Source organism: Schistocerca nitens, chromosome 9 (genome assembly GCF_023898315.1).
Source record: "Schistocerca nitens isolate TAMUIC-IGC-003100 chromosome 9, iqSchNite1.1, whole genome shotgun sequence".
Taxonomy (NCBI): Eukaryota; Metazoa; Arthropoda; class Insecta; order Orthoptera; family Acrididae; genus Schistocerca; species Schistocerca nitens.
Window position 1 is genome coordinate 160,702,613 of NC_064622.1, and position 124,739 is coordinate 160,827,351.

A 124,739-nucleotide genomic window follows, 5' to 3' on the forward strand; every position below is an offset into this window, starting at 1 on the left:
CACACAGCTGGTCTGATATTCCGTAGGCTCTTACTTTATCAGGCGACAGCGCGGAACTGTATCGAACGCATTCCGGAAGTCAAGGAAAGTGGCATCTACCTGGGAGCCTGTATCTAACATTTCTGGGCCTCAAAATAAAGCGGGTTGTGTCTCACACGATCGCTGTTTCCGGAATCCATGTTGATTCCTACAGAGTAGATTCTGGGTTTCCAAAAACATGATACTCGAGCAAAAAGCATGTTCTAAAATTCTACAACTGATCGACGTCAGAGATATAGGTCTATAGTTTTGCGCATCTGCTCGACGACCCTTCTTGAAGACTGGGCCTACCTGTGCTCTTTTCCAATCATTTGGAACCTTCCGTTTCTCTAGAGACTTGCGGTACACGGCTGTCAGAAGGGGGGCAAGTTCTTTCGCGTACTCTGTGTAGAAACGAATCGGTATCCCGTCAGGTCCAGTGGACTTTCCTCTGTTGAGTGATTCCAGTTGCTTTTCTATTCCTTGGGCACTTATTTCGATGTCAGCCATTTTTTCGTTTGTGCGAGGATTTAGAGAAGGAACTGCAGTGCGGTCTTCCTCTGTGAAACAGCTTTAGAAAAAGGTGTTTAGTATTTCAGCTTTACGCGTGTCATCCTCTGTTTCAATGCCATCATCATCCCGGAGTGTCTGGATATGCTGTTTCGAGCCACTTACTGATTTAACGTAAGACCAGAACTTCCTAGGATTTTCTGTTAAGTCGGTACATAGAATTTTACTTTAGAATTCACTGAACGCTTCACGCATAGCCCTCCTTACGCTAACTTTGACATCGTTTAGCTTCTGTTTGTCTGAGAGGTTTTGGCTGCGTTTAAACTTGGAGTGAAGCTCTCTTTGCTTTCGCAGTAGCTTCCTAACTTTGTTGTTGAACCACGGTGGGTTTTTCCCGTCCCTCACAGTTTTACTCGGCACGTACCTGTCTAAAACGCATTTTACGATTGCCTTGAACTTTTTCCATAAACACTCAACATTGTCAGTGTCGGAACTGAAATTTTCGTTTTGATCTGTTAGGTAGTCTGAAATCTGCCTTCTATTACTCTTGCTAAACAGATAAACCTTCCTCCCTTTTTTTTTATTCCTATTAACTTCCATACTCAGGGATGCTGCAACGGCCTTATGATCACTGATTCCCTGTTCTGCACTTACAGAGTCGAAAAGTTTGGGTCTGTTTGTTATCAGTAGGTCCAAGATGTTATCTCCACGAGTCGGTTCTCTGTTTAATTGCTCGAGGTAATTTTCGGATAGTGCACTCAGTATAATGTCACTTGTTGCTCTGTCCCTACCACCCGTCCTACACATCTGAGTGTCCCAGTCTATATCTGGTAAATTGAAATCTCCACCTAAGACTATAATATGCTGAGAAAATTTATGTGCTATGTATTCCTCATTTTCTCTCAGTTGTTCTGCAATTAATGCTGCTGAGTCGGGAGGTCGGTAAAAGGAGCCAATTATTAACCTAGCTTGGTTGTTGAGTGTAACCTCCACCCATAATATTTCACAGGAACCATCCACGTCTACTTCACTACAGGATAAACTACTACTAACAGCGACAAACACGCCACTACCGTTTGCATGCAATCTATCCTTTCTAAACAGCGTCTGTGCCTTTGTAAAAATTTCGGCTGAATTTATCTTTGGCTTCAGCCAGCTTTCTGTACCTATAACGGTTTCAGCTTCGGTGCTTTCTATCAGCGCTTGAAGTTCCGGTACTTTACCAATGCAGCTTCGACAGTTTACAATTACAATACCGATTGCTGCTTGGTCCCCGCATGTCCTGACTTTGCCCCGCACCCTTGAGGCTGTTGCCCTTTCTGTACTTGCCCGAGGCCATCTAACCTAAAAAACCGCCCAGCCCACGCCACACAACCCCTGCTACTTGTGTAGCCGCTTGCTGCGTGTAGTGGACTCCTGACCTATCCAGCGGAACCCGAAACTCGACCACCCTATGGCGCAAGTCGAGGAATCTGCAGCCCACACGGTCGCAGAACCGTCTCAGCCTCTGATTCAGACCCTCCACTCGGCTCTGTACCAAAGGTCCGCAGTCAGTCCTGTCGACGATGCTGCAGATGGTGAGCTCTGCTTTCATCCCACTAGCGAGACTGGCAGTCTTCACCAAATCAGATAGCCGCCGGAAGCCAGAGAGGATTTCCTCCGATCCATAGCGACACACATCATTGGTGCCGACATGAGCGACCACCTGCAGATGGGTACACCCTGTACCCTTCATGGCATCCGGAAGGACCCTTTCCACATCTGGAATGACTCCCCCCGGTATGCACACGGAGTGCACATTGGTTTTCTTCCCCTCTCTTGCTGCCTTATCCCTAAGGGGCCCCATTACGCGCCTGACGTTGGAGCTCCCAACTACCAGCTGCCCGAATCTTGCAGACTGAGGGGCAGCCTCTGGAACAGGACAAGCAGCCATCTCCGGCCGAACATCAGTATCAGCCGGAGACAGAGCCTGAAACCGGTTCGTCAGACAAACTGGAGAGGCCTTCCGTTCAGCCCTCCAGAATGTCTTTCGCCCCCTGCCACACCTAGAGATGACCTCCCACTCTACGACAAGTGAGGGATCAGCCTCAATGTGGGCAGTATCCCGGCCAGCCCCAGTCGTAGTCCGATTGGGGGATGCGTGGGACGAGCTGGCCGTCCCCGTCAAACCCCCATCCGGACCCCCACAGTGATGTCCATTGGCAACAGCCTCAAGCTGTGTGACCGAAGCCAACACTGCCTGAAGCTGGGAGCGAAGGGATGCCAACTCAGCCTGCATCCGAACACAGCAGTTGCAGTCCCTATCCATGCTAAAAAACTGTTGTGCAAAGAACGTCTGAACTAATCTACAGAGAGTACAAACAAATCGACACAAAATTTAAACGGTTATTAAAATACAAGATTGCCTAGTAAATGCAGTAATGCTGCTACTTGCGCACTGCTGACACGCTGCTTGGCGGCGGAAGGAGACTACGCGATTTTACACTATTCAGGTACCGAAACGCGATGCTACAACTCTCAAATACTATAATACGCCCGAAATTTATGAATCTGAACAATGCAAGTACCAAAAACACGCAAAGAAATTAAGAATTAAACTATGTAACAAATGAGTGAGCTAGGAGTATACGACTTTCTGCTGGCAGCTGCTTATCCAACGATGGCACTGGATAAACAGTCGATGAAACTTACTGCATATGTTGATAAGACGGCAGAGGAGACAGAATGTGTGGAAATCTCTGCCCTTGCATACCAGGATAGCAATGCCTAAGGCAGTGAAATATGATCAAAAAGTCGAAAGTCATGTATTGTGTGGTAAGGCTTTCCTTACCACCCTAAAGTGTGTGAGCTGAGAGAAAACTTGTAGGATAACATCACTGGAAGTACAAGCTTTTGTGTAAGTTTATTTTTCAGGTAAAATGGAGAGAGCGTTTTATATCGTTGCAGGACATGGAGAGATGTTGATGTTGGCATGTTACAAATTTTGGCTGTGTGCTTAGACAATTTAATTTTCATGCATCCTTTTAGTCGAGGGAAATATTTTTGTTTCCATTTATAATTAAAAATGTTATCGATCCCCAAACTTTCGTTGTAATAACTCTAGAATGACCGAGAGGGGCCCTTGGATTTTGTATGGATTGAGCTTTAATCCTATACTTTGGCCATTTTGGTAACGCACACATGTCAGCAATGACTTCATGGAGACTTGTCTTTTGTTTGATTAATTTTATACTTCGTTATGACTGGAAGTCATCAGCATACATTGGTATTCACAGTGGGAGAGAATTAAGGAGAAATAATTGATGTGCCGAGCCATTAAGGAAGAGCGAAAACATTGAACAGCACTTGGAGACAAATTTAGGCTCATACGTGTGTTGTTGTTGTAGTGGTCTTCAGTCCTGAGACTGGTTTGATGGAGGTCTCCATGATACTCCATCCTGTGCAAATTTATTCATCTCCCAGTACTTACTGCAACCTACATCCTTCTGAATCTGCTTAGTGTATTCATCTTTTGGCCTTGCTCTACGATTTTTACCCTCCACGCTGCCCTCCAATACTAAATTGGTGATGCCTTGATGCCTCAGAACATATCCTACCAACCGATCCCTTCTTATAGTCAAGTTGTGCCACAAACTTCTCTTCTCCCCAATCCTACTCAATATCTCCTCATTAGTTATGTGATCTACCCATCTAATCTTCAGCATTCTTCAGTAGCACCACATTTCGAAAGCTTCTATTCTCTTCTTTTCCAAACTATTTATCGTCCATGTTTCACTTCCATACATGGCTACACTCCATACAAATACGAGGGGCGTTCAGAAAGTAAGCTCCGATCGGTCGCGAAATGGAAACGACTATGAAAATCCGATAAAGCTTTGCACAGATGTGTTGGGTAGTGTCTCTAGTATAACCCCAGTTAGCACCACGTCGCTCTTCTCATTTCTGAGCTCGCAGTGAGTGCGTAAAGATGTCTAGAAAATAGTGTCTGCCGCCAAGTACGAGGGCCTGGTGAGAAATTTCGCCTGAAGCTATGCAGCTAACATTACATAACTGTCATGCTGTTTCTTCTTCAAGACAATTCTCAGCCGCATTCTGCAGGGGCAATGAAGATGCTCCTGCATCGTTTTCAAATGGAAATGTGAGATTACCCACAATACAGTCCGCAATTGTCTCCCCCTGAGTTTCATCTCTGGTCACATGAACCGCTGTCTTTGAAGACAACATTTTGACACAGACAACGAGGTGTAGGCCAGCGTGGAGAATTGGCGGAAAGCACTGGCGGCTGCCTTCTATGATGAGGCTATTGAAAAGTTGGTACAACGCTATGACAAAAGTCTAAGTCAGAACGGCGACTACGTAGAGAAGTAGCTGAAAGGTGTAGCTAATTGTTACAAGTAAAACATTTCTGATGTTCACTGTGGTTTCAATTTGGCAATCAATCGGAGCTTACTTTCTGAACAGGCCTCGTACTTTCAGAAACGACTTCCTGACACTTAAATATATACTCGATGTAAACGAATTTCTCTTCTTTAGAAACGCTTTCCTTGCCATTGCCAGTCTACATTTTATATCCTCTCTACCTCGACCATCATCAATTATTTTGCTCCCCAAATAGCAAAACACCATTACTACTTTAAGTGTCTCATTCCCTAATCTAATTCCCTCAGCATCACCCGACTTAATTCGACTACATTCCATTATCCTCGCTTTGCTTTTGTTGGTGTTCATCTTATATCCTCCTTTCAAGACACTGTCCATTCCGTTCAACTGCTCTTGCAAGTCCTTTGCTGTCTCTGACAGAATTACAATGTCATCGGCGAACCTCAAAGTTTTTATTTCTTCTCCATAAATACCTACTACGATTTTTTCTTTTGTTTCCTTTACTGCTTGCTCAATGTACAGATTGAATAACATCGGGGAGAGGCTACAACCCTGTCTGACTCCCTTACCAACCACTGCTTCCCTTTCATGTCCCTCGACTCTTATAACTGCCATCTGGTTTCTGTACAAATTGTAAATAGCCTTTCGCTCCCTGTATTTTACCCCTGCCACCTTCAGAATTTGAAAGAGACTATTCCAGACAACATTGTCAAAAGCTTTCTCTAAGTCTACAAATGCTAGAAACGTAGGTTTGCCTTTCCTTAATCTAGCCTTTAAAAAAATCGTAGGGTCAGCTTTGCCTCACGTGTTCCAACATTTCTACAGAATCCAAACTGATCTTCCCCGAGGTCGGCTTCTACCGGTTTCTCCATTCGTCTGTAAGGAATTCGCGTTTATATTTTGCAGCTGTGACTTATTAAATTGATAGTTCGGTAATTTTCACATCTGTCAAAACCTGCTTTCTTTGGGATTGGAATTATTATATTATTATTATATACGTGTGTGACTACTATATTATTATTATATACGTGTGTTACTACTATTAAAATAGATGTTGTAATACGATTATTGTGGAAGTCTGATTGGTATTCGTCTTATGGGCTGTTATTTAGTTACGTGGTTGGTAAGCTTCTCGTGTACTTGAAAAGTACAGAAATAATACCGCCGTGGCTGTAATCAGAGGATGCTGTGACAGTGTCTTTTTCTTGATTAATAATCTGAAATGTGTCTTTTTCCATGCCTTAGTGAAAATGTTTGCGGTCTACGAATGGTTTAAGATATCTATTGTTGTGAACCGCAATGGGCCGTAACAACAAAGTAGATTAGCGTCGAAGGTAGAAGTCGAGTGGCAATATTTTCTTTATCTATTTGAGACTATGCAGCCACGTTTATGTTTATGTGGGCCCTGGCAAGGATTACCCCTCTGCTGCCTCATGTCACTCAGCTACAGAGGCAGACAGATCTGCCTCCACTTTCAGGAATTCTGTTCAGTTTTACGACAGCCTAGTTATTCTATGACGTGCACGGTACCGCTACTGTCTGGGCTGTTTCTATAAACAGTTTGTACTGGACTGCTAAACGGGAAAAAAATAGTCTATATAAAATACTGAAGTCCACAAAGAAACCCAAGTTACAGCGATGACGAGCACATAGGTGTAGTCCTTTATGCTTGACAGCTCATAGATTACATTCATATCCTCTTTACTTTTAATTACCTGTTTCCACCTAAATTACAACCAATTAATAATTAAATTTATTACAGTCATGTTAGTCATTAAATACTGAACACCTTTAATCCATTATACGAAACGTATTCCCTGTTGTCAGTACAAACAACCATCACCTGCGTAATGGAATGACAACAATGAAAATTTGTGCCGGATCGAAACTCGAACTGGGATTTCCCGCTCTACGCGAGCTGTCATCTTAACCGCTTTGGCTACCCGCGCACGACTCGCGGCCAGGTCCAAACTTCCACACGTCGTCGTTCCGTGTCACAACCTGTACTTGTACATACATTATGTATTTCCGTATAGGGGAGGAGATTTTAACTGAAGTCACTGTCTGGTATAGGCGGTTAAAACGATGATGCAGTGCCTGTGTTGTTAAGAACAACGACCCAATGTTCCTTCGGACATGCATGCATGCATGTCAGAACGAACATTGAATCGTTCTTCTTACTAACAAACTGCAACATCGAAACAGCATATCCAGACACTCCGGGATGATGATGGCATTGAAACAGAGGGTGACATGCGTAAAGCTGAAATACTAAACACATTTTTCTAGAGCTGTTTCACAGAGGAAGACCGCACTGCAGTTCCTTCTCTAAATCACAGCACGAACGAAAAAATGGCTGACATCGAAATAAGTGTCCAAGGAATAGAAAAGCCACTGACAATCACTCAACAACGGAAAGTCCACTGGACCTAACGTGATACCAATTCGATTCTACACAGAGTACGCGAAAGAACTTGCCCCCCTTCTAACAGCCGTGTACCGCAAGTCTGTAGAGGAGCGGAAAGTTCCAAATGATTGGAAAAGAGCACAGGTAGTTCCAGTTTTCAAGAAGAGTCGTCGAGCAGATGCGCAAAACTACAGGCCTATATCCCTGACATAGATCTGTTGTAGAGTTTTGGAATATGTTTTTTGCTCGAGTATCACGTCATTTCTGGAAACCCAGAATCTACTCTGTAGGAATCAACATGGATTCCGGAAACAGCGATCGTGTGAGACCCAACCCGCTTTATTTTGAGACCCAGAAATGTTAGATACAGGCTCCCAGGTAGATGCCACTTTCCTTGACTTCCGGAATGCGTTCGGTACAGTTCCGCGCTGTCGCCTGATAAACAAAGTAAGAGCCTACGGAATATCAGACCAGCTGTGTGGCTGGATTGAAGAGTTTTTGCCAAACAGAACACAGCATGTTTTTCTCAATGGAGAGACGTCTACAGGCGTTAAAGTAACCTCTGGCGTGCCACAGGGGAGTGTTATGGGACCATTGCTTTTCACAATATATATATAAATGACCTAGTAGATACTGTCGGAAGTTCCATGCGGATTTTCGCGGATGATGCTGTAGTATACAGAGAAGTTGCAGCATTAGAAAATTGCATCGAAATGCAGGAAGATCTGCAGCGGATAGGCACTTGGTGCGGGGAGTGTCAACTGACCCTTAACATAGACAAATGTAATGTATTGCGAATACATAGAAAGAAGGATCCTTTATTGTATGATTATATGATAGCGGAACAAACACTGGTAGCAGTTACTTCTGTACAATATCTGGGAGTACGCGTACGGAACGTTTTGAAGTGGAATGATCATATAAAAGTAATTGTTGGTAAGGCGGGTGCCAGGTTGAGATTCATTGGGAGAGTCCTTAGAAAATGTAGTCCATTAACAATGGAGGTGGCTTACAAAACATTCTTTCGACCTATACTGGAGTATTGCTCATCAGTGTGGGATCCGTACCAGGTCGGGTTGAGGGGTTGGTTTGGTTGTTTGGGGAAGGAGACCAGACAGCGAGGTCATCGGTCTCATCGGATTAGGGAAGGATGGGGAAGGAAGTCGGCCGTGCCCTTTCAGAGGAACCATCCCGGCATTTGCCTGGAGTGATTTAGGGAAATCACGGAAAACCTAAATCAGGATGGCCGGACGCGGGATTGAACCATCGTCCTCCCGAATGCAAGTCCAGTGTCTAACCACTGCGCCACCTCGCTCGGTCCAGGTCGGGTGGACAGAGGAGATAGAGAAGATCCAAAGATGAGCTGCGTGTTTCGTCACAGGGTTATTTGGTAAGCGTGATGGCGTTACAGAGATATTTAGCAAACTCAAGTGGCAGACTCTGCAAGAGAGGCGCTCTGCATCGCGGTGTAGCTTGCTGTCCAGGTCTCGACAGAGTGCGTTTCACGATGGGGCATCGAATATATTGCTTCCCCCTACTTATACCTCCCGAGGAGATCACCAATGTAAAATTAGAGAGATTCGAGCGCGCACGGAGGCTTTCCGGCAGTCGTTCTTCCCGCGAACCATACGCGACTGGAACAGGAAAGGGAAGTAATGACAGTGGCACGTAAAGTGCCCTTCGCCATACACCGTCGGGTGGCTTGCTGAGTATAAATGTAGATGTAGATGTAATCTGTATTGTCAAAAAATTTCTTATGGTACCTTTGGTTTCCGCGTCCTCACGCTATTCCTGTAATACAAATTTAATTTCTGCCACAGTCGTTAGTTTGTAACGTCTCAGTTCCAAATGTGGTCGGAACTTATGTCACTGTTAAACGATATTCGCTTAGATACAGTAGTAATTTGAAATTTCCTGACTGATTAAAACCGTTGGGTGGCCCAGTGCTTAGCTACATTTGTAATTTTCCCCTTAGGAATAGTCAGTTTCTTGAATGACTGAAGTGCTCATTAGTAAAACTGCTTTATAAGAAAGCAGGACATGTCCGTCCGTACTGCTCACACACCCTACTGAGAACCTCGTCCCGCCTTTTGCAATGTTGAGGGCACCATCATGAATGGCGGTGTCTTCATTGTAATTATTGTGTTCGAATAACAGTGTCCGTCTCGTTGCGTGTTTCTTTGATTTATCTTCCGTACTATACTGTAGCAGTAGCTTCTATGTGTGAAAGTGGTATCGAGCCATGTTTTTTGATAGTGACACATCATGCGAAAGTTACTTTCGTTCTTCAGGTTTGTACACTAGTGTGTTTTGAAAAACTGGTAAACTCCAGCGCACCAAACCAAAAGAAGCCAAAGAGTACTTTCTTACAAATTTAGGTAACTTCTCACACGATCCAATAACTTATATCAAGATGATTGACGATATCTTGTATCAACTTTTAGAACTCTCTATTATTCCAATCTCGTATAGTGCGCGGATGATGCTGTAGTATACAGAGAAGTTGCAGCATTAGAAAATTGCATCGAAATGCAGGAAGATCTGCAGCGGATAGGCACTTGGTGCAGGGAGTGGCAACTGACCCTTAACATAGACAAATGTAATGTATTGCGAATACATAGAAAGAAGGATCCTTTATTGTATGATTATATGATAGCGGAACAAACACTGGTAGCAGTTACTTCTGTAAAATATCTGGGAGTATGCGTACGGAACGATTTCAAGTGGAATGATCATATAAAATTAATTGTTGGTAAGGCGGGTGCCAGGTTGAGATTCATTGGGAGAGTCCTTAGAAAATGTAGTCCATCAACAATGGAGGTGGCTTACAAAACGTTCTTTCGACCTATACTGGAGTATTGCTCATCAGTGTGGGATCCGTACCAGGTCGGGTTGGGGGGTTGGTTGGGTTGTTTGGGGAAATTCTCATTTTCATTTAAAGCCAAGATCTTAAGACGTTCCAGATCAAATTCCAAAAGAGTGCTGTTGGATTCTAAAAGTTGTGAAGGTGGTTCGGTGAATCCTCTGCCAGGCACTCAAATGTGATTTGCAGAGTATCCATGTAGATGTAGATGTGTAGATGCTTTTGGGACGAGAGGCTATTCAGCGAATGGACTGCCCTGCCCATTCCTCCGACATAAATCCTGTCGAGTTCATGTTAGATACGTTGGGGAGACGTATTGCAGCATATCTACATGAACCATCGACCATCCATCAGTTGTGAACGGCACTTTTGGAGGACTGGAGTGCCCTACCTCAAGGACTCCTTACCAACCTTGTGGCCAGCAAGGGAGCTCGTAGCGCGGACATGCATGCTTTGCTACTTTTAATGTAGACAGTTTACGGGTTCCATCTTTAGAGCACTTATCCGTAAAAGGCAAAGGGCCCAGACTGGAGTTCCAGGCCACAGGGGAGTTCCATTTTTTAAAGAACATGGGGTGCTGTGTTACGGGTTCCACTCTGTCCCACTAAGCTAGTCGCCATATGATGGGATATGTTGCGGGATACTAAAGCACCGTGCTGCATATGTTGGCCCGGTTGGTGACAGTTTCAGGCTCATCTCTATGCTACGGATGTTTGCAATATTTATTGAAAAGAGTCTATATATAATGGTAAACGAACATTTCAGTTTTAGGAAGTTAAGACAGTTCAAGTTGTTATGGCTGCTCAGACAGTTTTCTCTCTGTAGGATGACAAATAAAGTAAACCCAATTACTATTAAATGAAATTTGGGGAAGGAGACCAGACAGCGTGGTCATCGGTCTCATCGGATTAGGGAAGGATGGGGAAGAAATTTTTAACAAAGGCGTTGGATACAGACCGTCCAGTGGTTTTACGTAACGGAGTGAAAGAAACAAATTTTGAAGTAAGTTCAACAGCGACTAGAACGTACGAAAATCCATTCGATGTTCCGACAAGGGGTTCCAAGAGATCAACAGCAGCAAATACTTTTAATTTAGAAGGAATGATAGGAAACAATGATGCAAAGTACCCATAGCTTGTCATCAACAGTGCAGCGTTTGAAGAGTATGTTGTTTCTAACAAGATAATAATGCCGAATCTGAGTGTGTGTCTTTTCATGCCATTTACTTTTGATGTCTTTCCAAATCGGATCTTTATCTTGTTCATGAGCAATGTCCTTTAACGATGTGGTGATGAAGCTTTCAAAGGCGACTTTCTGAATGTAAAGAATACTGAAATTTTTCTCGAGGTTGCCTTCTGTGTTACTTTTCTCAAGTCCAGCCAGCGCACGTGGCTGCCTGCGGTGCAAGTCATTGTCTGTCTCTTTGTTGGCGCGCGCCGTTATTGGGATTAGGAGACCTAACTTCTACAAATTCACCTTTTCGAGAGGGCCTGCCCTGTTTGAATTTCGCCGGTTCTGATGCAATTCAGGTCTGTCGTTACGATCATATCGTCTGTCGTCATGTCAGTAGATTCCATAGTTTCTTTCTTGTCGGTCACGTGGTGGAGAATTTCTCCCTGAATCGTAACTGCGCGCTGGACCGTTACGTCTAAAGTTATTCTGTCTCCCTTGATAATAATTATTTTGGTTCCCATATTGTCTGTTTCTCTGATTGTCTCTGTGATAGTCACTACTGCGGAGAGGTGATCTTTCCCTGTAATTATTACTACTCTGCCAACGGTTATCATACGGGTGTTGTCTGTTTTGGTCACGATTTTTGTTGTGAGAATAGCCTTGTCGTGTCAAGTTATTATTTCTTTCATCGCGGAATTGTGACGGATGTGACCTGTAATTGTTGTGTTCCTGTTTTCGCGTTCCGCGTTTGTCAGTGTCAATTTCTAATTCTTGTAAGAGTCCCTGAAAAGCTTCAATGTCGTCTTTGCAACGTCCTGCCAAAATAATATGTCGTAAATGTTCAGGTAATTTGATTAAGCAAATGCGGATGGGTTCTGAGGGGCTGTATGGGCTTGACAGGTGCTGATTCTTGTGCAACATGTCTTCAAAATATTTCACAAGACTGGAGAATTCAGATTGTTCGAAATGTTTCATCATTATGATGCTATGTTTTACTCGGTCTTGTGTAGCTTGAGACCAATATGCTGAGAGGAAGGCATGACGAAATTCTCCTTTACTGTGGCAATCGTGAATGGCCGATCGCATTCTTACAGCTGGTTCATTCTCTAAATAGCCACACATAAATTCTAATCTGTGCTCTAATGACCAGTTGGGAGGAAAACAATGAGAGAATTGATGAAGCCACGCTTGTGGATGAATGTCGTTGCCGGAATTCTTAAATGTTTTGAATTTACGTGTGGTAATAAACAGCTTATAGTCAAAATCATCATGTCGGCGAGTCGCATATCGGTCATTGTTACGTCGTGTCGGCGGTTCCATCTCAAAATTCGGTGCACCTTGCCAATTTCTTTCATAATTTCCGAAATGCCCTGTGTTATTATTTTGTGACTTTTCCGTATTTCTAAGTTGCTCTTCCCATGTTGGAGCGCGAGTGTCCTCTGAAATATGTAATTATTGTATTACTTGTGCCAACTGATCTTGTACTTCCCGAATTTCTCTTTTGTACTGTGTATTGATTTTGATTTTGTTTGAATTTTCTAATTTGTTCATACTCTTCAGTGTCAGTGAAGGCTACAGGTCTTGTGTCATTCAGATCATCATCTACCTTTGTAGATAAATTATTTAGCTGATCCGAAAGTTCGACTACTTTCTCTGATAATGAACTAATTTCCTCCATGTGTCTTTCTGAACCAATTTTCAGAGTATCTACTGTGTCCTTTAAGTTTTCCTGAGTTTTTGCAAGTTGCGTAACTGAATCGGTAGATGCAACTGAGTTAATTTTAGCTTGCAAGGTCTCATGATTTTCATGAACAATAGTTTGCAGTTCTTTTATGGCTGCTTCGTGATTCTGTAATGCATTTTCATGCCGCGAAAAAATAGGTTGAAAATGCTCACAAATTTGTGTTTTTAAGTCATTACAGACTTTTTGACATTTCGATTCAATGTTATGTAACTCAGTAGTTAAATCTTCACGTGTTTTTTCAAGCGTGGTGTCTAACTTTTGAAGCTTTTGCTGTGTTTGTCTCTGATTTTGTTCCGAGGTGTCTAACTTTTGAAGCTTTTGTCCCATTTGTTGCATTAATTGTAATAACAAAGCACTGGTGTCTGAAACATGTTCCTCGTGCTTTTCGGCAGTAAATATGCACCGGCAACATTCACATTTTGACAAGTGGAAAATGTGTCTTGACTCATTTGAGAAAACGGTGAGAACCCAAAACCTGAGTCTACAGTATTTGCAATATTGTGTTCTGTCATTCCCGATTCCTGAGGCGAGCTGTTGCCGACCGATCGATCGATAATGCTCTCCTGTTCACTACCTGTTTCACTGTCTTCACCATTATTTGACGCCCGCTCCATTTCCCTATGCACAGTTACCAAATTACTACTTTGAATGTCTGTTAATTCATTACACAGTGGTGCTGATGAGCTACGCTCGTCGTCACTATTATTTCTCAGTTTACTTTGGAGCCTAGTGTTACGTTTTTCACACGCCATTATTGTCACAATATTTCACACGATAACATAGAAAAGCACAATTTGAAGAGCAAAAGTAAGAGAACACATTAACATAGCGCTGAAAATAATATCTAGTTAATTGCAAGCGCAGCTGCGAAATACTTGGTGCAAATCTACATGCATGCCACAAGTGTTTTACTGTACAACAGTGAAAGAATGCAACTACAAAGGAGTTTCTCTCTACAATTACTCGCTAGCAATAAACAATTGCTACACTAATTACACAAACTACAAGAAAAAATCAGAAGATTCCAGTGAGGCATCCTGGCAGGGTCACCATATGAAACGTCCCCTTTGAACAATTATACAAGACTGTGCTTCTACTGACACACAATATTTTTAGCGCAACGCAATACTTACAAATTGTGACTGATAGATGGGTCGTGACGAAATATACGTAGGTTGGAACTTAAATAGTGGCAACACTGCTGTGGCGACACTATGCAATGGAATCTACTATTGTCGCGGATAGCACACGTTGTTGACATACCTACCTTACCTCTGAGCAAATGGACTCGCCCGTCCAAAGTCACCGACGTGCGCACAATCGAAGGAAACACAGTCACTTGCGAGCGAGCGGTCTAACGTAACGGTGTCACTATGTTTTCGAAACAGGACCAACGGAGTTGGATCAAGATTAAATGTGCCATAGGTCGTACAGCAAGACAGTGTCATCAAGGACTTCAAGATGCGTGCAGGGAATCGGCATTGCCGTACAGAACAGTGGCACGTTGGGTAAAAGCCTTCAACGGAAGTCGTCAAACTATGGCAGACATGCATAGGGCAGGTCGTCCTAGAGTCTCTGTCAGAAGAGGAATTGCATGCTGTTGCCACGTTAGTGGACAGTGATCGACGCCATACGATTCGTGAGCTCACCCACAAAACGGGATTAGCGCATACGACTGTGCTTCGCATCCTGAAGGAACGCCTGGGCATGCGAAAAATTGCATCACGATGGGTTCTGCATGACTTGACGGAAATGCAGAAGTAGATGCGTTACGACGCTGCTCAGACAACACTTGGAGCGCCATGAGCGCGAAGGAGAGGCTTTCTTACGCCGTATCGTAACACTGTATGAGACATGGGCCACACCGTACGAGCCAAAACTAAAACGCCAATCCAATGAACAGCGTCATTATGGGTCGCCGCGTAACTCGAAAGTGCGTCAGAGCCCCAGTATGGTGTAAATTATGGTGATTCTAACGCATTACGTTCCTCCACGGCAGACCGTCAATGCAGTGTCAACGGTATACTGTTCGTTTTGGAGCATCACCTGCGACCAGCTTTACGAAAGAAGCGGCGACATTTTCAGCACAACCCACCCATCATTTTTCACGACAAAGCGCGGGTGCATACAGCGCAAGCTGTGGCTGCTCTGTTCGGTCGGTGGGACTGGGAAGTACTGAACCATCCACCATACTCCCCTGACTTGTGACTTTGGTTTCATTCCGAAGATGGAGGAACCACTTCGTGGCATTCGCTTGAGAAAAGTTCCAGAGATTCGACAGGCAGTAGACCGCTCCAGTGACACCATCAACAGAACAGGCTCTGCTAACGGTATACAACGCCTTCCACATGGCTTGCAACGGGTTCTACACAACGCTGGTGACTACTTTGAGCGACAGTAACAGGTGCAAACATGTAACTCTTTTGTATCGATTGTGTATAAATAGTTGCCACTATTTAAATTCCAGCCCCCGTAAATGGAACTCACAGACCCAGAGGAATGCCAATGGAGTTATGGCCGGAATTTCGACGAAAGTTTTATGTTTTTTCAACATGACATCATTCTACACCAGGAAACTTTTATGACAACTGACTGGCAGCATGAGTTACGCTCATACTTTTTCGAGCTGTTTATATCCTGGAGTGTGCAGCAGTTATTAAGACACTCAAGTATCCATACAGCGCAACAGAGTTAAAGGATCACATTTTCAAAACCCCGTAATTGCTTCCCATCGCAACGCATATTTTTGAAATTTGTCTCAAATGTGCCTAAAACCTTCCCCTGTAACAGAGCAAAAACGTCGCGCACTCCCACGTCACTCTCAGGCTCGGCCACGTTTCAAACAGCAAGGTGTCGACACATGCCACAGCTCGGAAGTTCGTGTGAGCTGTAAGTTGGATTAATATGTCACTTCCGGCCCAGCACCAACGCGGACAGTCACACGATGAAAACAACGTCCAAGCCCCACCTTCCCACATTTCACCCCTTTTTCTGACGTCTCAGCGGAGGAGGTCAGTACCTCGACGCCCAGCATTTAAATCAGGCAATTTTCTTACGGGGGACCGAGGAAGACATTTTAGATACATCGCTGCTCAGAATCGACACCGAAAGGCCTCAGGAGGTGGCATAAGGGATGTCAGTGAAACCACGCCTTTCTCAGGCGTTGATTCCTGCACATTTTGCGATCAAAAATGACAATCAGCAGTGCGAGCAGCAACAAGAAAGATGTTCTTGACAATCTTTGATACTGCTGATACCCTTGGACGTTTCAGCCCTTTTCTAAAGACATTGTGGATTGCATTCCCATTGAACATGACCGTAGCCCTGTGAAGTTCATCGCAGTTATTTCTCTTGCGTACAGATTGGAACGATTAGGTACCATTGATAGCTACTCGCCAGAATTTGAACGTGATCCGAAGAAGCAAACAGTATGTAATGTTATGCGTGCCTCACTGCTTTTTTTCTTTAACTAATTTGTGCCTGATTTTATTCTGAGAAACTCAGTAATGTATGTAAATACCGTAAATGTAAATGTGATTCAAAAAGTACTTGAAGTGAAGTGAAGTGCAGCTGGACAGCAAGAAACTCTTTAGCGCGCAATCCCCGCAACGATAGTATTAGAGAATCTTTGGGTACGGACTCTAAAAAAAAAAGACAATTGATTTTCTTAAAAAAAAGACTGTTAATCTGTATCTTGTGGAAAGGGGACGTCTTGCTAGGCCGTCGCTCAGAACGTATTGTTACGTTTAATGAAAATTGATATTTTAGTGATAAAACCGAGTGAAGTATGTGTAAGAGTTGCCAAAGATTTATGTATACAAATTTTATGGAAGTGAAGAATAGACATATCTTGTTTTTGGAAAAGAAGGTGAACTTCATTGTCGTTGTCGTCTATCAATTGACAGAACTGTAAGTGTACAAAGTTCACTAAAATACAGGAAAAGAAATGCATTCTCTATAGTTTTCATTCAATAAGTAACAACCTCTCAAAATTTCTTAATTACAGTAATTGGATTATGTTCTTGTACAATAGTATGGTGCTGAACTCCACTGACCAATTTTGATGTAGCAGGAAATGTAGTTTGAAGGAAGTTTGTGTGCCAAGCAATCTCCTTTTCTCACGAAAAGCAGATTGCTGTTTGATCTTACTTACTTACAACAGTGGTCCCTTAGGTATGAAAAGCTACGAAAGCTTGGGCTCAAAGCTATCCGCAATACGGCCAAGTAACGAACAGAGTCGTATTTTAAACCTTAAAGAACAATAACTTCTTCCAAATTGCAATGCGTCAACAACTGGTGCAGAAGGTGATCATTCAAGGATTCACCAACCAAAATTCAGGTACCAGTTACGACTTAAAGTAAAACTCTCAATCAAAAATCAATCTCTCTCTCTCTCTCTCTCTCTCTCTCTCTCTCTCTCTCTCCCTCTCTCTCTCTCCCCGAACACATATATAAATATTGATATTGTAAGTAAAAACAGAAAAAGTCATTTTTATAGGTACTTACGCTTTTTCAATCCTTTTGTTTTACACCCTCCTGTGGCATGATCATGGTGGAGGGCTACATCGAAAAGTGCAAAAGGTCCCTCTAAGATATCCCATTTCAGTAACATCCTTGTCGCCACCGACGCACCTTTGTTCAGCACGTTAGAAATGCACGTGGGTCGTTCAATAAGTAATGGCCACATTTTTTTTTAAAAAAAAGCTATTAACATACATAAATAAACGCCCTTGTTGGTGCTTCACATTTGATGTTTGTTCTGTGCGCCGGTGAAGTTTCAAACCGTTCTGGCAGATGGCAGAGCCGTAGTACAGCGTCAAAATGGGGTGTAATACGACTCACGTTACAAGCAGCGTGCTGTTACTGAATTCTTGTGTGCACAAAAAGAAACCGTTAAGAACATCCATAAACGTTCGTGTGCAGTGTATGGCGATGTTGCAGTTGATAGGAATAGAGGTGGGTGGTGGGTAAAAAAAGTTACAGCCTCAGGAAATGCAGAAACAGAGCTCCATGATCGGCCTTGCTCGGGACGTCAAGTCGCAGCCAGCGCTTCACGCATGCTAAATCGTGAGGATGCCATTATTCGTGCCGACAGGCGCATCACAACTCGACAATTGGATCTACACTTGTCGGTCAGCACCGGCATTGGTGGCCGAGCTGTTCTAGACGCTTCAGTCCGGAACAGCGCTGCTGCTCCGGTCGCAGGCTCAAATCCTGCCTCGGGCATGGATATGTGTCATGTCCTTAGGTTAGTTAGGTTTAAGTAGTTCTAAGTACTAGAGGACTGATGACCTCAGATGTTAAGTCCCATAGTGCTTAGAGCCATTTTTTGTCGGTCAGCGCTGGAAGTGCGTCTGCAATGATCGACACTCTCGGATATTCAAAGAGGTGCTCACGATGGGTTCCACGAATGCTCAAAGCGGAGCACGTGATTCAAAGAAAGGCCATTTCATCCGAATTGTGGGAGCATTTTGACGCCGACGGAGAGGCCTTTCTGTCACGGATCGTGACGAGTGTGTCAATCATCCGGGAAAATATGGCTACGCCTACAAGACAATAGATTTTACCTGTAGGGTATACATGCTCTTAAACAACGTTGGCGTACGACCATAGAACGTGATGGAAACTACGTAGAAAATTAAGACACGGACAAGATATGTTGATGTATGTTGTCACCAAATTCTGGCTCTTAACAATAAATACGTCCTGAGAAAAAAATGTGGGTCGTTACTTATTGAACGACCCTCTTACCTTACAGCTGCTCTAGCCCCTGAGGGTTAGGCAACCCATTTGACACCCCTTGCACGCGTTATGCCTGACTTCGCTACCGTACTGTGTCGCAACGCCAAGCAATTACGGGATACCGAGAAAGCGAACCTTCAATTGTGTTGCGCAGTGTTTATTACTAAACGGCTAAACCTGTCACCTGATCCCAGCTGCACAGTGCCTTTCTAATAGATTCCAGGGTCAACATGACTTTGATTTTCAGTATTTCGTATGATTACTGACCGAGCTTAAAAATTTAAAGTGCTGCCATAAACTACTCATTAAGGTTTAAAACAGAATGTCAAACATTAAAGTTAGAAAATATGTATATATCGTGAGATCGTGAGGCAGTGTAACTCACGGCATACAGATACCGAGATTTTATTCATCGAGTATTTCATAACAAGACCACTTAGCGACTTCCAACAAATTTTACTTAAAATTTCAAACCTTTACGAAATTTTCTGTCACAGAAACCTTCTCCACAAAAAATGAAAGAAAAAAAGGTTGCCACTTACTACTTTGTCAGTATTGATGCAATAACACTTCAGGATCAGGCTAGAAATTTTGATTTCTTACTTCTTAACTACTAACTTTATTCACAAGACATCTTTCAGACATTGTCCATGTATACCACTGAATGTACCTGCAAAATTATATTATTGTAGGACACCTAGTTCTGGACACATGACGTCATGAACAATTAGAGGCGTGAAGAACTAGATTTGCTTAAAATGGAGTACATATTATCCAGACTACACTCATCCAGTGTTTGATGATAAGAACACTTAGCGACTTATGAAAAAATTTTAAACATAATTTCAAACGTTTTATAATTTTTTTTCTAGCTTAAGGCCCCGCAAACGTTCACTGTTCACGTAATAAATCTTCAGCATCAAGCATTACGTTTTAAATTATTATTTCTCTGCTAAGAACTCTATTTGCTCCCCTTTTTGCCGACAGTATACCTTCGAAGATACGTACTAAATTAGACAACTGTCCGACACAATTTCGGTTTTGAACTTCTCGTTACTCTGTGGGTGCATAATCACAAACTAATAGAACCAACATGATTAGGATTTTGCTTCTTGACTTACTGTCTAATATTTAACTCACAAACTCACTTGCAATGTAATCAAGTATTTAAAGCTGTGTGATACAGGGGAGTTCCATTTTTTAAAGAACATGGGCTGCTGTGTTACGGGTTCCACTCTGTCCCACCAAGCTAGTCGCCATATGATGGGATATCTTGCGGGATACTAAAGCACCGTGCTGCATATGTTAGCCCAGTGCTTAGCCACATTTGTAATTTTCCCCTTAGGAATAGTCAGTTTCTTGAATGACTGAAGTGCTCATTAGTAAAACTGCTTTATAAGAAAGGAGGAACGTTTAATGTAGACAGTTTCAGGCTCATCTCTATGCTACGGATGTTTGCAAAATTTATTGAAAAGAGTCTATATATAATGGTAAACGAACATTTCAGTTCTCATAATTTTCTGTCAGACGTGCAGCAGTTTGGTTTCAGAAGAGGCTTAACTACCGAAAACGCTCTATTCTCCTTTCCCAATTAGGCACTGGACAGATTAATCTAAAAGTTGTGGAAACTAGGCTACTTCTTTGACTTAATTTTGATGTTTGATTGTGTGTATCACAAAATATTACTGCAGAAGTTATACCATTGTGGAAGAAGAGAAGTAGATCACAATTGGTCACCAGCATTGTGCAGCCTATTGCACTGTTGGCTCAGGTGACTGACAGTATTGTGGAGTTATGGAGGAACTTTACGAAGGAGGATCAGGTAGTAATAGTGGGTGGAGCAGAGAACAGTCTTGATAGGGACGGGAAATATGACGTAGGTGGTGCCTGGTAAAGATAGCTACTCAAACTGGTGGCACTATTGTGCATTTCGTGCAACTGTTTCAGCGTCATGATCGGCCTCATCTTAATGCGGCTGTTAGTCACGTTAACGTGGGGCTGGGGAGGGCGCTGATGGTAAAGGGCATGGGTCACATTTCAGTGGTGCCAGTTGGGTCTATCGGTAGATCAGGTTTCCTTAGGCATGACATGCGTCTCAATAGGTACGGAAAGGGGAGGCTGGCAGAGCTTATAGGTGACAGTGTAGTGGGTGGTAGTGGGATCACTCACGGAAATGTTCCTGTAGTAGTTGGTGTTAGAGCTGCACCTTTTTTAGATTGAAGTCAGCTGATATGTATGCCTGCTTAAAGGAAGTCCCTCTAAGGGGTCACCTTCAGAGGACGTCATGTTTCCACGTAGACAAGGAATCAGCATATTTCATCAAAATATAAGAGGTATTAGAGATAAAGTTAGTGAACTGCTTATAGATGTTGAATCTGAAATTATTGGTATGTCGGAGAACCACTTAAATAATTTGACAATTCAGAGGCTTCCTTTACCAGGATACAGATTAGCTGGCTGTTTCTCAAGGAGTTCCTTGCGGGCTGGGGGAGTGGCTATGTACGTAAAAAACGGTGTTCCATTTGAGTTCATAGACATATCACAGCACTGCACTGAACAGATATTTGAATGTTGTGCAGAGGCAGTTGAATTTAGTGGCACTAAACTTCTAATTGTTGTTGTTTATAGGTCCCCTAAGTCTGACTTCAGAGCATTTCTGCTCAAGCAAGAGAGGGTTCTTGATTCACTTTGTAGGAAGCAACAGAAATTAGTTATATGTGGTGACTTCAATATAAATTTAGTGTATGATGGTGCAAGAAAAAGGATTTGGTAGATCTCCTAAATTCATATGATCTGATGCAGACTATGTATTCTCCAACTAGGGTGCAGAGGAATAGTAGCACAGTCATAGACAATATTTTTATTCGTTCTTCATTACTAGATGGGCATTCTGTTAGTAAAGGGGTGAATGACCTTTCAGTCCACGATGCACAAATTTTAACACTAAAAGGCTTTTGTACTCAAACAAATGTCAAATATAGTTACAAACTATGTATGAAAGTTAATCCAACAGCAAAAGAGAGTTTGTTAAACCTTGTCAAAGAACAAGAGTGGCAGGTTATTTATAGTGTCAATAACACAGATAACAAATATAATTCTTTCCTTAACACATTTATCATACTCTTTGAGAATTGCTTTCCATTAGAACGTTCTAAACGTGGTACTAGCAGTAATAGGCAACCCAGCTGGCTGACCAGTGGGATAAGGATATCATGTAGAACAAAGCGGGAGTTAAAGCAAAATGTTAGAAGTACACTCAAGCTACAGTAGTCCATTACAAAAAGTATTTTAAGTTGCTTAAAAACGTTATTAAGAGGGCAAGGAGTATGTGGTATGCAAGCAGAATAGCTGATTCACAGGATAAAATTAAAACCATATGGTCAGTTGTGAAGGAAGTGTCTCGTTAGCAGCACAAGTTCGACGACATAAAGTCAGTTCGCAGTAAAAATATTTCGGTTACTGGTAAATCAGATATATGTACAGTATTTAAAAACCATTTTTTGAGCATTGCCGATGAATTAAATAAAAATTTAGTTTCTACAGGGAATTATATGAGAATGCTTCTCTGAGACTGATGTCTGAAGTACTCCTCTGTGATACAGACAAGGGGGAGACTGAGTCAATACCTGTATATAAATCACTGAAGACTAAGGACTCTCACTGTTATGATGGAGTGCCTAGCAGTACTGTGCTGCACATGTTCTGTATTTAGCCATATTTGTAATTTCTCCTTTACGAACGGTCAGTTTCCTGAACGATTAAAGCACTCAGTAGTAAAGCCGCTTTATAAAAAGGGAGAAGGGATAACGTAGATAATTTTAGACCTATTTTTATGCCATCAGTGTTTGCTAAAGTTATTGAAAAGGCTGTGCAGGTAAGGATAATTGATCTTTTTATATCACACGATTTGCTGTCAAATGTACAGTTCGGTTTTAGAAGTCGTTTAACAACTGAAAATGCTATATTCTCTTTTCTCTTTGAGGTACTGGACGGGCCAAATAAAAGGTTTCGAACGCTATGCATATTTTTTGATTTCACTAAGGCGTTTGATTTTGTTGATCACAAAATATTGCTCCAAAAGTTGGACCATTACGGAATACAGGCAGTTTGCTGATGACACTACCTTGGTAGAAAAGGATGTTGTGTGCTACACTGGCTCGGTTTCAATTCATGACCTACGTTCATGGTTTGTAGAAAATTAACTAATGTTAAATAACAGTTACTCAGTTTTTACAGTTTCTAACACACTGTTTAATGAATCGTGACGTTTTAATTTCACAGAATGGGCATACAATTGGTGAAACTGAACAGTTCAAATTTCTAGGTGTTCAGATGGATAGTAAACTGCCGTGAAAAGCCCACATTCAGGATCTTGTTCAAAGGCTTAATGCTGCCATTTTTACTATACGAACGATATCTGAAGTGAGTGATGGTTCGACACGAAAATTAGTCTACTTGGCTTATTTTCATTCGCTTATGTCGTATGGTAATATATTTTGGGGTAACTCTTCCTATTCTAAAATGATATTTTTGGCTCAGAAACGGGCGCTTCGGCAATAAGTGGTCCAAGTTCACGAACCTCTTGTCGACCCCTGTTCACGAGTCTGGGTATTTTGAATCTCAAAATATATATCCCTTACTGTCATTTCTTGTTAAGAATATTAGCTTATTCCCAAGAATAAGCAGCTTTCACTCAGTTAATACTGGGCAGAAATCAAACCTGCATTTGATTCGGAGTTACTTACCTATTGTACAGAAAGGTGTGCAGTATACTGCTGTATCCATTTTCAATAAGCTACCACGCGAATTCAAAACTCTTAGCAGTAATCCACGCGCTTTCAAATCGAAACTGAAGAGATTCTTCATGACTCACTCCTTCTATTCTGTCGACGAGCTCCTGGGAAAATTAAGCTAATTCTTGTTGTACTGTTGATTGCGTTTACATAAATTTATGGCTTGTTTTTTTTGGTTTCACCAGCATTTTATTTTATCTGTTATTACTTTTATATTGTAATTCAATGCACTAACACGTTCGATGACCTTGGAGATTTGCTTCTCAGTTTGGTCCTACGGAAGTTGACGGGTAAATAAATAAATAAATTGGTTCCTCTCAAACTAAAAGAGCAGACAGCAATAGGTGTGACGTCTGATTGGGGCACGGTTAAGGGAAAGGAGGGAGGGGGGGGGGGGGTCATCAGTGGTCAGAGCTCGGACCAATACTATTTCCTATATACATAAATTGTATTCCTTTTAATGTGACAGGAGGTTCCAAAAAATTTTTGTAAATGTCCAACACGAAAGTTAATCCACTTCGCTTATTTTCATCCGCTTATGACATACAGCATTATATGCTGGGGTAACTCTTCCCACTCACAAAGGGTGTTTTCGGCTCAGGAACGGGCAGTTCGAGCAACATGTGATGTAAGTTCGCAAACCTCTTGTCGACCCCACTCCAGGGATCTGGGAATTCTGACAATGGACTCTAAATGTATATATATTCTTTAATATCATTTGTGGTTAACAATATGACCTTATTCCCATGAACTTGCAGTTTTCGCTCAGTTAATACTAGGCAGAAATCCACTGAGCATTTGCATCTCATTTCACCCATGTGCAGAATGGCGTGCTGTACTCTGCTGCATCCATTTTCCTTACGCTATCATAAGAATAAAATTGTCTTAGCAGCACATTCAAGTCTAAACTGAAGAACTATCTCATGAATCACTCCTTCTATTCTGTCGGGTAGCTCCTGGGAAGAAATTAAGCTAATTCCTGTGTTTTGTTTTTAGGTTTGATTATACACGAAGAGGTGACAAAAGTCATGAGATACCTTCTAATAACGTGTCGGACGTCTTTTTGCCCGGCGAAGGACAGTAACACGACGTAGTATGGACTCAACAAGTCGTTGGAAATCCGTGCAGAAATAGAGATATTCTGCCATAATTGCGAAAGTGTTGACGGCGCAGGATGTTGTGCACGAACAGACCTTTCGATTATGTCTCATGAGTGTCCGATACTATTCATGTCGGGCGATCTGGGCGATCAAACCATTCCCTCTAATTGTCCAGAACGTTCCTCGAACCAGTCGCGAAAAATTATGGCCCATGTACATGAAACTGTTGTTTGGGAACATAAAGCCCACGAATAGCTACAAATGGTGTCCAAGTATCCGAACATAGCCACTTACGGTTCAATTGGACCACAAGACCCTGTCCATTCCGTGTAAGCACAGCCCGCGACATTATGGAGCCATCACCAGCTTTCCCAGTGTGCTGTTGACAAATTGGATCCATGGTTTCTTGGGTTCTGCGCAACTCTCGAACCCTACACCAGTTCTTATCAACTGAAATCGGGATTCATCTGACCACGCCGTCGTCTTCCAGTCGTCTAGTGTCAAAATGACATTGTCAACTGCGCAGGAGAGAAGCTGCAGGCGATGTCATCTTATTAGCAGAGGCATTCGCTTCGGTCGTCTGCTGCCATGATCCACCGCACTGTCCTCATGGATGCGCTCATCGTATGCCCCACACTGATTTATGTGGTTATGTCTCGCAGTGTTGCACTCATGTTGGCAATGACGACTCTACGTAAACGCCCTGCTCTCGGTCGTTAAGTGAAGGCCGTCGGCCACTGCGTAGTCCGTGGTGAGTGACAATGCCTGAAATATGGTATTCTCGGCACGTGGATCGCAGAATACTGAATTCCTTAACTGTTTCGAAAATGGAATTTCCGTCATGCCTAGAACCAGCACCCATTTAGAGTTCAAAATCTGTTAATTACCGTCGTGCGGGGGAAACATGAATCACTTGAGTCCAAATGACACCTCCACCAATGCACTGCCCTTTGTACACCACTGGCCATTGTAATTACTACACCAAGAAGAAATGCAGATGATAAACGGGTATTCATTGGACAAATATATTATACTAGAATTGACATGTGATTGCATTTTCACGCAATTTGGGTGCACAGATCCTGAGAAATCAGTACCCAGAACAACCACCTCTCGCCATAATAACGGCCTTGATACGCCTGGGCATAGAGCCAAACAGAGCTTGGATGGCGTATGCAATTACAGCTGCCCATGCAGCTTCAACACGATACCACAGTTCATCATAATGGCGTATTGTGACGAGCCAGTTGCTCGGCCACCATTGGCCAGACGTTTTCAATTGGTGAGAGATCTGGAGAATGTGCTGGCCAGGGCAGCAGTCGAACATTTTCTGTATCCAGAAAGGCCCGTACAGGACCTGCAACATGCGGTCGTGCATTATCCTGCTGAAATGTAGGCTTTCGTAGGGATCGAATGAAGGATAGAGCCACGGGTCGTAACACACCTGAAATGTAACGCCCACTGTTCACAGTGCCGTGAATGCGAACAAGACGTAACCGAGACGTGTAACCAGTGGCACCCCATAACCTCATGCCGGGTGATACGCCAGTATGGCGATGACGAACACACGCTTCCAATGTACGTTCACCGGGATGTCGCCAAACACGAATGCGACCATCATGATGCTGTAAACAGAACCTGGATTCATCCGAAAAAATGACGTTTTGCCATTCGTGCACCCAGGTTCGTCGTTGAGCACACCATCGCAGGCGCTCCTGTCTATGATGCAGCGTCAAGGGTAACCGCAGCCATGGTCTCCGAGCCGATAGTCCATGCTGCTGCAAAGCTTCGTGCAGATGGTTGTTGTCTTGCAAACGTCCCCATCTGTTGACTCAGGGATCGAGACGTGGCTGCACGATCCGTTACAGCCATGCGGATAAGATGCCTGTCATCTCGACTGCTAGTGATACGAGGCCGTTGGGATCCAGCTCGACGTTCCGTATTACCCTCCTGAACCCACTGATTCCATATTCTGCTAACAGTCATTGGATCCGTCCAACGCGAGCAGCAATGTCGCGATACGACAAACCGCAATCGCGGTAGGCTGGAATCCGACCTTTATCAAAGTTGGAAACGGGGTGGTACGCATTTCTCTTCGTTACACGAGATATGAGAACAACGTTTCACCAGGCAACGCCGGTCAACTGTTGTTTGTGTATGAGAAATCGGTTGGAAACTTTCCTCATGTCAGCCCGTTGTAGGTGTCGCCACCGGCGCCAACCTTGTGTGAATGCTCTGAAAACCTAAAAATTTGCATAACACAACATCTTTTTCCTGTCGATTGAATTTCGCGTCTGTAGCACGTCATCTTCGTAGTGTAGCTATTTTATTGGCCACTAGAGTACCTTGTGTACGCAATCGGTATATCTGCTCATCGGTATCCTTTGAGTTTTGTCACCTCAGTGTATATTGCAGGTTGTCGTCTGCAATGGTTTGGTCTACAGTTTAATTTCATTTACTGATGCGCTCCATGACACTGGAGATTTGCTTCTTAGCCGGCTGGAGTGGCCGAGCGGTACTAAACGCTAGAGTCTGGAACTGCGCGACCGCTATGGTCGGAGGTTCGAATCCTGCCTCGGGCATGGATGTGTGTGATGTTCTTAGGGTAGTTAGGTTTAAGTAGTTCTAAGGTCTAGGGGACTGATGACCTCATAAGTTAAGTCCCATAGTGTTCAGCGCCATTTCCTTCTTAATTTGGTCCTGTGGAACGAGTCGTGTGAAATAAAGTAAAGACTAAGTGGAGAACAATATCCCCATATAGCCAGCGATTCACAGGAAGTACCTCCTAGCCCAAAATCAGACGTCCGCCACCGTGCTTCGGCTCCCGCATTGCATGCCGTAGAGCGCCGAGCATCGGTGACCCGGTGAACCGGGAAGCTGTGTCCGGCGCTGCCGCGTCACGCCGGCTCACGCTGGGCTACGTCGCGCCGTGGCGCCGCCGGAAGCGGCAGTTAGCGGCCGCCGCGCTGACCTCCATGGGTCGCGACCCGCGGGGCCGCGGCGTGGGCGTGGGCGGCACCTCGTTGCCCGCGCCGTCGCCCACCTACGGCGACACGCCGCTCCCAATTACGACGGCTCCGACACTCCGGCCGGAGTACATAAGCGGGGCGTCCACTCGCCACTCGGACGGTGAGCGATCGGCAGTCGAGCGATATGGCGGCCACCGCACTGTCAGTCCGCACGCTGCTCGCCGTGGCCGCAGCGGTCGTCACCGCGCAGCCGACCGGCGCCTGGGTATGGCGGAGCTTCGCCGACAGCGGCCGCTACGATCGCAAGTTTCTGTTCCACGGGTTCCCGCCCATACTGTGCGGCGGCGAGGACGCCTTCTGGACGTCGCCGTGGAGTGGGCCGGCAGAGGTCAGAGTGCGGCTGCCCAGCGTCCACGAGGAGTACTGCAAGGTACGATATGGGCTCCAATTTTGAGTTTTATTTCCATCTTGGCTCTCAGACTTCTGTCCATACACCAAGTTGTGTAGCTTGAGATTCGAATAGACGGCACCCTGTCGGTAACGTTTTAATTTTTCTAGATGTAGCCTTTGAACTACGCTATCTGATCACAAGCACTCGGGCATCTATTAGTGTTTATTAATGAGGGGATTGCCCACCCTCCCCACGGCTTGACTCTGCTGTGGACACTACAAACGTGGTCTACGGATGAATGGCAGCCCATTCTTCCTCAAGAACCGGATCCAAAGTAGGGAGCGATTTTTTTATTTAATTATTTATCTGGGCAGTCAGTCTATTTCAGGAATACGGTTGTCCACAAACCATTGCCTTACAATGGCTGCCTCATGACAGAATGCACTGTCATGCAAACAATCATCGTCTCCAAACTGTTCCTCCACTGTACGCAACACAATGCTATAAAATGCGTTCATATCCTCCCACATTTGCAATTTTCTTAAGCTTAATAAGATTGAAACATCCTGGCAGATTAACACTGTGTGCTGGACCGAGACTCGAACTCGGGACCTTTGCCTTTCGCGGGCAAGTGCTCTACCAACTGAGCTACCCAAGCACGACTCACGCCCCGTCCTCACAGTTTTACTTCCGCCAGTATCACAACCTAACGACGAAAAATACAGCCATGCCGTAACACCACCTCCTCCGTACTTCACTCTTGGCACTACTCATATTGGCAAGCAACAGACTCCAATCATTAGCCAAACTCAAACCGTTCCATAGCACTGCCACATGACACAGCGTGATACATCACTCTGAATCACACGTGTTGAGTCACCTACTGTCCACTTTTCTCTTTACATCACCGAAACTATCGCTTAGCAGTGGCTACACTAAAGCACGGCTTACAAGGAGCGGCTCGCCCATTATAACCGATACTTTTTAACTCCTTTCGCACTGTTACTGGGCTAGTTGCACTGATGGTAACACTTTGGGAGTCACGAGTAATTACTTCTGCGGATTACAAGTGATTTTTTTTTTCCAACCACCTTCTGTAACGCACTATGGTCCCTTCCTGTCTGCATGCGGACTGCATGGTCTTGTTGTTCCTTCGCGTCTCCACTCCACACTCCCATAACCAACAATCGACGTGAGTAGCTTTACAATAGCTGAAATGTCCCTGATAGATGTGTTACTCACGTGGCATTCAGTGACTAGTCCACGTTGGAAGTAGTCAGTTCTTCTGATCGACCCTTCTGCTGTTACTGTTCCTTTACTGGCAAAACAATACTCCCCACCTTCTTTTGCGATTCAGTGCCCTACAAAGCAAACATCATCATCATCTTCATCATCCTTTTGCGAGTGTACTGGCGGGTCTGCCTCTCGTTACATCTAGTGGTCAACGCCGCGTTGCATAGCGGTGCCCAGCAAATATGCGGAACAAGTACAAATTTAGTGCATTAATACCCCCACCTTAATTGAAGAAGGGCTCATACACGCTATTTCCGTGTAATGAGAAAGACATGGTACTGTCACCCCATCCCCCGAGTCCGAGGAAGCCACTAATTGATTTTCTTCGTAAATCAAATCGCATCAACTTTTCCGACATCGAAAATATTTGCAGAGTTATTTCCACAATTATAAATTTTGTAATTACCTGACATTGTCATAAGGAGAGTGATCTCTATATCATTGTAAAAAGCTTCCAAAATGGAAGTTTTATTACCTAGATCACACTTGATATACATCCTAACAAGGGAACCTCCCCATCGCACCCCCCTCAGATTTAGTTATAAGTTGGCACAGTGGATAGGGCTTGAAAAACTGAACACAGATCAATCGAGAAAACAGGAAGAAGTTGTGTGGAACTATGAAAAAAATTAGTAAAATATACAAACTGAGTAGTCCATGCGCTAGATATGCAACATCAAGGAGAATGTGAACTCAGGAGCGCCGTGGTACCGTGGTTAGCGTGAGTAACTGCGGAACGAGAGGTCCTTGGTTCAAGTCTTCCCTCGACTGAAAATTTTACTTTCTTTATTTTCGCGAAGTTATGATCTGTCCGTTAGTTCATTGACGTCTCTGTTCACTGTAATAAGTTTAGTGCCTGCGTTTTCCGACCGCACCGCAAAACCGTGCGATTAGTAGACGAAAGGACGTGCCTATCCAATGGGAACCGAAAACATTTGATCACAAGGTCATAGGTCAACCGATTCCTCCACAGGAAAACACGTCTGATATATTCTATACAACACGGGTGACGGCATGTGTGTCACATGACAGGAATATGTTGTCGACCCACCTAACTTATACACTTAGCGAATGGGTAAAAAGATTCTTCTACCTTGCCCGATTTAGGTTTTCTTGTGGATGTGATAATCACTCCCAAAAAAGTGATGAAAAAATAAGAGTTTGTCACATAAAATGAAAATAAAAAATTAAAATTTTCACTCGAGGGGAAGACTTGAACCTAGGAGCTCCCGTTCCGTAGCTGCTCTCGCTAACCAGGAGACCACGGCGCTCCGCGACTCCCATTGTCATTGATGTTGCCTATCTTCGCATGGACTACTCCGTTTGTATATTTTACTAATTTTTTTCATAGTTCCACACAATTTCTTCCTGTTTTCTCGATTGATCTGTGTTCAGTTTTTCAAGCTCTATCCACTGTGCCAACTTATAACTAAATCTGAGGGGGTTGCGATGGGGAGGTTCCCTTGTAAGTACTAATTTCAGCCACCATCATATCTTCGGATACTTAATTGTAAAGCCCCTATGTGTCGTTTCAGATCATCAGATACGTGAATTATAAAGCGCCTCAGTGTGGCACATTACCATGTGTCCATTGGAAGCATGGAGATAATCTCACAGAAAAGTCTATCCAATGCAACCTGTAGGGGCTTTATAATTAATGTATCCGATGATCTGAAAATGGCAATATAACTTTGCTGAAACAAGTATCAACTGCGATCTGGACAACTAAAGTCTATTTTCGAATCTTTTTTACAACTACAGATTTATTTTTAAAATCGCAGGTCCTTGCATCTCAGTCAGCCCTGCATCAAGCAGTTCAGTGTTAACCAGGAAAATTAAAGAAAGTTGGGAAACAACTTCCAGTTGACGTCGACATTAAAGTGGAACCACAAGCTCCGACTGGGCAAATATGGGGTAAGAAATCGGCCTTACTCCTTCCACAACTATATCTGTACTCTGTAACTCATCTTATAACGTGTGGTACCTTCACAATCTCTTCCATTATTTCAAGAGAGATATGGTGTGTGGTCTGCAGCTGTTTACAAGAAGTCCAGGGAATAGCTATTCCAAATCCACACTATTACTTTACTTCACCGCTTCCAGTCTTTGACAGTTAGTTAGTGATATACGCTACGCAGCTGGTGTTTGTGTCTGTATACTTATCGGTTGCTGTTTTGCTCAGTCATCTACTATGAATATTTCCATAATTTTGTGTCTGTATACTTATCGATTGCTGTTTTGCTCAGTCATCTACTATGAATATTTCCATAATTAATGTGTTAGTTAGCGCGATAAATCACTTTCGGCTCTTATTGAGTAAAAGAGAACACTTTCAGTATAGGTGGCTATGTCATTCAACGTATGTCCATGTGGGTTGTACAACGACACTCTATGAAACTCACACATCGCATCCGAAATTTGTGTTCATATTACTGCATTTTAATTCTGTTTCTGGTACCTACGATTTTTATCTGCCATTATGAAATGTATTTTTTTAATTAATCCTCTCATTAAGGTATTCATGGCGGTTTTACTTTTTCCTAGCGGCATTTGCTTCTTTGATATCTTTCTAGCTTTCTGTAGTGAGTGTTTTGCGCTTCCTGTACTAAACGGTAGACGTCATGACTACCATGGAGCTGCGGTATATGCGCCCTTAATTAATAATCACATATGGTTAGCGGGTTCCTATCTTTGCTGGAACGACAATAAAACCATTATTCCAGAGATGGTCTGTGCGCCAAGACTTTCTCGTGGTATATTGCAAATAAAGTTCGTGGCTCTTAAAGACTTTCGACGGCATAAGACTGTCACTCGAACACAAGTCATCAGTCACCCACCATTGAGCTGATTCACAGTTCAGTTACACGCTGCTTGTGCACACTTGCAATATCACTGCACTACACAAGTAGAATGAGTGCTAAACAACATCCCATAAGCTACGAACACTCTGACATACATTCTGAAGGCGCTTCATTCACATTACTTTACATAGTCCTACAGGGTGGTCAGAGACAGTCTGAAAAGTTTTTAAGGGTGTTGCAGTCGAGCTTGTGTCGAACAATAATTGTTACGAAGAAAATTCGATGCGTTGCACCGTTTCCGAGTTATTTAGCATTGATGTTAGCCAATCAGGTCGTTGCGCGCGCAAATTCAAGCAACCTCCTAGAGACAGTGTCGCCAGTACTTTCTGGGAAACTGCGCAACAATTATTTGTCATCACAACCTCCCCCGCAACACCTTTCCAATCTGTTCAGACTTTTCTGACCACTCTGTATATGTACTGATTTACTACTGGGCAGGACAGACTATTGACAAAACTATATATATAATAGTCGTTCCCTTTACTGTTCCACTCGCATCTGAAGTGGTAGACAAACGACTCTCTATACGCTCTATACACCTCCGTACAAACCCTAATTTTCTTACCTTCGTGGTACTTACACGAACTGACCGTCGGCGGCAGTAGAATAGTTTTGTGGTCAGCCGCAAATGCCCGTTCTCACTTTCTGCCAATAGTGGTCGCTGAAAGAACGTCGTCTTCGCTCCCGGGATTCTCATTGGAGTTTACAAAGCATCTCAGTAATATTCACATACTGATCGAATCTACCGGTAACAAATCTAGGAATTCCGCTCTGAATTGCTTCGATATCTTCGTTTAACCCGACCTGGCGGGGATGCCAAACACTGGAGGAATACTCCAGAACATCTACATCTGCATCTATACATATATACTCTGCTAGTCACCAATCAGTGTGTGGCGGAGGGCACAATTCACGCCAAAGTCATATTTTCCCCCTTCTGTTCCACTCGCGGATCGCGCGAGGAAAAAACGACCGTCTGAACGTCTCAGTACGAGCTCTAATTTCCCTTATCTTTGAATGGCGATCATTGCACTTTGAAAGTTGGTGGTAAAAATATATGCTCTACATCCTCGGTGAAGATACGATTTCGAAATTTAGTAAGCAGCTCTTTCCTCTTAGCGCGCCGTCTATTTGCAAGTGTGTCCCACTTCAAACTTTCTATGAGATCTGTGTAACGCTCTCGCGATGGCAAAAATGTACCAGTCACGAATCTTGCCTCTCTTGTTTGGACCTTCTCAATCTCTTGAATGAGACCCAACTGGTAAGGATCCCATACAGACGAACAATACTCAAGTCAACGAACTAACGTATTGTTGAAGGACTGCATCGCTTAAGGATTCTACCAATAAACCTCAATCTAGAGTTCGCCTTGTCCGTTACTTGTGCAATCTGATCATTCCATTTGAGATCATTTCGAATAGTCACGTACAGATACTTGACGGATGTTACCGCTTCCAAAGATTGGGCATTTATTTAGTACTCGTACATTAAGGGGGATTTTCGCCTTGTTATACGCAGTAGGTTACACTTACTAATATTGAGAGATAACTGCCAGTCATTACACCACGCATTTATTTTCTGCAAATCCTCGTTGCTTTCTTCACGGGTCGCACTTCTTATATATACGCTGTCTCTTTCGCAATGAACTACACTTTGCTACATATCTTTCAATAAACCGAAGTCGAACGTTCGTTTCACCTATCACGTGCTCCTTCCATTTCACAACGCTTTGCAACATTACGCCTAGATATTTAATTGACGTCACTGTGTCAAGCAGCACACCATTAATACTGTATTGGAACATGATGGGATTGCACTTTCAGATCAGCACCATGTATTTATATTTTTCTACATTCAGAGCAAGCTGCCATTCATCATTATTGGAGGGTGCGTTTCTCATAAACGACATCGTACTGTCTTTCAGTTCAAAATGGTTCAAATGGCTCTCAGCACTATGGGACTTAACATCTGAGGTCATCAGTCCCCTAGAACGTAGAACTATTTAAACCCAACTAACATCAGGACATCACATATATCCATGCCCGAGGCAGGATTCGAACCTTCCGGACTGAAGTGCCTAGAACCGCTCGGCCACACCGGCCGGCTGTTTTTCAGTCCCGAAGATCTTGAATTTACATTTTTTTTCTGATTACATTACGAAAATGTTTCAGGGTTCGTGCTATTGTTGGCCTAGCGGTATAGCATGAGGAGAAATTTAGTGGCACTTTCTGCTAACCAGATATTGCTAGAATACGCTTTTGTAAAATTCCTCGAGTTCGCATTATCAACACGACATTAAACTTCCACTTTACACTTAAAAACCGCTGTACTTGTATACCGTGGTCGTGCATCCACACGAAGTAGATGTCGTCTCCCTCTGCCCAAATAGCTGAGGAAGTCAAATAATCGGCGGCAGTGCCCAGCTGTATTCCAAGGACCAGGAGAGCGGCCTCGTAAATGTCCAGAGTTAAGGCTACGCTGGGACAGTGCTATTGCAGTGGCAAATCCACACACACAGACTTACCTCAACACCGCAGTTCTGCCCAGTGGCGTAGTACCTTAACTTTCGACCTCTCTACATTTTCATGTAACGCTGGGAGAAGCAAAATGTAAGAAATATCTATATCTGTTAAAAAGAAAGGCATTCTTTCTATATACGGATAGTTTTCAGCAATGGCGGCCATAATCCGTAGGTTTCACTTTCATTTCTAAGAATTTGTAAAAACTGGAGCAATTCAACCCGTGTTGAAATCCAGACTACTCGCTGTATGGAACAAAAATTATGTGTGTCAGATACCTCTAGTACTCTTAGGAAAAATGGAAATGCCGCGTGACTAGGGCCTCCCGTTGGGTAGACCGTTCGCCTGGTGCAAGTCTTTCGAGTTGACGCCACTTCGGCGACTTGCGTGTCGATGGGGATGAAATGATGATGAAAGACACACAACACCCAGTCATCACGAGGCAGAGAAAATCCCTGGCCCCGCCGGGAATCGAACCCGGGACCCCGTGCGCGGGAAACGAGAACGCTACCGCAAGATCACGAGATGCGGACAGTACTCTTAGGAACCTTGGTAAGGGAACTAATATGATAAGAGGGTGACACATGAAAGCAGGCATACCACCGAAAATATTAGAACAATTTCAACAATGTCACCTAATATCTGGAGGAAATTGTATGGCGCTCCCAGAAGAGGAAATGTGGGAATGGAGGTTGGAGAATAGTGTAATACAAATATAAACATAGCTCTGGAAATTCTGATGCAGTGTCAACGATGTTTGATAAACATTATCTCTTACTCCCCAGAAAAGATTACTGAAAGCGAATGGTCTACCAGACATCCGCAGTTGTGGTGGAGGAAGAAACGAGTGACATGTAAAAAGTAATCAGAAAAGAACGATGTTAGTGTTGAGTCTACTGTTGACAGAGCTGACAAGCTGATTGGGGAGAAGCTCGACAGCTGGATGATATTAAGTTTCCTCGAATGAAACTAATAAAACTCTGCAAAACACCTGAAAGCTTTCAGAAGCACAACATATGTACAGACGAGTGGCGGAAGAAATCTTTTCTTTACTTTGCTGCTGCGTTCTTCTTCCATCCATCTCGTCATTTATTTATTCCGCCAAATATATAACGCTCTGTCAGTACGGACTAAGACGCACTAGTTCTCCAAATGTACACATTAAGCGCCACTGGGAATTATAAAGGTTATACCACGATATGTATAACGTAGATTCTTATACAAGGTGTCCCAGTAGGAATGGTCATTATTCAGAGATATGAGGAGAACGATCATTCGAAGCAAAAAGTCTAGTAAACATGGATTATAAATTGCATACTTTAAGATCTATGAGCAATTATTCATCTTCGCTACTGTCAAACACATCTCTTCCTCTGAATAAGTGCTCATAGCTCTTAAAGTATAGATTTTACAGCCCACGTTTAGTAGAGATTTTTTTTTGTGTTGCTCCGCACTAAATCGTCCGAAAATATCGAAAGCAAAGAGATTTGTTTCACAGTACCGAAGATGAAGAAGTGCTCCCAACTCTTAAGGTATGCGTTTTGGAGCTCATGTTTACTCGACTTTTTGCTTCGATTGACGGTTCCTGTCAGATCCCTAAATGTTGGTCATTATTTCTGGACACCCTGCATGTTTAACAACTCATGTTTGCTGCTCAGTTATCATTTTTGGCTATGCCTAATGGCATATTAATAATAAGAACATGATAATGGGATCTTGTCGTCCCGAAACATGTTTTATGAAACAAATTACACATTTACAAGACAGATGCGTCTTACTCTGCACTGATATCGTGGTACAGTTGTACAATGACGTCACAACAGGTAACATTCTACAGATGATTATTCAGTCTTATTATTGTGTTAAATAAATTTTCCTTGCTGTAGTGTTAGAGTGTTTTGCTGACGGTTTTTTCATGTCTGAAGTATTTCTGGAAGATTTCAAAATTTCTAAATAGTTCTTGAACCTCACTTCATTAATACCCATTTGTCAAAATATTGCCAAGTTTCACTTCTGGCAATCGTCATTCTTGCACCTAAATTGTTTTAAACAACAATAAAAAAATTAAGAAAGTCGAATCGGTAAAACATGGGGACACCAAGTGAACGAACTGCGAACGAAACGTTGCAAATGTTTTCCTACTCTCTCCCTGTCACCGCCGTACACACAGATCGTTCAGCTGTCGACCTATTGCTGCTCGCCCGTTCAGTTGTTGAAACTGCTTGAACTGAGTAATGCAGCCAAACTTTTGGATAAATACACTGCTGGCAACACAATATGCAACACCCTGAACGAAGCATCCAAATGAGGTGAAATCTGCAGCATGCGTTTGCGAGAGATGCACATGATAAGCATTTCAGCGCATGCGCGCATCTCAGGAGCCAGTAGCGCCATCTGCAACGGGGAACAGACGGTCGTGTGGACGTACTGGCTCTGTTCTCTCGTGCTGTTGCTCTATGTAAGCAGCTACAGTATTTCCTGTAAAAGACAGCGAGCGCCTTTCGAGCACGTTTCGGAGTTCCACTGAGGAAGAATAGTTGCCTATAGGGACCGTGGGAAACCCTTCAGAGAATTCCTTGATCGTGCCGGACGGAACCAAGCAACTGCGATGCACATCTGTAATCGCTGGATGCAGGACGGGACGGCGGACCGACGGGTTCGATTGCACCCACCTTGTTGCACCTTTACACGTGATGACAGGCACTGTGTGCGCGTAGCAGTGATGGATCGCTTGGTCACATCAAAAACTATATCGCAACAAATCCGGCCGGTTGCGCAAAAGCAGTGTCCATGCCATACCGTTCGACGTCGTTTGGAGCAGAGTGGACTGTTCGCAAGGCGTCCATTGCTGCGTTTACCAGTGAGTCAATGGTACAGCGTTTGCGCCGGCAGCGGTGTGATGTACGACGGACATGGACAACCGAATGGAACGACGCCGTTTTTACCTACGAATCCCAGTTCTGTTTGCATCACCACGATGGTCGGATTGAAGTCAGGAGACACTGTCGTAAGACATTGTAGAACTGTTACCTTATGTATCTCTATACTGGTCATGTACCCGACATATGGTTTGGGGTGGTATTGTATTCCACTCCCGCATCCCCTAGTACACACTGTCAATACACTAACCAGCCAGTGTTACATCGCTGGACTGTTGGATCCTATTGTCCTCCCGTACCTTCGAAGCTTGCCGACTGCCACATTTCAACAGGATAATATGCAACCACACGTGGCATGCAGTGTTTAAGAAAGATTTCTTCGTCGTCCATTACGATTACACTGTCGCCTTGGCCTCCCTGCTCTCCCCATCTCTCACCTATCGAAAACGTCTGGTCGATGACTGCGGAACGACCAGATCGGGATATACCACCCGCAGCTACACTAGATTACTTTGGCAATATGTGACGGCAGTATGGACTGCTACACCCCTAAAACACATCCAGCGCCTCTTTGATTCAATGCCGAGGCGTGTAGCAGCGGTTATAACCAGCAATAGTGGTAACACCCAATACTGATTTCATCATCTTCCTCACTTCACATGGGGCTGTATTTTCAATCATGTGAGCTTTGTAGAAAGTGTTACCTCTCAAATCCTTCTTGGTGTTGCGTTTTGGATGGGCAGCAGCATAATAAAAATTTAATTGTTAGGAAGTCATTTCTGAAAGTATTTGTATGGAGTGTAGCCATGTATGGAAGTGAAACATGGACGGTAAATAGTTTGGACAAGAAGAGAATATAAGCTTTCGAAATGTGGTGCTACAGAAGAATGCTGAAGATTAGATGGGTAGATCACATAACTAATGAGGAGGTACTGAATAGGATTGGGGAGAAGACGAGTTTGTGGCACAGCTTGACCAGAAGAAGGGGTCGGTTGGTAGGACATGTTCTGAGGCAACAAGGGATCACCAATTTGGTATTGGAGGGCATCGTGGAGGGTAAAAATCGTAGGGGGAGACCAAGAGATGAATACACTAAGCAGATTCAGAAGGATGTAGGTTGCAGTAGGTACTGGGAGATGAAGAAGCTTGCACAGGATAGAGTAGCATGGAGAGCTGCATCAAACCAGTCTCAGGACTGAAGACCACAACAACAACAACAAGTACTAGAATCATTCGATATTGTCCTTGCTGTAAAGTAGCGATATAGAACCATTGTAAAATAAGCTACTTAGACGCCAGGAAGGCATCTGGCCCAGACGGTATCCGTATAAGATTTTATGTTGACTATGCTACAAATATAGAACCGTTCTTATCCATCGTCTATCATAGATCATTGGAACAGCGGGAAGTTCCACGGGACTCGAAGAAGGCCCAGGCCATAGCAGTCTATAAAAAGGATAGAAAATCGGATGCACATAATTACCGGCCAATTTCACTGACATCGATTTGTTGTAGAATCATGGAACATATTTTGTGTTCAGACATAATGACCTTTCTAGACTCTGAGAAGCTCACCTGCAGATACCAGCACGGTTTTAGGAAACAGCGGTCATGCGAGACACACTTGGCCCTCTTTGTGCATGATACACAACAGGCTCTAGATACCGGCTACCAGGTAGATGCCATATTTCTCGACTTTCGAAAGGCGTTTGACTCAGTTCCGCACTGTCGCTTGCTCCAAAAAGCGCGCGCTTACGGCCTATCCGATGACATATGCGGCTGGATAGATAGTTTTCTAACAGACAGGGAGCAGTGTGTCGTCCTGAACGGGGTGACTTCAACAGAAACAAGCGTAACTTCAGGTGTGCCCCAGGGTAGTGTAATACGTTCGCTGATTTTTACGGCCGGCCGGAGTGGCCGAGCGGTTAAAGGCGCTACAGTCTGGAACCACACGACCGCTACGGTCGCAGGTTCGAATCCTGCCTCGGGCATGGATGTGTGTGGTGTCCTTAGGTTAGTTAGGTTTGTTCTAAGTTCTAGGGGACTTATGACCACAGCAGTTGAGTCCCATAGTGCTCAGAGCAATTTGAATTTTTTGCTTTTTACGATTTACATAAACGATCTGGTTGATCGTATTGACAGCGGCATTAGACTGTTTGCCGATGATGCTGTAGTATACAAGAAAGTAGTATCACACGAAAGTTGTGAACAAATCAATGAAGATTTGCAGAAAATAAATGCTTGGTGTAATGACTGGCAGTTATCTCTCATTATTAGCAAGTGTAACCTGCTGCGTATAACAAGGCGAAAATCCCCTTTAATGTACGAGTACAAAATAAATGCCCTGTCTTTGGAAGCGGTATCGTCCGTCAAGTTGAAGCAAACCAAGCGCTGTATCATGTGTGAGATACAGAGGCGAGCGAGTGCGCCGGGACTTAGGCCGGTATTACAATATCAAATTTCTCTGTCAAAGATTTGATCAAAGATGTGATCAAATATTCCGTCAAATATATTTGACAAAGATCTTTGACGTAGCGCTAGGAGGAGTATTACACTGTCATCAAATTTTTCGTCAAAGTTCAAGATGGCTGACAACAACTTGTTATTAACCGCAGCAGTTGCACGTACCGCAATTGCATCGTGTGCACGTGCGGAAAAGAAGTGGGGGAAAAAAGGAACCATACATACAAGGTTGACAGTCTTAAATTCCTGGGATTACAACTTGATAACAAATTCAGTTGGGAGGAGCACACCACAGAACTGCAGAAACGCCTTAACAAATCTGTATTTGCAATTCGAGTGTTAGCAGACATAGGCAACATAAAAATGAAAAAGCTTGCATACTTTGCCTACTTTCATTCCATAATGTCATATGGTATAATATTTTTGGGTAAATCTTAAAGTCAAACAAAAGTTTTCAGAGTCCAAAAGCGTGTAATACGTATTATTTGTGAAGTAAATTCACGGACGTCCTGCAGAAACCTCTTCAAAGAACTGGGTATACTAACTACTGCCTCTCAGTATATTTACTCCTTAATGAAATTTGTCCTAAATAATATCTCTCTTTTTCCAACAAACGACTCAGCTCATACATACAATACCAGGAACAAAAATGATCTGCACAAGGACTTAAAAGCACTTACTTTAGTTCAAAAAAGGGTCCACTACTCAGGAACACTCATCTTAAATAATTTGCCAGCAAACATAAAAATTTTAGTTACAAATAAAGATCAGTTTAAAAGAAACCTGAAAGACTTACTAGTGGCCAATTCCTTCTACTCCATTGACGAAATTTTTAATAGAAACAAATGATGTATTTATTCATACTATTAGTATTGTTATTTCAGCTTAAAAAAAATTGACATGTTCCACATCCACGAGGATGTCCTCAGCACGGATCTATGGAACGAAAAACTAATCTGATCTGGGTGAAGCCGTGGGTTTTACGACGACACGATAAAAGCATTCAACAAAACTTATTAGGTGGGCATACAGTGGAAGACGTCAAGTTGTACATCAATTACTTAAGAATGGATGAGCATACATTTCTGTATGTGCTCTTTGAGGTGTATCCTCATATCACAAAGCACAATATTCACTTACGAACTGCTACATCTTCAGAAGACAGGCTCACTGTAACACTCCGATTCCTTGCTACATAAGAGGGTTATGTTAGGTTAGGCCAGGTCAGATCTCCAATCTTCTTAATCTATTTTTGTATTCAGGATGCCTCACGTTGTAAAGCGCCTCATCAGCTTCATACATATATATTAATTTTGTAGTTGTCGGCACACACCAATTGTATTTACCGGCAATGTTTATAAAAACACTACAAACGACAGAATGCAGCGATGCTAGCGCTCCATGTGGTAACATGTCACATTGCAGTGAACAGAAGACAGGCGATTTCTTTGATCAAATCTACAGCGAGGCCCTAGATTTGATCAAATATTGGACGACATTTGACAAAGTCCCTATAACACCATCAAATATCTTTGACAAAGATATTGGACAAAGATATTGGACAAAGAAATTGGATAGTGTAATACCGGCCTTACCCCAGTTCACTGCTAGTAGCGCCACGTCAACTTAAGGCGTCTGCATGTAGCGCACAAGTATTGCACTACAATTTAGTATGAAATTAAAAATCAAAATTTGTTTAAAACTTTGTTAAATTATAGTTTATTGTAAAATGTTCCAAATACCAATTCTTGATGTTCTAAACTTAATAGTTTACGGAAAAATGCCGTTTTAAGAGAAAAATCAGAGGCGCTAAATAATGACGCTAGGAAGCCAGAATTTGGTCAGAAGGTGCAGTTAGAAGTTATAAATAAGTGATGCTGGTTTCCAAAACCATAAAACAAAAATTAACTCCAGAATCCACGTTTTTCGGAAAAATCAGAGGCTCTAAATAATGGACTTAGAAACTTGAAAATTTGCTTCATGCTTCAGTACACCCCAAAAATAATAACAGAGAGTCCTCGTTAATCTACCTCTTATAGTTTTTGAGTAATTAAATAAAAACTAATTTTGTAACTAAAATGTCCCTATGTGTTGTAGATTAAGTACTTGAAATTTTAATGATAGAGGATTTTGGTTAAACCAAATGATCAGATATGTCATATAATAGAGTTACACCAAGTTTAAGACTTATAACATAAATAGTAACTGATATAAGTCTTAGCAAAAGTATGGTTCAGAGGTAACAATCTACCGTTAGTTCCACTAAATAAATTCTATTAAGCAAAGTTTTCATTCTAGCGAGCTGAAACTTTCTACGTGCTTTCAAACTGCTTATCTGCATACAAGAAAAAAATTAAGAAGTTTCTGAAGTAATTGGTAACTATATTATTAAAGATTATGTGCCCGAGATAGCGGTCGTTTGTAAACTGTCGCCGTATGCAAATAGACAGAGACAACAGATGTTTTCTCGGCAGTCCGCACCGGCACCTTATAAATACAGCCCCGGAAGCAGTAAAAAGGTTCACTTCGCTCTCAGAAACTGTGAGGTCCACGCCAGTTAACCGTCTGGTCGCGCTCTTCCTCGGATGACGTCAGAGCCGAACAGTGACAAGCGCGTATTTGGCAGTGAAATCGGATAGTGAAATCGCGAGGACTGTACACTGTCCTGGATCGTTTACAATTCGGTAAAATAACTGTTAGTGGGCCGTCCGTGTGAAATTGGGCTCTGAGCACTACGGGACTCAACTGCTGTGGTCATCAGTCCCCTAGAACTTAGAACTACTTAAACCTAACTAACCTAAGGACATCACACACATCCATGCCCGAGGCAGGATTCGAACCAGCGACCGTAGCAGTCGCACGGTTCCGGACTGCGCGCCTAGAACCGCGAGACCACCGCGGCCGGCCCGTGTGAAATTCAATTCCGCGTGGCAAGTTGTGAATTTATTTCCACTTTTATGGCGAGCATTAAATTTTGAACATTTATTGCGAACTTTTAATTGAGTGATGTTAGTCAGGGCGAAAAACAATCTGGTAGGATGTTACCGTAGAGGTCGCCTCTGAACTGCTAAAGGTGCTGTTAGATTAGAAAGACTTGTTTTCAATTGAACATAACGCAATTTTAAGTGTTGTTTGTGAGAAACTTTAATTAAATTAAATCTTGATTGGAACTTTAAACTTTTACTGAAGTCATAGTCCTGATCCCGCAAAGGAATGGGAAATAGACACTTTTGTTCGTCTGTATGGGATCCTTACCAGTTGGGTCTCATTCAAGAGATTGAGAAGGTCCAAACAAGAGCGGCAAGATTCGTGAGCGGTACATTTAGCCATCGCGAGAGCGTTACAAATTTCATAGAAAGTTTGAAGTGGGACACACTTGCAGATAGACGGAGCGCTAAGCGGAAGGGGCTGCTCACTAAATTCCGAAATCCGATCTTCGCCAAGGATGTAGAGCATATATTACTACCACCAACTTTCAAATCTCGCAGTGATCACCAGTCAAATATAAGGGAAATTAGAGCTCGTACTGAGGCGTTCAGACAGTCGCTTTTCCCTAGCGCGATCAGCGAGTGGAACAGAGGGGGAGAGGGGGATGGATATGAGTTTGACGCAAATTGTGCCTTCCGCCACACACCGCTTGGTGGCTAGCGGAGTATATATCTAGATGTAGATGTAGAATCGATACGGTTCTTGCTGTAAATTACCGATATGAGTTCAGCTATCAGCTGACAAGTGTCACGTCAAAAGGTATCCCTGGCGGTTCTAGGCGCTACAGTCTGGAGCCGAATGACCGCTACGGTCGCAGGTTCGAATCCTGCCTTGGGCGTGGATGTGTTAGGTTTAATTCGTTCTAAGTTCTAGGCGACTGATGACCTCAGAAGTTAAGTCGCATAGTGATCAGAGCCATTTCAAAAGGTATCGGCAGGGAGATGCGACGGCAGGTACTGTACGGCCGCTTGCCCGACAGGTGTCGCTGCCGCGTGGCCGCCTGCAGAGGACGCCCGTGGGCCGCCTGCTGCGAGAGCTGTCGCTGCGACACGGTCTGCCGTCGCCCGTCAAGTATGACGGCGAGGATGGAGGCCTCGTCTACCGCATGGACTGGCCCGACTTTGACTGCGTCGAGCGGACCAACATCTCAGAGACCGTCTTCGACTTCGTCATCGTCGAAGAGGCCGGAGGAACTCGTTCCCGCTGCAACTTCGTCCTCCCGCTGTTCCGACCGCTACCTCTGCTCGAGGAATCGGCTGAGGGTGATGGAGAAGAGGTACGTATACCACCCTAGTTCGTTCGCTTGTGCACCGACAGTAACAGCAGCCCAGAATGAAATTTTCACTCTGCAGCGGAGTGTGCGCTGATATGAAACTTCCTGGCAGATTAAAACTGTGTGCCGGACCGAGACTCGAACTCGGGACCTTTACCTTTCCCGAGTTCGAGTATCGTTCCGGCGCACAGTTTTAATCTGCCAGGAAGTCTCCTATCAGCGCAAATTCCGCTGCAGAGTGAAAATTTCATTCTGGAAACGTGGCTCAGCCATGTCTCCGCAATATCCTTTTCTCCAGGAGTGCTAGTTCTGCAAGATCTGCGGCAGAGCTTCCGTGAAGTTTGGAAGTTGGGAGTCGAGGTAATTAATAAGAGTAGAGTCTCACCAAATGTTGCCGAAATTCATTAAGAACAGCAGCTAAAGCAATTTCTACATCACAATGGTTTATTAATCAAAACTACTTTAATGACACAGTTGTCATATCATCATATGACACACTGTTGACTTAAATAAGATACGAAAATCGTAATTAGAACTAACTGAAACTAGCATATATCGGATTGGAAATGGAAATGAGTGTTTGGCGTCATTAGCCGGGAGGCCCCTTACGGGGCAGGTCCGGCCGCCTTGGTGCAGGTCTTATTAAATGCGACGCTACATTGGGTGACCTGCGCACCGGATGGGGATGAAGTGATGATGAAGACAATAGAACACCCAGTCCCTGAGCGGAGAAAATCCCCGACCCAGCCGGGAATCGAACCCGGGCCCGTAGGACGACAATTCGTCGCGCTGACCACTCAGCTATCAGAGTAGACATATATCGGGTTGATGCCAAGCAAGTGAGGAATACCGACCTTTCCACACATGATGTCCTTAAAATCTCGTAAAGGTAAATAATAGAAGTCCCATATCTTCCTGTGCAAAATTAGCGTCATGAAATATACAACCGTTGTCAATAAAGTGACCAAGAACAGAACGTTATCCTGGAAATAAAAATTGTTGAATGAGAACCGGCATCACAAACATGGAACAGAACACCCACCCCAAACGTAATTGTCCGCACGTTTTCTCGGGAACAGCGACCAGCCCACTAGTGCAACATACACTGAATAAGCGGCCTCCGTCTTCGAAAGAAAGCTCACCAGAGCATGCGCGGAACCTGAAAACCGGCATACACAGCCAGAGACCACAAACATCCGAAAAGCAATGGCAAAGTGCCAAACCAAACCAGTAGTGCAACATACACTGAATTAGCGGCCCCGACCTCGGAAGAACGCTCAGTAGAGTATGCGCGGAACCTGAGGAACCGACATACCGAGCCAGAGACCGCAAACACCCGAAAAGCAATGGCAAAGTGCCAATCCAAACCAATTTGGAAACACATAAAAGTTCCGTAAGGCAGGGAAACCTCCGTACAAACGAAAAACCGGGACAGCCCGTCTTAACAGCATAAGACCTAACAAAAAGACATAAAATACCATACATAACACGGTCACTGTATGATTCGTGTAAAATAGTACACGTCAGTTATGGAAAGATGTGAAAAATGAAGTGCAAAGTAAGACGCAAAAATTCAGAGGTAAGAGGTCATCCTCCTTAATGAATCAGATAGCATTTGTATCTTTAAATTGCAAAAACTTCACAACATTTTATATATTTTCATACCACAGATATTCGGTAAGCTCGTTTAGGCTGGGTATTCTTTCCCACGTTTAAGGTGCCAGTTCCCATTCAGTAATGTTTGTTTCCAGGATTACGTCCTTCCCTTGTTCCTCTGGTTACTTTATCATGACGATTGCATACTCTGTTACGCCATTTAGTGCAGGTAGGTAGAAGACTACTATTATTTACCCTTACGGAGATTTTAAGGATGTTATGTATTGGAATGTCTGTATTCCCCTTTCACTTATCACTATCGTATCAATTCTTTCCATCCTGGTTTAAGATAGTTCTAACAGCGGTTTCTGTATCTTCTTTGGGTCAACAGTTTATAGTCTGAAGACGTTACTATAACGTCATGAAACTAGTCGCGAATAGTAAATTATTTAGACGCTGCTGTTGCGGTTTTCATTAGTTGGAATGTATTAATACTGTTGTGGTTTCCCCCCATATCAAATGGTTTGTACTTTAATATTGTTTGTTTCTAACCGCAATACCCCCACGAACACTATATCAGTCCCTCCAAATCCTTGAACGCAGCACACTTCCCCTCCGCCTCCGCTTGCCCTTCCGCACTCGCCTCCTTTATTATGGCAGCAACTGCAGACTAGACTTCGTACCCATTCAAGAAGCGTGCAGGCGAGCCGTTTACGAATTCCTGTCGTGGTCGCTAGAATACTGCTGGCACGGCATACTACAATACAAAAGTTTGCCGTAACAGTGAGCTGGCTTTCCACACGCTATCACACAAAGCCCCACTTTCTACGTAAAAACATAAGTTTCTAGCTGTTAAAGCGTGATTGGAGGTGAGCTGTCACATCGTAGCTGGCCAGAACGACTACAGATACTCGCAGCGCACTTCTTAGCAGCACTTGTACTTCGTCTTCGACTTAAACCTACCACCAATAATGGGACAATCTCCATGCTAGATGCTGGTCCAGTGCGAGGCCGAGCAGTTTCATCCTCGCCTAGCAGTGTCATCAGCTAGCCACTGGTCTAGAAACCACCACTTTACCTAATGGTACTGGGTCTCGAGCCAGTATCATCAGATGATGATGATGATGATGATCTCAAGGGTGTCTTCGTCCGGCGCCCTGGTCGACTCCGAGGGTTACTGTGTTGGCGCACGACTTCTGCACACTGAACCTGCTGTTTACAGTGTAAGCTCGCCTGCTGCCAGGTTTGCTTTCCTAACATCAACAAGTATGCATCGCCGACGGCTGCTCTTTCACTGAGGCAGAACCAGGCTGCCTAAGATACACACGCACGCCGGCAGAGCTAGTACTCCACCGATACACTGACAGCAACCTCTTGCACTGTAGGCTGAGCTCTCCTTACTCGTCGCTCCCCATGGTACTAGTAGAACAGAACCCATAGTTCTCACACACGACGTTCCGTCGCAGGAGTGGCCTTCTTGGCTAACTCGTGGTGTCTGCTCTGCCGATACCATTACATTTACTAGCTCATCTCTTTTCTCCACTTCCTTGCCTACAGTAACCGCCTCTGAATATCCTGTACTACTCTATTGTTTCCCTGCTTATCACAAATCCTGCTGTGCTTGCGCTTATGACAATACATACCACCCACTCTAAACTTACACGCTTTCCATGTCGTCTTCCAAGGCAGATTTTACAGACTGCTTCTCCCTGACAACGAAAGCCACTCTGACATCTAACACTCATGTAGATTTAAACTGGTCCTTCCTATCTCCCTCCACCGAGCGAGGGGGCACAGTGTTTAGCACACTGGACTCACATTCTGGAGGACGACGGTTCAAACAAGCGCCCGACCGTCCAGGTTTAGGTTTTGCGTGATTTCCCAAAGTCGCTCCCGGTAAATGTTGCGATGATTCCTTTGAAAGGGAACTGCCGATTTCCTTTCCCTGCCTTGACTCAATCCGAGCTGGTGCTCAGTCTCTAATGACCTCGAAATCTACAGGACATTAAACCCAATGTTCCTTCCTCCTATCCGAGTTCAGGTCTCACCTATACCCCTCACTCCGTACCTTCTCTCCACCTTGGCCCAGCCGCATCTTAGCTATCTGGATCCCGAGTCTCACCTTTTCCTACCAACCATCCTCCCACATCATACTTATCTCCACATTCTAAGGGGACTGATGACCTCAGATGTTAAGTCCCATAGTGCTCAGAGCCATATGAACCATTTGAACTCACAGTCTAACCCACATGAACCAAGTAACCCCATGGCACTCTACTAGTAATGACCAATTTTCCCTCTCCCCATTACTCCTCCTAAATGCAAGTCCCTCCCGCCAAGTGCTACTGAAGTAGAATACGGTGCAGTGTGTGTTTTAACGTACTGTAGCTCACTGCTTTTAAACAGCAGACAACTTTTGCCTATCACGAATGTATTTTAAAATACTTGTAGTTTTATTCAATCTTCTTGTTTTTTAAGCTCTTTTGGAAGAACAGAGTATTCTTCCACTGACACCCACGCTTATCCCTATGGGACGAGGGTATGATATAACAATTAAGACAAAATAGGCATGACCAACTAGCAAAAGTACTAGTTAACAGAAGACGTGGATCGCACATTCCCACCAAATTCATTCCTACATCAAATCGCTTGTCTTTCTATCCCATTACACTCATTCTTGTGTTCCAGTTCACCTGATCCATCAGTTCCCCCATATCCTAAGTTCCTAAGACTCTAGAAAATAATCAGTCTTTCCACTAATAATTTTATCCTTTTGCTGTCCACGTATTTCCTATTCATTGCAGTGTTATCTCTAATATCTTCAAAGATACATGTGACATTATTCACCTTTGAAACCACCAATGGTGCTTATTAATGGTTGCTTATTAATAAACAAAATTAATTTCCTATGTAGGTCGGTAATTATTGTGAATAATACTGTGTAGGTTGCTTACTACATGTCTTTGTTTATAACGTCGTTTCGACCACTATCGTCATTAGACCCATAACTAAGATTAAAGGAGCATAAAGAACAGTGAGACGCGTTTGTTATACTTTATCAAGCAACAAAATATGAAACATTAAATAGGTAACTTTTTTCTAAAGTTCATTCAACAGTAGTTAGAGCTTATAAAACAAGTTCAGTGTGAGTAACAATAAAACCTATGCCTATTAGGGCATCAGCTGCCAAAAGTATCACAAAGATCTAAATTCCAGCCTACATGTGGTACTAGCACGAGCGGTGTTGACTTCAATTTATTTTTCGTTTATACTTATCAAGTGACAAGCAGTCTTCAAATTACAAGCATTCGAAGTCATGTTATAAACCGCGATTAGCACGAATATTTTACTATTTGGCTTTAAATATTTGTAATTTAAAGACAGTCTGTAGCTTCATAAGTATGAAAGGAAAGAAACTGAAGGCAGTGCCTTCGCCTTCTCCACCGCCCCCCCCCCCACCCCCTCCACACACACAAACTAGCATCATCTGTGGGCTGAAAGTTACATCTCTGTAAAATTTTTGAGTCAAGTTGGCAGCTGTTGGCCTGTTTAGCATAGGTTTTATTGATACTGACACATAACCTTGTTTTAGAGGTATTTAACAAATATTGTTAAGTGAACTTAAAAATTTAACTTTTCTATTTCTCATATTTTGTAGCTTGGTAATATATAACAAACGCTTCTTGATCTTCACGTTCATTTAATCTTAATACATCTTATGATGGCAGTAGCCGAAACGATGTTATAGATAAAGACATACACAAAAAGTTCCGAGGCAGATTCCATTTCTGGCGTATTAGCAACGCCAGCGAAGTAACTACTGTGGCAACGTGAACATGTAACTGTATGTGTACGTTCTACTAGTCAGCTGTAAGCAGGCAGTGTTACATAGTGGACGTGCGGCCATAATGTGTCAACATTGTTGCATTACAATTCGTAGTGGAGTAACGTCTCCAAATCACATGTTCAAGACGTCCCTAGAATCTTTCGAAAAGTTTGTGCTCCACACCTTGGTCCCGAAAAAAACAACGATGCGTCCGGACTTGAGTAAATTTCAAAATGTGGACAATTGTTTTCTGGAAACCGTCACCACGTCGCCAGAGGTAACGAGACTTGGTATTATTAATACTGACCTACCACAAAGCGACAGACGGCAGGAACTCTCTTGAAGGTTCAACGCTGTGGCAACATAACTGTCATTGACGCCAATGTGAGGGCGAGTTGAACAACGTCCGAAAGAGATAATTTTATGAAGGTTTCATAAGATTTTGTGAAGGTTCCGTGGGTTGCTCAAATGGGGAGTGAGTATGTAGAACACCTGAAGGAAATGTCTGAGAGTAGCTGCACAAATACTCAATTAGATCTTGATAAGATTTAAAAGGGTTGCAAGGATTAAATACTCAGATATGTAATATTGTGCACTTCACAAAACGAAAAAAACGTAGCATACTATGACTATAATATCAACGAGTTACAACTGGAAACAATTCATACAAATATCTGGGCGTAGCATTTTGTAGGTATATAGGGATATGAAATCGAACGAACTCATCGTCTCAGACGTGGGTAGGGCAGATGGCAGACTACGAAGCAGATTACGTTCAAATCACTTGGGGGGCCCATTCTAGAATACTACTTAAATGTATTGGACCTTCAGCAAACAGCACAAACAGGGGATATCGAATGTATATGCAGAATGACAGCACGAAAGGTCAGAAATTTGTTTAACCCAAGGGAGAGTGTCACAGAGATGTTGGAAGAGTTGAGCTGGTGGATTCTAGAAGATAGGCGGAAAGTATCCTGAGAAAGTCTACTAACAAAAGTTCCAAGAATTGGATTTAAATGATAACTCTACGAATGTACTACAACCCTCTACGTATCACTCCAGTAGGGATCGTGAGGACAAAATTAGATTAATTACAGCACACACGGAGACATTTAAACAACTATTCTTTCCACGTGAACAGAATAGGGTGCAAACCATAATAACTTGTACAATCGGACGTACCTTCTGCCATGTACATCACTATGATTTGCAGAGTATAGCCGCAGATGTGTTGGCATTTGCCTGTTACGTCCTTTTGATTGAAATTATTGGTCTTTTGGTCTTTCCACCTTTTGCTAGATCTTCCTAAAGCTCTTCTGCCCACTGGGCATTAGTTCATCATTAATTTTAGTATTCTGTCGTCTTCAATTCTTGTCACATAGTCCCTATATTCGTTAATCTGCTCATTTCATTTTATTACTCCGTCTTCTCCGATGTCAGCAATCCTTCTCCTGTGGAAAAGTGTGTACCCAGGTACTCTTCTTGGGGATTGCATCTGCGATGCCTGTATTTTTCGTTCATTTCTTTTTGTTAGAGTCGACGATTCGTTTCCATATGGCACGGTTGGTATCGAGATGGTTGTGGATAACTTAAGTGGAGTTTACTTTCTTACTTTTGTTCTGAGGGTTCTGTAGATTGTTCTATTAATGTAAGTAAACCTTTATATTTTCTTAGCCACGCGCGGTTGCCGCGCGGTTAGAGGCGCCACTAATTGTGCGGCCCCTCCCGCCAGAGGTTCGAGTCCTCCGTCGAGCATGGGTGTGTGTGCTGTCTTTAGCATAAGTTAGTTTACGTTAGTTTAAGTAGTGTGTAAGTCTAGGGATCGATGACCTTAGCAGTTTGGTCCGTTAGAACTTCACACACATTTGAACATCTATTTTCTTTTGAATGTCCATACCTGACATAAATGAAATACACAGTGTGTCCCAGTTCCGTTAATACTGTGACTATGAAAAATAATTCAAAAACGCTGGAAGTCTCAAAAAACTTGATATTGTCTTACTGCTCCAGTGCCATTTTCGGACGAATGTTTACATAGCGGCAAGGGTGCCTGTTACAAATGGTTTAAATGGCTCTGATCACTGTGGGACTTAATATCTGAGGTCATCAATCCCCTAGAAGCTACAACTACTTAAACCTAACTAACCTAAGGACATCACACACATTCATGCCAGAGGCAGGATTCGAACCTACGATCGTAGCGGTCACGCGGTTCCAGACTGAAGCGCCTAGAACCGCTCGGCCAGCATGGCCGACGGTGCCTGTTACAGCACTGATTTTCTACACAGTTGATTGTGGAACTTAAAGGATTATCGGCACGTGGGCAAACCGTGTAGTATTTGCCAAGAACATGATCTTGTTCACTCCTTCCGTCTTCTTGTCATTTATTACGACGTGGGTTGCTATAAAGTATTGCATCTCATTTTATTTTTCTTCAACAATTCTTTATTGGACATAATGACAATTATACACGCGAAAGAACTGTGTTTTATCTACACACCCTACTTTTCCACGTAATCTCCATCCAGTTCTATGGCCTTCCTCCAGCGCGAAACAAGGGCGTGTTCGTCCTGTTGGTACCAATGCTTGCCCTGATGGCGGAGCCAGTGCTTCACTGTGTGAATCACCTCCTCATCGTCCTCAAAATGTGTTCCACGAATGGCATCCTTTAATGGCCCAAACAAGTGGAAGTCTGAGGGCACTAGATCAGGGTGGATGGGGTGACCCTGTCCAACCCTGCTTTGCAATGTGTTCAGTAGTCCACAGACTTGTCTTGAGCCGAGCTTTATAGTGTTGCAGCAAAACGTCTCCTGAGTTGCTGTGGCGCCGAATTCGCCGGAAATCAGTCTTTAGTTCGTTAATGTGTTGACCTATGCTTCTGAATTAATGGTACCGCCTCTTGGCATCAGATCCATGAGACTCACACCTTCACAGTCCCAGAACACGGTGATCGTGACATTACCGGCTGGAACAGTTGCTTTGAATTTTTTTTCTCTTAGGAGTTGGAATGGCGCCTTTCCATCGACTGTCGTTTTGTTTCGGGCTCAAAATGGTGAACCCAGGTTTCATCACCTGCCACAATCCAGGACAAGAAAGCCTCCAGCTTCAAAACATTGGAACAAATCAAGACAAATGTTTTTTACTGTGCTATTTGTGATCCACCGTTAGACACCGTGGGACCCATCTTCCACGCACATTTGAATATCCAAGAGTGCGGATAATTGCATCCACATTTCCTTTGCTGATTGACATATGCAGCGCCAACTGCCGAGTCATAATGTGTCTGTCCTCGCGAATGACATCAGCTCGCTGCAACATATCAGGTGTGACAGCCGTGGATGGTCTCCCGATCACTGCAAATCATGGAGCTCGGACGAACCGCCTTCTGATGACCTCACCCTCCGTGCCCGGCGACTAGCCATACTTCTCCGTACTTCTGTCGACAGCAGATGCTCCAAGACTTTGTGAATATTCCCCATAGTTTCTTTCTCTGCAGTGAGAAACTCAATGCCGGCGGGATTAGCCGAGCGGTCTCAGGCGCTACAGTCATGGGCTGTGCGGCTGGTACCGGCGGAGGTTCGAGTCCTCCCTCGGGCATGGGTGTGTGCATTTGTCCTTAGGATAATTTACATTAAGTAGTGTGTAAGCTTATGGATTGATGACCTTAGCAGTTAAGTCCCATAAGATTTCACACACATTTGCACATTTTTTTGAGAAACTCAATGACGGCACGTTGCTTGTAATGTGCATCACCTACAGACGCCATTTTGAGAGTGTCCTGCAGCTACACTATCTATTGGAAATGGCGGAAACTGACCGATGACCATGCTGTCTGGTCTCCTTCCCCAAAACCAACCAAATGGCGGAAACTTTGCGCTCTCACTCAGGAGACTTCAGATAACACATACATGACGTTTCACATTCGTAGCATTGTGTATTGTCTGAGGAAAAAATATGCCATGCATTACTTTCTGGGCAACCCTCGTATTCTGCTGCGAATTGGGTCCTGCCAACTGAAACCGTAACTTTTGTTTTCTTTGAAAATACTAATAGATTATATAACTTAGCTGTTGTGGATGAAATGTGAGCAGCACTTTGAAGTGTGTTTTTGTTATCGGCAATTACGACATGATCATCAGAAAAGAGTACTGTAATACAATAATTCCTTTTGCTGAAGGCGTAGGTATAAAGACTTAATTTACTTGTCCATTGTCACAGCATGTCGTCAAAACACATAATAAAAAGAATCGGAGACAAACTGCATCCTTGTCTTACTCCCAAATTTGTTCTTGACTTACAATGTACATTTCCTGCAATACTAATTTCTGATCCTTGATTCATGATTTCTACCACCTTCATTATGTGCAGTGGTATTTCATTTTATTCATTATGTCCCATAGCTTTTCTCTATTTACTTTACCGACAGTTATCACATAGTCTTTGAATAGAAGATGTGTCTCTCTATTGAACTTTCTTTGTTCCTCAATGATATGTGTAATAGCGCGCGTATACTCGGTGTACCATATACCTTTTCTAAGACCCTATTGCTCTTCTAGCAGAATGTTTTCAAGAATTACTGCTGGGTTCTGTGTTACTGTCTTAGAATATATTTTATAGCCCGTGTTTAGCGGGGAGATGCCCCTACAGTTTTCTCAGCTTCTTCTGTCTCCTTTTTTGTCAATAAATAGGACCAGGGGACCCGTACGAGGCTTTCGCAGTTTTATAGTTTTACAAAACGATAGTATTTGGAATAAGCGTAGTCTTTAGGCTAAGGGTAGTCGCGGGAATGAAGAGGAACATCTTTAAAAATGAACCAAACGATGCGAAATAATAATATTGAATTACATTCTTGTATATACATTTCCATGTGCATAATCTTGAACAAAATTCAATTACAGAGCATTGCAGTACCTCGGTGCAAACAGTACTTGACATAAGACTGTAATCTTCGTGTTCTTTTTGGCTTTCATACTCTTTAAGGGATAGGAGCAGCAATAATCGACTTCCGCAATGGTCACAGTTATTATCAATCAGAATGCTGTCTACAAATTATCCAGTTAATAAGTACCTAAATTGTAATAAGATAATATGAATAGGGGGCCTCTTTTTCGTAATTAATAAGTTGGCTTGGTAAAATACTGATATGAGACTGGGCATCCAAGATGCACTTTTGCGTCTTGCTTCTGATTTCCAGTCCTCTGAAATTTTCTTATTTGTACGGAATTTATTACAGTTGGGAAAACTTGATTTCAGTGTGGGGGATGCATACTTAATTAGTTCTTATTTAATTGCATTACTGTCTGGTATTTTCCTAGATGCAGATTAAAACAACCATCTTAATGTTTCTCTCTTTTTTAATAATCCAGTCTCGAAATTTTCTGGTCAGTGTACTAATCTTCGTACTGTATGATGTTATTGTCAATGTTCGTGTAGCACAAGAAATAATTAAGATGACTTATTCTCAGTATCAATGGGAAATGCAGCTGTAAATGATGAATACTCAATTCTACTAACACGTAATTTCGTTCTCTGATATGAAAGGTTCCAAATTAGAAAGTGCAACACCACTAAAGCCACCTTAATGGAGCTTTGCTGTTTTCAATAAAAAGAAATTTACTTTTCTTGGGGGCCTTGGCCCCAGATACTTTAGTTTTTTGAGGGCGTGTCGTTGTTAGAATATTATGTTTCACGTACCTTTCGCCATTTGCAGACGCTCAGTGCCGCTCTGCAACACAAAGCGAACCAAAATCTTAACGGTTACGTCAAATGCTTTGATTGTTGCGCGAGTAATGTTAATTTCTTTTCAACTGCGAGTTTAAGCAGTCTAACATATTTGTGTTTAACGTATTAAACATGAAATGTAGCAAAGCCAAATGTCTCGCACATTAAAATCCGACCAGCTTCATTGGTCTGTTAATGAGAAGAGACTCTGGGCTTTCTGTGAGGTTCGCATTGAAATCTTGTTATAGAACTGATTAAAATTCTTTGAAACCTATTTTCTATTTACATCTGAATTACAATTATTTTTTATGTAGTGAATCGTGTGAAACCTGATCTGTGCTGACTGGTCCAGGCTAACACAATAACTGTCTCTGCAATGAAATATTAATTCACTTTCAAGTGAAACACTTAAGCAGATAATTCTCAGCGAGTGAGTTCCTGTTTTTAAGCCGTGTGGCGTAATGAAAAACTTAAATTATCTTCTCGCACGTAACGGCGTCTTTGAAACAAAATCAGCTCAGTATATGAAAACTGCATATTATTCAGTTATAATTCTGGGACGCCTTTCCCTGCACTATTGAAAGGAAAATACAAGTTTACACATTTATAGGATTAATTATTATCATAAGAATGCATTTTCTTACACCATTAGTAAGAAACACATACCATTCTCATTACGAATCGTCAATGGCGTCCTTCTACAATCAAGAACAAAACGAAGAGTAGTTAGTTCTTTCTCTTTCTTCCTCGTTAGAGGACTGTGTATTCATTTTTATCTTTGTTCACAGATTATACCTGAAATATGTAGTTTTCGTATTAACAGTAATTTTCATTGTTCTTTTTCTATATTATTTTATAATATTTCACTGCAATAATCACAACACATAGTCTTAATGGCTTTTACCAATATTTTCGTTATTTAACACGAATTCTTTAGAGACGAATGGAAAAACTGGTAGAAGCCGACCTCGGGGAAGATGAGTTTGGATTCTGTAGAAATGATAGAACACGTGAGGCAATACTGACCCTACGACTTATCTTAGAAAATAGATTAAGGAAAGTCAAACCTACGTTTCTAGCATTTGTAGACTTAGAGAACGCTTTTGACAATATTGACTGGAATACTCTCTTTCAAATTCTGAAGGTGGCAGGGGTAAAATACAGGGAGCGAAAGGCTATCTACAATTTGTACAGGAACCAGATGGCAGTTATAATAGTCGATGGGCACGAAAGGGAAGCAGTGGTTGGGAAGGGAGTGAGACAGGGTTATAGCCTATCCGCGATGTTATTCAATCTGTATATTGAGCAAGCAGTAAAGGAAACAAAAAAATTCGGAGTTGGAATTAAAATCCATGGAGGAGAAATAAAAACTTTGAGGTTCGCCGATGACATTGTAATTCTGTCAGAGACAGCAAAGGACCTGGAAGAGCAGCTGAAAGGAATGGACAGTGTCTTGAAAGGAGGCTATAAGGTGAACATCAACAAATGCAAAACGAGGATAATGGAATGTAGTCCCCATGAACCATGGACCTTGCCGTTGGTGGGGAGGCTTGCGTGCCTCAGCGATACAGATAGCCGTACCGTAGGTGCAACCACAACGGAGGGGTATCTGTTGAGAGGCCAGACAAACATGTGGTTCCTGAAGAGGGGCAGCAGCCTTTTCAGTAGTTGCAGGGGCAACAGTCTGGATGATTGACTGATCTGGCCTTGTAACATTAACCAAAACGGCCTTGCTGTGCTGGTACTGCGAACGGCTGTAAGCAAGGGGAAACTACAGCCGTAATTTTTCCCGAGGACATACAGCTTTACTGTACGATTAAATGATGATGGCGTCCTCTTGGGTAAAATATTCCGGAGGTAAAATAGTCCCCCATTCGGATCTCCGGGCGGGGACTACTCAAGAGGACGTCGTTATCAGGAGAAAGAAAACTGGCGTTCTACGGATCGGAGCGTGGAATGTCAGATCCCTTAATCGGGCAGGTAGGTTAGAAAATTTAAAAAGGGAAATGGATAGGTTAAAGTTAGATATAGTGGGAATTAGTGAAGTTCGGTGGCAGGAGGAACAAGACTTTTGGTCAGGTGATTACAGGGTTATAAATACAAAATCAAATAGGGGTAATGCAGGAGTAGGTTAATAATGAATAAAAAAATAGGAGTGCGGGTTAGCTACTACAAACAGCATAGTGAACGCATTATTGTGGCCAAGATAGACACAAAGCCCATGCCTACTACAGTAGTACAAGTTTATATGCCAACTAGCTCTGCAGATGATGAAGAAATTGATGAAATATATGACGAGATAAAAGAAATTATTCAGGTAGTGAAGGGAGACGAAAATTTAATAGTCATGGGTGACTGGAATTCGTCAGTAGGAAAAGGGAGAGAAGGGAACATAGTAGGTGAATATGGATTGGGGGGAAGAAATGAAAGAGGAAGCCGCCTTGTAGAATTTTGCACAGAGCATAACTTAATCATAGCTAACACTTGGTTCAAGAATCATAAAAGAAGGTTGTATACCTGAAAGAATCCTGGAGATACTGAAAGGTATCAGATAGATTATATAATGGTAAGACAGAGATTTAGGAACCAGGTTTTAAATTGTAAGACATTTCCAGGGGCAGATGTGGATTCTGACCACAATCTATTGGTTATGAACTGCAGATTGAAACTGAAGAAACTGCAAAAAGGTGGGAATTTAAGGAGATGGGACCTGGATAAACTGAAAGAACCGGAGGTTGTAGAGAGTTTCAGGGAGAGCATAAGGGAAGAATTGACAGGAATTGGGAACGAAATACAGTAGAAGAAGAATGGGTAGCTCTGAGGGATGAAGTAGTGAAGGCAGCAGAGGATCAAGTAGGTAAAAAGACGAGGGCTAATTGAAAACCTTGGGTAACAGAAGAAATATTGAATTTAATTGATGAAAGGAGAAAATATAAAAATGCAGTAAATGAAGCAGGCAAAAAGGAATATAAACGTCTCAAAAATGAGATCGACAGGAAGTGCAAAATGGATAAACAGGGATGGCTAGAGGACAAATGTAAGGATGTAGAGGCTTGTCTCACTAGGGGTAAGGTAGATACTGCCTACAGGAAAATTAAAGACACCTTTGGAGAGAAGAGAACCACTTGTATGAATATCAAGAGCTCAGATGGCAACCCAGTTCTAAGCAAAGAAGGGAAGGCAGAAAGGTGGAAGGAGTATATAGAGGGTTTATACAAAGGCGATATACTTGAGGACAATATTATGGAAATGGAAGAGGATGTAGATGAAGATGTAATGGGAGATAAGATATTGCGTGAAGAGTTTGACAGAGCACTGAAAGACCTGAGTCGAAACAAGGCCCCGGGAGTAGACAACATTCCATTAGAACTACTGATGGCCTTGGGAGAGCCAGTCATGACAAAACTCTACCATCTGGCGAGCAAGATGTATGAGACAGGTGAAATACCCACAGACTTCAAGAAGAATATAATAATTCCAATCCCAAAGAAAGTAGGTGTTGACAGATGTGAAAATTACCGAACTATCAGTTTAATAAGTCACAGCTGCAAAATACTAACGCGAATTCTTTACAGACGAGTGGAAAAACTGGTAGAAGCGGACCTCGGGGAAGATCAGTTTGGATTCCGTAGAAATGTTGAAATACGTGAGGCAATACTAACCTTACGACTTATCTTAGAAGAAAGATTAAGAAAAGGCAAACCTACGTTTCTAGCATTTGTAGACTTAGAGAAAGCTTTTGACAACGTTAACTGGAATACTCTCTTTCAAATTTTGAAGGTGGCAGGGGTAAAATACAGGGAGCGAAAGGCTATTTACAATTTGTACAGAAACCAGATGGCAGTTACAAGAGTCGAGGGGCATGAAAGGGAAGCAGTGGTTGGGAAAGGAGTGAGACAGGGTTGTAGCCTCTCCCCGATGTTATTCAATCTGTATATTGAGCAAGCAGTAAAGGAAACAAAAGAAAAATTCGGAGTAGGTATTAAAATTCATGGAGAAGAAGTAAAAACTTTTAGGTTCGCCGATGACATTGTAATTCTGTCAGAGATAGCAAAGGACTTGGAAGAGCAGTTGAACGGAATGGACAGTGTCTTGAAAGGAGGATATAAGATCAACATCAACAAAAGCAAAACGAGGATAATGGAATGTAGTCGAATTAAATCGGGTGATGTTGAGGGTATTAGATTAGGAAATGAGACACTTAAAGTAGTAAAGGAGTTTTGCTATTTAGGGAGCAAAATAACTGATGATGGTCGAAGTAGAGAGGATATAAAATGAAGACTGGCAATGGCAAGGAGAGCGTTTCTGAAGAAGAGAAATTTGTTAACATCGAGTATATATTTAAGTGTCAGGAAGTCGTTTCTGAAAGTATTTGTATGGAGTGTAGCCATGTATGGAAGTGAAACATGGACGATACCAAGTTTGGACAAGAAGAGAATAGAAGCTTTCAAAATGTGGTGCTACAGAAGAATGCTGAAGATAATGTGGGTAGATCACGTAACTAATGAGGAGATATTGAATAGGACTGGGGAGAAGAGAAGTTTGTGGCACAACTTGACTAGAAGAAGGGATCGGTTGGTAGGACATGTTTTGAGGCATCAAGGGATCACAAATTTAGCATTGGAGGGCAGCGTGGAGGGCAAAAATCGTAGAGGGAAACCAAGAGATCAATACACTAAGCAGATTCAGAAGGATGTAGGTTGCAGTAGGTACTGGGAGATGAAGAAGCTTGCACAGGATAGAGTAGCATGGAGAGCTGCATCAAACCAGTCTCAGGACTGAAGACCACAACAACAACAACAGTCGAATTAAATCGGATGATGCTGAGGGAATTAGATTAGGAAATGAGACGCTTAAAGTAGTAAATGAGTTTTGCTATTTGGGGAGAAAAATAACTGATGATGGTCGAAGTAGAGAGGATATAAAAAGTAGACTGGCAATGTCAAGGAAATAGTTTATGAAGAAGAGAAATTTGTTAACATCGAGTATAGATTTTAGTGTCAGGAAGTCGTTTCTGAAAGTATTTGTATGGAGTGTAGCCATGTATGAGAGTGACACATGGACGATAAATAGCTTAGACAAGAAGAGAATAGAAGTTTTCGAAATGTGGTGCTACAGAAGAATGCTGAAGATTAGATGGGTAGATCACATAACTAATGAGGAGGAATTGTATAGAATTGGGGAGAAGAGGAATTTATGGCACAACTTGACTAGAAGAAGGGGTCGCTTGGTAGGGCATATTCTGAGGCATCAAGTGATCACCAGTTTAGAATTGGAGGGCAGCGTAGTCTCTGGACTGAAGACCACAACAACAACAACAACGATTGTTTTTTATATCGTCGCGCTAGTTTTGTAAATTTTCACAATAACGTCATGTGGATGGCATAGCAGACGTGGTATATTAAGCTATCTAGACAATATTTTAGCAAAATAAATAAATAAATATAAAAATAAAATAAAACAATTCTGTTAATAATTTAAAATTAGTGTCGACCTGCACTTTCAATTTTTTTTAACGAGCAGTGTATTTTAAAATCGTTTTGACTGAAGTCAGTGTCCTGGAATACCTCAGGAGGAGGGTGAGAGGGAGGAGGACTCTGGCGAGGCGCCGGCGTCGCCCCCGCCGCCCCCCTCGCCCGGCCGCCCGCCGCACACGGGGGCGCTGGTGGTGGGGCTGCGCGGCCTGCCGGACGCGGTGTGCCGGCCCCTGGAGGAGCCGGCCCCCCAGCAGGGCGACGCCGACTTCTTCGAGCCCGCGTTCCGCGCCCACCGCCTCGCAGACGTGCCGCTCGTCTGCCAGTTCCGCCTCGACTGGGACGCCTGGCTGCGCGGCGTCTCCACGCACGCCCTTCTCGACGCACTCGCCCGCCACGTCGACGTCACTGTCAGCGACTACGTAAGTCGCCGCTAGCGAATGCGTACCCACCCCTAATCTACGCGCTCAGAGGGCAAAATTATTCGTGCTTGTCCCCAAGTACGAGGGTGAGTCAAATGAAAACCTTAAATTTCTAATAACAAATCGAAATTTCGCGCCGTTCTCCTGTAAGTTGGTAAGCGTGCTTCAAACAGCGTACAGAATGGCCTGTAGGTGGCAGCATAGTGCAGATCCACACATACCGTCGCAGTATTAGTATAAAGATGGCCGCCCCACTTGCGACTTGCACCAGGGAAGAACAGCGTTCTGTTATTCGATTTTTGCGTAGTGAAGGTGTGAAACCTATTGAAATTCGTCGACGAATGAAGGTTCAGTACGGTGATGCATGTTTGCCACAGCAGCAAGTCTACGAATGGAGTAGGAAGTTCGCAAATGGTGTGACTTCAGTGGAAGATGCTCCTCGTCCAGGTCAGGCACAACGAGTTGTGACTCCACAGAACATTGCAGCAGTTGAAGCCACACTGAAGGAAAACCGCCGAGTGACACTGAATGACACTGCAGCACGTTTAGAGATTAGTCACGGGTCAGCACACCACATTGTGCATGATGTGCTCCAGTTTCACAAAGTGGTTGCAAGATGGGTGCCACGGCAGCTGACTCCTGAAATGAGAGAACGACGTGTTGTTGCTTGTGAAGAACTTCTTCGGCGCCTTGAACGAGAAAGTGATGGCTTCCTTGCAGGAATCGTTACTGGGGACGAAACCTGGGTTCACTTCCATCAACCGGAAACGAAGAGAGCGAGCAAGGAATGGCGCCGTTCCTCATCACCAAAATCAAGGGAGTTTCGAACAGAACCATCAGCAGGGAAGGTTATGCTGACTCTCTCTTGAGACGAAAAAGACGTCATTTTGGAGCATTACATGCCTACAGGAACCACTGTCACCAGTGCATCATAAACAGATCTCCTTAAAAACCATCTGCGGCCTGCAATCAAATCAAAACGACGTGGATTGCTATCAGCAGGTGTCCTTTTGCAACATGACAATGCAAGGCTCTACACTGCCCGTACAACAGTTGCAAGTTGCAACAATCATAGACCTGCTGGCGCAGTGGTTAGCACACTGGACTCGCATTCGGGAGGACGACGGTTCAATCCCGTCTCCGGCCATCCTGATTTAGGTTTTCCGTGATTTCCCTAAATCGCTTCAGGCAAATGCCGGGATGGTTCCTTTGAAAGGGCACGGCCGATTTCCTTCCCCGTCCTTCCCTCACCCGAGCTTGCGCTCCGTCTCTAATTTCCTCCTCCTCCATAGACCTGCATTTTGAGTGTCTTCCTCATCCACCTTAGTCAGCAGACCTTGATCCAAGTGATTTCCATATGTTTGAAGTACTCAAAGACGCAATGGGAGGAAAGAAGTTCCGTTCTGGTGAGGAGGTACGCCACGCGGCACATGAGTGGTTGCGCCTACTACCAAAAGAATTTTTTTTCTGAAGAAATTTATGCACTTTGTAAGCGCTGGAGGACTTACATTGAGCGTGGGGGAGATTATGTTGAAAAGTGATACAGCTTTGTACCACTTCTGCACAATAAATAATATTAAAAAGTATTTAGGGTTTTCATTTGACTCACCCTCGGAGCATATCATCTAAACTCGATGACACTTACAGTATGACGCTTTCTGTAATCACCATCACTCCTTCTTCCTTCACCTCTACTGCACTTCAGAAATTAATGTAACCTGCTCCTGTCACAATTCGACCCATCGTCTTGTAATATTACAATTTCGGTATGTTAATGGCTTAAGCCTGCCACTCCTTTTAAAAGTGAACCTGTAACTTCATGTCAGATTTTGAACCTGGTTTCCTCCCTTAAATACAGGGTGTCCATTTTAACTGGAGACGTTGAAATATCTCGAAAACTACACATCGTATCAAACAAAGTTGTAATTCAATTTGTTTGTCTCGGAGGGGGACATCCAAGGATACCACACTAAACCCGTCACCCCACCCCGTGCGAGGGTGGCGGGGGTCAACTTTGAAATCTTCAACTAGAACCTCAGTTTCTTCTTACGTATTACGATTCTACGACAAAACCTACATACCTTTTGTCTGAAGAATTTTCTTCGTTTCGCCACAGATGGCGTTGTATTCGGAGGAATAGAACTGGGTAAACAATCGTAATTTACGATAGCTACTCATTGGCCGTTGAATATCCAATGGCACGTGGGATTCCACCTCCATGCTGCGAGAGTAGGGCAGGCCTGTAGTTCATAACTTGTAACTGGAAACCCCATTCGCAACGTTGTATTCCTCCGACAGATCGAACAGTGGACTACTCGTCGCACCACCGTGGCCATGGCTCGAGGCGAACGCTGTTCTGCTTTTACAGTTAAAGTAAGTATTCAAACGTAGTACCGCCAATTTTAATACACTTAGTGGTCCGCTTCTCAAATGACTGTATAAAGGAAGAAGCATATCTGCGGGAATTTCAGCACAGGCGTTTGTGATGCGGTCGACCATGTATTCACGTCCTATTGGCACTTGCTGGTACACCTTATTTTTTAAATATCCCCACAGATACAAATTCGATGAAGTCAAATCCTTGTACCTAGCAGGCCAATTAATATGGCTACCTATGCAAATACACCGACCACTGTAAACACAATCTAATGCCTCCCGGGCTTCAAGCTGAGCAACCGTCATGCTAAAACCACATTCGTTGTCGAACATCCAGGTCAACATCCTGCAGTAGTACCGGCATTTTCTGGTCCAAAAACGTTCGATATTTGCATCAATTCAACGTGCTGTCGATAAAATACGGATCAATGAGTTTGTCCCCCTAACGCCAAGCCATACATTTACCGACCAAGGATCTTGATGCTCAACTTTCTGTAACCAGTAGGGATTGTCTACTCCCCATTAATGCATGTTATGCCACTTAACGTTACCATGGTTCGTGAATGCAGACTCATCGGAAATTAGAACCTCGCCAAAGAATGCGGGGGTCGTTTGCGTTGGCTTCCGTGCCCGTTCACAAAGTACTACCCGGTTATGGAAATGGGCGTCATGATGTTTGTGGTACAGTGACACGTGGTATGGATGATACTTATGACTATGCCGTACTGTGGTAATACCACCTACGGACATACCGGAACTGCGGTATAACTGTCGGGCGCTTATCCGTGGGTTGTGGCGCTCTGCACCAGCCGGGGTGACCGAGCGGTTCTAGGCGCTACAGTCTGGAACCGCACGACCGCTACGGTCGCAGGTTCGAATCCTGCCTCGGGCATGGATGTGTGTGATGTCCTTAGGTTAGTTAGGTTTAAGTAGTTCTAAGTTCTAGGGGACTAATGACCTCAGAGGTGAAGTCCCATAGTGCTCAGAGCCATTTGAGCCTTTTTGTGGCGCACTGCCGCTAGTACAGATATTTCATTAGTTTCTTCTGTAAGGGGTTTGCTTCGTTTCCTTTCGCCGGTCTACAATCTGCCATGAGGCATAGAGGCGTTCACAGCCTAGCAAAAGAACAAACGAGAGTGACCTTTTTGTGGAAAACGCTCGGCATATAAGGCAACAACAGCCTCCACATTTCTCCTATATTCTCCTATATTTCAGTTTTTCTCCTGTGGTTCCAACATTTATCATCTGTTCTCCAAATGGCAGGTAGGTGTGCAAGCAGTAAACAGTGCGCAAGTACTGTAATATTTAGAGCCGCTATCTGTTCTACGTCTGCACGATACATGGGCTCTGGCCACAGTGTAGCGCCTGTCATGATACATCGTAGTTCGCTACATCCACCGGTGGCACGTCGAGTAGACCCCTGTTCGCTATGTCGGTGGAATGCAACATTGCAAATGGGTTCCATAATTAGAAGTGATGAAATACTGGCCTGTCTTATCCTCGCAGAATGGAACTGGGGTCCCAAGTGCTGTTGTATATTCAACGACCATTGAGTAGCATGTCGCAAATTACGATTGTGTACCGATTTCTATTCCTCCGATTACAGAGCCATCTGTGGCGAAATGAAGAAAATGCTTCAGGCAAAACGTATGTTGATTTTGCTTTAGAATCGTAATCTGCAGTAAAAAATGGGGGTTCCCATTGAAGATTTCAAAGTTGACCCCCACCACCCAAGCATGGGGTGGGGTGGAGGGTTCAGTGTGCTACCAACAGATGTCCCCTCGCAGACAAAGAAATTACAGTATAATCTTTTATTGATGCGAAGTGTAGTTTTCGGGATATTTCAATGTCACCAGTTAAAAGGAACGCCCTGTATATTTCCAAATACTGAACATCACCCATTAATAACGCGATTTGACTGTTGTGATGAAGTTCCGAAGGTGACAAAAGTTCGCAAAGTGCAACGAAAGGGGTAGGATACTCGGAAGTAACGCAGACAAAATTTAAATTAAAACATCGGCTGTAAATATGGTAATAGAGTGCTTCACGTGTAGTAAGTTCAGTGTCTGCAGGACAAACATCTTTGTCATTTGTGACCTATGCTGTCGAAGAACCTGTAAATCTACGAAGTGGTGTGTTGCAAGAAATAAATCCTGATGGCGCTGTCTCTGCTGCCGAGTGTCTCGAAGTACTGCATTATGTAGTCTTACTTGTAGTGCTGTAATACTTCCACGGAAGTCAAGCGCTGTGTATTTTTGCCGCCTTTTATCCACGGAAAGTCAATGGGACACGTTTTCCTGAGCCAAATTTTAAGTGTCCGCATCTAGAAAGTTGGGACACCTAGTAAAACTTTTCAACAAAAGAAGAGGTCCAAGATAATAAATTCAGAAAGATCAAACATATCAGATATACAATAAATCTTTCAAAAAAGCAACATCTACAAATTTACTCGTAATGGACAAATACAAGTATCAGATCGAAACATTTAACATCCCCACCAGCCGCCGTACCACAAAGAAAATTCAACATAAGTTTCCAAGTTTTTTTGAATATATTCTTTCGAGTGACAGAATCTGTTTTTATGACACTTGAATTCATGGATTGTTATAGTATAAATGGGAACTGAACACCAAGTGGTCTGATGGTATTAAAAGACAGAACTAAGGCACTACGCTCCCCATAGAAAGTTAGAATGAAAAATGCAATACGGAAAGCAACACAATTCCGAACAATATTAAAGCACGTGTAGAATTTCTACCACGTGGATGCAGCTGGAGTACTTGTCTCTTCCTGCAATTTCACCATACTGGTGAAAGTTGTCTGTTGAATGCGCTTATCTCTGCAAGACATAAAATGTGTCTACATCAAGTCCGCTCGATGTACTGCCAGGAACAAGAGTGCATTCTGTGCAGCTCCATGAAGCTTCCCAACGAAATACACTCCTGGAAATGGAAAAAAGAACACATTGACACCGGTGTGTCAGACCCACCATACTTGCTCCGGACACTGCGAGAGGGCTGTACAAGCAATGATCACACGCACGGCACAGCGGACACACCAGGAACCGCGGTGTTGGCCGTCGAATGGCGCTAGCTACGCAGCATTTGTGCACCGCCGCCGTCAGTGTCAGCCACTTTGCCGTGGCATACGGAGCTCCATCGCAGTCTTTAACACTGGTAGCATGCCGCGACAGCGTGGACGTGAACCGTATGTGCAGTTGACGGACTTTGAGCGAGGGCGTATAGTGGGCATGCGGGAGGCCGGGTGGACGTACCGCCGAATTGCTCAACACGTGGGGCGTGAGGACTCCACAGTACATCGATGTTGTCGCCAGTGGTCGGCGGAAGGTGCACGTGCCCGTCGACCTGGGACCGGACCGCAGCGACGCACGGATGCACGCCAAGACCGTAGGATCCTACGCAGTGCCGTACGGGACCGCACCGCCACTTCCCAGCAAATTAGGGACACTGTTGCTCCTGGGGTATCGGCGAGGACCATTCGCAACCGTCTCCATGAAGCTGGGCTACGGTCCCGCACACCGTTAGGCCGTCTTCCACTCACGCCCCAACATCGTGCAGCCCGCCTCCAGTGGTGTCGCGACAGGCGTGAATGGAGGGACGAATGGAGACGTGTCGTCTTCAGCGATGAGAGTCGCTTCTGCCTTGGTGCCAATGATGGTCGTATGCGTGTTTGGCGCCGTGCAGGTGAGCGCCACAATCAGGACTGCATACGACCGAGGCACACAGGGCCAACACCCGGCATCATGGTGTGGGGAGCGATCTCCTACACTGGCCGTACACCATTGGTGATCGTCGAGGGGACACTGAATAGTGCACGGTACATCCAAACCGTCATCGAACCCATCGTTCTACCATTCCTAGACCGGCAAGGGATCTTGCTGTTCCAACAGGACAATGCACGTCCGCATGTATCCCGTGCCACCCAACGTGCTCTAGAAGGTGTAAGTCAACTACCTTGGCCAGCAAGATCTCCGGATCTGTTCCCCATTGAGCATGTTTGGGACTGGATGAAGCGTCGTCTCACGCGGTCTGCACGTCCAGCACGAACGCTGGTCCAACTGAGGCGCCAGGTGGAAATGGCATGGCAAGCCGTTCCACAGGACTACATCCAGCATCTCTACGATCGTCTCCATGGGAGAATAGCAGCCTGCATTGCTGCGAAAGGTGGATATACACTGTACTAGTGCCGACATTGTGCATGCTCTGTTGCCTGTGTCTATGTGCCTGTGGTTCTGTCAGTGTGATCATGTGATGTATCTGACGCCAGGAATGTGTCAATAAAGTTTCCCCTTCCTGGGACAATGAATTCACGGTGTTCTTATTTCAATTTCCAGGAGTGTATACGCAGCCACTGCTCTGACTGGCAGCAGTTGAGGGTTACGCGTACCGCTAAGAGATACTAGCCAACTCCTTGGCAAAGATACACCGCTCCAACAGACAGTCGTTCAGAGTCGGATAGTCTTTGAGGTGACATGTCAAGCATGGTGCGCATGTACGCAGTTTCATAGACGTTCGCGAGAAAGCGAATGTGTTTCAGTGTCTCGATTCTATTGAACAAAGGGGCCCCAAGCCAATAGTTCGGCAGTCGAGATCCGTTTTGGGTATTGTATTGCCCCAGATTCAACAAGATAACGCTTTCACGGGCGTAACTAGAAAGTTACTGACGAAAGGAACGCGCATTTTCTGTAACCAGCTGCCGGTCTCCAGTAACGAACTGCGGCCTAAGGTCGATTAGTTATCACTCACACAGAAAACTCGCCACCCGTGGACACAGACTGGTTGCAACCCTCAGAACTACCAGTTTCTGCAGGATGCGCCACGGCCCCAGTCCTCGGTATGTAAGACAGAATCGTCGCAAAGTAAAACTTGTGATATTCATCTCACTGATCCATGTTAACGTGAGAACGGTATGTTAAACAACAAGGCCCAAAGACAACTCTCGACTTCATGGAAGGAGTCGAGCGCAACTGACAAAAAAATCATAACTTTATACAGCTTAAATAAAAAAGAAAATTGGCAGTCAATAACGAGGTACGTAGGGGCTTCAGACTAAGTTACTCATGTTGGCCCTAGCTAAGACCACTGTACAACGAGAGTGGCGTATTGTCAAAAGAGAGTACATGTGTACATGTTCCAGGTTCCCTGACGAGACACTTCTACTCCTGAATGGATAACACATGCTTCACAGTGAAGGACTGAAATTATGCTGGAAATTGAAACGTATTTCAAAGTTGAAGTACGCGTATCAGTGCGGTTATTGTGGGCAAAACTTCTAAACTGCACACGGATTTACCGTGAAATACTGGCGATATATGGCCCAAAAGCAATGTCGCGTCCATTTGTCATGAAATGGTGCCAACAGTTTCACCAAGGCGCCAAAGGCGATAGTGATGCTGATCCTCCATAGCGTCCAGATCTTCCAATGTACGATTTCCAGCTTGTCGGGAAGCTGAAACAACGTCCGGGGAGAAAGATTTTCCAGTGATGAGGACGTTCACACAGCAGTTCTCGAATGGCTCCGTGACCGAGGAGGAATTGAACGGTTGGTAAATCGTTCTGACTACTGATGACAGAAACTTGGTGACTATACTGGAGAGAAAATATCATGTATTTGTGTCACTGTGAAGCGTATTGCAGCAGTCAGTAAAAGTCACCTGCTCTGCCGTAGTAATTTGTAACTTACTTTTTGAAGTCCCCTCGTATTTAGTTTCTAATGTACTTCTAATGTATCAGTCGTAGAATACACCCTATCTGCCACTCCAGTAGCTGTAGCCCTACTCTGTATCGTCCATACCGTTCAATTCCGTAGGTTAGCCTCGTTAGTGACGTTATTCTGGGTTCAGTAGCCGAAGTTGCAATTCTGTATGCTACTGCGGTCTTTTACTAATTCGTCTGCTTGCTGATTTTTCGTCTAGTGTGCCAGGAAGTGATGAGGTGTCGGTAAGATCATTCGGTCGTTTCAGTGTGCCTTGAGTATGACTTTTAGTTCTGGGTGTACTGATTATGTTTTATTGATGAATTACCGAGAGGTACCCAAGTGGAAAGTGAGTTCGTAAATGTTATTATGAATGCATTTCAGCCGAGAATCATGGAAATGGAACGGTGTGGATGGTACTATTAAGGACCATGCGATTTGTCAACATAATCTGCAGGACGAGGCGAACTTTTTTGAAATGCGCAAGAGCAACTTCGTGGCGAGGTACTGCGTAATCAGGAAGGTAGCCCTTAATTTGGTTGTGGAAGTGCGGCCGTACGTGAGAGTCCATCAATGTGGTTGTGGAACTGCGGCGTGAGAGTCCATCAAAGAGCTACAGCCAAACCTTTTCACCTGAAGGTACATTTGTTTAGCAAGTCCTGAAATGACTAACTCAGTCGAACAATCCTTATCGGGCATCAAATTTTGAGTAGTTATTCCAAGGAAGGCCAGACACACTGGTCGAATTCTGTCAGTAGTAAAATATCATACTGCATCCCGGCTTCATTTCAAATGGGATTGAGAAATGAGCGTATAGCATTTTTGCTCGGGAGGCCCCGTCCGGGGAAGATCGGCCGCCGAGTGCAAGTCTTATTTCAGTCGATGCAACATTGGGTGGGGCGACTTGCGTGCCGTTGATGAGTATGAAATGATAATGAGGACAACACAGCACCCACTCCACGAGCGGAGAAAATCTCCAACCCAGCCAGGAATCGAAACTGGCCTCACTGCATGGGAAGCAAGCACGTAACCACTCAGCTTTTCTTTTTCTTTTTCTTTTTTTCTTTTTGTTCGCTGCATTTGTTCGGTGCGGATGTCCCATGACAGCCGTTCAAGTTCAGTGGTGAGCCGTTGACTCAGTTTCTTTAGTACAGAGGGCAGATAACCCTCTGACCGAACACGCTGAGCTACTGTGCTGGCATAAGCAGGCGGACGTAGCACACATAAACAACAACAACCATTTAGGTGATGCTGGGAAGTGAAGGTACCAACCTTCTCATTTTCTTCCGCCACTTCAACTGTGAAAACATTTTTCGGAAGCAATAACGGGATTACGTGCCTGATAGTTGTGTAGGCTGGTGGCTTCGCGTTTGGGGCACTGCATGCGCTGTGGTGCGCCATGCCAGGAGTGCAGTCTTGGGGCAAGCACGCCCGTAGTTGTGTTCACGTGTCTTTGATTTGCTAGGGGAGACGACAACACCGCATGAGCACACTGAATGGCTTACGGAAGTGTACGGAGGCTGGGTTGCGTTAACTCTACCACTCGGTGCGCCCAACTACCGAACCGATCGGTAAACGACCAAACAATACAGAAAGGTCGCAGGGGCCGAGGCCCGCCACAGGAAATTCGGCCGTTCACCCAATCTTTATTGTAGGTGTTTCCAGCCTGGGGTAATCACACCTGGGAGGTAAAATTAAATTTTCTGAGGAGTAAAAACAGTAGGGTTCGATTGTGTTTTGATCATTTTTAAAATATCATTACTGTTATGAATATCACATAATTACTGTAATACTGATTACATAAGTTACCAATAATTACATTTTTTTCAATTCTAGCATTAACACGTAACACAATGTCGTGTTTATAGCTTGTGAAACTGAACCATTTGCCATTTCTCTCAACCAATTTCGTTTTCATCCGCAGCCGAATCATCTCAAGGTCAAATCCTTGCAACCGATCCGTACAATCGCTAATTACGACGGCACGCCAACGATAGCGCCGATCAACACCACTACTGCCATCGGCGCTAAACGCAAGGCGAAACCAACCCTCCTTGTGGCCAGAGAAGTAGTTACACTTATCCTCGCTAGGCTTGTTTGCACGCACCGATATTCGTATGAGTTGTGAGAACAGCATTAGTGCACCACAATATTATTGCATAGTGGAGTAAGGGCGTTTCGGTCGGCTTACAATGAGTCAGCGCGTAATCGGGATTGATAATATACGCACAACTAATCTGAAAGCTTTAACAGTTTGAGGCGTACTTGTTCACTGCAATGTCACCACGTGTTCCCGAGAGGAGCCAAGTGCAATAATATCGTGGTTGAGAAGTAACCTTGAAATAGCGGAGCAAGCAATTGTGAATATTAGCGACCACTGTTCATGACAGTTCCCGACCAGGGTCGGCACGTGACAGGTATGACATCTACTTTAGTACGTCCTCTATTATTAATAAACACACGAACCTAGTTGCTGAATAAGGGGGTTCTCATTCCGCTGATTTCTGTCTTTTGATCTGTTCTAATATAGGCTGCATATTGATCATTCAGAAGTAAGTATATGTGTGAAATTGGACAGCGGAATTGGTGGTGGCAAACTCTTTACGGAGTCAGGGCGATCCTTTCGTCAGGAGCGGTGACGATTCGTTTAGATAAACATACGGAATTGTCACCAATACTGAAGTACATTAACTAACCAAAATTCACGGTACACATAAGAGCAGATAAAAGTAAATGATGATTACATAGGAGTCATTTAATACGAAATTACATTTGGGGGGGAGGGGGGTATGGCTTCGAGAATCATTGAGGCTGGATTCAGATTCGCATCAGAAATACCAACGTCCCAAACTAGGATGCAAAAAAAATCACGTCCTTTCAATTAAATTCTTACAATGGAAAGGCAGGCAACGATTTATTCTACCCCTACTACCACTACTAAGGCAACCAGAGAGCGAATAGAGATATCAGTACCTGCCATTATCTCAAATACACATAAGGTCAAGCATTTTATTAAACATCAGAAAAGTCGTTAACGAATAACGTACAGTTTTTCTCCCTGGATATAGGAGTTCGTTCGGGACAGAATCTCACACACTAAAAAGTGCATAGTAGTGTTCTTCATAATCTGCGAAATCGCGAACACGTGGAGTCCTAATGGACAACCGAATCGAAGTTAAACACAAAGAGTGACCAATTAAAAATAGTTTTACTCCACACAAAATCCTCCACACGATACATAGATTACTAAGCAAACACATTTAATAAAAGATAGAGCCCACAGTGCTTAAGGCACCGGACTCTGGCTACGCGGTGTGATAGCTGAAGTCCGAACAAAGCGATGACCATCAAGTTATCTCATGCACGAAATGAAATGAGAGTACTATAATACAGAACATAGACACTGCAGCCTAATATAACTCATTATTAAACAGAACAGATTAAAAACTCCTACAAGTCAAATTAACGCACTGAAATACCTGTATCCACAGTTGAACGAGCGAGCTCAGAAGAGCGTCACCATTCACTTACGCAGGTGTCACCGAGTGGCGAGAATGTCGCCTAACTGAAAAACGGATGGCTTTCAAACCTAGTGGAGGGGGAGTGAGATCCGTAGTCTGACCCATTACCACGCGACAAAGTTTGAACCTAAAGTTTATCTTTGGCTCTACTCTCAATTTTCGCTCAGTGCTAAACTACCCAACCGGGTTAGATTGCCAGTAACTGCACACTACACACACACTAACTGTGGTTTCCCATCGGAACACTGGAATTCCAGACACACTCATATTCACTCACTCATGATCAGTTGTAGGGTACATAAGCAAATGGAAGTATTTTTAGAAGCACAAATCAGTAGAAAATAAAACTAACTGGTACAAAATTGACCACATTATAAAGATTTCATGGATCAACTCAATCTAAACAAGCACGCATTTTCATCGTGATAATGAATGTGAAATGGAATGATTCCACTTGTGAACTAAGAGGAACAAGGTTGTAGCTTTGGAAACATCGTACTTCCTCCAGACTTCACCAAAAGATCTGTTTCCCGAATGTCGTCGACCGAATGTGGCACACTTTTCCTGACATGTATCCAATGCTTATTGTCAACACGGGCCATTAAGTTTCCCATCCAGGTGTATACTGTCTGATCAAAAGTGTCCCGACACCTCTTAGTGCACATTAATGTGAGATGTGCCCACCCTAACCTTTACGACGTCTTGAACTCTTTTGAGAACACTTGCAATGAGGTGTCTGAATGTCTGTGGAGAAATAGCAACCAGTTCTTTCTCAAGATCAGAAACCAGAGAACGTATCGGGATAATGGACGCTGCGGTTTGTAATGAAGTCGACGTTCTAACTCACCCCAAAGGCGTTCCATCGGGCTCAGATCAGCACTCTGGGCACGCCAGCCCACTTCAGGAACGTTATTGCCCACAGGCTATTGCGCCACAGATGCTGCTTTACAACAGGGAGTATTTTCATGTTGATACAATTACCGTCTCCGAATTGTTCCTCTTCTACACAATTTACACAATGCCGTAAGAGGTGTTCAAATAACCATCCGCATTTAGCGTTTTCTTAAGCGCAGCAATGGAAGCACAAAAATGTTCCAGAAAATTCAGGAGTACTTAAATACAAGTCACTGATGAATGAAATCAACAGAAAATGCAGGAAAGCTAAGACGGAATGGCGGCAGAAAAAGTGCGATGAAATCGAAAATGAAATTATTGTCGACGGACTGACTCAGCATGTAGGAAAGTGAAAACAGCATGAAGAGTGCAACGGGAATTCCACAGTTAAATGCAGAGGAGACAGCGGATAGGTGGAAAGAGTACATTGAAGGTCTCTTTGAGGAGGGAAGATTTGCCTACTGTGATAGAAGAAGAAGCAGGAGTCCATTTTGAAGAGATAGGGGATCCAGTATTAGGATCAGAATTTACGAAATCTTTGGAGGACTTAAGATCAAATAAGACAGAAGTGGCAAAACAAAACGACTATTCCCGTTGGTGTGTAGAATGTTTGGGTCTGGCGACATACCATCGGACTTTCGGAAAAGCATCATCCACACAATTCCGAAGACGACAAGAGCTGACAAGTGCGAGAATTACCGCACAATCAGCTTAACAGCTTATGCATCCAGGTTGCTTACACGAATAATATACAGAAGAATGGAAAAGAAAATTGAGGATGCGCTAGAAGACGATCAGTTTGGCTATTGGAAAGGTAAAGACACCAAAGAGGCAATTCTGATGTTGCGGTTAATAATGGGAGCAAGACTAAAGAAAAATCAAGACACGTTCATAGGATTTGCCGACCTGGGAAAAGCGTTCGACAATGTAAAATTGTGCAAGATGTTCGTGATTCTCAGATAAATAGGGTAAGGTACAGGGAAAGACGGGTAGTAGTGTCTTTTGCCCCCACAGTTCAATCTGTACATCGAAGAAGCAATGATGAAAATAAAAGAAACGTTCAGGAGTAGGATTAAAATTCATGGCGAAAGGATATTAATGATACGATTCGCTGATGACGTTACTATCCTGCGTGAAAGTGAAGAAGAATTACGTGATCAGTTGAATAGAATTAACAGTGTAATGAGTACAGAATATGTAATGAGTAAATCGAAGAAAGACGAAAGTAATGAGAAGCAGCAGAAATGAGAACATCGAGAAACTTAACATCAGGATTGCTGATCACGAAGTAGATGAAGTCAAGGAATTCTACCACCTAGGCTGCGAAATAACCAGTGACGGACGGAGCACATCAAAAGCAGACTAGCACTGGCAGAAAAGGCATTCCTGGCTAATAGAAGTGTACTAGTATTAAACATAGGCCTTAATTTAAGGAAGAAATTTCTGACAATATACGTTTGGTGCACAGCATTGTACGGGAGTGAAACATGGACTGTGTGAAAACCGGAACGGAAGAGAATCGGAGCATTTGAGATGTGTTGCAATAGACGAATGTTGAAAATTAGGTGAACTGATAAGATAACAAATGAGGAGGTTCAGGGCAGAATCGGAGAGGAAATGAATATGTGGGAAACACTGACAAGGAGAAGGGGCAGGATGATAGGACACCTGTTAAAATACCAGTGAATGACTTCCATGGTAGTAGAGGGAGCCGTAGAGGGCCAAAACTGTAGAGGAAGGCCGAGATTGGAATACATCCAGGAAATAATTGAGGACTTAGGTTGCAGGTATTACTCTAGGATGAAGAGGTTGGAAAGGGAGACGAATTCGTGGCGGGCCGCTTCTAACCAATCAGAAGCTGATGAAAAAAAAAAAAACGCAATAACGGGCCACAACCTAACCAACCTATATGGTTTTTGGCATTTTGGAACTGACAAGTGATTCCTTTTATTAATTTAATGCAATTTTTTCCAAAAAACATCCGCAATGCTGGATCGTCGTTGTCCGTCAGTACATAATGTCTCCCTGGTCTTGATTTAGCTGTGGTAGCTTCTTCTTGTTTCCACTTCCAATCACATCATCAACAGTGGATTGGGGCAGGGCAGCATGTCCCTGATAAATTCGTTACTCATGTGATATCCAGTGAGTAGTCCACGGTCGAAGTTATTGAGCTCTCCTGACATTTTCACTCTGCTGTTACTGTTTCTTTACTACCAACGCAATACTCCACGTCTCTTTTACATTGAAACTCAGTTCTGCATTACGTGAGGGTGTATACTTTTATCGTCTGTATATTCCACAGTCGACGTTTATGAACGCATTAAGTAGCGCGCAGATGAGTGCTATCGACAAGGGATCTCAGATCGATTCCATATTCTTGGGTTTCCAGAAGGCTTTTGATACCGATCCTCACAAGCGACTATTAATCAAATTGCGTGCATATGGAGTATCGTGTCAGTTGTGTGACTGGATTCGTGATTTCCTCTCAGAGAGGTCACAGTTCGTAGTGATAGACGGTAAATCAAGGAGTAGGAGTAGAACATAAGTGATATCTGTCGTTACGCAACGTAGTGTCATAGGCTCTCTGCTGTTCCTGATTTACATAAATGATTTAGGTGATAATCTGAGCAGCCCCCTTAGATTGTTTGCAGATGACGTGGTAATTTACCGTCTAGTAAAATATCAGACGATTAATTCCAATTACAAAATGATCTAGAGAGAATTTCTGTATGTTGCGAAAAGTGGCAATTGACACTAAACAAAGAGAAGTGCGAGGTCATCCTCATGTGTACTAAAAGAAATCCGATAAATTTTGGGTATACGATAAATCGTACAAATCTAAGGGCTGTCAATTCGACTAAATACCTTGAAATTACAATTACGAGCAACTTAATTGGAAAGACCACGTAGATAATATTGTGGGGAAGGCGTACAAAGATTGCGCTTTGTTGGCAGAACACTTACAAGATGCGACAAACCCACTACAGAGACAGCCTACATCACACTTGTCCGTCCTCTGCTGGAATACTGCTGCGCGGTGTGGGATCCTTACCAGGTACGATTGACGGAGGATGTCGAAAAAGTGCAGAGAAGGGCAGCTCGTTTCGTGTCATCGCGGAAGAGGGGCGAGAGTGTCATTGATATGTTACGCGAGTTCTGGTAGCAGTCACTGAAACAAAGGCGGTTTTCTTTGCGGTGAGATCTATTTACGAAATTTCAATCACCAACTTCCGCTTCCGAATGCGAAAATATTTTGTTGACACCCACCTACGTAGGGAGAAATGATCATCATAATAAAATACGAGAAATCAGAACTCGAACGAAAAGATTTAGGTGTTCCTTTTTCCCACGCGCCATTCGAGACTGGAATGGTAGCGAAGTAGTATGAAAATGGTACGATGAATCCTCTGCCAGGCACTTAGGTGCGAATTGCAGAGTAACCATGTAGATGTAGATGTTTTGTGTGTGTGCGTGTATGTATGTGTGTGTGTGTGTGTGTGTGTGTGTGTGTGTGTGTGTGTGTATGCGTGACTAGATTTTAGTAGAAATATTTTAGGGAGTCGTATAGCTAACACTTGGTTCAAGAATCATAAAAGAAGGTTGTATACATGGAAGAAGCCTGGAGATACTAGAAGGTATCAGATAGATTATATAATGGTAACACAGAGATTTAGGAACCAGGTTTTAAATTGTAAGACATTTCCAGGGGCAGATGTGGACTCTGACCACAATCTATTGGTTATGAACTGTAGATTAAAACTGAAGAAACTGCAAAAAGGTCGGAATTTAAGGAGATGAGACCTGAATAAACTGAAAGAACCAGAGGTTGTACAGAGATTCAGGGAGAGCATAAGGGAACAATTGACAGGAATGGGGGAAAGACAGTAGAAGAAGAATGGGTAGCTTTGAGGGATGAAGTAGTGAAGGCAGCAGAGGATCAAGTAGGCAAAAAGACGAGGGCTAGTAGAAATCCTTGGGTAACAGAAGAAATATTGAATTTAATTGATAAAAGGAGAAAATACAAAAATGCAGTAAATGAAGCAGGCAAAAAGGAATACAAACGTCCAAAAATGAGATCGACAGGAAGTTCAAAATGGCTAAGCAGGGATGGCTAGAGGACAAATGTAAGGATGTGGAGGCTTATCTCACTAGGGGTAAGATAGATACTGCCTACAGGAAAATTAAATAGACCTTTGGAGAAAAGAGAGCCACTTGTATGAATATTAAGAACTCAGATGCAAACCCAGTTCTAAGTAAAGAAGGGAAAGCAGAAAAGTGGAAGAAGAATATAGAGGGTCTATACAAGGGCGATGTAGTTGTGGACAATATTATGAAAATGGAAGAGGATGTAGATGATGATGAAATGGGAGATACGGTACTGCGTGAAGAGTTTGACAGAGCACTGAAAGACCTGAGTCGAAACAAGGCCCCGGGAGTAGACAACATTCCATTGGAACTACTGACGGCCTTGGGAGAGCCAGTCCTAACCAAACTCTACCATCTGGTGAGCAAGATGTATGAGACAGGCGAAATACCCACAGACTTCATGAAGAATATAATAATTCCAATCCCAAAGAAAGCAGGTGTTGACACATGTGAAAATTACCGAACTATCAGTTTAATAAGTCACAGCTGCAAAATACTAACGCGAATTCTTTACAGACGAATGGAAAAACTGGTAGGAGCCGACCTCGGCGAAGATCAGTTTGGATTCCGCAGAAATGTTGGAACACGTGAGGCAACACTGACCCTACGACCTATCTTAGAAAATAGATTAAAGAAAGGCAAACCTACATTTCTAGCATTTGTAGACCTAGAGAAAGCTTTTGACAATGTTGACTGGAATACTCTCTTTCAAATTCTAAAGGTGGCAGGGGTAAAATACAGGGAGCGAAAGGCTATTTACAATTTGTACAGAAACCAGATGGCAGTTATAAGACTCGAGGGGCATGAAATGGAAGCAGCGGTTGGGAAGGGAGTGAGGGTTGTAGCCTGTCCCCGATGTTATTCAATCTGTATATTGAGCAAGGATTCGCCCGTGGTCTAGGGGTAGCGTCTTTGATTCATAATCAAAAGGTCTTCGGTCCCGGGTTCGATCCCCGCCACTGCCTAAATTTTGATAAATTATCAGCATTGGCGGCCGAAGACTTCCGGCATAAGAAGTCAGCCTCATTCTGCCAACGGCTTTGTCAAAGAAGGCGGAGGAGCGGATAGAGGTTCAGGGCACTCTCTTGTCCTAGGGGTGGGAAATTGCCCCTAAAGGCGGAAGAATCAGCAATGATCAATGACATGAGGATGCAGAAGGCAATGGAAACCACTGCATTAAAGACACGTAACGTTTATCCACAGGACATGTGGCCTGTAATTGAAGAAGTGTCATGATGATCTCTCCATTGGCAAAAGATTCCGGAATAGTCCCCCATTCGGATCTCGGGGGGGGGGGGGGGGGGGGGGGGGACTGCCAAGGGGGAGGTTACCAGGAGAAAAAGATTGAATAATCAACGAAAGGATAACGTTCTACGAGTCGGGGCGTGGAATGTCAGAAGCTTGAACGTGGTAGGGAAACTAGAAAATCTGAAAAGGGAAAATGCAAAGGCTCAATCTAGATATTGTAGGGGTCAGTGAAGTGAAGTGGAAGGAAGACAAGGATTTCTGGTCAGATGAGTATCGGGTAATATCAACAGCAGCAGATAATGGTATAACAGGTGTAGGATTCGTTATGAATAGGAAGGTAGGGCAGAGGGTATGTCACTGTGAACAGTTCAGTGGCCAGGTTGTTCTAATCAGAATCGACAGCAGACCAACACCGACAACGTTAGTTCAGGTATACATGCCGACGTCGCAAGCTGAAGATGAACAGATAGGAAAATTGTATGAGGATATTGAAAGGGTAATGCAGTATGTAAAGAGGGACGAAAATCTAATAGTCATGGGCGACTGGAATGCAGTTGTAGGGGAAGGAGTAGCAGAAAAGGTTAGAGGAGAATATGGGCTTGGGTCAAGGAATGAAAGAGGCGAAAGTTTCAGCTAGTAATAGCGAATACCCTGTTCAAGAATCACAAGAGGAGGAGGTATACTTGGAAAAGGCCAGGAGATACGGGAGGATTTCAATTAGATTACATCATGGTCAGACAGAGATTCCGAAATCAGATATTGGATTGTAAGGCGTACCCAGGAGCAGATATAGACTCAGATCACAATATAGTAGTGATGAAGAGTAGGCTGAAGTTCAAGACATTAGTCAGGAAGAATCAATACTCAAAGAAGTAGGATACGGAAGTACTAAGGAATGACGAGATACGTTTGAAGTTCTCTAACGCTATAGATACAGCAATAAGGAATAGCGCAGTAGGCAGTACAGTTGAAGAGGAACGGACATCTCTAAAAAGGTCCATCACAGAAGTTGGGAAGGAAAACATAGGTACAAAGAAGGTAGCTGCGAAGAAACCATGGGTAACAGAAGAAATGCTTCAGTTGATTGATGAAAGGAGGAAGTACAAACATGTTCCGGGAAAATCAGGAATACAGATATACAAGTCGCTGAGGAATGAAATAAATAGGAAGTGCAGGGAAGCTAAGACGAAATGGCTGCAGGCAAAATGTGAAGACATCGAAAAAGATATGATTGTCGGAAGGACAGACTCAGCATACAGGAAAGTCAAAACAACCTTTGGTGACATTAAAAGCAACGGTGGTAACATTAAGAGTGCAACGGGAATTCCACTGTTCAATGCAGAGGAGAGAGCAGATAGATGGAAAAAATACATTGAAAGCCTCTATGAGGGTGAAGATTTGTCTGATGTGATAGAAGAAGAAACAGGAGTCGATTTAGAAGAGATAGGGGATCCAGTATTAGAATCGGAATTTAAAAGAGCTTTGGAGGACTTACGGTCAAATAAGGCAGAAGGGATAAATAACATTCCATCAAAATTTCTAAAATCATTGGGGGAAGTGGCAACAAAACGACTATTCACGTTGGTGTGTAGAATATATGAGTCTGGCGATATACCATCTGACTTTCAGAAAAGCATCATCCACACAATTCCGAAGACGACAAGGGCTGACAAGTGCGAGAATTATCGCACAATCAGCTTAACAGCTCATGCATCGAAGCTGCTTACAAGAATAATATACAGAAGAATGGAAAAGAAAATTGAGAATGCGCTAGGTGATGATCAGTTTGGCTTTAGGAATAGTAAAGGGACGAGAGAGGCAACTCTGACGTTACGGCTAATAATGGAAGCAAGGCTAAAGAAAAATCAAGACACTTTCATAGGATTTGTCGACCTGGAAAAAGCGTTCGACAATATAAAATGGTGCAAGCTGTTCGAGATTCTGAAAAAAGTAGGGGTACACAATACGTACAACAACCAAGAGGGAATAATAAGAGTGGACGATCAAGCACGAAGTGCTCGTATTAACAAGGGTGTAAGACAAGGCTGTAGCCTTGGCATTTCTGGCCAAGAGAAGTCTACTAATATCAAATACCGGCCTTAATTTGAGGAAGAAATTTCTAAGGATGTACGTCTGTAGTACAGCATTGTATGGTAGTGAAACATGGACTGTGGGAAAACCTGAACAGAAGAGAATAGAAGCATTTGAGATGTGGTGCTATAGACGAATGTTGAAAATTAGATGGACTGATAAGTTAAGGAATGAGGAGGTTCTACGCAGAATCGGAGAGGAAAGGAATATGTGGAAAACACTGATAAGGAGAAGGGACAGGATGATAGGACATCTGCTAAGACATGAGGGAATGACTTCCATGGTACTAGAGGGAGCTGTAGAGGGCAAAAACTGTAGAGGAAGACAGAGATTGGAATACGTCAAGCAAATAATTGAGGACGTAGGTTGCAAGTTCTACTCTGAGATGAAGAGGTTAGCACAGGAAAGGAATTTGTGGCGGGCCGCATCAAACCAGTCAGTAGACTGATGACAAAAAAAAAAAAAATTAAGCAAGCAGTAAAGGAAACAAAAGAAAAAATCAGGGAGTAGGTATTAAAGTCCATGGAGAAGAAATAAAAACGTTGAGGTTCGCCGATAACATTGTAATTCTGTCAGAGACAGCAAAGGACTTGGAAGAGCGGTTGAACGGAATGGACAGTGTCTTGAAAGGAGGATATAAGATGAACATCAAGGAAAGCAAAACGAGGATAATGGAATGTAGTCGAATTAAGTCGGGTGGTGCTGAGGGAATTAGATTATGAAATGAGACACTTAAAGTAGTAAATGGGTTTTGCTATTTGGGGAGCAAAATAACTGATGATGGTAGGAGAGGATATAAAATGTAGACTGGCAATGGCAAGGAAAGCGTATCTGAAGAAGAGAAATTTGTTAACATCGAGTATAGATTTAAGTGTCAGGAAGTCGTTTCTGAAAGTATTTGTATGGAGTGTAGCCATGTATGGAAGTGAAACATGGACGATAACTGGTTTGGACAAGAAGAGAATAGAAGCTTTCGAAATGTGGTGCTACAGAAGAATGCTGAAGATTAGATGGGTAGATCACATAACTAATAAGGAGGTATTGAATAGAATTGGAGAGAGGAGGAGTTTGTGGCACAACTTGACAAGAAGAAGGGACTGGTTGGTAGGAAATGTTCTGAGGCATCAAGGGATCACAAATTTAGCATTGGAGGGCAGCGTGGAGGGTAAAAATCGTAGAGGAAGACCAAGAGATGAATGCACTAAGCAGATTCAGAAGGATGTAGGTTGCAGTAAGTACTGGGAGATGAAGAAGCTTGCACAGGATAGAGTAGCATGGAGAGCTGCATCAAACCAGTCTCAGGACTGAAGACAACAACAACAACATTCATCGGGACCACCTCATATAACTTTTCATCCAGAAGCAAAACAAAACATGTGGCAAGCAAATGTATTGCAGCTACCAAGGGGTCATTAACCAGCAAGGTTGCCTTTTTTGTAACTTTCTTCATTACGAAGATATTGTATTATGTCGGAGCTAAGTGCATTCCAAAGTGGGCAAATTGGTAGCGCCCACTGTTACGTGCTTCCGTTAGCAATGTAGCAGAAGGGTTTGGTGTTTCAACAAGCACAGTATCTAAATTTATACCACCCGCAGTGAAACGAAAACACATCTTCCGCTGGGTGATCGTGACGGACAGCCATTGAAGAGGATTGTGTGGAAAAATATGAGAACGACAGCTGAATGTCGCACTCGCAAACACTCTCAGCACCGTTAATATGGAATTGCTGGGACAGCAACAATTCCGCGGCAGCTCATCAGTGATTCAAATGCCTTTAACATAAAACCTGGTGCTGAAGTCACAGAGGTCTTCCGAGCAGTGAGAGAAATTCATCTGGGCGGATGCGTCTTGTTTCAAACTGTTTTGAACTTGTGGCCGAGTTTACGTCTGGCGTATACCATCTCAGACACACAATGCAAACTGACTGAAACATGGCGGGGGTTCGGTGAAGATTTGGGCAGCCATATCGTGGTATTCCACGTTCCCCAGTGGTATTCTGCAAGGTCACATTATTGCCAGGGATTATGTGACGATTTTGGTGGATCAGGTCCTTCTCATGTTACAATTTTTTTTTCATATTTTGATACTGTGTTCCAAGACGCACGGGACCCTGTTTACAGAGTTCATTTCGTCGTGGACTGGTTTTTTGAGCAACGGGGTGAAGTATCGCTTCTTCCTTAGTCACCCCAATTACTGGAGTTAAATATTGTTTAGCTTTTGTGGTCTTCTTTGGAGAGCCGCTTCGGTGATCGCTATCCGCCTCCATTATCATTACCTGACTTGACACTATTTTGTACGACGAATAGTATAATATTCCCTTGAAAACCATACGGGACTTGTATTTATCTACTCGGAGACTGCTGGAAGGTGTTTTGGCCCACTCCCTGTACTTTTCAACAAAACACGACGTAATTAAATATGTAACAGAAAACTGACATTGACTGTCCGGTAGTAGAAAACAGTGCAGATATGCGAACTAGCATAACTCGTCCACTTGCCGCAGTTTTCGATAAACAAATGGAAATACAAGGAAAATTCACACAGATTGTTCGGTCAGACACCTTCAATTGAATTTTTGTGTGAGTACGAAGTATACCAATGAAGGAAAACTAGAAATGATACGCATTTGGAGTAGTCAAGGTGCACTCTCCATACAGGGTGTCTCAAACCTTTTGGGTCAAACTGAAACAGGTGATAGTGGGTCCACAACCGATTATATTAAGATACGGAGAAAAGGGTCGAACTACATATTCATTGTGTTACGGACATACACAGCGTACACAGTACAACGACAACGCAGCTGCCGCGCGGAGTGGCCGCCCGGTTTGAGGCGCCATGTCACGGATTTCGCGGCCGATCCCGCCGGAGTTTAGGGTCCTCCCTTGGGCATGGGTGTTTGTGTTGCTCTTAGCATAAGTTAGTTTAAGTAGTGTATGTGTCTACGGACCAATGACCTCAGCAGTTTGGTCCCTTAGGAATTCACACACATTTGAACATTTTTTACAACGCAGTTCATATAATTGTTCAAAGTGAGCACCGCCAGTCCCAGCGCATGTATTGCAACTGCGCACGCAGTTCTTCTGCATTCTCGCAAAGGTCCCGGCTGTCTGCCGTGTTCTGAAGCAGGCAGCGGGTGACAAACAGCGCACACACCCGACCACCACACAGACGTACCATATACAACTCAGCTAATGCCGGCGTATCACGTGGCGACCGAACGCATCGCTCCGGTAGCACACATTCCTGGTGCCAGCTTGTGATATGTCCTTGAAGAGGTGTTTTACTGTGTACAATGCACGTAGTCAAAGATGGAACGTTACTTGTGGCGACAGTTTGCAGACATGTATTTAATGTGCGGTGTGGCAGGGGTAGTGCTCTTAAGGCAGCACGAATGTATAGAGAACGCTTTCCCAACAGGCGTCATCCTAACAGGATGAAGTTTACCTCCCCTGGATACCAACTTAGGAAAGACGGGATTGTTCACGTCATAGAGAGCAGGCCAAAGGTTCCGCCAAAGACATGTCCGAATATTAGACTTTAAGGGGATGATGTTGGATCGTGTGATCGACCACCCAGCAATAAGTACCCTTGAACTTATCGGTGAAACGCTCACTTCGAAGGATACCGCGTAGAGTACTGGTGGAACAGGTATTACACCCCCATCATAAAGAACGTGTGCAAGCTCTGGGACCAAAGGATTCTGAGCCCCGCATTCACTTCTGTCAATGGATTACCCACCGCCGTACTGCAGTGCCCAACTTCGTAGAGTTTGTGTTGTTCACGGACGAGACCTCACTCACCCGTGATGGTGTTTTCAACAGCCATGTCTAGAGTGAGGAAAATCCCCACCACCCACATCGGTGTCCACCAGCAACGATTCTCTGTGTAAATAGGACCTTATTTGCTGCCTCCCCGTTCGAATTATCCATGAGATGTGTTCCCACAGTTATCGCCGACTGTACCCCTCGTTCAACACATCGGTGTCCACCAGCAACGATTCTCTGTGAAAATAGGACCTTATTTGCTGCCTCCCCGTTCGAATTGTCCATGAGATGTGTTCCCACAGTTATCGCCGACTGTACCCCTCGTTTTCCGCGAAAGGATGTGGTTTCAGCACGACGGTGCACCAGCCCACTTTGATGTTAATGTCCGCAAGCACCTGAACAACAAGTACCATCATCGTTGAACTGGAAGAGGAGGTCCTGTCCCACAGCCAGCGCCACCGGTGGATCTCACATCTATAGACCTTTTCCTCTGGGGTTAGGTCAAGACGATGGAAACGGATGAAGACCTGCTTGCTGGGCCCAAGTTTCCTGCCTCCTGATACGACAGACGCCAGGGATCTTCGAGAGAATGCAGCAGAACTTCAAGCGCCGTTGCCATGCATGAACTGAGACTGGCGAACGACACTTTGAACAGTTCCTATGAGCTTCGTTGTTGTTATGCTTTGTGTGCTCTGTATGTCCATAACACAGTAAATATGCATTTCGGACTATTGGTTACCTATCTCATTATAGACTGAGGTGACACATCATGGGATACGTCCTAATATTGTGTCGGACCTGTTTTGCCCGAGGCAGTGCGGGAACTCAACGTGACATGGATTCAACAACTCGTTGGAAGCGCCCTCCAGAAATATTGAGCTACGCCGCCCCTATAGCCGTTCATAATTTCGGAAGTGTTACCAATGCAGGATTTTGTGCACGAACTTTCCTATCGGTTATGATCCATAAGTACTCGAATGGATTCATGCCGGGAGATCTGTGTGGCCAAATCATTTGCTCGAATTATCCAGAATATTCCTCAAACCACTTGGGAACAACAGAGATCCGGTGACATGGTTAATTGTCATCCATTAAAGTTCCGTCCTTGTTTGGAAACGTACACTCCATGAACGGCTGCAGATGGTCTGCAAGTAGCCGAACATAGCCATTTCCAGTCAATGATGGATTCAGCTGGACCAGAGGACACACTCCATTCCACGTAAACACAGACCACATAATTGTGGAGGCACCACCGGCTTACTGTGCCTTGTGACTACTTGGGTCCATGGATTCGTGGGGCCTGCACTACACTCGAATCCTATCATCAGCTATTACCAACCGAAATCGGGATTCGTCTGATAGGCCACTGTTTTCCAGTCGTCTAGCGTCCAGCCGATATGGTCACCAGCAGGCGATACCGTGCTCTTTGCAAAAACACTCTTGTCGGTAGTCTGCTGCTATAGCCAACTGACGTCAAATATCGCCGCACTCTTCTGACAGATACGTTCGTCGTACACTCCACACTGATTTTTGTGATTCTTTCACGAAGTGTTGCTTGTCTGTTAACATTTAAATCTCTACGCAAATGCCGCTGTTCTCGGTCGTAGGGTGAAGATACACTACTGGCCATTAAAATTGCTCCTCTACGAAGATGACGTGCTACAGATGCGAAATTTAACCGACAGGAAGAAGATGCTGTGATATGCAAATGATTAGCTTTTCAGAGCATTCACACAAGGTTGGCGCCGGTGCCGACACCTACAACGTGCTGACATGAGGAAAGTTTCCAACCGATTTCTCATACACAAACAGCAGTTGACCGGCGTTGACTGTTGAAACGTTGTTGTGATGCCTCGTGTAAGGAGGAGAAATGCGTACCATCACGTTTCCGACTTTGATAAAGGTAGGACTGTAGCCTATCGCGATTGCGGTTTATCGTATCGCGACATTGCTGCTTGCGTTGGTCGAGATCGAATGACTGTTAGCAGAATATGGAAGCGGTGGGTTCAGGAAGGTAATACGGAACGTCCTCGTATTACTAGCAGTCGATATGATAGGCATCTTATCCTCATAGCTGTAACGGATCGTGCAGCCACGTCTCGATCCCTGAGTCAACAGATGGGGACGTTTGCAAGACAACAAACACCTGCACGAACAGCTCGACGACGTTTGAAGCAGCATGGACTATCAGCTCTGAGACCATGGTTGCGGTTACCCTTGACGCTGCATCACAGACACGAGCGCCTGCGATGGTGTACTCAACGACGAACTTGGGTGCACGGATGGCAAAACGTCATTTTTTCGGATGAATCCAGGTTCTGTTTACAGCACTATGATCGTCGCATCCGTGTTTGACGACATCTCGGTGAACGCACATTGGAAGCGTGTATTTGTCATCGCCATGCTGGCGTATCACCCGGCGTGATGGTATGGGGTGCCATTGGTTACACGTCTCGGTCACCTCTTGTTCGCATTGACGGCACTTTGAACGTTACATTTCAGATGTGTTACCACCCGTGGCTCTACCCTCCATCGATCCCTGCGAAACCCTACATTTCAGCAGGATAATGCACGACCGCATGTTGCAGGTCCTGTACGGGCCTTTCTGGATACAGAAAATGTTCGACTGCCGCCATCGCCAGCACATTCTCCAGATCTCTCACCAACTGAAAACGTCTTGTCAATGGTGGCCGAGCAACTGGCTCGTCACAATACGCCAGTAACTACTCTTGATGAACTGTGGTATCGTGATGAAGCTGCATGGGCAGCTGTGCCTGTACACGCCATCCAAGCTCTGTCTGACTCAATGCCCAGGCGTATCAAGGCCGTTATTATGGCCAGAGGTGGTTGTTCTGGGTACTGATTTCTCAGGATCTATGCACCCAAATTGCGTGAAAATGTAATCACATGTAAGTTCTAGTATAATATATTTGTCCAATGAATACCCGTTTATCATCTGCATTTCTTCTTGGTGTAGCAAGTTTAATAGCCAGTTGTGTAGTTGGCCACTGCGTTGTCCGAGGAGATAGGCAATGCCTGAAATTTGGTATTCTCGACACACTCTTGACACTGTAGATCTAGGAATACTGAATTCCCTAAGGATTTCCGAAACGGAATGTCCCATTCGCCTCGTTCCAACAACCATTCCGCGTTCAGAGTGTGTTAATTTCTATCGTGCAGCCTTAACCACGTCGGAAACCTTCTCACATGAATCACGTGAGTATAAACGACAGTTTCGTCAATGCAGTGCCATTTTATACCTTGTGTACGTGATACTACCGCCATCTGTGTATGTGGACATTGATGTCCCCTGAGTTTTGTCATCTCAATGCATTCGGTGGTGGACCCATTATCACCTGTTTCTTTTGGACCAAAGGTCTGAGAGATCCTATGTATGAGCTGACTGAGGGCGATGTTAGAGCTGGATCCTTTCTGTGCCCACAGGACCCGTCCGGCTGGAGCCCTCCCGATGTGTCGTTTCCTTACGTGGGCTGCGACTCCAGAGAAGAGCTGCCCTCGGAACGGTACGAGTTCTCAGTGACGGGCCCCAGCGGGCGCACAGCCACCTGCTGGTTCGTGCCCAACCAGGAGACCCGCGGATCCTGCTACAGGGAGCAGCTGGACGCCGCCTGCCCGCCGGGATTCCGCTTCCTCAGCGACGGCCGCTGCTGCGACGAACCGACCTAGAACGCGTTCGATACGCCCCCCTCTGTACCTGGACACTGTGCTCTGCCCTCATACTCGTCTGAAATACGTCACGAACACAGGTCTATTTATTCCATGGGGCTTCGCGCTTGCAGCCTGGTGACGTCGACATCTTGCCACGATATTTCGGTTGACAACCATTCAGCCATCTTCAAGTGAATTTTACAGTGGAGACTGATGGTGCATGTCGCTGACTCTATGACGAAAATCGACGCAATGCCGCACGCACGAACTGCTGGCATGTAGAGTTAAGGTTCAGTTATCAAAATCCTAAAACTAACTGTCGCTCGACGCGTCATTAAGAGTGAACCTTTGTCTTTCTGAAAATATCCGAAGCCTTAGCAAGTTGAAATTCGCCAGCAATATTATTAAGATCTTCCACCAACCGTATTTCCATACCGACTCCTTAAAAATTTAAACCCAGAAGTATCTCGTCGTGGCCAAAACTTTTGTAACAGAATAATTTATAGAACGTGCTATAAATCTTGGCCACGAGATCGTTCAGAGATTCAGTTATCAAAGAATCTGTAGAAATACGTTTGGTGGAAGACCTTATCAATCGTGATGGCTGCTTTAACCTCCGATCAGAAAGACAAAATTTCACGCCTAATGACACGTCAAGCGAGAGTTAATTTTATTATTTTGGCAACTGAATTTCAACTCTGGAGACCAGAAATTCGACAGAGGGAGTGACATTGATCGCCATTCCGCAGGCGTTTCCGCTCTCCATATGGAGCAATATTCGAGAGAGGGCGCTAAATTCGACAAAAGGCTGTTCAGCAGAGAAAACCTACGCTCGAGTACCACTCTTTAGCATAAATTCAGCGACGCGCACCAGCAGTCTCCAGTGCAAAATTCACCTGAAGATGGCAGAATGCTTGTGAGCCGAAATATAGTGGCAAGTTGTCGAAGTCATCCGGCTGCAAGCCCGAAATCGTAAGGAATGTGCATCACGCCTGGAAAACCTCAACAATCACAAAGCTGTATGTGTTTTCACATTGTATCGGTTTTGAACTTTTTTGGAGAGTGACTGCTGTTGCTATGATACTGTGACTGACAGCTATATAGGCGGTGAAAGAAGCGTCACCAAAGCGCCCACATTGCACAAAATCTGTAATGTACCCTATGTCGCTAAAAGGCAACATTCGTGACATCAATCGTTAAATCCGTCTGACACGTTGTATGATTCGCCCAAGTTTGCTAGGTGATGAACGCAACACCACGTAAACCTCCCAAATGGGTAAAGTAGACTCAAACTGTAGCTCAGTAAAATGATTTGTAATATATAGCACTTCAAGTTTGAGGACTTATCGTTTAACTAATAACAGAAGCACCACGATACAACAAGACTTGTCATGGTTTTATCAGTGCTTTTTCGTCACACTATTCGACATCAAGTTCCACTTAACAGCTGCTTAAGAGCAAAGTAACTATTCTAGGAATATTCACGGGAAGCGCGTTGGGTAGAGTGATTCTAACATGAAAAACGAAAGCTTACCAGGCCAAGACAACCATCCGTGGAAGTTCCCACAAGAGAACTCGAACAGAAGACACGCTGAGTTATTGACACAGCAGATTACTTCCAACGTTGTTGATACAAATGAATACGCTTCCCTGTACTATTCTACGACCATGGAGGTAAAGCTACATACCGTACGTGCGCTTGACTGGTGGCTAGCAAGGAGTGGGGACAGCTAACTCTCTTGCCGAAGCTGTTACGCGGCGTTAATTTGCAAGATCTGGAGCAAGTTCTACCGTGGCAAAAGTGCAGGTGTTTGTTAGAACATCTGGTTGTTTTCTCAGCTATAAGAACGATTCTTCTCCACATACATCAATTAAAGGACTAATTCTTTCTTTGCTCCACAGTGAAGGCACCTGCGGTAACTAAAAGGCACTTTCAGGTTATGTTCCCGTCTTGCACCTTCCTAGCGTGGTCACTCTTGCGGTGAGGCAATGCCTTCCAGGCTGTGTCGTCAGGCGCCGACAGGACTCCTGTTTGGTCATTGCGAGTAGCATTATGAGAACCCTGCAAGAGAAATAGCACCGGAGCAATCACAGGCGAAACTTCCTGCAAGGAAGCAACGTAGCGTTCGATTGGCCCTGCTTAGGAGTTGTCACGCAAGCCAGCGAGTAACCCTCCAGAGAATCTGACTCCGTGCGAGATGGGCTTCATTCACCTCCGCCCGATTTGTTGAACTGTCAGTTACCTAACAATCCTAATTCTCCTGTAGTAAGGTATATGGTGTTGGCATCACTAGGCTAAGTGTGAACTATTCCTGCTGTGCTTCCTCTGAGGAGGGCAAGGAAAGCATTGTAGACATACATAAAATTGGTGCTTATCTGTTGAAATGCAACAAAATACTTAATTATCCTCTCATATAATCAAGTACATCGTGTCGGTAAAATTCTGTGTCGTCATAGTTCATCATTTTAAGTTGTACACAAATTAATAATTTCAAACTAACTAATGTATTGTGATGTTAAGTAATAACAGGGTGATTTTATACATAAACATTCTTTTGTTTTAATCCTATCATTAGTTTTAGCCCAGATACATCACATACAGTCAACAGGTGTGGTTCGTGGTTTGTAAACTTTCGAAGGCTGTCATTTATCGACTATAACTATGGTGCCGAGGTCCTCTAAAAAGTTTACACACTGTAAATCCTTTCCTTTCCATAACTAGCCATTAAATAATACCAAAAGCTAATTCCAAGCTAAGATATAAAAGTAGCATGTTTAGCTGCCGACGTCTTATTTTTCGACGCTTTATGACGACAAACAGCACTAAAGGGAGATCTTTAAGACAGTGTGTGTTACATTCATTGCATGTCTAATACTTTTTTTCTGTTTTCGATTACGAATTTTAGATGTCATTGTTTCCTGTATACATTCAGGAACATTGAAACTAGCGCACCAAGAGGGGAGCACCGACCGAAATGAAATTTGTTAGACATAATGATACAGATGACAGAGTTACTTGATCCCAAAATTAAGACTTGTAAACGAATGCAGTGAGTTCATGTAGACAGATCTAGTGCAACATCAATCTACATCTAAATCTACATACATACTCAGCTAGTCACCAAGCGGTGTGTGGCGGAGGGCACAATTCGCGCCGTCATATTTCCCCCTCTGTTCCACTCGTGGATCGCGCGACGGAAAAACGACTGTCTGAACGCCTCAGTACGAGCTCTTATTTCCCTTATCTTTGAATCGTGATCATTGCGCGATTTGAAAGTTGGTGGTAATAATATATGCTCTACATCCTCGGCGAAGATCTGATTTCGGAATTTAGTGAGCAGCCCCTTCCGCTTAGGGCGCCGTCTATCTGGTAGTGTGTCCCACTTCAAACTTTCTATGAGATTTGTAACGCTCTCGCGATGGCTAAATATACCAGTTAGGAATCTTGCCGCTCTTCTTTGGACCTTCTCAATCTCTTGAATCAGACCCAACTGGTAAGGGTCCCACACAGACAAACAATACTCTAACACTGAACGAACTAACGTATTGTAAGCTATTTCCTTTGTTGAAGGACTACATCGCTTCAGGATTCTACCAATAAATCGCAATCTAGAGTTCGCCTTACCCGTTACTTGTGTAATCTGATCATTCCATTTGAGATCATTTCGAATAGTCACACCCAGATACTTGACGGACGTTACCGCTTCCAAAGGCTGGGCATTTATTTTGTACTCGTACATTAGTGGAGATTTTCGCCTTGTTATACGCAGTAGGATACAGTTACTAATATAACTGCCAGTCATTACACCACGCATTTATTTTCTTCAAATCCTCATTGATTTGTTCACAACTTTCGTGTGATACTACTTTCCTGTAGACTACAGCATCATCTAAGGCCGCTGTCAATACCATCAACCAGATCGTTTATGTAAATCGTAAGAAGCACAGCACCTATTACGCTGCCCTGGGGCACACCTGAAGTTACGCTTGTTTCTGTTGAAGTCACCCCGTTCAGGACGACATACTGCTTCCTGTCTGTTAGAAAACTTTCTCTCCAACTGCATATGTCATCGGAAAGCCGTAAGCTCGCACTTTTTGTAGCAAGCGACAGTGCGGAACTGAGCCGAACGCCTTTCGAAAGTCGAGAAATATGGCATCAACCTGGTAGCCGGTATCAAGAGCCTGTTGTACATCATGTACAAAGAGGGCCAGCTGTATCTCGCATGACCACTGTTTCCTAAAACAGAGTTCGACCACCTTCTGCTGCAATACATATCGCAACACAGTCCGGCATCGAGCTGATTAGATGTCTGAAGTTGTCCTGAGGCAGAATGGCCCACAAATCCTGAATAGCTAACTCCATATTATATACGGAGTAACACAGGGGCATAAGGCGTTTCAGCTGGTCTCACACTTGCTCTAAAGGAGAAAAGTCCGGGGAGCAGAGCGGCCATGGGATACTCAGAACATGACGTAAGAAGAGCAACGAGCTGTATGCGGACGAGCTTTACCTTGCTGGAGAAGTGTCCCTTGTAGATCATCTAGCAGAGGTCCCATATGGGGTTGAAGAATGTCATCAACATAACGCTGCCCCGTTAAGGTTCACGTGATTTAGAGTTCACCGGCTGTCATACTCTATAGCTCCACCAGACCAATACGCAGGCTGTGCGTCTGGTGTTGCGCTTGACAGCATGGGTGGAACAGTACCGTTCATGACGCTGCCTCCACACCCGTATGCTTTTAGCATCCGTCCCCAAAACGAATCGGGACTCTACTGAAGACCACGTTTTGCCAAACTATGGCAGTCTCCTTCGATCTGGCTGGTCACCATCGTAGTTGGAGTCGCCGATGTCGGGTTGTTAACGGTGGTACAAGACAAGGTGGCCTCGGCTGCAAATTCGCATCGGCAAGATGTCTGGACATCGTTTGCGGAGCAACTGGCATCCGTACATCTTCTTGTTTCGTGGAGCGAGTCACTGTAGGATCCCTGATCGCTTGCTGTACGATCCTTCGATCCCCTCGCCTCGTCATGTTTCTGGTCGCTCCATGGGTGTGCCATGTAGAATCCACCGCTCCCAACATCATCTGATGGAACGCTCTGAACGATCGACCTGGCGAACCACAGGTTGTGTCAATCAGCTCGTGCTTTTCATGCCGATGATTAGACCCCTCTCAAACTGTCCATAGATGCCGCATAATACTATTACCTGGCATTCTGCTGCTACGAACATCCTCCTTGAGTCGGTATGTAATCGTCACTGTATGATTCGTCTACTATGCACCTTTTAAATGGAGTCACCTGTACAATTGCAGCTCCACTACAGGGTCTGTGGCCACGCACACTGGCACCAAACATGGATCATTTTCATATCGGATCTAACTGTACTTGTTTGCAAGTTTCGCGTTTGTACCTTTATTCCCTCTGGGTGCAGAATTTTCAGGTTCCTGAATGTATATTCAATCTGAAGAATTTATCAGTTCATTCGACAAAACCGTGATGTTTCTGTGACGTCCCGGATCTTGTGCTGTAATGGGTGACAGGGGCAATTTGAGCAACCGCCACTTTCTTTTTTAGTGACGTTTGACGTCCTTAACTGTCGGGAAACGTGACATCATTAGTTAAATATGTTACCACATATTATGCGCTTTCAGGTTAGCGGAGTGTTGTAATTATTCACAAGCAAATAAAATTGACAATACCTGAGACACAATGAATTTACAAAAAGAAACTTACTAACTTAGATTTGTTTTTGGAGAGCGTCCGCCTTGAGCACAACAAAATTTCTTATTTTTCTTTTTATTCTTAGCTTTTTTAAGTAGCTTCATACGTCGGAGAGGAACAGAAAATATTAACTTCAAAACTGTTAAAATATCAATATTAAACATTGGTTAACGATACAACAAAGCACAACAGAGAGATACAGAGACTGAGATTCGGTAGCAGAGGTTCAGCCACTCTGTTGATTCCTTTTCGTCGTAAGCAGTGGAAAGCGAAGATGAAGTGGAGGTTAGTAGGACACCCATAGGCTGAACATACTGAGACTTCAGGAGGCCCTATGCACCTGTAGGCTAGTCCATAGAACCCACGCCCCTAACCTCTGTTACTAGGAGCTAAACAGCATTACTCGGGGCAGTTGTATGTCTACCAAATATTAGTCATTATCAACATTCCAAATACATTGTGATAAATTAAATTTTGTAATACATGGCTGAGAAATATGCAGGGTGAAAACTCCGAAAAGTATGATAGAAGCTGAAAAGTTTATTGGACAAAAGTTGCATGGGACAACGGGGGCCATAATATGACGTTGGTTTTTTGTAGCTAGGTGGGGTCTCTTCAGAGATATGAAGATCAGCTTCGTTTTTTTTTTTTTTTATGGGATGCTATAGTTTGGTACTTATTTTCTGATGGCGGCTATCGAGAAGAATCGAATGATGTGTAAGAGTAAGATCTTTGAGGGTCAACGCAGGTCACAAAGTTCGCATGAACGTCCATTTCCAGAAAGTGTTCAAAGGATGACCATTGGTATGAATGCAGTGCTACAATCTTCTAATCACACTGGCACTTATTGAAGCACATACTCTGACAATTCTCTGTTGCATATCTTCAGGTGTAGTTGGAACGTCTTTATAAAAACAATGTCTTTTATGAATACCCACAAGAAAAATCCAGAGGCGTCAAGTCTGGTGAATGAGCCGGCTACGTCACATATCCTCCGCGTCCAATCCAACGATTTGGGAATTGTCTCTGCAACTCATTTCTAGCCATCAGCGAAAAATGTGCCGGACACCCATCGTGTTGATACTATATTCTGTGTCTTGTTCCTAAAGGTATTTCTTGCAATAACAGACCTAATGTTTCTTGCAGGAATGAGGTGTACTTCCTACCATTAAGATTTCCTTCGATTAAATAGGGACTATAATTCTGTCCTCCAGAATCCCACATCATACATTCACCGACCACGGTATTTGGTGTGCAACTTGCCGCAGCCAACATGGATTTTCAGTTGCCTAATAATGCATATTACGCAAATTAACATTTCTATGGTTCGTGAATGTAGCCTCGTCAGTAAATAAAATCAAATTAATAAATGTGTCATCCCTCTAAATCTGAAGTTGAGCCCATCGGCAGAATTCAGTGCGACACATACAATCCGTGCCAGTTAATTCTTGGTGGAGACTGTTATGGTAAGGATGATATTTATGGCGACGCAGAACACAAACAACACTACTCTGGCTCATGCCAGATCCCCTTGCGATTTGATGCGAACTAACACAAGGATCTCGAACCACAGTGGCAAGAGTACCAATTTCCGTTTCCTCATTAGTGACTTTCCTTTGCCGGATATGTTTCCGATGCATTAAGGATCCCATTGTTCTCAATTTATCATACACATATTTAAATGTACGACGTGTATTGTGAGTACGTTGAGGATATCTTTCAGCGTATAAGTCTCTAGCTCTCACTGAATTTCGTTGATATTCTCCGTGAATGAGATGCATATCGACTTGTTCTTCGAAGGAATACATCATTCACATTCGCTTGATTCGACGACACTGGTCTTACCGTTTGTTGCGAAACCGTCGAATGGTGTTTACATGGCAATGCCACTTTAGCTGGATACACCGTATTCAACGAATATTTAGTATTTGCAGGATATATGAGAGAGAATTGTCAGAGCATGTGCTTCGATGAGTGCCAATGTGATAAGGAATACCACTCGATCCATGATAGGAAGATTGCAGCACTGCATTGATACCAATAGTCATCACTTCTAACACCTTCTGTAAATGGACGTTCATACAATCTTTGTGACCTTCGTTGACCTTCTAAGACCTTACTGTTACACATCATTGGATTCGTTTCGATAGTCGCTATCAGAAACTAAGTACCAAACTGTAGCATCCCATAAAAAAAAAGTTGACATTCATATCTCTGACACGACACCCTCTAGCAACAAAAAAACCAACGTCTTGGTGCAGGCAGTCCATATGAAATAAAACGTTGTTCTGCATCTTTTTGTAACAATTATTACGTAACTGTTTATGTTATCTTCGAAAAACAGTAGCAGCAGATTTTTATTTTTTCTGTTGAAACACACTGGTTTCTCTGTGTTACTTATTTCACAAACAGAAAGCTTCTTTTGAGAAATTACAACAGCACAGGTCAAACACATAATGTTTACCGCAGTAAGCATCTCTTCGAGGTGCAGCATATCGTATGGAAAATTTTAACTCTATTCACATTGCAATTATACTAAAGATTTACGTTCATCACCAAATTTTCTGTTCCAATTTGCTTTTGACAGACAGACGTACATATCCTCAGTTCACTTGATAACTGCTCACAGAAATTCTGTTTTTCAGCTGGGACATAATGCTTCATGTCACTTCTTCGAACTTTTTATTGGCAGAAGTTTATCATACAAGATAGGGAAAACTGACATGTTATCTGGCCACATATTTTTCCCAGTATCTGTCCGTTTCTTTGTAATGCTTTGACAAAGCCACGGTTGCAGAATGCTTTTTCTTCGCCATTAATGTATTAGTGTCGTGAGGTGAAATTTGTAGCCAGGCGTACTCTAAGTTCTGAATGAGCCTCTAAGCAACCCTTAGACTGGCGCGCTAAGAATCCTGGACTCCTCTAGATTCATTTTGCAGACAAGAAATCCGTTGTTCTTGGCGTTGGACATTACCGTAATCTAGTCGTGTGTGTGATGTAACTTACGTGAAAGGATCTTTTGTTCCACTCTGTGAGGGCACACTCTCTATGACTTGGTGTGATACAGTATCCACAGTCAACGTCTATCTTCAGAAGTTCTGGGAAACGGGCTGATGTAAAACTTTTTTGATATGTGTAGGCTGTACTGGTTCGTACGAGTTCATGCTTTTCAATCGAATCATTATTAAAATGGTTTGGAGTATTGTTATCAGTAGTTAGTGACTATCAGTTAACGTAGTAAAAGTGCTGCGATTACAATCAAGAGCCACGACGCCATTGCATCGTGGTCAGCTGTAAGTTGATCATTTCTATTTTCTGCAGTTTTGATAGGATCTTACGTCAGTTTTTTACGGTATTTGTTTTTCATTTATACAGATTATGCACTTCAATTACCAGTTGCGAGATTTCTTGTAAATGTGTGCTACTGTGACTTTTCTTTTTTATTCTCGAAGTCAGATGGCGTTACAGAATTGATCACTGGTTCATGAATTTATTCATTAAAAGTCATAGTTCCGCTAAATAAAATTTTCTGGCTACTACTTGCTGTATTGCGAGGTGGCGGGGCTAGCAGCTTATTTAACACTAAATTCTTCTAGAATCTTCATATGTAAATGATGCTCTAAGCCCCCCCCCCCCCTATTCTAACTCCGACTTTTACTGTTGCACATGAATTAAAAAGAAACGCGAACTGACTGTAATGGACCCTGCAAGTGGAGTAGAAAAGAGTTTGGCACCTGCAATAATTTAATTTGATAAATAAGTTAAATAAAGGAAAGTTTCATTAACGTAGTGAGAAATTATAGGGTTGCTCTACCGACTAACAGAATGAAAGTTCTGTCCAAAATAACAATATGATTTATTATGACTAAAAATAATAAACAAAACACATGAAACATTTACAATACATCAAATTGGCTCAAATTGGATACTCAAACAAATGCTGTGAAGGTGAAGTTGTCCCTAAACTAGATTGTGACATTTATGATGAAGTGGTATGTGGAGCCAATTCCTTGCAACTCAAATCTTAAGATAAACACACAGCAAACCCAACATTAATTGTTGCTACAGTAGTGAGAACTCAGACAATGAACCCCCAAGACAGAACTAAGTTAGAAAAGATGAACAGGCGCGCTCTGCTGAGCTCTAGCAAAATTGCCTGCTTTGCCGGTGCTGCGGACGTACATTACCAAGCTGTCTTCTTAACTGCAAGGACACGATCTGGCGTACCGGAGGCGATGGCTGGTTGCCTCGACGTCCCGTCGTGGTGATAATGATGTCGCGAGTATAGCCCGAAACAAATTATCCTGGTCTGGTTGTTCCAGACTAAAGACTTCCTAGCAATACAAATACGCCTCTGAGGGAGACGAGCCGGCCGCGGTGGTCTAGCGGTTCTAGGCGCTCAGTCAGGAACCGCGCGACTGCTACGGTCGCAGGTTCGAATCCTGCCTCGGGCATGGATGTGTGTGATGTCCTTAGGTTAGTTAGGTTTAAGTAGTTCTAAGTTCTAGGGGACTTATGACCACAGATGTTGAGTCCCATAGAGCTCAAAGCCATTTGAACCATTTTTTTGAGGGAGACGAAGAAGGCTCGCCACACAATCACTGACAGTACAGTGATTGATTTTAACAAGTGAAATCACACAGTAACTCCGATACAGTCAACTTTAGTCAAAACTGCTCAAGACAGACAACATAGGCCGCTTGTACGCAGAACGCTCAATTGCCAACTGTACTCGGAAAGTTACGTTGAAGTTGAAACTTCAGCAACTTCGGCAAACAGTTACAATTAAATAAAAGTATATTAGACAGCCAACGGAAGGCAGGCTGTCCAGAGCAGCGAGAGCTCAGTCTTGTAACCTACTCCGACCGAAAGGCGAGAGCGGACTCTCTCAAGAGCACCCGTACAAACCGAACACAGAACATTCCCGCCCCCACGACAGTGGCCTTGGTTAAACGTCCAATCAGCAACTCGTAAACCGCCGCCGATTTTGCTACGTCACGGAGCTATGCCCTGAGCAAGCCAATCCCAGTTACAATTCTGCAGAAAACGCGGGAATTTGCCCGCCAAGACTGCCTGGGAACACAAGTGATTCCCATGCCTCGCTGGTAGCCCGCCAGAAACGGTTTTCACTAAGTTTCTGCGAAGTAACAGAATCTCTAGCGCAGCCGCCCCTTCCGGCGCATTTGGGCGTGTCGCTCCCGCTCTTATGACAATGTCGGCTTTTGGAAAGCATCCACTTGACTCCCTCACACCTGACAGCTTAACCCCTTCAAGCTCAGCGGAACTCGCCTGTCACTGGACCACCCGGGTGACGAGAGACGCTGCGTGGAAAGTCCGCGTGTGAAGGAATAGCAACTTTTCACTGCATGCAATTAGACAGAAAAATCGAATTAGAGTAAGATAGAAATATGAGACGGGGTTTCTGCCACCTCTCAGTATTAGTCCAGTTTCTAAGCAGTAGCCCACTTACAAGTTGTGTAGATAAATGAGTTCCAAAAGTGAAAATGTCAAATGGGTCAAATTGCTCTAGGCACTATGGGATTTAAGATCTGAGGTCATCAGTCCCCTAGACTTAGAACTACGTAAACGTAACCAACCTAAGGACATCACACACATCCATGCCCGAGGCAGGATTCGAACCGGCGACCATAGCAGCCGCGTGGTGCCGGACTGAAGCGCCTAGCTGAAAATGTCATACCACATGAAAAGGGAACATATTCGCACAGTGATAAGTGATCATGGATTAGATTTCTGAATTATAGATACGTTGATTCGCTACAAATAAACTAATTGCAGAACTGGAAAACAACACCTTTTAGCAAATTGGTGTGTTTATTTTACAACAAACTGAACTGGACTGGTCGTAGATCAGACACAGTTCTCAACGTTAAGTTACTTTTATTCAATCTTAACTAATCGAGCTGCGACACTTACCTTTAGATATGGAGAGTTGGATACTGGAAGGGTGCATGGGGGCTTAATTATAATAGAATGCAAATAATTTTAATTTTTTGCTTTAGTAGCTGTCTGTTCGGTTACGAAGTCTCGTAACAGTTGGCCCTGACTAGTATTATTACGCTATCTGACTGCATAGAACAATAACAAAGAATGAAATGGAAATTTTCATTAACACAATTAATTAATTAAGTCCCCAGCAACTATAAAACCTACGAAACCAAAGCACAAGTGTAACTGTTCTGTGTGTGGAAGTATGACTCAACGTATGCATCCGGCACGGTTCTTCTTCAATAACACAAGAAATTTTAAATATCATTTATACTGAATTAATTAAAGAAAATAGAAATACCATAATTACTCAAGAAAACCAGAATTACACTCTAATACAAGAACACAAGCCAGATGCTTTGTTGACTGAACCTGTAATGACGCATTATTTAAGACACTGAAATAATGAAAAACAACACGGAATATTTTACCTTCATATATATTGACGAAAAGCACTCTGATTATTACAGTATTTCCATTTGAACCATCTGCTGTCTATCCCATCAAACAACTGCATAAAACATGGAACAACATCTCGACAAACACTGCCCACTAGCACATCTCAACACACACTGACTACTACGAGTCCTCGACAAGCACTGCCCACTACGACATCTCAATAATCACTGCCAGTGGAGGCGGCGGAACAATGCTCTCTAGCGCGATCTCTGGCGCTGTGGCTCAGTGTAGCCACCTTTCATATGCCCTTCCTCCACGGGCTAGAATTTGATGGTATTTTTGCCAGCATTGGTGGTGAAAATACCACCAAATTCGTCAAAAAAAAATACAGACAAAAATAAAAGATAATATTCATGCGTAAATATCATATAACTAGATAAAATTTTGGCTTTGCACTGACCTTTCAATAACCTAATATATAAAATACAGTAAGCAATAGAAATTCTTTCATACATGTGACTTTACATAACAGTTTACACAAGTATTATGTGGTTAAACAGTTCAATCAATAGCGTCAGCAATGACGAATATGTGCAGGTAAGAGTCTCATAACTTTTCACAAACAGTAATACACAAAAAATCAGTTTATACAAATATTCACATAAACGCTTTCCATAGCCCAAGAAACAAGTAGTTGACAGTTCCAGCAGTAGCACCCAGCAATAGTCAACAGGTGCAAATACCAACAAGTGACATTTTTTCAGTAGAAACAGTCCATCAGTGGCACCCAGTAATGTTGAATAGGTGCAGACACCAACAAGTAACACCATTCCAGTATAATCAGTTCCATTAGTAGCACCAGCAATGTTGAGCAGGTGCACACAGCAACAGGTGACATCTTTTCAGTAGAAGCAGTCCATCAGTGGCACCCAGCAATGTTGAGCAGGTGCAGACATCAACAGGTGACATCTTTTCAGTAGAAGCAGTCCATCAGTGGCACCCAGCAATGTTGAGCAGGTGCAGACATCAACAAGTAACACCATTTCAGTATAAGCAGTTCCATTAGTGGCACCAGCAATGTTGAGCAGGTGCAGACACCAACAAGTGACATCATTTCAGTAGAAGCAGTCCATCAGTGGCACCCAGCAATGTTGAGCAGGTGCAGACAGCAACAGGTGACATCTTTTCAGTAGAAACAGTCCATCAGTGGCACCCAGCAATGATGAACAGGTGCTGACCGCAGTCCATAATATTCACTTTCACTAATCACACTGTTCATCAGCAGAAATTAAACATGACTAAATGTCACACATCATGTTGAAAAGTGCAGCACCATCACTAATCAGACAGTTCAGGCATGAACAATAGTTTGAATACACATACAATACTTTTACACTAAACATACAAATCATAATAAACACACAAATGATATCCGATAATTGTCATATTAAATATTACAAATACACAAATATCAGTAAACCTATAATTTTTATGGGTGTCAGTGCAAGCCACAACAACAAGTAAAATAATATTTAGGAGATAGGTTGGTACCAATTTGGGATAGGGAAAGGGAAACACACAAAAAACACTCACTCATCTTTCATCCACATTAGTGCTACTGTGTAATTGAATAGTGTTAACTGTGTAAATGCAATTCTGTCAAAATTTTATGTTCATCATGTGTATCAAGTAGTAGTGGCAGCAATGTATAACAGTCAATAATAGTTAGTCAGCGTCATAGTCATCATGTCAAGACCAAGGCCGGCCGAAGTGGCCGTGCAGTTAAAGGCGCTGCAGTCTGGAACCGCAAGACTGCTACGGTCGCAGGTTCGAATCCTGCCTCGGGCATGGATGTTTGTGATGTCCTTAGGTTAGTTAGGTTTAACTAGTTCTAAGTTCTAGGGGACTAATGACCTCAGCAGTTGAGTCCCATAGTGCTCAGAGCCATTTGAACCATTTTTGTCAAGACCAATGTTTGCCAAGCCAGATCAAATTGTACAGTTGCTGAACAACTGTCAGTGAGCCAAGATATGCAATTACTTCCTCTCTCCAAAAAAAGTATATACTGCTTAGTGATTTAACAAAGTGAGTGTGTAGACAATCTTCCTGCTACTTTAGTGTTCTAGTCTGCCATCTTTATCCTCCTTGTTCCATATAGACCAACAAAAAAAAAAATATGCTCCTCACTTACTTCACCTCTTATCCACCAAAACTCCAATAATCATCAGCATCACATAATCTCAATACTTCAATAATACCTCTTCAATACGTCGATCATCAATATCATTTACCTTACCTCTTGTCCACGAAAACTCCAATAATCATCAACTTCACATAATCTCAATACCTCAATCATACCTCTTCAATACGTCGATATATATAAACCTCAGCACCAATATCATTTCACTTCCATAACAACTCTTTCCTCTAGTCAGTCTCCTCGAACAAGTACAGACAAAATCCTAGTGCAAACTTCAATTCAGCATCCCATACAATCCGAAGACACAGTGTCCACACACAACCTCTGTGTAATCCATCTGACCCAAATCTTCTACTCATTATAAATTATAAGATACATTTTGGTTCCTTGTCCATCATTAAATAAAAGAAATGCATACATGACCTCTAACAGACTTAGTTCGAATAACTCTCAGTAATTAAGTACGATTACGAAGTGTTAATGATCGTGATTTTTCAGTGTGTACACCACTTCAAAAATTATGGCAAACAGAAGCAAACATGTGGAGTATTTCTTGTGTCAAGTGTCACTTCCTATTTCAATTACTCACGAAAAATGCAGTGTAATAACTGTCAATGGTCTAAACCTAGTGTTGGTATGTCATGTCGTTAGCTTCCTTCCTATTAGCATAAATTTATACAGCTTCCATAAAACCTCCAGCTCATGTGACTTCTATGCAGTTTCTTGTACCAATGTCGTTCGTAGCATTATAGCAGTTCATTTTCTTATCTTAAAAATATAAGGCACTGAGCGTAAGGAATACATGCAATATCGCGACAATATACCAGTAGCGAACAGAATGTCAACAAGTGGATGCAGCACAATCCCTATAACGAGGCTCTGCCAAGCGAACAATCTACAATTAATACAATAGTGTAACCTAATCTTCATGTTTGTACACTGTACATCAGCATTGCTATATTCTAAATTGAAGAGTAGTTATGACAACAAAAGGAAATGTGTTAATATACAATCCATACGCAAAGCAGCAAATATGTATCTTACATAATAAACAGGCCATTATCATCATATCAGCATAAGCAAATAAATGTTCATACGTAATCTTAATAAGTAAACATGAAGGCGCAAGCAGATAAATCACAAAGTATAACTTACATACATAACCACAGTCAGCACAATTAATCAGTTGACAATTACAGTTTAAATAAATAAGCACAGCAGGCACATAATAAAAAAAAATATGACATCAGTGAAAGAGCATAGCAGCCAAGCGATGCATAATATACGCAAGTAATAACACTGTTCATTAATCAATAATTGTCAAAACCAGTAAATGTACACAAGCACGTCGCTTCACAAGTAAATTCATAGAACATGAGATTTAGCACAAAGTATGAATCACGTAATCGCGAGCAGCAAATTACATCTAAAATACGTACCTAAGTGGAATTATGTTACCTGAAAAATAAACTCAATTAACAGTTACCTTTTTCAGTTTATTACTTTTTTCTTCGAAATTACATTCTTCCTGAAATTTTCTCGATAGCAAGTCCTCTTAAAGTCCGACACACACAGAATTTACCTGAAGGTCTTAAATACTTTATACAACCGTATCCTAAAAAATACTGAACGTTAATAACATAATTCATCAAGTCACTATAGCTTTATACTGAATTTAATCCGAGAAATTAGACTGTGTATTTGTTTACGTCTGTCAGTGCATTCGCACTGAGCGCTCGATCAGCTGTAGGCGCGTGACGTAGGAAGTGATTGTTTGCGGTCAACGACAGCCTTGTGCGGCGCGCAGACTTCACTGTTGCTTTGAGTATCTGCCGCCGCCGGAACACGGAGCGGTATCCTTGTATTCTCCGCATGTTTACGTATATCTGTTGGTTTCTCAAAAGTATGTCATTCCACAAAAATTTTTACGTTCGATATATGATGTATTCCCTTAGAGCGCCGAGATTTAAGAGTTTCTACTTCAACAGTGTTATCATGAATAATTTTGCGAATTCTATATGGACCGTTATAAAGCAGAAAAAATTTGCGACATAAGCCTTTTCCTTTATGAGACAAACGATGAGATTTAATTAATACCTTTTGACCAACTGAAAAAGTTTTTAAACGACCAGGACGTTTAGCTGATTTCTCTCTTCTAGCAGCCGCAGATGCAATATTTTGCAGAGCCAGGTTCACAACTTCGGAATGCCGCAGTTTCCATGTAGGCGGAAAAGGAACGATTTCAGAAATGCGATTAGCCGGTGCTTTATTTTTTAATATCAATAGAGGCGGTAAAGAAGTTGAGTCATTAGGAAGTTCATTCAGAATGTTTTGAAAAATATGAAGATACTGATCCCAAGTTCTGTAATTCTGATGACAATAAAGACGGCACAATTTATTGATTTCCTTCATCCATCTCTCTGAAGCATTAGATTGAGGGTGAAAAAGTGAAATAAAAATTGGTTTAATCTTACGACGCCGTAGAGTACAAAGCCAAATTTTAGAGTGAAACTGTGATCCATTATCTGATATAACCTTATCAACATGACCAACTTCTTTAAGAAAATGTTTGATGAAAGCATTAGATACTGAACGAGCTGTTGCTTTGCGTAAAGGTGTAAAACACACATATTTTGATGTCAATTCCACTGCTACGAAAATGTACGCAAAACCATTAGTAGAACGAACCACTGGACCAAACAAATCGACTGCAGCCATGTCCTTTAATTTCGCTGGAATGATAGGAAACAACGGTGCTCTGTGAGAAACAATTGGCGGCTTAGCCTTTTGACATAATTTGCATTTGGTAAGAACAGATCGAATACGTTTTTCCATATTACTGAAGTAGCAATTTTCTCGTAAATTATGAAAGCATTTTCTGGGACCAAAGTGCGCATAACTGAAATGTGTAAACGAGGTGTGGCCAAATCATCCAATCTAACAAAGCGTCTAAGAAAATTACAGACACCAAGGAAACTACGAACAGCACGTTTTGTGGAAGGAACAGCATAATTACGATTAGCGTCTAGTTTCTCTGGATCAGGAAGAATACCGTCTGTAGAAATAATGTGACCGAGAAATTTCACCTGAGAACGACCAAATTCAGATTTTTCCAAGTTCACTCTAATGCCAACTCTTGCAAAAATACGTAATAATGAATCCAAAATTTTGTTGTGCTCACACCAAGAACGTTTAGCAATACGAATATCGTCAACGTATGAAGTAATATTGTCACGAAGATAAACAGGTAAAATTTCGTTTAAACTACGAATGAATGCTGCAGAAAATATAGTAAGTCCAAACGGTAATTTCCAAAGTCACTTTTGGGTAAAACAGTCAAATCCGGTTACTCTTTACCTGCTGTCTAGATAGATGGATAGTAGAAGAGTTATTTTTATAGATGCAAAGAATAGTGAAAGAGTAGGCAGCGGTGCAGAAAACTAAAAGGGAAATAGCACCACTACAGCTCGGGGCCCTGTGAGCGCTACGGCACATATTCACTTAGTGTAGTGAATCCCCTGAGGACATTAATAGCTGCACATAAATTTTAGTTTGTGACTTAGTGGCAAATTTGGCGGAAGTGCGTACGTAAATTGATCTAACCATGAACATGGATGTATGTCATTCTTAGAATTGCGAAAGATCTTAAATTTCCGAACAGTCAAAAAATGTTTATAGTCAAAGTTTTCGCTTCGTGGCGACAAAGACCTACCGCGTCTGTCCCAGTCCCAATGTCGATTATTGTCAAGTTCGCGCGCCTGGCGCTCTCTTGTTGCGTCTCGTAAATGAAACAAATTATTTTCTTCAAACCCCTCTGCTATCTGTGATTCTAAATTTCTTTTACTGTCCTTTCCTACGATTTCGCCTTCAATATGTTTGACTTGCTTTCGTAATGCCTCAAATTCCTTTTTAACGCGTTCATTAGATTTTGCCGGATTTTCAACATGATTATTTATGTTCTGGTACTCTTCAGTTTCCGCAAATGGCAATGGTGCTGTATCATCTGAATCTCTATCCCCATTTAAACTAAGACTTGTCAGTTTATCTGAAATCTCCTCAACTCTTTCCGATGAGTCACCTAATTGTTCTTTCTGATTATTTACGTCTTCCGTAAATGTCGCGACTCGGTTTTCGGTATTGTCACATTTAGTAGTTAACTGTTCACACTGTTGCGTTAAGTTATTTATTCTGTCATTTGGTACGGATTCCTCAATTTTCTCAAATATTTCTTCCTTATCGTGTGCGCGTTGTAAATTTAACTCTGAAAATTTTTGTACTATCACGCGATCTTTTTCTTCCCGTTCTCTGTCCTGTTCCCCTTGTCTGATTTCTGTTGAAATTAAACTATTATTGTCAGCATTCAAAATCGGTTGTACTTCTTCTCTAATTTCTTTCTTTGATTCATCTTTCGTATTTTTGAAACATGTCCCTGTTCGTGAGCCTAACTGTGTTTCCATTGTTCCCATCTCGGTTTTACTTGTTCCTATCTCTGTTTTTAATTCAGATCCTAACCGTGATCCCACTGTTTTTAATTCAGTTATAATTGTTCCTATTGTTGTTTCAAGTCTTCCCATTTTTGATCCCAAATTTAGTATAGCACCCATCAACTGCTCCATTTCTTCTGTCGTTAACCACGCAATCTGAGAATTTTTCGATTGTGAAAAATTTTGAACTGTTTCCGGCCTATTTTCCCGACTTATTAAATTGTTTTCAACTCCATTATTCATCATCCCTTTCTCCTGTGTTGGCGAGTTCGCCATGTTAACAATTTCGTTATTCTCACTATTCATCATTTTTTTTCTTTTTCATCGATCGCGTAATCATTTACAAAACATACAAAACTCGTCACAATACGAAAATTACAGAGAATATAACACGTTATCACCAACAATACCATTCACACGAAATGCTTCCCTCAAACACGATTAACGAACAATTGAAATAATTGCACTAAATTATCAAACCCGTAGACAAGACAACAAAAAAAAAATTTTGAAAAATACCATTAGAAGAATGCCAACTACCAAATCTACACATGCAGTATTGACTACAATTACTAAACTACAAATTACTACAACAATACTACTGTCTACTATTTTTACAATCAGAAGAATTCCAAGGGACGATCCTGGCAGGGTCGCCACGTGCATGGGGGCTTAATTATAATAGAGTGCAAATAATTTTAATTTTTTGCTTTAGTAGCTGTCTGTTCGGTTACGAAGTCTCGTAACGGTTGGCCCTGACTAGTATTATTACGCTATCTGACTGCATAGAACAATAACAAAGAATGAAATGGAAATTTTCATTAACACAATTAATTAATTAAGTCCCCAGCAACTATAAAACCTACGAAACCAAAGCACAAGTGTAACTGTTCTGTGTGTGGAAGTATGGCTCAACGTACGCATCTGGCACGGTTCTTCTTCAATAACACAAGAAATTTTAAATATCATTTATACTGAATTAATTAAAGAAAATAGAAATACCATAATTACTCAAGAAAACCAGAATTACACTCTAATACAAGAACACAAGCCAGATGCTTTGTTGACTGAACCTGTAATGACGCATTATTTAAGACACTGAAATAATGAAAAACAACACGGAATATTTTACCTTCATATATATTGACGAAAAGAACTCTGATTATTACAGTATTTCCATTTGAACCATCTGCTGTCTATCCCATCAAACAACTGCATAAAACATGGAACAACATCTCGACAAACACTGCCCACTAGCACATCTCAACACACACTGACTACTACGAGTCCTCGACAAGCACTGCCCACTACGACATCTCAATAATCACTGCCAGTGGAGGCGGCGGAACAATGCTCTCTAGCGCGATCTCTGGCGCTGTGGCTCAGTGTAGCCACCTTTCAAGGGACATCGAGTCCGTTCGCTTCAAGTCAGTTTCAAGACCGCTGACACAAAAGTTACATACATAAAAATAAAATGAAACTTTTCTTTTAACTTTTCGGTAGGATTTTGGATACGGACAATGTCAAACTGCCGCTGAGGTGCTCAGAGTGGTCACATCCCTAGTGCGTGTCGCGTAGACCTGCTGACGTCACCAGTCCGCTGTTGCGCGTCCGTTACGGGGAAAGGCTGGTGGCAGGGGTCGGGTTAATCGGCGGCCGCGCGGCCAAGAGGAGCTGCTTCCGGCGGGACTGCCGCGCTCTGATTGACCGCGCTGACCCGCGGGTCGCGGCGATTAGCTCCGGCACGCAGGCAGCCGCCGACTCTGCGCAAGCAGGTCCGGCTCTCCGCAGAGGAGTACTCTCGCGGACGAGGAGCAGATCAGTGTTTACCATCCCGTCGACGGAGCACAAGCTCGGATTAGGGAATGATGGGGAAGGAAACTGGCCGTGACCTTTCTAAGGCATTTGCCCTAAAGCGATTTAGGGAAATCACGCGAAACCTGAATCTGGATGGTCGGAGGCGGGTTTGAACTGTCGTTCTCCCGAATGCCAGTCCAGGGCGCTAGCCACTGCGTTACCTCGCTCGGTTCTCTCGCGATGACCAATGCATGGGGTGAACGAGTCATTGCACCGCCCACTCATTTAAGCTGTAACGCAGTGGTCGTCAAACTTTTTTGCTCAAGAGCCAAATGCAGTCATTATTAGACGGCATGTATGACCACAGATGTACCAATCTAATTATTAATAGGTAATGAATTAGCACGTTATGAGCCCAAATAGACTAGCTATAGTAAGGGTGCAGTAAGTTCACCGCTGATCCCCCATTATTGATCGTTATGTCTGCAACATTCGGAACATTCCCTGTCGACTATTCTCTGTTTAATTGCTGCCACTCTCGGTGACCCTAAAACTGTGACACTGTAATTGTCTGACGACCTATTGTTGCATTATTTAATGAATGTAGCTGCATCTTCTGGTGGAGTATGGGATTACGGCTGTTCAATGTTCAATAAAAACAGTAACAATCGCTGTTATATATGTTTATTTCTAGGCAACCAGTTTCGACGTCACACTACGTCATCTTCAGGCCAAAACTGCTCCAATCCAGTAACCTTCGTGTCACAAATATAGCAGTGACTTTAACTGGTCTTGTAAAAGCTATTACGAGACGAGTTAAAGGCACTGCTATATTTGTAACACGAAGGTTACTGGATTGGAGCAGTTTTGGCCTGAAGATGACGTAATGTAAGGTCGAAACTGGTTGCCTAGAAATAAACCTATATAACGGTGACTGGTATTGTTTTTTTAATATTGTTGCATTGTCCATGTGAGTGGATGATTATTTGGGTAATAGCGGTAACTACACTTACATTTAAATGGATTATGAAATACGCAGCAGCAGAAAATGGTATAACGGAAGTAGGATTCCTTACGAATAGAAAGATAGGGCACAGAGTGTGTAACCGTGAACAGTCCAGTGACAGTTATGTTCTTATCAGAAACGACAGCAAACCAACGTCGACAACGATTGTTCAGGTATACATGACGACGTTTCAAGCTGAAGATGAAGAGATAGAGAAAATATATTAGGATATTGAAAGGGTAATACAATACGTAAAGGGAGATGAAAATCTAATAGTCATGGGGGACTGGAATTCTGTCGTAGGGGAAGGAGTAGAAGAAATAGTTACAGGAGAATATGGGCTTGGAACGAGGAATGAGACAGGAGAAAGAATAATTGAGTTCTATAACAAATTTCAGCTGGTAGTAGCGAATATTCTGTTTAAGAATCACAAGGGGAGGAGGTATACTTAGAAAAGTTAGATTGCATCATGGTTAGACAGAGATTCCGAAATAGCGGATTGTAAGGGGTACCCAGGAGCAGATATAGACTCAGTTCTCAATGTAGAAGTGATGAAGAGTAGGCTGAAGTTTAAAAGATTAGTCAGGAAGAAGCAATACGCAAAGAAGTGGGATACGGCAGTACTAAAGAATAACGAGATAAGCCTGAAGTTATTTGAGGCTATAGATACAGTAATACTTAACAGCTCATTAGGCAGTATAGCTGAAGAGAAATGGACATCTCTAAAAAGGGCAGTCACAGAAGTTGGAAAGAAAAAGATAGATACAAATAAGGTAACTGCGAAGAAACCATGGGTAACAGAAGAAATACTTCAGTTGATCGATGAAATAAGGAAGTACAAAAATGTTTAGTGAAATTCAGGAAAACAGATATAACGTCACTGAGGAATGAAATAAATGGGAAGTGCATAGAAGCTAAGACGAAATGGAGGCATGAAAAATGAGCAGAATTCGAAAGAAAAATTATTGTCGGAAGCACGGAATCAGCATACAGGAAAGTCAACACAATATTGGGTGAAATTAAAAGCAATGATGGTAACATTAACAGAACAACGGGAATTCCACTGTTAAATGCAGAAGAGAGAGCAGATAGGTGGAAAGACTGCACTGAAGTCGTCGATGAGGGAAAAGATTTGTCTGATAATAAGAATTATCGCATAATTAGTTTAGTAGCTAATGCATCCAAGTTGTTGACAAGAATAATAAACACAAGAATGGAAAAGAAAATTGAGGATGTGTCAGATGACGATCAGTTTGACTTAGGAAAGGTAAAGGCACCAGAGAGCCAGTTCTGACGTTGCAGTTGATAATGGAAACAAGATTGAAAAAAAAAAGATCAAATCATTTTCGTAGGATTTGTCGACCTGGAAAAAGCGTTCGGCAGTGTAACATAGTGCAAGATGTTAGAAATTTTGAGAAAAATAGGGGAAAGCTGTAGGGAGAGATGGGTAATATACAATATGAGTAAGAGCCAAGAGCGAATAATAAGACTGGATGACCTAAACGCAGTGCTCGGAGTAAAAAGGTTGTAAGACAGGAATGTAGTCTTTCGCCCCTACTGTCTAATCTGTAAATCTAAGAAGCAATGATGGGAATAAAACAAAGGTTGAGAAGTCGGATTCAAATTCATAATGAAAGGGTAATAGTGACAGGATTCGCTGTTGACATTGTAATCCTGAGCGAAAGTGAAGAAGATTATGTGATCTGCTGAACGGAATGAACAGTCTATCGAGTACAGAATGTCGATTGAGAGTAAATCGAAGAAAGGCGAAAGTAATGAGAAGTAGCAGAAATGAGAACTGCGAGAAACTATACACAAGGATTGCTGGTCAGGATGAAGTTAAGGAATTCTACTATCTAGGCAGCAAAATAAGCCATGACGGATGGAGCAAGGAGGACATCAAAAGCAGACTATACTGGCAAAAAAGGCATTCCTGGCCAAGAGAAGTCTACTAGTCTGGAACAGGGGCCTTAATATGAGGAAGAAATTTCTGAGAATGTACGGTTGGAGCACAGCATTGTACAGGAGTGAAATATGGACGGTGGGAAAACAGGAACAGAAGAGAATCTAAGCATTGGAGATGTGGTACTATAGACGAATGAAACAATATGTGGAAAACACTGATAAGGAGAAGGGACAGGATGATAGGACATTTGTTAATACATCAGGGACTGACTTCATGGTACTATAGGGGCTGCAATCTGTCGAGGACGACAGAGATTGGAATACATCCAGCAAATAATTGAGGAAGAACGTTACAAGTGCTACTCTGACATGAAGCGGTTGGCACAGGAGAGAAATTCGTGACGGATCGCATCAAACCAGTCAGAAGACTAATGACTCAAAAAAAGTGAAGTATGCGAAAATCATTTATTTCGTTGGTAACGGCTTTCGGAGTTTGACCATTCTCAGATCCTCATAGGGTGAATGGAGTTACAACACCCACTCCATTCGCCGCCTAACATCATGGTATGACGGTTCGAGGACGGTCAAACACTGACCAAAACTGGTTACCACCGAAGTAAATGCTTGCTCTCGATACTATTTTGTAATCCATTTTTAACGTACTTTTAAACAGACCGCTGTTTCTCCACGAGAAATGTTCTCAAAAATTAGCTATCACAGATGGTTATTCAATGTTTTGAACATAACTTTTTTCTATTAATTTCACTGTATTACAGCAGCCTTAATTTACTGTCGTATTCCTTGCTACAAATATGTACCGCATATGTAGATGGCCGTCTCTATAATGTGCATTCACGATACTATGTTACTTCCGTTTGAAATTTATACCATAGCAGCTTATCAGTATGAAGCATACGTGCAGCTTAATTGTGAGCAGCACTGGAAGACAAACAATAAAACATTTCCCTTCTCACATCCTTTAACTCCACAGTGGCCGCATTATGGGCGCATTACTTACACCTCAGCCGCTGAGGTTGGCGGCCACCTTTACTTGGCTCATGGTAGAGTTCATCACCGTCAATGTAAATAAAGCACATCTAAAAATATTACTGTCAGTGTGCGTATTTTTGTGGGGAAGCGTACACTCTTAAGAAGCTGTTGACTTTTATTGACGTTTTTGGTTTCAGGTGTTAGTTACTGTCATATGTCATATGTGTGTGAAATCTTATGGGACTTAACTGCTAAGGTCATCAGTCCCTAAGCTTACACACTACTCAACCTAAATTATCCTAAGGACAAACACACACACCCATGCCGGAGGGAGGACTCGAACCTCCGCCGGGACCAGCTGCACAGTCCATGACTGCAGCGCCCCAGACCGCTCGGCTAATCCCGCGCGTCTGTTAGTTACTAGATACATATTGTTGTAAAATATAGTTAAGAACCTCGGGCCGCACGAATACTTGATTTCTGTCGCATTCTGCCGTGGACGCAGCTTGACAACCACTTCCCTATAGTTTCTGTGCAACAAAACTACACAGAAGAAGGAGAAAAAAAATTTCCAATCTGTTAGATGACCAATTTGGCTTTAGGATATGTAAAGGCAACGGGAGGCAGTTTGGACGTTGTGGTTGATAATGGTCCCAAGACTGAAGAAAAATCAATACACGTTCATAAAATATGTATACCTTTAAAAAGCATTCGACAATGTAAAATGGTGCAAGATGATCGCAATCTGACAAAAATAGTGGTAAACTAAAGGGAAAGATGGGTAATATACAATATGTACAAGAACCATGAGGGAATAATACGACTGGAAGACCAATATTCATAAAATGGTATATTTCTCGTGAAAGCCGTTTCGGTCTTCTTGGCTATCAATTATTACACTTCACACGCAGTTTTCTTGTCCTCCTTTTGCAATTATTTTGCCTGCAGCAATGATTGAAGTACAAATCATCAACAGTAGGCCAGTGCTGATACCTGTGTGGCTTTTTATCAAACGGTGCACTCGCTGATTTGTATATTTTATTTGGTGGCTCTTTGTCAGGTCCCCTTAGGTGTTCTCCGCCAGAAGATGAATAAATTGGCACTTACCTAATCACCTGTCGGAAACTCTCTGATGTCTTCCTTGTTGTCTTCATGTAATAAAGCTAGAATTTCTTCACCGATAAGTCCTAAAATCTTTTTTAAGAAAACTAACTTACTGTGACAATAACGTGTAAAACTAACGTTAGTACGAAACGTTTATTCCGTTATCTGCTCCAAAACCTAACCTCATACATCGACTGAAATGAGCATACGCCGAACACATAGTCCCTACATGCGTAACTGTGCGTGAAGGAGTTACTGTCTTTGTAGCTGTGAACAATTTAAAAATTTTTGTCGAACAAATTTTTAATTCTAGAATGAAATTTTCACTCTAAAGCGGAGTGTGCGCTGATATGAAACTTCCTGGCAGATTAAAACTGTGTGCCGGACCGAGACTCGAACTCGGGACCTTTGCCCTTCGCGGGCAAGTACTCCACCATTTTTTTTTATTGTTATCATTTTGTTCGATTTTGTTCGTTGCATTTGTTCGGTGCGGATGTCCCAGGACACCCGTTCAAGTTCAGTGTTGAGCCGTTGACTCAGTTTTTTGTTACAGAGGGCAGCTAACCCTCTGACCGAACACGCTGAGCTACCGTGCCGGCCCCATAAGTTTAGAATGCACGACGATTACCACTAGACCACAGGTTCACACTCCAACTGAGCTACCCAACCACGACTCACGCCCCGCCCTCACAGTTTTACTTCTGCCAGTACCTCGTCTCCTACCTTCCAAACTGCGAACCTTGCAGAACTAGCACTCCTGAAAGAAAGGATATTGCGGAGACATTGCTCAGCCACAGCCTGGGGGATGTTTCTAGAATGAAATTTCGAGTCTCGGTCCGGCACACAGTTTTAATCTGCCACGAAGTTTCATAATTCTTAATTGTTTCCGTATACCTTTCAGATAATGAAATACGTCTGTCTAACGTCAAAATACAATAAATAATACACAACTAAGGCTTTTATCCACGCATATGATCCCGATAAACCATCTTGAAAATTTCCAAAAATTTAAACACAGTATCACACATCTGTAACGAGATATCGGTATGCTTCGAGTTGTATATAAAGCAGTAACTCCTGCACAATCGTTTCACTTACGACTTAGTGACATCAATGCGATAATATGAGGCTACAACGAAAAAAAACAGCACCCATACAATTGTGCGTGTTACAACCGAACGTGCGGCCGAGATGGCCGAGTGGTTCTAGACGCTACAGCCTGGAACCGCGCGACCGCTATGGTCGCAGGTTCGAATCCTGCCTCGGGCATGGATGTGTGTGATGTCCTTAGGTGAGTTAGGTTTAAGTAGCTCTAAGTTGTAGGGGACTGATGACCTCAGAAGTGCCGCGCGGGATTAGCCGAGCGGTCTGGGGCGCTGCAGTCATAGACTGTGCGGCTGGTCCCGGCGGAGGTTCGAGTCCTCCCTCGGGCATGGGTGTGTGTGTGTTTGTTCTTAGGATAATTTAGGTTAAGTAGTGTGTAAGCTTAGGGACTGATGGCCTTAGCAGTTAAGTCCCATAAGATTTCACACACACACCTCAGAAGTTAAGTCCCCTAGTGCTCAGAGCCATTTGAACCGTTTTAACAACCGAACGGAATAAGATAGAATACAGATACCGGAATTAACAAGAGAGAATGTAAAGCCAGCTGTTCAGATTACCGTCTATTTGAACACGAGGTGATCGGATTGCGTACCCAATAGCATCCCATTGTATCACGCCTAGTGCTTGGTCAGCATGATGATGACGACTCCAGTGTGGTAACGTTTATTATATCCGTAGCCCCACATACAGTTGAGTCCATCACAATACTGCACGCAGAACCGAGTCTGGCCTGAAGAGACGACGTGGTCCCACTGTCATGTACAGTCTTTCCGTGGACGCACCACACTCCCTGCTACTGTTTCATAGACAGCCGCAACAATGTGCACCTTGCTTACAGTCCGCGGTGCTCCCACGTACTGTCACTGTCTGTGAGGATACTTGACTCGCTGCAGACAGTCCGGTATTCTGACTCAAGGAACACTACGCAACTGTGCAATCCTGCACGGCCGAGCCAACGATGGACGTGGTGAGATCTGTATGGCGTTGAGTACACTCAGCTTGAACACACTGATTTAACATTTACATGACAGTCATGAGAACCTCACAGATGCGAGTTGCGATATCGTACAATAATAAAGCGCAGTGCAGGTAAGCCATAATTCGCCCGCTGCAGAATTCCTACGTATTAGGGTAGATGTCCCGTCTTGCATAAGGCATAGCATGATCTTACCGCAAACAAACAGCATTCAGATACGGTTTCTGAATGTGAAATTCGCTGTATAATATTTCTAATATACAGAATGTAGGTGGTGTTACTCCTACATACTCTGTGCGGTTGCCCTGAAATGCCAATATTTTGCACATGCAAGTGTGCAGTACACTTCGTGCAAATATGACATTCGTTGCATGCCACTTGCATCATGTTGCAGTTTTAATGATCAGACAAATGCTATAGTTACACAAGAAACAAGACACAAAAGTCTACAGATATATCACCCTCACTTTTTTTTTAATCTTCTAGATATTCACAAAAAATGCCAAGAAGCACATATAAAATCAAGGTAAGAAACAATCTGACCTTAGATATAATATAGCACAATACATGATTTGTAAACTTTTATAGAACGTATAATATGCAGCAATGAGTCTGAATTACTGCTATGTTTGGGATACAGATTATGAGAAAGACTTTGACGTGCCTGTCAGTTTTATCAGTGGTTCGAAGCCTTTATGAGATCATTACCCCTGAGATCAATCAATCACATTTGGTAGTTCCTCAACCCCCTCCCCCACCGTCACCAACATTAGCGCCGAACTAAACTTTACAATGAAAAATAATTTTCTTCGAATACTTTTATTTTTAAAATGACGAAGTGTAAATTATATTTCGTTTTTTACGTGTTTTATTAAACAGCAAGCTGATGAGACAATGATATAATTGGTACTGCTTATTTCTAACAACCTTTTTTATGGAAAGATGAAGCAATTGTCAGTGTATCATGAGTCCTACCTAGAACTCCTTCTCACAAAAGAAAGCTACCTGCAGTAAGGGGGGACACAGCTTACAAAATGTGCTTCGTCTGCACCACTCCTCTCGCTAGCGGTATTTGCATCACCCACACCTTGCACCCCCATTTAAAATCAGCAAAGCTGAAGTGTCTGTATTATACTTACTGTTATTAAATCATTTGATTGTTGGACTCTTTACTTTTGAAGTGCAAGAAATTGGAAGACTTCGAGCTACCAATGCTTCGTGACTTAGCACTCCTACTACTAATATTCTACTACTACTACTACTACTAATAATAATAATAATAATAATAATAACAATGATAATACACTCCCGGAAATGGAAAAAAGAACACATTGACGCCGGTGTGTCAGACCCACCATCCGGACACTGTGAGAGGGCTGTACAAGCAATGATCACACGCACGGCACAGCGGACACACCAGGAACCGCGGTGTTGGCCGTCGAATGGCGCTAGCTGCGCAGCATTTGTGCACCGCCGCCGTCAGTGTCAGCCAGTTTGCCGTGGCATACGGAGCTCCATCGCAGTCTTTAACACTGGTAGCATGCCGCGACAGCGTGGACGTGAACCGTATGTGCAGTTGACGGACTTTGAGCGAGGGCGTATAGTGGGCATGCGGGAGGTCGGGTGGACGTACCGCCGAATTGCTCAACACGTGGGGCGTGAGGTCTCCACAGTACATCGATGTTGTCGCCAGTGGTCGGCGGAAGGTGCACGTGCCCGTCGACCTGGGACCGGACCGCAGCGACGCACGGATGCACGCCAAGACCGTAGGATCCTACGCAGTGCCGTAGGGGACCGCACCGCCACTTCCTAGCAAATTAGGGACACTGTTGCTCCTGGGGTATCGGCGAGGACCATTCGCAACCGTCTCCATGAAGCTGGGCTACGGTCCCGCACACCGTTAGGCCGTCTTCCGCTCACGCCCCAACATCGTGCAGCCCGCCTCCAGTGGTGTCGCGACAGGCGTGAATGGAGGGACGAATGGAGACGTGTCGTCTTCAGCGATGAGAGTCGCTTCTGCCTTGGTGCCAATGATGGTCGTATGCGTGTTTGGCGCCGTGCAGGTGAGCGCCACAATCAGGACTGCATACGACCGAGGCACACAGGGCCAACACCCGGCATCATGGTGTGGGGAGCGATCTCCTACACTGGCCGTACACCACTGGTGATCGTCGAGGGGACACTGAATAGTGCACGGTACATCCAAACCGTCATCGAACCCATCGTTCTACCATTCCTAGACCGGCAAGGGAACTTGCTGTTCCAACAGGACAATGCACGTCCGCATGTATCCCGTGCCACCCAACGTGCTCTAGAAGGTGTAAGTCAACTACCCTGGCCAGCAAGATCTCCGGATGTGTCCCCCATTGAGCATGTTTGGGACTGGATGAAGCGTCGTCTCACGCGGTCTGCACGTCCAGCACGAACGCTGGTCCAACTGAGGCGCCAGGTGGAAATGGCATGGCAAGCCGTTCCACAGGACTACATCCAGCATCTCTACGATCGTCTCCATGGGAGAATAGCAGCCTGCATTGCTGCGAAAGGTGGATATACACTGAACTAGTGCCGACATTGTGCATGCTCTGTTGCCTGTGTCTATGTGCCTGTGGTTCTGTCAGTGTGATCATGTGATGTATCTGACCCCAGGAATGTGTCAATAAAGTTTCCCCTTCCTGGGACAATGAATTCACGGTGTTCTTATTTCAATTTCCAGGAGTGTAGAATGGTGTAGGCCCTACAGCAGCCATAACATATTGTTGTGTTGTGGTGTCAATTTGTTCGTTTATATGTTGTGAAGTGGTTAATGAAGGAATTTCTAGTCTATTGTAGAAACTACATACAACCTGGAGAGAGAGGGTAAAATTGAGACTGATATGATGAGTTTTGCAAACAGAACTTAATCTAAATGTGAACATGGATATTGAGCTCTAGCTCTCATTTGAGCTTTTAAAAACTTTAATTATTATGTTTTGGCAAAAATATATCAAAGTGTACTACAATCTAAAGACATTTAGTTTTCTATTAACATAAAAGTTACTGCACCCTATAATTGCTAGATGAATGGCATTTCTTCAAGAACAGGACTTGGAAATAATACATCTACAGGGTAAGAATAATGTCATCACTGACGCTTTACTGAGTGTTTCGCAAAGGATAACTGAACTTTCTGACCTCACTCAAAAAATCTCAGGTTACTGTATACTTTTAATGAAAGACACTCATTATACCCAATATTATTTAGACATGTGTAATAATACGGCAACACTGCAGGATTTAGATCCTAGGTGGCATAAGGTAGAAACACTTCTATCAGACAACCCTACTGAGGGAATTCAAGAACATTACAAGACCCACAATAATGGTTTGTTCTACAGATGCAATGTCAGTAGCACTAACTGGTGTCTATGTATCCCTAACGCATGTAGAGGTTCTTTAATCTGGCATACTCACTGTGTTCGAAACCGCTATTTCTCAAATATCCACTGATACACTCAACAACCCCCCCCCCCCCCCCATGAACCATGGACCTTGCCGTTGGTGGGGAGGCTTGCGTGCCTCAGCGATACGAATAGCCGTACCGTAGGTGCAACCACAACGGAGGAGTATCTGTTGAGAGGCCAGACAAACGTGTGGTTCCTGAAGAGGGGCAGCAGCCTTTTCAGTAGGGCAACAGTCTGGATGATTGACTGATCTGGCCTTGTAACACTAACCAAAACGGCCTTGTTGTGCTGGTACTGCGAATGGCTGAAAGCAAGGGGAAACTACAGCCGTAATTTTTCCCGAGGGCATGCAGCTTTACTGTATGGTTAAATGATGATGGCGTCCTCTTGCGTAAAATATTACGGAGGTAAAATAGTCCCCCATTCGGATCTCCGGGCGGGGACTACTCAAGAGGACGTCCTTATCAGGAGAAACAAAACTGGCGTTCTACGGATCGGAGCGTGGAATGTCAGATCCCTTAATCAAGCAGGCCGGTTAGAAAATTTAAAAAGGGAAATGGATAGGTTAAAGTTAGATATAGTGGGAATTAGTGAATTTCGGTGGCAGGAGGAACAAGACATATGCTCAGGTGACAACAGGGTTATAAACACAAAATCAAATACGGGTAATGCAGGAGTAGGTTTACTAATGAATAGGAAAATAGGAATGCGGGTAAGCTACTACAAACAGCATAGTGAACGCATTATTGTGGCCAAGTTAGACACGAAACCCACACCTACTACAGTAGTACAAGTTTATATGCCAACTAGCTCTGCAGATGATGAAGAAATTGATGAAATGTATGATGAGGTAAAAGAAATTATTCAGATAGTGAAGGGAGACGAAAATTTAATAGTCATGGATGACTGGAATTCTAGTGTAGGAAAAGAGAGAGAAGGAAACATAGTAGATGAATATGTATGGGGGCTAAGAAATGAGAGAGGAAGCCGTCTGGTAGAATTTTGCACAGAGCACAACTTAATCATAGCTAACACTTGGTTCAAGAATTATAAAAGAAGGTTGTATACATGGAAGAATCCCGGAGATACTAAAAGGTATCAGATAGATTATATAATGGTAAGACAGAGATTTAGGAACCAGGTTTTAAATTGTAAGACATTTCCAGGGGCAGATGTAGACTCTGACCACAATCTATTGGTTATGATCTGCAGCTTGAAACTGAAGAAACTGCAAAAAGGTGGGAATTTAAGGATATGGGACCTGGATAAACTGAAAGAACCAGAGGCTGTACAGAGTTTCAGGGAGAGCATAAGGGAACAATTGACAGGAATGGGGGAAAGAAATACAGTAGAAGAAGAATGGGTAGCTTTGAGGGATGTAGTAGTGAAGGCAGCAGAGGATCAAGTAGGTAAAAAGACGAGGGCTAGTAGAAATCCTTGGGTAACAGAAGAAATATTGAATTTAATTGATGAAAGGAGAAAATATAAAAACGCAGTAAATGAAGCAGGCAAAAAGGAATACAAACGTCTCCAAAATGATATTGACAGGAAGTGCAAAACGGGTTGGTTCAAATGGCTCTGAGCACTATGGGACTCAACTGCTGTGGTTATCAGTCCCCTAGAACTTAGAACTACTTTAAACCTAACTAAGCTAAGGACATCACACACATCCATGCCCGAGGCAGGATTCGAACCTGCGACCGTAGCAGTCGCACGGTTCCGGACTGCGCGCCTAGAACCGTGAGACCACCGCGGCCGGCTGCAAAACGGCTAAGCAGGGATGGCTAGAGGACAAATGTAAGGATGTAGAGGCTTATCTCACTAGGGGTAAGATAGATACTGCCTACAGGAAAATTAAAGAGACCTTTGGAGAAAAGAGAACCACTTGCATGAACATCAAGAGCTCAGATGGAAACCCTGTTCTAAGCAAAGAAGGGAAAGCAGAAAGGTGGAAGGACTATACAGAGGGTCTATACAAGGGCAATGTACTTGAGGACAATATTATGGAAATGGAAGAGGATGTAGATGAAGATGAAATAGGAGATACGATACTGCGTGGAGAGTCTGACAGAGCACTGAAAGACCTGAGTCGAAACAAGGCCCCCGGAGTAGACAACATTCCATTGGAACTACTGACGGCCTTGGGAGTGCCAGTCCTGACAAAACTCTACCATCTGGTGAGCAAGATGTATGAAACAGGCGAAATACCCTCAGACGTCAAGAAGAATATAATAATTCCTATCCCAAAGAAAGCAGGTGTTGACAGATGTGAAAATTACCGAACTATCAGTTTAATAAGTCAGAGCTGCAAAATACTAATGCGAATTCTTTGCAGAGGAATGGAAAAACTAGTAGAAGCCGACCTCGGGGAAGATCAGTTTGGATTCCGTAGAAATACTGGAACACGTGAGGCAATACTGACCTTACGACTTATCTTAGAACAAAGATTAAGGAAAGGCAAACCTACGTTTCTAGCATTTGCAGACTTAGAGAAAGCTTTTGACAATGTTGACTGGAATACTCTCTTTCAAATTCTGAAGGTGGCAGGAGTAAAATACAGGGAGCGAGAGGCTATTTACAATTTGTACAGAAACCATATGGCAGTTGTAAGAGTCGAGGGACATGAAAGGGAAGCAGTGGTTGGGAAGGGAGTGAGACAGGGTTGTAGTCTCTTACCGATGTTATTCAGTCTCTATAATGAGCAAGCAGTGAAGGAAACAAAAGAAAAATTCGGAGTAGGTATTGAAATCCATGGAGAAGAAATAAAAACTTTGAGGTTCGCCGATGATATTGTAATTCTGTCAGAGACAGCAAAGGACTTGGAAGAGCAGTTGAACGGAATGGACAGTGTCTTGAAAGGAGGATATAAGATGAACATCAACAAAATCAAAACGAGGATAATGGAATGTAGTCGAATTAAGCCGAGTGATGCTGAGGGAATTAGATTAGGAAATGAGACAAAGTAGTAAACGAGTTTTGCTATTTGGGAGCAAAATAACTGATGATGGTCGAAGTAGAGAGGATATAAAATGTAGACTGGCAATGGCAAGGAAAGCGTTTCTGAAGAAGAGAAATTTTTTAACATCGAGTGTAGATTTAAGTGTCAGGAAGTCATTTCTGAAAGTATTTGTATGGAGTGTAGCCATGTATGGAAGTGAAACATGGACGATAAATAGTTTGTACAAGAAGAGAATAGAAGCTGTGCTGCTACAGAAGAATGCTGAAGATTAGATGGGTAGATCACATAACTAATGAGGAAGTATTGAATAGGATTTGGGAGAAGAGAAGTTTGTGGCTTTGTGGCACAACGTGACTAGAAGAAGGGATCGTTTGGTAGGACATGTTCTGCGGCATCAAGGGATCACCAAATTAGTATTGGAGGGCAGCGTGGATGGTAAAAATCGTAGAGGGAGACCAAGAGATGAATACACTAAGCATATTCAGAAGGATGTAGGTTGCAGTAGGTACTGGGAGATGAAGAAGCTTGCACAGGATAGAGTAGCATGGAGAGCTGCATCAAACCAGTCTCAGGACTGAAGACCACAACAACAAACAACACTCAACAGCTTTTAAAAACTTGTCTCATGTAAAAGAAAGCTAATCAAACAAACAAATGTTGTAATATTGAACTAAAAACCTCGAACACAATCAATGCTTTTAGCATCTGTCGGTATGGATGGGCCAGCGTCAGCCGCATGAGGTAGTGTCAAATATTTACTAGCTTTCTATGTTATTTTCTCTAAATATGATAAATTATCTGCCTTGAAGTCAATAACAGCATTTGCTATGATAATAAGGATGCACAAACAGAACAAATCCACTGTTGGAAAGTTGTTGCACTCGTTACAGACGATGCTTCGAAGATTTTCTGAGAGACGATGACATTAAGCGAATTTTGGTATCTCGCTTTCATCCGCAAAGTAATCCCGCTAAAAATAATTTTAGGGAATTTAATCGATTTACAAGAACATACGCAAATACACAACACACACTCTAGGTAGAGTTTATAGAACCTTTTGAACAAATATTGAATTACCTGCCAATTTACACCACACCACACTCACTTCCTGAATTACTAAGGAACAACAGAGTAGCAAATGATTGGATAAATCCTTTGCCATACCTGCCGAAAGAAGAAATCACCCTACGAGAAAAGGTAAGAGACACACTAATCGCACTGACAGAACCCTCCAGAATTCGAAAGAAAACACACGAGAGACAGTTAGGACGACTTCAGGCACTTTTGGAGAAACAATTTTGCTAAGATCACATTCGAATCTTGATGCTTATACAGAGCACGTATTGTGAACTTTTATGGAGTAAGAGTATGATAAAGACTGCGTTGTGTTGTACCACAATCGCGTGAAAAAAATCATAAACAAAATAAGACAAATAAACTTTACGAAAGGTCATATCCCTTGGCAGAAAATTCAACGGATCTCGAAGGCAAATACAAAAAAAGTTTTAAATTTATTTCTCTGTGTTTGATGTCAAGAACGATAATTTTATATTTTTATGTATAATGTGTTTCTTTCAGTACAACCATTGTGTGTTGTGCTGAGATATCAATCATCCCTTTGTGCAACTGTTTCATGATTCCGAAACCTGTTGAGCACCTGAACCCTACCCGAATGACATCCTGGTCATCCTACAACGCCATATGACAGTCCGGACAGACAACTCCTTGCTTGCGTCCTAATCCTTGGGCTGGTACCATTGGTCATCCTGAATTGTCACCCGTTACACGTGATCTCTACGTCGACAACGGCTCTACGT

At 43.1% G+C, this 124,739-nt stretch overlaps 1 protein-coding gene across 1 annotated transcript; it reads left to right on the forward strand.

Annotated features, from left to right (window-relative positions):
• The first annotated feature begins 27,834 nt into the window (after positions 1-27,834).
• On the forward strand, positions 27,835-91,378 carry LOC126202871 (uncharacterized). Its single transcript, XM_049936903.1, has 4 exons — positions 27,835-28,129; positions 44,073-44,369; positions 61,082-61,405; positions 88,606-91,378. The coding sequence occupies exons 1-4, from the start codon at positions 27,884-27,886 to the stop codon at positions 88,846-88,848; spliced, it is 1,110 nt and encodes a 369-aa protein (XP_049792860.1). The 5' UTR covers positions 27,835-27,883; the 3' UTR covers positions 88,849-91,378.
• Positions 91,379-124,739: the final 33,361 nt, after the last annotated feature.

Excerpts from the sequence above, each read along its gene's own strand:
- LOC126202871 (XM_049936903.1), top strand. The coding sequence starts at position 27,884 with ATGGCGGCCACCGCACTGTCAGTCCGCACGCTGCTCGCCGTGGCCGCA. Across the intron at positions 28,130-44,072 it reads TCCACGAGGAGTACTGCAAG|GTGTCGCTGCCGCGTGGCCG; the intron begins GTACGATATGGG and ends CTTGCCCGACAG. Across the intron at positions 61,406-88,605 it reads ACGTCACTGTCAGCGACTAC|GACCCGTCCGGCTGGAGCCC; the intron begins GTAAGTCGCCGC and ends CTGTGCCCACAG.